A 108,535-nucleotide genomic window follows, 5' to 3' on the forward strand; every position below is an offset into this window, starting at 1 on the left:
TTGCCTAAAGATGATTGTCCAACAAAGAGCTTGTGTTTTGTTTCCACTCTAAGATAGATCTTCTTACTCATAAGTTCTTTCTTCATTTTTAATGAGGGACAGCAATTAAAAATTAATACGGTTTATTCAGAGAAAAACAGCCATTTCTGTGAACCTCTGCACTATTATGCTTATTGCACTATTTTTAATAGTAGTACCTTCGACGATTTTTACAAAGAAATATCATTCGCTTTGTCAAATGATATCTTCTATGAGTCTATGATAGAATGAAGTTCTTTGTTCCACAAGAATATAATAACAGTTTTCCCTGGAGGTGATTTTTTTCCAGTTTTTTTCCTCTAAACCTTTCCAAATGCGCTTTTGAAAGGGATTGGTAGTTTCCTCCTAGTCACGTAAATTGCCTTTCCTCTCTGCCTGTAAGAGCAGAATTTAATAGGAAGCAAAAGTCATAGATCAGTACATCTTGTTTAGAAAATTCTAAATCACGATAAGGATTTGCTTTATTAGTTTTTTTTCTGATTAAAATTTCCTTTTGATACTTGGTCCCATTAATGACTTTAAAATACACAGAGAAGTAAAATTTTCCTGCTTGATGCCTAAACTTATATGCCTAAGTAACTAATTTTGGATATGGGCTGTGGCTGTTTAGAACTTTCAAACGTTTATTTTTCTTTTGTATCTGTTTTTCTAGATGCAAACTAAAGCAAAAACCTGCAGAGATCCATAGTAGCAAAACATGATTTTTAGGGATAAAACACTTCCCTTACATAACACTGTTGAGAAAGAGAGGTCAGTGCAAAACAGCCGAATAAGAGGAGCAAGAAACAAATTACTAAGGTAGGAAAGAAAAATGGAAACTTCCACTTGAATTAACATTCTCATCTGTTAAAAACCACTATCAGGTCTTAAATCCTGAAGTGTCAATACTTTACTGCAAATACCAATACCTGTCTGCAACCTGTAGACAAATTCAAATTCCAATACAAGCATAAAAGTGGTATTCTTTGTCCTTGAATTAAAAATATTGCCCTTGTTTGTCTGGAACTCAATTTCAAATAATCAAGTTGCTTCCAAAATATTTCCGGTCACCTACTGAATGTGCTGATTGTTGCCAGGATCTAACTTCATTTCTCATTTTTAATAGATGTACTGAAACCATGAAGTAGAAAACTGACTCGGTGTGATATGGAGATAGTCAGAAAAGAATGAAAGGAAAAAAACATCTAATAGGACTTTTGAGAAAAATTAGGTTGCACTTGCAGCACGCAGGACACCACCATGGGCCTATGGTCTAAGTTTGGAGTTGACGTAAACACAGCGGTCTGCCTGTTGATCATGTATTGTCCTTTGTCTTTTCTGTGCTTTGAGAAGTTATCCTGCTCTCACAAAGCTTCACAAAAAAATGCAACTTTGAGAAAAAACCCTATTCCTTTGTGACCTACTCCAAAGCCTACTGGACACAGGACTAGCAAAAATACTCTGGGTAAGTAGATTCAGTCCTTTGACAGCACAGGCAATCACATCTAAGCTGTTCAGAAAAGGACTAAACTCTGTCTTAGAATTATTTGGTGAAGTCAGAGAACAGCTCTTTCACCATTTGTGAGTGAAAAGAATTGTGATTTGAAGCTTTAGTGAGCAAAACCAGTACTAGTCCAAATTCAGCACTCTTGTTTTCATTGTTATAACAGGGACATAATTGTGGCATTGTTATTGGAGGTGTGAGCTCCAGTTTACCAAATGTCTGTCAGTGTGTTTTTTTTCAGGATTTCATGAAGTAGTTAACTGTAATCCAAGACTCTTTCCCCATTTAATCCATCATCTTTCTGTTCAGGTTGCCAACACATGTATGACACACCTTTAGATCTGTGATGGGCGCACATCTGCAGTAGGACCTGGACTGAGACCATTAATTTTAAACCACCATGTTAACTATGTAACCTTGGCTGCATTTGAAAACCATTGAACCATCAGGTTGGATGTTAGGAAGTATTTCTTCTCTGAAAGGGCTGTCAGCCACTGGAATAGGCTGCCCAGGGAGGTGGTTGAGTCCCCATCCCTGGATGTGTTTAAGAATAGGGTGGATGATCTACTTGGGGATATGGTTTAATGGGGATTAGGGATGGTTGGACTCGATCTCTAAGGTCTTTTCCAACCTAGAAATCTATGAATCTATGAAAAGATAAATTTGAAATTCCAAATTCCATGGAGTCTCCTGATGGTTTGTTGTCTGAGAAATATGTTTTAAAAACAATGCAATTGACATCTTGTAGTAAAGGAACATCGTCTCAAGCCTCAGAGGCAGTGCAGAGGGGATGTGAGCTCAGCTCTCAGATTCCTTTGGAGACTTCACAAACTTCAATTTCTCTGTTTAGTTCTCTAGCCACAGTGAAGGTGATGATGATTCCTCCCCCAAATCTTACCCCATTCTTTCTGTTTCTAGAGTGTAAACAGTCAAGAGTTCTTTGCTATTTGTTCATCTATAACACAGAGCCCTTGTGTTACTTGGGGCCTCAGGAAATACTAAAATATAAATTATTTTTAAATTATCTGCATGTAAACTCCACATACTGTTTATTAAATAACTATTAGGATAAGAGAGATGAGCTTAACCAGAAGCTGAGACGAATGCTGGGTTCTGTCCAAAACTTAAAATAATTATAGTCTTTCCAGTGTGGGTGTAGCTTTAACATTTGAAAATAAAATTATCCAAGCAGCCAGAGATCAGGTTAGGAAAGCTAAAGCCCTGGTAGAACTAAATCTGGCCAGGGACATCAAGGACAAGAAGAAAAGCTTCTATATGAACATTGGTGATAAAAGAGGACTAGGGAAAATGTGGGCGCTCTCCAGAAGGAAATGGGAGACCTGGTTACCCAAGATATGGAGAAGGCTGAGGTACTCAATGACTTTTTTGCCTCAGTCTTCACTGGCAAGTGCTCTAGTCACACCCCCCAAGTCACAGAAGGCAAAGGCAGGGACTAGAAGAATAAAGAACCACCCACTGTAGGAGATCAGATTTGAAACCATCTAAGGAACCTGAAGGTGCACAAGCCCATGGGACCAGATGAGATGCATCTACAGGTCCTGAGGGAACTGGCAGATGCAGTTGCTAAGCCACTATCCATCTTATTTGAGAAGTTGTGGCAGTCTGGTGAAGTTCCCACTAACTGGAAAAGGGGAAACACAGCCCCCATTTTTAAAAGGAAGACCTGGGGAACTCCAGGCGAGTCAGTCTCACCTCTGTGCCTGGCAAGATCATGGAGCAGATCCTCCTGGAAACTATGCTAAGGCACATGTTGTGACAGCCAGCATGGCTTCAGTAAGGGCAAATCCTGCCTGACTAATTTGGTGGCCTTCTATGATGGGGTTACAGAATTGGTGGATAAGGGAAGAGCAACTGACATCATCTACCTGGACTTGCACAAAGAATTTAACACTGTCCTGCATGACATCCTTGTCTTAAATTGGAGAGACATGCATTTGACAGATGGACCACTAAGTGGATAAGGAATTGGCTGGATGGTCGCACTCAAAGCGTTGCAGTCAACGGCTCAATGTCCAAGTGGAGACCAGTGATGAGTGGCATTCCTCAGGTGTCAGTATTGGGAGTGGCTCTGTTTAACATCTTTATCGGAGACATGGACAGTGGGATTGAGTGCGTCCTCAGCTAGTTTATTGATGACACCAAACTGTGTGGTGTGGTCAACACACTGGAGGGAAGGGATGCCATACAGAGGGACCTAGACAGGCTGGAGAGGTGGGCCTGTGCGAACCTAATGAAGTTCAACAAGGCCAAGTCCAAGGTCCTGCACATGGGTCAGAGCAATCTAAAGAATGGATTGAGAGCAGCCCTGAGGAGAAGGACTTGAGGGTGTTAGCTGATGAGAAGACCAATGTGAGATGGCAAAATGTGCTTGAAGCCCAGAAAGCCAACTGTATTCTGGGCTGTATCAAAAGAAGCATGGCCAGCAGGTCAAGGGAGATAATTCTCCCCCTCTACCGTGCTCTCATGAGACTCCACCTGGAGTACTGTGTTCAGCTCCGAGGCCTCCAAGATAAGAAGGGCACAGAGTTGGTGGAGTGGGTCCAGAGGAGAGCCACAAAGATCAGAGGGCTGGAGCACCTCTGCTGTGAAGACAGGCTGGGAGAGTTGGGGTTGTTCAGCCTGGAGAAGAGAAGGCTCCAAGGAGACCTTATAACAACCTTCCAGTACCTAAAAGGGGCCTACAAGAAAGGTGGAGAGGGGCTTTTTACAAAGGCATGCAGTGATAGGACAAGGGGCAATGGCTTTAAACTGAAAGAGGGGAGATTTATATTAGATATAAGGAAGAAATTCTTCACTCTGAGGGTGGTGAAAAACTGGAACTGGCAGTGCAGAGGAGCTGTGGATGCCGCATCCCTGAAGGTGTTCAAGGCCAGGTTGGATGAGGCTTTGAGCAACCTGGTGTAGTGGCAGGTGTCCCTGCCCATGGCGGGGGGTTGGAACTAGATGATCTTTAAGGTACCTTCCAACTCTAACCATTCTCTGGTTCTGTCTTTTTACGTACACACAGGATTTGGCTTGGGCTTTGTCTTTTAATTTTTATTCTTAACCACACTGCTGTAGCCCCAAAAGACCCTATATAGGAAATAATACATTACACGCAGCGAGTTACTTTTTATTTCCTCTGTGTGATGGCAAGATCAATAACAGCAGTATGACAAAAGTAATTTTCAGGCCTATTAGTGGAACGGTCTGTCCTAGAAAGTAAATGCGCTCTGTTATGCTAAGCATCCACAGCTTGTTCATTAAAGGAAAAGCAAGAAAATTTTCATTTATGGGGTCACTTCCCTAAGAGGCGTTTAGCCAACTTGTAGCTTTTGCGTTCTAAGCCTGGATACATGGGCGTTGTTTGTTTACATTTCTGTTTGTTGGATGTAGCAAGTTGTATTAGTTACTCCGCTAAGCAATGGGTAAGTGTGACTGGGAATGAAAGGAGCTACGAGGTAAAGGATTTGGTTATGAATCTTAATGTTGAGTATTTAATGTCTACGTAACCAGAGATACTTGAATCGCAGGCTTTGACTCAACCTGTGCTTGGAAGTGTAAGCCAGGTGCAGGCTTCTGATGCACACCACGTTTTGTTTTCTAGTATTACCCCCCAGCACGGAGATCAGATTTTTTGTTTGGCTTTGGCTCAGCTGAGCCTAACTTCTACTCAAGGCGAAAAACTTTGAAAAGTTTGACTTACAGATTATTTTGGTATACATAAAATTGCTTAGGGAGTGATGCGGAACCCACTCAAATGCTCTGGTTCCCACACCCTGAAGCAGTCTCAGTGGGGAAGAAAAAAAAGTTCAGCTTGAATTCATTTGAGGGGTAAGAAAAGGGAAAGCACGAACGTCACAGCTGTTCAGGATAGGATGTTGAAGTCCTCTTTGAGGACAGGGTAGAGACGTTTACGTGATTTAATCTAATAATATCTTCAATAGACCGGAGAAGAAAGTGCAAAGCTGACACAGTTAAAAAATTACCCTTCTTGCAGTCTGTATTTCCTCTTTCATCACTAATTCAGTGCTTTTTTATTTTTAGTGTTCTGCCTTATTAACGACGCATAAAACGCTGAGTTCCCGAGCTCCACGAAACCGGGAGCACCGTGCTGAGTTGCTCTGAGGTAGCCGCGGGCTGTCACGGCGCTTTCGCGTAGTCGTGTCACGAAAGGGACCTTCCTCCACACCCGGACTCCGTCTCTTCCGGACGATTCCAGAGGCCGCCGGCCGCTCGGCGTTTCCCCTTCCCGCGACGCCCCCTGCCCCGACCGGCCCGGGGCGGGCCGGCGGGGCGGGGCGGGCCGGGGCGGGGCCGACCTCCGGAGCGGCGCTGGGGCCGGTCCGCGGCCGCCGCCGCTGTCGCTCGGCGGCAGGTGCGGGCAGAGCCGCCGCCGCGCAGCCCGCGCCGGCCCCGCCTGGATGTGCGCGGAGGAGGCGCCCGGCTGCGCGCAGGGTCCCGCCATGGCCCTGGCTTTCTGCGGCGACGAGGGCAACTCCACCGCCTACAACGTGGACCACGGCGTGCTCAACAACGGCTGCTTCGTGGATGCGCTCAACGTGGTGCCGCACGTCTTCCTGCTCTTCATCACCTTCCCCATCCTCTTCATCGGTAAGAGTACCTGCGGGCTTGCCGCCGCGGGGGCTCCCTTGCCCTGTCCGCCTGTGCTTTGCCTTCTGCCTCCCCCTTTTCTTCTGCGCCCCCCGCCTTGCCGTGTGTTTCCTTCCCCCGCTTTGCCGTGTCGCGTGTGCCGTGCCCCCCGCTTCTGCCTTTGCCGCGTGTTTGCCCCCCGCTCGCCTGGCCTTGCCCTCTGTGCCGCGCCCCCCCCCCCCCGCGCCTCAGTGCGGGGGGGCGGGAGGCTGCTAAGGGTGTCAGGGCGCGCTCTGAGCTCCGGGATGCTCCGGCGAACGCCTCTCCCGAGGCTGCCCGCCCCCGCCGCCCGCTCTCCAGGCGTCCCTCCGCTCCGGGCACTCCTGGCAGCGGTGCCCGTTTGTCTCTGTTGGGGGCTTTGCGACGTGGGGCAGCCTGCGTGGCTCCCTGCAGCTGAAACCTCCTTGCGCAGGGGGGGGAGGGAGAGAGGGAGGGAGGGATGGATGGATGCTGAAGGAGGCTGCCGGATTTGCCTGCAGGTTTTGACTAGCAGCGCGGGAAGCAAAAACGCGCTATTAAAACCCAGAAATGCTGGCAAGTAAGTTTTACGTTATCAAATAACACTCTCTGCGATTACTGAAGAGTTACAGCAGCTGGGACAGCCCTCCTCGTTACTGGTAATGAGCAGGAGGGCTGCCCGGCTGCTCTGACTCTTGCCATATCTGCCGCAGATATTATTTGATAACGTAAAACTGGGTTTACCAGTAGGTGGCCCGGTGGTTTAATACATGCAGCTAGCACTACTTTGAGTTCTCCTCAGCCTGGGCTGTCCTCTAGGTAGCCACAGCACGAGCTGCGAGATTTAACACTCACTTCTGTTGATCTTAAAAGGTCTGGTGCTGCAATAACAGCACAACTGTTAAAACAGGGTCAGTTGAAGGACCTTTTAGGGTAACCTATGTTTATCTGGCTTTTCTTAGTGTTGCTAATTTTTATCTAGATCAAGCGAATGAGTTACTTTTAAAAAAATATGATTGTAAGATAAGGTGTAAATTCTTTAATTAAATGTATTGAAGTGAAGAAAAATAGTGTATATATTACAGTGTCTGTGCATATTTGTCAAAATGTTTATTTGTTGCTCATTTACACTGGTAATATATTTGAAAAAAATTGAATGCATGTAATTACTTGATAGTAAGTTGCTAAAAGTATACGAATTTAAGGCTATGTCCTGTCTGCGTTGTAGATTTTATTCCATGTGAAGTGAAGCAAAGAGAACATAGTTCCAAAAATATTCAAGTACATGCGTGTTTAGCAACACAGTTGTGTCAACTTTAGTGCACTAGGTTGTCACACATATCCTTTTCTGTATGCAGGAGCTTTGTGTGCTGTTCTTGTTGTTAAGGAAGATCTTTATAATATATTTTCTGTTCCTGTTTAGGATGGGGAAGTCAGAGTTCCAAAGTACATATACATCACAGCACATGGCTTCATTTTCCTGGCCACAATTTACGCTGGATACTGACTTTTATCCTCTTGTTTGTGCTGGTGTGTGAAATTGCAGAGGGCATAGTGTCTGATGGGTAAGTGTATGTCTACCTTCTCCTGATAGCACTGAGCATGTTAAAGGTTTCAGGGTAGGTATTTTCTCCCTGTCTAAATTCTCATCTAGACCATGTTCCTTGTGGTTATGAACATGTAATCTGTATTCTTGGTGATTAACCTGCTGACCTTGTATCAGAAATTCCACAGGCCTTGCCAAGTATGTACACATGCACAACTGACCTTAATAATTTTTAGTTCAGCTTAATGACACTGTCTTTCCAAAGAGTAATCATAGATAAATCCTAACAATTCAAGCAGATGGTGACATTTTTGTGATATGTTTTGTGTCCAAGGACTCAGTCCCACAGCCCTTACGTAGGAAGAACTCCCATGTGTGCAGTAGGTCATACCATTCCCCTGCGAAATGAGTTCTGCTCATCTTAATAAAGGGAGTGGATCTACTGGGCCTTACCACGCACCATAGAGTTTCTTCTAAGGTTTGTGCAGTACATCTGAGCTGCTGCCTTGAGCAGAGCATCTCGCATTGCATGAGCATGATCCATCATCTGTTATTCAACTTAGGATGTCTTTAAACAGTCATCTGTTTACGAGGGTGGTGAGACTTTGGAATAGATTGTCCAGAGAGGTTGTGGATGCCCCCTCCCTGGAGGTGTTCAAGGCCAGGTTGGACGGAGCCTTGAGTAGCCTGATCTAGTTGAGAGGCGTCCCTGCCCATGACAGGGAGGTTGGATTAGATGATCTCTAAGGTCCCTTCCAGCCTATGCCATTCTATGATCTGTGGGGAAAAATTATTCCCAGTGAAACAAGTGATACAAGAGAGTGATTTATCATGAAAAAAGCTGATGTTGTATAACAATGACCATGATCATCTTCCTCTAAAGAAAGGTCTGATTTTCATAACTACTGTGTATTTGCAACCCAAGGATTATAAAGTTGATGCTCCTCATTAAATAGAACAAAGCCTCTCTGTTTAGCCGTCTATATAACAACTATCCACCAACCAGTGTGAAAGGCACTGCAGTATTCTGCTGTAGAAGCTGATGTCATTGTATTATTATAACTTCTCTTAAACACATATAAATAGGATGTTTCTTAGTGCTATTTTTTTAAAAAAGAATTTTTCTCATGCTTACTTAGAGTTATCAGGGTGTGGGATGCTCAAAGCGAAATCTCCTGCCTTGAGTGTTCTGGTTTATTCTGTTCTTTAGCAGTCCCTTTCATTATGTTTATTTGCTATTTAACTTGACTCAGAACACTGCTGTTAAGTAATGAGTGTCACCTGATGAGAATCAAAGCTTCTATCTGTACTGGGGGAGTACCAACCCACAATGGTGCCTCCCAAGCACTCAGCAGGCTAGCAAGTGCTCCAGTGAGTAAAAGCAGATTTTGAGAGTCATCAGCTTTCAAAGACCAAAATGGATCATGCTGGTAAGTCCTTTTGACAGCAATTGAGTGTCAAAGGCTTTGACACCTCAGCAATAGATGCAGCCTGTTGGAGACATGGTTATATAGGGGAATTCCAGCAACTTCTATGTGTGAAATAAATCTAAAAAAACTCTCCCACTCTTACAGTGTTACATACTGAAGCTTAGGCTGTCGGAAGAAATCTCTTCCTGTTGCTTGTTTTTTCCTGCTGAGAATTGAGCCCTGTTATTCAAAAAACCCTGGCATTACTAGGAATTGAGAGACTGGAGAATACTAACTTGTCAACAAGAAAAGCTAAGTGTTTACACCACAGGTTGTCAGCATGGCTCCAGCTAGCTCTGCAGAGTTCACCATAACATCCGTGTGAGGGAGGGCTTTTCTTTCCTAGTACAGATGCAGGAACTGGTCCTCCTGAGCTCCTACAGATCTGTTAGACATTGGGGATGTTTTGCTCTCAGGCATGTGAAGTCCTGTGGTGACCTCCAGCTCCGTGACAGCACAGCCCCTTTTGTCTCTCCAAACTACACAAAGGTAGCTTTTGCTGTGGCAAGAGCAAATCCAGAGATGCTAATTTATTTTCCATGAGATCCAGAGGACAAGATGTGAATTTCCCTCAGAGTTTTTGCCCTGAAGACTTCCTCTTGGTGCCTCTTCTCCCTGAGTTGGTTGGGAGACAGAATTGTACCTTTTGACAGCACAAGACACTCCATTACTTCTGTGAAAGAAATAAAAGGGGAGGAGGAGAAGATGGCAAGTAGGAGGAAAGAGCAGGGGGGGAAACATGATTCTACCCACATCTGTACAAACCAACAACATTGCCCAACAATTCCTGTATTCCCAAAGGGCTGTATTTTCCAGGACCCCCTCTGCTGCTACCTGAAGCAAAGTATGAGGAAAGTTTTGCTTAATAGGACAAAACTTCAGGGTATTACGATTCTGTTGTAGACTTTGTTTGTTGGCTTGCAGTCACTGAAAACAGAACTCACTGTAAGTAATTCCCATGCTGTGGTGCTGTTCTTTCTCCCAAAGTGGAAAAAGATAACGAAACATTTCCACAAAATGTTTCTGTAGAAAATTTTAAACCATGCTGTCAGTTGGTCTTATCTACATGTTCTGATGGACAGCTCCCAAACTGCTTTAGCTTAAATTAACTCTTCTCACTTTGGAGCTGAGCTGCTTATCCTAATTTAAACCAAGTTCCAATTGATTTCAGAAGGAAATAGGAGCACACACCTTTCATTTTCAGCACAGAGGAGGAAACTGAAATCCAACTTTGTGATTTAGGAGCATAAATCCAACTGAGAATCTGAGAGCTTTCCATCCAGAAATCGTTCTAGACAATCCTACATCAGGGCTCCGTGCAGGTTATAATTCATAAATTAAAAAGGAAATGTTTAAATAGCTAAGAGCGTTTGATTTTAATAGATGTTCACTTTTTCAGGGTTTCTGAATCCCGCCATTTACACCTGTACATGCCGGCTGGGATGGCGTTCTTGGCGGCCATCACGTCTGTTGTCTATTACCATAATATTGAAACATCCAATTTCCCGAAGCTGTTGATCGGTACGTCTGACAACTTACAAGACTTGGAAGCGTGGCTGTGGTGCTGTGTGTCCATTGGTGCTGTGATGGGTCATTGTGGTCTCGATGCTGGCTTGTGTAGATAAAGCAGCAGCTCCGTTCTGGTCTGCGGGTTGCCATTAGCAGGCTCAGTTCTGAGTTTTCCTGAAACAGTACATTGTTTTCCATGCTTTTAACTTCTAACAGTATTCTGTATGGTGTTCTCGGGGATCACATGGGCCAAAGGCTTCTCTAGGAAAAACTGGCTTTGTGGCAAAAGTAGCACACCAAACTCGTAACTCTAAAAGCTATCCTAATCCTCCTGCTTATCAGCATGTTGCATTTAAGTGTGATATAAGATTGAAGCCATCTTTGTGTGTGTGGTCTTTTGAAGCATGCAGGGAGTCAAGGGAAATGAATGACATCACTGACTTTCAGTGTATGTTACTTTGCCTGCTTGTTCTTGCTTCCTGTTCCTAGAACTCCCTTTGTAAACTGCTTTAAGACCTTTTGAATGGAAAATGCTATCTATAAGAAATAGCTAGTATACTATATATTTTCTGCAAGATTGTAAATAAACCGTAGCTAGCTGTAGAAAATCCATTACTGCTCATACTCGTGCGGTTGGTGTCATGTTCTCTTAAACAGTGTTTAAGTAGATTGCAGACTGTAGATGTCTAAATATTTATTCATCCTGTCAGCTGTTATTTCTGTGGTGGTCCTGGCTCGTCAAATTTTGTTTGAGCTGGTTTTCTGTATTAATGGATCCTGCTAAGGTTCGCCTCGTGTCATTGCTCTGTGTATCAAAGTTCCGCTCTAGTTTTTGTTAGGTGGTAATAAATCAATAACAACTGGATTTGAGAAAGCTTTTAAATATTGAAGGTCATTTTGAACTGCATGTTGTGGTAAGCAAGCATCCTCTTCTGCAGAAGGAGCCTGTAACTCCAACAAAAAGAAAAAAAAATTATTCCTCTTCAAAAACTTCAGATTTCTATCCAGACTTTGCGACCTTTATGTCTTCTCATTTGGGACTGCTTTTCTTCTCACAATCTGTGGAGATTAGCACATTCCCTTGGAGTATGCCAGACAAGGATGCAAAGTTCCTGTATTGATCCTGCCTTTCAGCTTTGTCCCCCAGCTGTTGGCTGTTTTGAAGCAGTCCTCTTACCAAAAAAAGTTGACAACATTTGGAATATTTATTCTCTGGAACTAATGATTGAGTCCAGGATCCCACTTGAGTGTCCAAACTATTGGAATGCTTTGATCTGATCTAAATCTCTTTTTCTCTATGTGGTTTTGGCCTGTAATTATATTTCAACAAACAGCTTTTCCAGTGTAATGCTCTTTACTGGGTGGCTCTCCTAATAAGGCTAATTTTGGTGCTTTTTGCACAGTGTCACAAAATGGATGCATAATAGTAGTACAGTTTAGCAGGACACATATTAGAGTAGTTTTCATACTGAATGGGAGAACCTGCTAGCTTTCCGACATTCAAAATATGTAATTGAATAGTAGCATCTGATTGCACGTTTTTTTTGAGTTAGTATTTATTCATTTCATAGATAAATAAATCTCAGAAATTAAACAGTAATAGGACTTAGAATTTTTAGTCTGAGAGGAATAGTAGTATGGGAACACATATGAGGTGGTGGATTATTTTTTTTAGTTTAAGAAAATTGTCACTTTTTTTAACCAATCATAATTATAGAACTGCCTCACCATTCTTGACAGTAATCTAGTTTTTCTAATTTAAATTTCCTGTACCGTGGCATTGTAGTTAATTCCCTTGGAATTAGTTTATTGTTTAAAGTGGAACTTCCTGTTGTCCTATAAATACAATGCTTATTGCTTAGTACACAAAATTTCTCTTCAAACCGACATGGGTTAGTTAATAAATCCCACCTAATTAAGTGTGTGATTTATCAGACCTTGGACTTAATCCAGTAAAGGTGTTGAACAGTTTGAGTTCCACATTGCTTAATGGAAGAAAACATTTTAATATCTTTTCCTGCATACATCCCAGAGATCTGTAGAGGGAATGAGATGAATTTTCCCTCAAACCAAATTCTAGCAATCTTTTAGCGTTAACCAAATTTGAAGAGCATCATTCACAGCCACCTTCACTGATGGGGCAACTCCCTCCCTTGAACTTGTCATGCAGATGCATGTTTACAACAGATGGAAATTTCCTTCAGCAGGCTTCACTTTGTGAAACTTTCGAAATATCACCAAATCTAATAGGAAAGGAATTTGAAACTAACATTATCTTAATATTTTTATGTTTGTGGAATTGAATTACGCTTCTGTTTTGACATGAGAAAAGCCATTCTATGATTTTATATATTATTGTTGCATTCTTTCCGAATGAATATTTAATACTGTTATTGTATATTTTTGCAACTGTGGAGCTGATTAACTTTTTTTTCTTTTCCCCTACAGCATTACTGTTCTACTGGACTTTAGCCTTCATAACTAAAACCATTAAATTTGTTAAATTCTGTGATAATGGGGTTGGATTTTCTCAGCTACGATTTTGCCTCACAGGACTCCTGGTTGTTTTATATGGAATGCTACTAGCTGTAGAAATCAACGTCATCAGGGTGAGGGTAAGTTAGTATCATAAAAGTCTCCTTCTGTGTTTTCTCTTGTTTTGTTGGTTTTTTTTTTATTCCCCTTACTTAGTTTGAAATGCATTTCTAAAGGAGAGAGAAAAATCCAGTTAGAAATAGAAATATATTTGAGAATCAAAGGTTAATCCAATTTTATTAGGCCAGATGAATCCATAATTTCAAAAAACGCCAGACTCCATTGCAGTTAAATTAAGAGTAACTTCATCTGTTCAAGTTTGTTTTAAAAATGTCTATTGAGAGTCACAATTTCAGTCATTAGAAATGAGTATTTCTAATGCAAGGAAAGAGTAGGTGAAAGGAATTGTCTGCTCTATCAGAGAATATCTTATAAACACACAAATAACATTTCTCATTTTCTAGGAGATAATCACAATAAGTGATTTACTGGGGCAACTGGGATTGCCATCGAGCCTCCCAGCTACGTATGTATATTTTTCCTCTGCAATGTCAGCAGTCATAATCCAAACTGAGAGATGGCTGTGGAGACTGCTGGATAGATAGATGCCAAAGTTCTTCCCTTCACCTATCCCTCACCTAACTGTATGCTCAAATTAGGCTTAGTCTCAGGAGGGAAAGAAACTTTTCCACGTAAAAGTTGCCATTTTTCTTGCTGCTTCCCTCACATTAGTTAGGTGAACTCTTCCCAGTACACAATCAGCAATGTGAGTTGCATCTGTCACATATTTGTTCTTTTGTGATTTTCTTGGCGATTTTGTGTCTGTATGTTTATTTGATAACTTAGGACAAAATTATGTCTGAAAGCAGCCTTTTCAGTAGCATTTTTGAAAGAAAAAGGAATAAAATCCTCAATGCTGGACATTCAGTATTTAAAACGTATAAGAAAGACAGTGGATTGGCTTGTGGGAAAAGTGAAATTCAAATGTGAATTGCTCATAAGCCTCCTCAGTAGAACTGCATAATTAAACAAGGTTTAATCACTTTGGAATTAGAGGTCATAAAGAAGAATAAAAAATAGTTGCTGCCTGTTTTTTAATGTTCTGTTTGATTGGTTTTAATTATTAAAAGATGTCATTGATTCATCAAATGAATTAGCCAGCGGTATGGATTTTTTTATTGCCTGTTGTGTCCATGGCAGAGTTTGGAGAGCCAGGCTTGTTGCTGCAGCTTCTGAAGGAAGTGATTGGGATGTATGGAGAGTTGGCCACTGCGGAGGGGGAGAAGGGGTGAGGGGGAGGTGGTGGAAGAAAATAAAAATGGAGGGTGAGGCCTCTATGCTAGCAGAAACAGCAGACATTTGCCTCACCTTTTTTCTCCTGCCTTCCCCCATTTTCTAGAAGGCAGAAGATTGACTTGTTTGACTTTCAATCCCAACTGTACCTTTTGCCTTCCTTCCACTGTTCCCATTGTTCCTTTAGGTGGCTTTTCCAAACCCCATCGCCATTTTTTCTAGGATCTGTGAATTTTTTTCTCCGACTATGGTTGGAGAGAAGATAGCAGTGAAGCATATCCAGAAATCCTACTAAGATTAATAGGATTTAGATATAGTCATGAGTAGAGATTGAATGAAATATATGATTAAGTACTTTTAAGAAAGGAAAGGTGTATTTTTAAGAGGCTTGACTTTTCATTCACAAAAATGAGTGATGTTAGGAAAAGTTTTATCTTGACAACAGGAAATCATCAGCAGTCTATCCTCGCTTTTTCGGCATTTAAGCCAAAGGAAACATTTGTTAGTGCCATATGCACTCCCTAGTTCAGTGGTTTCCCAGACCCATTCAGGACAGCACAGGTCGCTCCATGTTCTGAGCTAACCAAATGTCAGGCAGTATGATATGGGAGATGAATCACAGATAGCGTCAGCCTTAGGCTGTGCCTAAGCTGCTATGTCCCATGTTGTGCTCTCTGGAACTCAGAGCAAGGGCCTGGGGCTGTACTATTTGAAATGTAAGGTATGTTTTTTCCTACAAATATGCAAATTTGTACCTCATAAACAAAGTAATAGTGAATATTTAGGCTGATTTATTGCTAGACTGAATGCCTCTGATTTTCCCCAGTACCTAAGGAAACTAGATTGCTGTATTGGTTGAATTTGCATATATTCCTTGAGTACTTTTGAGAAATCAAGACTGACTAATTGATTATCTGCTATATCCTTTACCTGTTTTTTTTCAGACTTTCATTTTCTATGCGTTTAGTGTGATTCTTTTGGTATTTTTCTGAATTTCAGAGGTATGTTTTCTTCAAAACTCCTAAAGAAGTTAAACCTCCTGAGGATCTCCAGGACCTTGGCGTTCGATTCTTACAGCCGTTTGTGAATCTCTTGTCCAAAGGAACATACTGGTGGATGAATACATTCATCAAGACTGCCCATAAAAAACCAATAGACTTGAAAACCATAGGCAAGCTTCCCATTGCTATGAGAGCTCTGACCAATTACATTCGCCTTAATGAGGCTTTTGAAGCACAGAAGGTATGCAAAGCATGGAGCTATGTTCATCTGCTTACTCAGTGCCTAAGTTTTTTTTTATTACTTTTTATGCCATGAGCATGGTATAAAATTATGTAAAGGAAAAAGGAACATGATGCAAATGAAGTATCCATTAGTATAGCTTTCCATATACAAAGAAATCACATACTCAGTTGTGCCTCATACAAATAATAACATTTCTCTACCTAAGCATGCGTGTCAAACACATCACTGGTTAAATATGTGTAAAATCCATATGGCCTTTATTTTGATATGGAGAGTAATTATGGATTCTATTCAATGAACGCCATTATTCTTCCTAGTAAGACCCTGGAATCATTCAATTACACAGTCAATATTAATGGGCCCTCGCAGGACTATTTTTTTTCCATGTAATTTCAGTTACAGTTTGTCTGTAGGAGAATTGAGGGTTGAAACTACCTCAGCTCAAATTCTGCTTGACTCCCTGGTGGGAGCTGAGTGTATTCAGAATTTTAAGAGAAGTCTTTTGCATCCTGTCTAAAAAGAGTGTAGATTTCCAGCCTCTATATTCTCAGAAACACAAAACCTGTCAGTTCCCTACTTCATGTTTTTTTATTTTCTCCCTTGGCAAACCACAAACACCACTCTTATTTGATCTCTATTAAAGGTAGGAAAGAAATAATGTTTCTTTTTGTGGAGGAGAGTACATATTAATGCTTTGTTCTGACTCTATAAAAAAAAAAAAATAATTGTAGTTCCTAGCTCAAAGATTGCAACTGATTTTCAACAAATTAAAACAGGGATAAAAATACCAATAATTGATCGTATCTAAGGCTAAGACATAACATAATCCTTACTTTTTTTTTTTTTTATTCTGAACAGAACAAAAGGTCGTCATCTCCACAAGGATCCAGATCAATATGGCGTGCTCTCTGCTGTGCTTTTGGAAGACCCTTACTCCTCAGTAGCACTTTCCGTATTTTGGCTGACTTGCTTGGATTTGCTGGTCCGCTCTGCATCTCTGGGATTGTTCACAATGTTGGAAAAGGAAATAACACCATCCGCCCACAGGTACTGTCAAAATGTCATAAAAATAAAGGAGTCAAAGTAATGCTATGACTATGTATTATTTGGCCTCGGTAAAAGAAAGTGACTCTGCAATGTGTTCGTGAATGCTAGAAATGACAGTATGTATGTACTGCCTATTATCCACATTTATACCTTGATGGGGAGCAAAATATGTTACCCAGACATCTAGTCAAGCTTCTATTCTGGGAAACAGCCACATTCAAGATAATGGTGAAGCATGTTTAGAAACCCACTAGTATCATAAGGATTTTAGGTACAGTCTTGAGAGATTGAATCAAGTATGTGACTTAGTGCTTTTCAGAAGGGAAAAAGTGTATTTTTAATAGACTTGGCTTTTCTTTTCCAAAAATGAGTGATGTCTAAGAGGATTAAAGCAGGCTTTTGTCATCACAATAAAATATCAAGTAGTTTAGCTGTGACAAAAAATTTCCACTAGTGTCTTTGGGGAGGTTGGTTTTGAAAGATCAACTGAAACATATTTTTAAAGGACTTTTTTTAAATTAATGTTGCCCAAGAAGAAACAGGCATACTTCTTGATTAACTAAAAAAAAAAAAAAAAGCATCTTCTAATTACAAGGTAAAGTCATTCAGGCTTCATTTCTATGAGAAAGATCATTTTATTTTTGCATCTCACTTATTGTTTGATATAAGACTTTATTTCCAAAGTCCGTTGACGCTAATGGAACTGTACCCATTCAGTCAAGTACACTTTGGATTAGATCCACTGTAAATATTGAAATACATCAGATGCATTGCAGAAAATTTGACAAAGGCCTCAGGCTAAAATTAATTGTTTATCCATTTTGCAATCCTTATCCTAGTATTTGGAAACTTTAATATAGCAAATAAATTCAATGGAAACCAGTTAAAGCAGGAAATGAAAAAACAGGGCTATGTTACAGCAAAGTACTGTGGAAGCTTTTAAGTGGCTTCTTGATAATTTGTTTGGAACACTGTTTCAGCTGAAATTATGCCGGATCACTATTTATGGATTATCCTATTTAATTTTCCTATTGAAGTGTCACCTAGTGCTCATGTGTGAAAAATGCTCAGGGCTGCTCCAGGCAGGCCCTAAACGGAGCCTCATCCAGCCTTGACGTTGTCCCTGCATCTAGCTAAGTGGTCACCTCATCGTTGTTGTCATTTACACCGTTTGGGGATCACCTAACAGCAATATTCACTGTTGGTGATAGTCCATGAGTGGCACTTAAGGGTATATTTACCTTTGCTAAAAGGTCTCCAAGAGGCTTTTCCTTCTGTTTCAACCTGGTTTATACACATGGTGTTTCTGTTAAGAGGCTAATTACCTTGACGTTTGAAAATTGCTTTTGCTGGATTGGATTAAGTATCTTTCTGAAATGTATGAATGCTTTCTGTTCAAACTGTCTGTAAACAGACCGGGGTGTTCGGGAAAACCCCCACGTGTATGCACATACCTAGCCAACCGGGTGTACTTTGGAAATAAATACATCAGCTCTACTGCTGGGAGTGTTGCATCCTTGCAATGAGTCAAAGAACCACCTTGCCTTAATTGTTTGTTCCTGAGAGCTACTTAGATGTGGGAAACAAGCCTTTTAAAGCACTGTCTTACGAAAGCAAAGATAAGTTGGGGGGAAACATTGTTTGTGTCTGATGTGCTGCTGAGTTGGAGGGCATTGGAAAGAATTGCCATACAGTGGGACAGAACTGGAGAAGCCAAGTAAGCTGTCAGCACAGCGAACAGTGTCTGTTAAATGGCTTAGATTGAGGAGATGTTACAATGAGTTGACTGTCTTTCAAACAGAAATTCTGTTGGTGAAACTGAAGGCCAAGTGATAAATCGTAAGGTATAATATTTGCTCTATTCTTCAGGCCCTTTGTGACAGATAAAAACTACCATGGAGCTGAAACTCTGAGGTCATGTGAGTGTCACAGGCAGTATTAACAGCTTCAGTTAGTGACGCAGTTAGAGCACGACAGCATCTCAAATTCTGTCATGCTTTTCATGTTTATTTATAAATCCAGTATCAATATTTATGGCCACCTTGGAACGTTCTTATGACATGAATTTCTCTGAGTCTTAATCATTTCACACTGAAGAAGAGAATGACAAAACGATAACCTTTATGTTTTGCTGGTAGCATCTTCCACATTGCAATGTTAGGATTAGCAGTTCCAGTGTTAGGAATAGCTGCTGACATACCACATTCAAATGATACACCAAACCTACAGACTCATTTAAAAAGCTCTAGAAGCCACAGGTCCCAGTGTAGCAAAAGGCCCAGTATTGACATGTAAGACTCTGAGTCTAGGGTCTTTAAGTATTTAAATAGGGGCCTTTTGCGCAGCCTTTTGCTGGTTAGAGCCTACTGGCACTTTTAAATAGTGGTATTATCGTGAAGTTGTGGGACACTGAATGTCCCCAAAGCCATTTCTGAAAATAAAACATTCAATTAGTTCCATCATCTTCTCAAATTTATTTCCTTATATGCAAAAGGTTCAGTAGATGTCCAGTTATTTCCTTTTGTTTCCTGCAGGCTGACAAGCATTCTTACACAGCTATTGTAGTTTAAATCTAGACATGCTCAGTGACTTTGTAAACCAATTGTAAAGCAATTGCTTTCACAGAGTGTGTGAGATGTTTATGTATATATGTCTAAGCCCTCTTTTTCTCTCGAGTTGAGTAGTAGAAGAAATAACGAGAATATTCATCTCACTTTTCCTCCTTGTTTATCTATTATATAATGTTTGTCAAAACATGATTGTGTAAACAAGTAAAAATGTAAACATCACTTAAAGTGATGTTAGCTGCAGTAATCAGCAGTGCTAGCCAGATGTATATGTAGGGCAGCATTGAAATTGTGCTGCTTCTGTTACTGCCTTTGATGTAACACAACCTTCATGGTTCATGATTGTGGTAATGCTCTAGCCTTTCCCTTTGCTGTCATGTTAGTGGTTTTGACAATCACGATCTCCAAGGGTCACAGACTCGTATGTTGTTCTAACTTTGCCTTCATAAGAAGCTTTTTTTTTAGTTTTTAATGTGTTACAGAGATGCCACTTTTTCCTGCATGACCTTGTATTGAAATAAAAAGAAATCCCGATGAAGAACTGCTAAAATAATAGCTGTCCTGAGAAAGGGTAACTCAAAGGAAAGATTTTCACTGTTGAAAGTTAACAAGATATGCCTGAGGTGAAAACATCATAAACGTAAATGATCCCCTTTTTTCCCCCCAATAGTACTTTTTCTTTTACTTTTTCCTTTTTTTATCTCCCAAAACACCAACTTTTGCAGTTATACAATGTTTCATGTTCTGTTTTGTATTTCAGTATATGTACACAGCTCAGCAAACAATAGGTGGCTCCTAAACTTACACGGTTAAGCACTAGGTGCAGTTCTTCCACCTTACATGTGCCTAAGGCTTTATGCTTATGAGCATAAATTGCTCATAAAGAAAGATAAATTGGATGCATCTAATGGGCCATGGACTTGGCCAGTTTGTGATTTTTCTCTTTTCTACCGTCAAGGCCTTACAGGTGGCGTGAGAGAAGACTCGATTGTACTTGTAGTTTTCCAGACCTGTAGTACGTTTTCTAAAGCTTCCAGGCTAAATGTAGAACTTTGTGCCTTCCTTCTTATTCTTCAGAGTTATAGCAAGAATAAATTTACAGCCAATTTGCAAGTTATATCTTGCAAGGGTCAAAGGCAGGTTAACTTGATTTGAAAAGCTGAACTTTGTAAAGATTGTAAATCTGGAAGAGAGACTCACTTTTACCATACCGTAAGCTTTGTTGTGTATAATGCTGTATAGCCTATTTGAATTACTATGGAATAAGTAATAGTTTAGGGCTTAAAATCCCTTTAAGGTACAAATTAATAAAACTGTAGTTAAATGTCTCTTTATCTGATCATAATTGCTGACATGTACCATAATTGTTCTGAGTTTTGCACTTGGTAAAATTTAAAGAAACTAGTAGGCCCAGCAATTGCTTAGATTCTATCGATTTGACTTTGAAGACTCTGTATGTGCGAATACTTTCTCGGAGGGCTTCTCTGGGGGCTAATTCCTTATTTAGTTCAGTGGCCCTACAGACTTCAGAAGTGTATATGTACATCAAATCTGGTCGAAGACGAAGTACCTAGCTGAGTTAGAAAATATAATCGTCTGACAATTTACCTTTGAGAGCAGGAAATAAATTATTAAATAAAACAGTTTTATTCCCTGTTTTCAAAGCATGAAACTCAGCACTGTTGAGCATCACTGGAAATTTTCCATGTTCTTGTAAGTTATTACACGTTATACTTCATAAAAGTAGTATATGATTATCAAGATGCCACCTCCTGGAAATAACATCTGCATGAACAAACATTTACAGGAATGGAATCATAATTACTTGCTTTTCTTTGTGTCCAGCCTTGGTCTGAATCTCAGTAGCTTGTAATAAATCCACATAAGTGGGAAAAGGGAGTAAACCTAAGAAATCCACACAAGTCCGTCTGGGTCACATAGTAGATAAAAGTCCTTTGACAGCTGCTTGATTTGGCCAATGTTTGAAGAAGAGTCAACCACAGTTCATCAGGAAGTGATCAGATATTTATGCAGAATGAATGACTCTCTGGTGTTGATGATTGACCTCCTAGGCACCTCAGCAGATGGTTAAACTGTTGCATGGACAGATCAGACTAGGTTCCTCTCATGGGAAGGAATATTGCTATGTGAGGTGGGAGGCACTGTGGAAACTTGTACTGAATGTGTTCTTGTAAGTGTACACTCTTCTCATGGAGTAAAAAAAAGGATCTGTTCAGAAACTGTTTTGCTCACTCTCTTGTTTACTTGTTTGCAAAGGTAAGCATACATTTTTTTGCTTTTAAACCTAATTAATTACTCTACTGATGTCAAATGGATAGATAATGTGCCTACTACAGCAATGGCAGGAGCAATCATGAATCTCAAAAGGTGGAGTAAAACGAGGTGGAAAAAATACCCTAAGGCTCTGGTTACTTAAGAAAGTGAAGTGACCTATTGGATCTCGACTGCTGAAAGGACTTGCTGTTCCTCCTTTCATTTTCCTTATCATCCCTGCTTCTGTTCCCTCCTTTGCTCTAGCTCTGGCACCAACTGGACACCTTTGTGGTCTGCTTTGGCCCATTGAACTAAAAGAAAAGAAGATGATATTTTTTCCTGGACCGATTTTTCTTCTGCCAGTGATTTGAACTGGCTCAGGAAGAGATGTAATAAGCTCCCAAACTAGCACACAGCAATGTGCATGAAGCTTGGAGCAATCCAGGTTCAATTAGGAGTAGGGAGAAGTCCATTCCTCTTGTAGCTGGCTCAGCCATACCTTATAAAACCACAGCTTTAAAAAAAAAAAAAGTTTAGCCTCTCTGTTAACTGGTCATGTAGGTTTCTATAAACAGTTAGCTTCAAAGTACAGGTCAGGTGTTGTAAAATGTACAGACAGTGAGAGTTTGTGAAATCTAGTTTATGAAGTGTTATAGCAGTCTTAAGAATGTCAGCAGCAAAGAAACTATGTGGGCAAGAAGAAATGCACTGAGCAAGGAATACAGCAGGAATATAAATGACAAGAAGCCCTCTGAGGGGATACAGAAAGAGACCTTTTCGTAATTTTGCCTTTAATGGCAGCATAAGCCAGCGATCAAAGTTTTGAAGGAGCCAAGGGGAGAAAGAAGAAGGCATTTTACTTTCAGAAGGCTTCCAGAGGTGAGCCAGCCTCTCAGCTAGTTGTGGCACCAAAGGTGTCTGCTTATTAAATATAATCTAGAATTAATATGTTACTTTCCCTGTAAACTCTAGATATACTTCAAAATGCACTTTAGTGATATCATGTACTTGCTGGGATGTAATGACCATAAATAAAAATGCTCAACAAACCTGTTGGATGCTGCAAACCAAAATAAATGTGCCTAGTTCCAGGAGTTGGAAGATGTGTTTTTGGCAAGTTGTGAAGGTCATTTTAGTGGCCAGTAACCTGAGGTGCTAAAATAAAGAGATTAATTTCTCTGAAAGGATGTTAACTACTCCTTTCCGATAATGGGCAGTGCACATCTTTTGGCAAATGACCATATGGAGTTACTCAAAGCGTCCTAGATTTTTGGAAGGATGTCAGAAATCCTGTAAATGGCATTCTGCGTTTAAATAAAGCTTACTGAGTTGGCACATTATATGACTGTTTCCTTGAGATGGTAAACCATGAGGTTGCAGATCAGGTTGGAAGCACTTTCAGAGTAATAAATTGTGGTTATGTCTGCTTATTAATTATGCAAAACTGGTATATAAATTACCATTGCACCTGATTTCTAACTTTCTTTTTTTTTATAGACTAAAATTCTTGGTGTTTTCTTTATTTCGTCTCAAGAGTTCCTGTCCAATGCTTACGTTTTGGCTGTACTCTTATTTTTTGCCCTTCTATTGCAAAGGACGTTTCTCCAAGCATCATACTATGTTGCTATTGAAACAGGAATCAACTTGAGAGGCGCAATACAGGTAGCCAATGTATTATTTATTAACCTATTTTCATACAATCATATGTGTGTTTGTAAATACAAATTATAATTGTAGTCCTTAAATTCTGAAATGCTTCTTTCCTGAAATGTGTTGAATGTTGCCGTTAAAGATTGTGTTAACTTAGACCTGCGTTCTCTTTCCTCTGCATCTTATTTGATGATTTTATGTAAATATTTATTTGTAATATCTAATGCTGTATTTCTTCTTACCTTTGAGCATAAATTTGCTGAGAGTAAAACTAAACGTAACTTTTGAAAGAATCTGTGTTCTGAACTACACCTCTCCCATCCCAAAGGCCCGTTTTTGTAACATCCCATGCAAATAATGCATCTTTAGAACGTCTTTTATATATACTTTGGCCAAAAGGATAGGTTGTATTCCCAATGCATGGAGTAGTGTGGAGTCTGTAATTACTGAGCTTAAGGAAGGTTGGTAAAATGGAGTCCACAATCATTCTATAACTGTGAACAGCAGATCAAAGTTTTATGTGCTATGCAAAGATCTATGCCTGGAAATGAATTAGGTGTAAGATTACAATGTGATATTGCCCAGCGCGCTGGCTGAAACCTACCCTCTGACAGCCTGAGAGCCAGCCTTGTAAGTTACACCATCTATCCACTGAACTGCATAGATCCTCTGAGGGTCTGTGTGATGGATGGATGCTTTCAATAGCAGTGTAATTGTTTAATCCTCTTTTGATCTTACGCTTGGAAGCACTTGTCAACTGCCAGACTTCTGAATTCCATCCATTGGTTTTCCCTTATTAGAGTGAAGTATAAAGTTCCTAAAGAAATAAAAACTTGACCCGAAATATATATAAGAAAAATTGCATGTGTTGTATCAAGGAGAAGAGCTGCAAGTAACTGAAAAATACATGGACCACAGCAAGTGTGAAAGGGGAATTGCTGGAAAATAGCGTTACATTAGTTTTTTTTAAGAAAAACTTTGTGTTCTCTACACTGGGTATTACAGAGGCCCAGATAATGCCAGCAGTTGAACCATTCAAATTGGAAAATTTCTAGCCACCACTCTAAGCAGCAGAATTAGTGTTAATTGCAGTCTCTGAGCCAATATTTTTATCCATTTTTTTCCTGTAATTTTTCAATATTCTTTAAACCTTTTATCTCTTTTCCTCCCCTGTGTAAATCTGCACCTGTTCAACGTGCCCTGTGTGACTTTATGCTTCATGAGGGCCAGCTGGCACTTGAATGAAAGGCACTTACTGAATCAACGTGCCTCCTGTCAGCTAAGTCTCATGACTGCAAAGTTTCACTGTGTAGTCTTTTACTAAATCAGCTGGTAAAAGTACACTTTCATTGTTGTGTATTAAGTTATTTTTACACACGGTGCCTGATTCTGCACTGAGAATTACTACGTAATTCAGGATAAAATCGAACCTGTTGCTTTAGTTGTCTGTGAATTAAACTTTGTAATGGAACTGAGCTCTCCAGCCAAAACGTAACAATGTTCTCAGCCAGGAGCATGGTTCTGAGGTTGGATGGGACCTAAATCAGTTGCCAGAGGAAAATAACAAGGATTATAATATATTGACTGTTATATATTGAATGTAATAATATATTACTTTATTAGCACTAGTAACAGCAAGGGCACTCCGTGGAGAAGTTGGAGGTATAAATCATAGTCACTAATGTGATTCTTAGACATTTTTCATTCTCTTACTGGTCCACAGGGAGGCAAAAAGGGAGTGCTTAGACGACCATTATGTACCTAATTGGACTGTGCTTTTTGTGGGTGACCAGTAAGACAGTAGCTTAAAATTTTCCATCATAACACAAAAGGTCAAACTTTAAGCTCTTCATTCAAGTTACTGTGAATGTTGGTTTTGGGCAGCGTGCTGGACTACACCTGGGTTTTAGATGGAGTTACAAATCTTTTTTTATTTCTATACGGTAACACTTTTTAACCTCTCTTCCAGACAAAAATATACAATAAAATTATGCAGCTTTCGACTTCTAACATGTCTATGGGGGAGATGACTGCAGGCCAGATCTGTAACCTGGTTGCCATAGACACAAATCAGCTGATGTGGTTCTTTTTCCTCTGCCCTAACCTTTGGGCTATGCCAGTACAGGTGAGGAGATTGAACGTGCTTTTGTTATTGATGTTTGTAGTGATTGACTGCTTGGGAATTTCATGAGAGTAGAAATATTAAAGAAGTTAATAACTTGAAATAAGATTTCAAGTTATTAATATCTTGAAACATTGTACGTAAGATATTGCACATCTGTGACATGACTCTAGGTATTTAGGATTGTATTAGGATCTTGACCACTGCCAAACATGCTTTGGATTTGTAACAAGAATTTATAGGGTGCAGCAGGTTATGTTATTCCAGTGCATTCATTTATTACGTCAGGGGAGTTAACTGGAATGTATTGCAATCATTTGTCTTCTGAATCCCAGCAGAAGAAAGAGAGTAGCAGTTTATTCAAAAACGCGATCGCTTAGAAATGATCCATTGGACATCTCTTAAAACTGCTGCTGCCTCATGGATGATAAATTCTAGCATATGAAATTCCACAGATTCATTTGTTATATTAAATGGTTTTGCTACTTTATCCTCTTCGGTGTCTTTTGTCTCCTATCTCTAAATACCACTCTCATCCTTTCAGTCCCCTTTCCCACATGCACGACAGAGCAGGTCACTGTTCTAACTCACACTCAATCGCCTGGTGACTCCTCGTTCCATGTCCTGTAGCTTTGTGTAATGCCCTTGTGTTTTATCAAGTCTTTAAGATGAGGAAAGCAGAGTCTCATCTCAGAGTACTTTTGCCATTGATTTAAATTAATCCTAAGCATGTTCCCTTGCAGAAACAGGGGTTCATATGCAATGTCCAACATGGAAACGTGGTGTTTTTACCTCCTCCGTTGTTCCAGCTTTATAGATTGTGCGTTGTGTCACTTGAACTTGCAGAGCTACTGAAAAACTAATCTAATCAAAACTGGTCTATTTTCAGTAAGGTAGTATTCCTCTGAGTCTGTGAAGTGGTGAATCTCACTGGATGGTCATGTGATTAATTTAAGTTTATGCTAGTGAGAAGGTAGAGCAGACACAGAGTAGTAGTAGGAGGCCAGAGCGATCTCAGTACAACCTTGGATCATTTTTCAAAGTTCACGCTTGCTGAAACAATGAGAAATTCAAATTACTTAGTTTAGAAGAGCTAGTACTTAAACAAAACTGTAGAAACCTCCTGCACTTCCATTTAGGAACTTACTGGGAAAGTTGACGGTAAAGCATGTGGTTTCATCTGATATTAATACAGTACCGTGCAATTCTTTCTGCTTTCTTCCAGCTACTTGGCATATTTCTGTTGAGAGTGCTTCAATGCTAAAAGTAAATACAAACAAAAGAGGCAGTGGACTTTAAATCCACTCAATATTTTCTAAAAGTATCACTTAGTTTCAAAAACATGATGAAAACTCCGTTGTGTTCATGTCACAAAGGTGGTCTGGTTCCAGCACTACATAGAGGCTGATTTGGCTGGTGTGGAAGTCAGAAAGCTGCAAGTAATATACCCAGCTGCTCTGCATTTTGGGTTGCCTGCTCTTGCCCGAAGATGAAATCGTTTTCATGGGACTGTATACGGACTGCAACTGGTAGATCACGTTTCCAGTTTCTAATGTGGCTTTAGGAGTGTTGCTTAGGAGTTCTTGTGTCCATCAACATCTGCTACTGGTAATTTTCTTCTATAAGATGTTGAGCACGTAAGAATATTACATTGAAAAGTTGGGGATGGGGAAGAAAAGCCAGCCGTTCAGGTGATTATATAAATTATTTGAATGTCCTTCAAAGAGTAAGGTGCTAGACTACTGACCATCAGGAGAGCTGAATTCGTTTCTGACAATAGAGATGCATATTAAAATTAAATGGATTTTAGAGTTGTTTTTGTTGAAACCAGGAGATTTTGGTCAAGCTGCTACAGCTCAGATAAGCAAGTCCTCCTTTGTGAGGATCGTAAAATAATCTGATTGTATGATTAACAGATTAATTTTCTAACCTGGAAAAAACCTCCCTGGTTTAAGTATTTTCCCTGGGTTTATTTTTTTCTTGACCAAGGAAAATACTAGGGAGGGGCAATGACGGTCCTTCTTCGTTCTCAGTGATAGTGAAGTTTTGAATGCATCTTGTGTCCTCTTTGTGTAGTCTCATTCTTTGGGACGTATTTGGTCTCTGGAAAACCAGCTAGTACCCTCTTGAAATAGTCTGGGAGTCTTCACGCTTTTGCTATGTGTTTGAAACCTAATATGTTACCATATGTCTTCTAGTATCTCTGTGGTAGTGAGGGGTAGATTGCTTCTGAGACTGCAGAAGGATGTGGAGGAAGGAGAAGTCTGTCTGAATCTCTGGTAAAACTTTCGTTAACTCCAATGAGAGTTGTGTAAAGCCTCAAATCAGGATAGTGCGCGCATTAAGGTGTAAACAATCAGCAGCTTACTAACTGATGACTTCTTTTAACTGTGCTTTCGTGGCTAGGGTTTGCGTTTACAACACGTGAGAGCTGTATATAACTATACCTGTTAAAATATTCAGATTTAAAGTGGTTGTAGTCATATTTATACAGGTCATAGTGTGGCTGCATTCATGTGGTATAAATGCATTTGCTGCCTTTTTGTGTAGGAGTAACTGCATCAGGGTATAGACATGTTTTCCTGATCTGTTCTGGAGAGGTTTATATGCCAGTTAAAAACTTTTTACTTTCTAGAATTCATCATAGAATCATAGAATGGTTAGGGCTGGAAGGGACCTTCAAAGGTCATCTAGTCCAACCCCCCTGCAAGGAACAGGGATATCTCCTACTAGATCAGGTTGCTCAGGGCCTTGTCCAACCTGGCCTTGAACGTCTCCAGGGATGGAGCATCCACCACCTCTTTGGGCAACCTGTTCCAGTGTTCTACCACTCTCATAGTAAAAAATTTTTTCCTAATATCCAACCTGAACCTACCTCCCTCTATTTTAAAACCATTACCCCTTGTCCTATCATAACTGGCCGTCCTGAACAGCCTCTCCCCATCTTTCCTGTAGGCCCCCTTGAGGTACTGGAAGACCGCTATAAGGTCACCCCGGAGCCTCCTCTTCTCCAGGCTGAACAGCCCCAACTCTTTCAGCCTGTCCTCATAGGAAAGGTGCTCCAGCCCTCTTATCATCTTCGTGGCCCTCCTCTGGACCCTCTCCAACTGGTCCATGTCCTTCTTATGTTGGGGACTCCAGAACTGGACGCAGTACTCCAAGTGAGGTCTCACGAGGGCAGAGTAGAGGGGGAGAATCACCTCCCTCGACCTGCTGGCCACGCTCCTCTTGATGCAGCCCAGGACGCGGTTGGCCTTCTGGGCCGCAAGAGCACATTGCCGGCTCATATTGAGCTTCTCGTCCACCAGTACTCCCAAGTCCTTCTCCTCAGGGCTGCTCTCGATCCAATCACCACCCAGTCTGTATTTATGCCTGGGATTGCCACGACCCAGATGTAGGACCTTGCATTTGGCCTGGTTAAACTTCATGAGGTTGGTACGGGCCCACCTCTCCAGCCTGTCAAGGTCCCTCTGGATGGCATCCCTCCCTTCCAGCGTGTCGACGGCACCACACAGCTTGGTGTCATCGGCGAACTTGCTGAGGGTGCACTCCATGCCACTGTCCACGTCACCGACAAAGATGTTGAAGAGGGCCGGGCCCAACACGGACCCCTGAGGGACGCCACTTGTGACCGGTCTCCACTTGGACATTGAGCCGTTGACCACTACTCTCTGAGTGCGGCCATTGAGCCAATTCCTTATCCACCGAGTGGTCCATCCATCAAACCCATGACTCTCTAATTTAGAGAGAAGAATGTCGTGCGGGACAGTGTCAAAAGCTTTGCACAAGTCCAGGTAGATGACATCCATTAATTAAAAAATGTTGATGAATATCGCAATTATCAGCAGGAATTTTTCAGAAAGAAACTTGACATTTTTTAGCATCAAGATGGTTTCACTGAAATTATAGGGGGAAAAAACTGGAAACCTGATTATTTTAAAGAGAGGGGAGGGGAGATCAAGGAACATGTCCTTATACTGATTTCTAATTGCAAAAGAGAAGACAACTATAATGAAAAGAAACTTACATGAAATATATTAAATATGTTTACAGGTTGGCAGTTTGTTAGTAATAATTTGGATATCAGAGTATTTTTTGTCCATTTACTAGAAGTACCCTGCAGTAAGAAATCAGTGATTGTATACTGCTTAGATGATATTGCTGAAAGAGCTACAAGACTTTAAGAGTCCACCCCTTTAATGATAATGTTTAGGGTCCAGTTATACCCTAGCCTTAGTCTCCATTGTAAGTCTGTTAGCAAAACAGGTGATGGAAGAGGCACCAATTTCATGTTGACTTTTTGTAAGACCCCTCTGGCAGCTCAGTGTAGAGAGCGCTTTAGTGCAGCTGAGAAGCCAATTTCATGGCATGTTCTGTAACAACATTTTGCTCTAATGTGCCAGAAGTCACACGGTCGTAAAGATTTCCTGATGGTCTTCTGAAAATATTATTGTATTTGCATTAAAATTCACCCTGCGATGCTCCTTAGGAGATGAGGACAGTGTCAAAGCGTGCTCCTGTTTTGTGGATGGTGCAGTCATTGCAAGGCACAAATCAATCAGTCACGTTGGTCACAAGGGTTTCTTCAAAACATGTTTCCGCAACATTCATTCAGTACGTTGTTTTATGAGGCAGTGAATGAAATTACTGGATGCTTGAGAGAGGGCTAATAAAAAGTTGCACAAGCTTCATTATTATTTAAAACAGATTTTTAATTGTTTTGTAGCTCTTAAACTAACAATCAGCACTTCAGCATCTGCTGTAGATTTTGTAATAGCCGTTCATAACAAGTTAAATTATCTGGGTTTTCTATACAATCCAGATAATTTGAGCCCCATCTTTGCTCTGACTGGAGTCAATAGGAGCTTTATCATTGCCTTAACTTACTGTTTGAAGGCCATTGAAGTCCATGAAAAGAGGCCCGGGGATGCCCATCAATTGAAAGATGCCCTCAGTAGGTTTGGCTCAAACCCTGGGAGCAAAATGAAGCCCTATGAAGGCTTTCTCCCCCACCTTCGTTTCATAAACACTCTTGTTTGACTTCATTGTGATTATTAAAGAATCCTGTATTCTCATATCTCTGGTTCACTGGCAGGGGTAGCTTACAGCTGTAATGAAAGGATGTTTGTCTCTTTCAAAACTGGCCACAAAGCAGTCTCTGGCTGAAAGTATTTCTTATCTTCAATAAATAATCAAGACAAAATAACCAGAGCTATTGGTGAGCTTCTTGCTCGTGATGTATATCTGGCAGGTAAGAGCTTTGGGATTTTGAAGCAAAGTGTTTCATTACACAGTTTGTAAAAAAATATGATCATTACCTTCTCAGAAATATTAATGAGAGCCTTCCCATCTGCCAGATGCTGTCCTCGAGCAGTTCAGATATTATCTACGTACTGTTTATTCTTGACTGTGGGGTATGATAAATATAAAATTACTTGCAATAATGCTTACAGATTTCAGCGCTTTTCAGATAAAAGCATTCGCATACTTACATTGAGATTATTTTTTTCTCATACATGATGAATATGTTTTAGAAGTTTACCCTTATTATCACGATATAAAGAAGACAAAAATGGGATAATTTTTAGTCTATTGTGAAAATACAGAATTTTGTTGCAAAGACTGACCCTTTCAATAGCCAGGACGGGGTTGGGAAAGCAGGTGTGAGCTAGCAACTCCCTCTGGATCCAATAGCTAGAATAGCTTTCCTTTCGTCTATGGGAGAGGCTGAGGCTGTGTTTCTGGGACCAGATGGTCCCATAATGTCCTTGACACTCAACCAGTAGCAGGGGAAGGCAGTAAAGCAGGGAGTCAGTATTCTGCATTGCCTTTGTATTATTGAACATCTCTTAACTGTGCACTGTTCGATGCTTTCCTGTATTTTGAGTGCCTAGATGGTCTGCCCGTGAAGAAGCACTGGGGAACAAATATCTTGACCTATAAAGACCAAGACCATTTCATGTTTTGGAGGGGAGCTTTGACAGGGCTATCTGACAGGGGCCTTGCATGTTTTCTTTGGCTTCATACATTCATGGATTTCCTGACTTCAGATGAAAGATGATTTCTTACTTGTCACTAGAAGATTTTTAATTTACAATTTAACCTTTGCTCTTACTAGATTTGTGGTGTATAGAATCATAGAATGGTTTAGGGTTGGAAAGGACCTCAAAGATCATCTAGTTCCAACCCCCCTGCCATGGGCAGGGAAACCCTCCACTACACCAGGTTGCCCAAAGCCTTATCCAACCTGGCCTTGAACACTTCCAGGGATGGGGCATCTACAACTCCTCTGGGCCATGTGTACATACAATAGGACTTTACTTTCACGTTATCGTGTGTTTCCTAAGTAAATACTGTGTCTGGTTTTGAGTGTCATGTTTTACTTTAGTTCATCTGCAGAGAGGCATTAAAGGATTGTTAAGGGGGAAAAAAATACTCTGTATTTTCTCTCTGTGTGTCTTAAATTCTTGAAAATATCAAGATGGCTATGTGGAAACTAAGGACTCTTTTTCTTCATGGAAACACCCAATTCCTATAAATATGTGTGGGAATGGATGGGTGTATGACTACTGAGCTTTGAAATGATGGAAGATAGTGTTTGTGTGAGGGTTATGAGAATATGTGAGTACAGCGTGAATAGTAGATAATGCTTTAAGGAAATTTCCAGTTATTTATTTTCTAATTAAGGAAAATGGTGTATGAAATTAACTTTCTGTCACTATGTCTTCTGATTAATTTATCAGCTTGTACTGATAAATTATATGGAGCGTCAGTGCTCCAGGAGTCAGTTATTAGAATGGTGGTAATTAACATTGGTGGCTTATATACCTTGTTTGTGTTTATTGAGCTGCTTACAGTATCCCTTTCCATGCAGACTGTGGCTTTCTTTCTAGGCTCTTATTTATCCAAAGACATACCTTTTTTTTTTTTTCTTAAGCTGTTTCTCTAACTGTTTCTTAACAGTCATTGCCAGTCTGGTTCTGTGCATCCTTAAAACAGTTCCTTACAAGTTCATGTTAGAGTTTATTTGAAGTAGAGGTTCTTAGTAATATGATTTATGATGTTCCTTTTTCATGTACTGCTCAGTAGTAATGTCATGTTAACATTTACAAGATCAGTTGTATTTTTAATCATATTTCATGTGAGTTTCTATAGTAAACAAAGAAGCATTCCTTCTTTGTGCGGATCTCATATGTTGTAGACTAGTCAGTTCTGATCAAACTGTGAGATGTGACTTCTCCCCCAGTGTAAAAATGCTTATATGTCAAAGAAAAAAAAATTGTAACTCGGAGAAAATGCATGCTATGTCATCTGGCCAATGGGGAGAAAATATTTCATAGTGACTGTAAAAGGAATATCTCAGTGTATTACTTGGAAATATTTAAAAATAACATCTGAATTTTATTTAAAGACTTTTTTATAACTATATTTACTTTTAAATAAAGTTATTTTAAATAGCTGTGATAGTTACATTATAGAAGACATGCAATTTGTACAGCCTTCTTCTGTTCATAATGGGGAGTCCATGAAATGGAAATACACAGAATCCACAAGCTGGGGAGGAATACTAGGTGGGGATATTTGGTCCTCTGACAGAATGTCCTGACTGATCAAACCCCACTGTGCCAGCGATGCAGAACGTACAATGTTTGGGAGTAGGGTTAGCTGCAGTGGCTGTTGTTTTTGAACGTGCTGTCCAGTTACCCTGTGATTGGTCTTTGTGGTGCATACCCAGAGTTAAGATATCCCAAGCCTTCCTCTCACTTTGTTTTCTCCAACAGATAATTGTGGGAGTTCTTCTGCTCTACTACCTTCTTGGAATCAGTGCCTTAATTGGAGCAGCAGTAATCATAGTCCTTGCACCTGTTCAGTACTTTGTAGCAACAAAACTCTCACAGGCCCAGAGAAGCACATTGGTAAGTGTCTTCAAACTCGTATGTGATACAAATGGCACCTCTGGTAATTATGCATTGGTCCGTGTTTGGAATTACAAAGCTAACCATGGATGTTGACCAAGAACTGATTCTCAAACGTTGGTAACGTTCAAGAATGTGAAAACATGGTAAGCGTAAGCAGTAAAGATGCAGTTTTGAGGGTTTATATTTTTCAACAGGCATGTGTTTCCCTAAAGCAAAAAAACTTCAGATCTTTCTAACTTACAAATGTAAATGGTCAGTAATCGTTGACTGAAACGGCTTTATGCAGTCAGATGGTGCACAAATGAATCGTGCAGGGTAAGTTGTGCAAGGGGAAAGGAAGTAGGAATGCTGCATCCAAATTCAGACCCCAGATGCATCATAGCTGTGGAAATCTATCAAAGTGATTTATTTAAATAAGCTATGGACAGTCCTAACTCCCACAGGATGTTCCTTAACTGGAGAGCTTAGAGGTCTGCTCAGTCACAAGCTGTTCCTTGGTCCCTCACTTGGCTTGTCTATAATTTGAATCAGCTGTATCACTGCCAAAAAAGTTACCTTGGTTCATTGGAATTGCCATGCCTAGCTGCTCTGAACCTTATCCCCACTTTCAGCGACTGTTGCACTGCCAAGGAAGCCATGTGAACCCGTAGCGGAGCCAGACAGCTTGCTGAAATCTCTTCTGCCACAAATCATGGGTAGTAATGAATGTTACTTGTGCATGTTCCTTTGTGAAAAGTAATGCCTTCACATCAACAGTATACACCCTTCTAGAAACGTAGGCAGCATCCGTCCTCGTAGCATCCAAGCAGACAGTCAGCATCCCCTAGAAATTCCTGCAGATGGGAGCAGAGCATTTTGTGCTAGAAATGTACCGCTGCGGTACAAAGATCCTTGAGCTAGCCTGAGAACTGGAAGCAGCCTAACTTCCAGTTATGCTTTACTGGGAGTGTAACTTTACCAGTGTTATTATTGTGCCTGAGCTAGCTGGCCCTGCTCGGAGCCAAGGCTCCCTACAGCATGACGGCTTCTTGCTGATGTGGTCTTGCTGCTTTGCAGCCTTGGCACCACTGTTTCCACACCACGTTGACTGGGCATAGCAGTGTGCCCAGTCATAGCTTGCCCGTGTGTTCTGGTCTCCTCTGTACATGGTCAGCGCCTGTTGAAAATGCAGCCAGTGTGCTGGGTGGTAGAAGTCATGAGAGGCTGCCTTGCAAGTGATCAAAAAGCTGACAGAGGAGTAAAATTTTTAGTACAAACTATATGACTTAGAAGTGCAAACCAATAGCCGTTTCACTGGAGCTCCAGGGAAGCTCACCTTCGTGAAAAACAACAGCAAAACATCTGAATGGACACAACTAGGAAAGCATACCTGACTGATTACAAGGGGCTGCATACGATTTGTGTGATCCTTATGTTTAGGGGGCAGGGGTTTTAATTGTACTCTTTAAGTAAACGTGTATGTAAATGTTGCAGGAGTACTCCAATGAGAGACTGAAGAAGACAAACGAGATGCTTCGAGGCATTAAACTCCTTAAACTCTATGCGTGGGAACACATCTTTCACAGCAGCGTAGAGGAAACCAGACAAAAAGAAATGACTAGCCTCAAGTCTTTTGCCCTTTATACCTCCATATCGAGTAAGTCTTTTCATTCTAATCTGCTGTTCAATTGAAGTTCTACCACATTATTAGCTACTAATGAGTTTACCATTTCTCTGTTCAGATCGTTTCAGTTGCTTTAGGTTCTGATCCGTACTTCTTGCTTTCCATTTAGTCAGATTTTCCATTTAATTCAGTAGAATTTTGCCTGTATGGGAAATATGCCTAAAAGAGAAAGTCAAGATTAATGCTTCATAGCATTAGTTTTTCTGGAGAAAAGTGTTTAAGGGACAAGTGTTTCACAGGCTACCTTCAGCCAGCAATATTCTCCTCTATAACACAGCATTTGGGAAGAAACCTTTGTTGATGTTTGTTTTCCTTCTGCATTTTGCACCATTCAGTATATCGTAATATCATGTGACAGGAATCGTCTTTGCATTGAAGCTCCATCAGATAGTACTTACACTTTCTTACTTAAAATTCAGATTGTTTATGAAAACAAATTATTCTTACGAGCATTTCTATGTCCTGAAAAGGAAAATAGGAGAATCCTGGCAATTTCAACATTCCATATCTAGATTCTTTTGTGTCTTGTTATTTACAAGCTGGTCTGAGGCATTTATCATCCTTTTAAAAAGACTTAGGGCCAGTTACACTTTGTAATTGAGGAGGTCATATGCAACACCTGTATAATTGCTACTGTAATACTTCAGAAATAATTAGTCAAGTCATGCTGAAGAACACTGTTTATGTAATCTGTAAGATATTCCGGAAATGGAAACATCTAGTGAGAAGTATTCGAATGCCACAAGGTACCTGTACAAATACCTTCCAGGGTAATAAGGAGAACGACTCCTTTAGAAAATAATTTGCAGTCTGGTTGGTATTATTTGATTTCATTTGCCTAAGAGACATTCAGCTGGCTTTCTTCCCTGCCAAATGATCACATAGGTAATGCACTCTGAGGAAAAGATCCTGATCCAACTGAATTTAACTGACATTAAGTTGAGGTTTTCATTGACTTTTGTGACCAGAATTTATCTCTGGGGATCCTGAACTCTCTGCACTGGGAGAGCAGCTTCCATTTTGACATAAACAGAATTTATCTGGAGTAAATTGTGTGACCGGAAACTCCATCCTACACCCAGATCAACACAGATGGCCTCCCTGTGTTTGCAGTGCTTTATGTGGCATTAAAATCTATTTATAGTCAGAGCCACAGGTTCAGCTGTAAGACTGAAGGAGCTGTGGAGGCTTATTTGATTATAAATCCTCAGAGTGTCATTTTTTACAATGAGGAAAGGTATATTCATCTCAAGAGTACTGACTATTCTGTAAAGAAATAGTGACATAAGAATCCATATTATTAAAAACAATTTTAAATGTTTACTAATGCTTCTTGAAACATTCAATGTTTGCATTTGCATTCTTGTTTTTTTTTTATTATGTGTGATATTTATGTGTAAGACACAGTAGATAATTTCTCAGCTAGGGTAAACTAGTGTGGCTTTTTTATGTTGATGTTGCATATCGTTTTGTCTTATTACGGGTTCCTGTAGTTTCAGCTTAGGAGTTCCTTACACCCTCTGTCTTTAGCAGAAATTACACTGATCTATACAAACTTGCATTTTAGAAGACTACCTAGGGAACATAGATATAGGAGAACTCACTGGTTTTCTCACCATAATTATAAATAAAATGGCAGGCATAATCAGCACAAAGTATGTTTTCTAATATTATAGCAAACATATGATTTCTTTTTTTTTTAAGAAAGAAAAAAATAGAATGAAAAAGGCAGTAGATGACCAAGATTTTATGTATTTTTGATGAAGAGGAAGGCAGACACTTACTAGAACATAAGAAAGCAGAAATGAGATGGGGTTTTTATATACTTTAATATTTTTATATTAAAGATGGGTCTTTAATATACAGTGTTGAATAGACTCTGCAACGCTTTCCTAAGTATACTTAGCTATTAACATCAGTGGAAGAATGTGGTTGGAGCTACTTCTATTCATGAGTGATAGATTTGCACTGGATTACAGAAAATATACCTACAAGTTTCAGGACAGTGTTGGCTAGACCACAAGAAAATTCCATTTCAAGACCACATGGAAATTGGATCTCATCTGCCTCGCCTCTGTGCCTGGATCCAGTTTGTATGTATATGGAATTGTTCTTCTGTACTGAAAGAGCTGTTACAGAAATTAACTCTTCCTATAATTTTAATGAAATGTATCCACCAGAATCAAAGCTGAATTGCAAAGTTGGTAGTGACACCTTTTGAGTTCTGACGGTGAGTTCTTTAACTGTAGCAAAGAAGATTCCTAGGTAATTTTTTTCATATTGATTAGTAAGATTTTCCTATGTTCAGTTTTACAGAATTTACTGTACACTATATATTTAGAAAAGACAGAGAAAGAAAGGAATGGTTTTCTAGTTCTATGAATTTCTGCCTAATCTATCAGAAGCAAAGTAACTCCAGGCACTCTCAGAGGAAAATAACAGTAGTTACTATCCTAAACTATTCAGAAACCACTGAAAATGTTTTCCCCAGTTTTCAGTCTGCCTTTTTCCAGTAACAAAGTACTTTTGTCTGAGTCTTATTGAACCAAAAGCCTTGGCTGCAAAATAAATTTATTTTAGAAAACATTTTACTTTTCTGGACACTTGCATAATTGAAAAAATAAAATTAATTAAATACAACCACTCTCAAATTCCAGTGGCTCAATAAGCTTTATTTTTTTTGCTTGAAAGATGATGTTTGAAGTCCTTGGATGTACTTGTGATCTCACATAATAGCAAAATTCAGATCGACTTCTTGGGAGCCACCAAGTGACCCTAGCTGTCTTAACTGCAGCGGGCTTTGCCCGCCCTACAGTATGTTTCATCTGTCCAACTTTGTATTTGACAGGTGTGATCTCATATTCTAGACAAGAGCAGGATCCATCTCTAAGAAGTTTAACAGCTTTGCTAGATTCCCTCATCAGATTCATTCGTAAAAGCAAACTCATGTACTGCAGCAGTCTCAAAGGCAAATTGCAAATACAAAGATTTAATGGAATTAAATAGTAGTACATAGTTTCACTTCTTTTTCAAACTTTCTATGCCGTAACTACCTGCAGTTTATAGAAAGTGTGAAAACTGATCAGGAAGTAGAATCATCAGGAGAAATGAGAGTCTGAACTGAAGCTGCTTTGTATTCCAACACAGAAAAGAACATTTTCCTCAGAAGAATACGTTTTTGCCTACGGCAAGGAGTAAACTATGAATTTCTAGTCTTTAATACGTATTCATTTTCCAAAGGCTAAGCTTTTATTTTGGAAATGTATATACAAATATACCTATATTTTCAAACACCTCCCCTCTGTCAGGGAATCAGAGCTACATGAAATAACACAACTATTTTATTTATGCTTGAGTACAGAGTTTACAAGTATATTACAGGATTCATTAAAGATCTGATAGTACGTTAAGTTCTTCAGGGGATTTATGCCCAGAAAGGGATGGCCAAACAGTCAACTGGAAGTATTTGTGGGTCAAACGATGACACTCCACTTCAAATGAAGTAACTAGGGAGTGCTTTTACTGTCTGAACATTGGCTATACCTGGTAGGAAAAAAGAACAGGCATAGTTTAAACAAAAGAGAAGTGCCTAGCCTCTTACTTTTCTGTTACACATACAGAAAAGTATGTGTAATCTTTTAATTCTATTTTAGCTGTAGATTCTATATTCTTTCTATTGTTTACTTCATGAAATGAAATTGAGCAAAGGTCAAAATGAAAAGGTAGAGGTTAAATAATATCCTCAGGTTGCAACAGAGGGGACAGACGTGTGGGGTAAGATCATAGCCCTGGTTCTGAGTCAAGTTCCTAGATGGATAACTATTTATTACTATGTTCTTAACCCATATTCCTGCCTGATCTAAGAGATCCCTATACCGAAACAGTATTTGCTTATTTCTCACCATATATCTGTTTAATAACCCCTGAATGCTATAGTATATGAGTTGCTATAGTGAGGGAATCCGGGGCACCAAGGCACTGTTTGAGGTCAGGGAGGAAACCGATTCATTGTTTGCATTTTAATAACTCGAGGCCCTGCTGAAATCAAAGCTCTACCACATTGAGGCAGTGTCGGAACCTGTGTCGAGATCCTGAGGACATTCACAAAGTAGCCAAGCCTGACAAAGCAGGAGTAATTATGAGTAAATCCTCCATAAGAATAAACTACATCAATAATACAGTGCAGGGTTGCTAATCTTTCCTTACCCTTTACATTTCATCCCGAAACCTGAGGGGGCCACGAAGCCCCGTACCTCTGAAGCAATGCCCCAGAAGTAGGTCACAACTCGACGTACGTGCCAGTAGCTCTCGCAGGAGTTCCTGCTGCCGGGCTGCAGGATGGGGCAGAGCAAAGTCTCTGCACCACGGCCCATGCAGCCTCTGCTGGGGCTCCTTCCCTCTCACTGCCAGGTGTTCAAGTCACCCGCCAGACCTTGTACCGCTTCTGCCTTTCTGTCCATCATGAGATGGAGACCCGCAGCACTCCTCACCCGAACTGTGTGTGAGCTGATCGCAGCCCAAAACCAGTAGATTAGTCATCTCTGCCAGGGTGTGCCGCTGGGTTCTGTCCTGATGATGTAAAGAGAAGTAAACTGTAGGCATTTTAAAACGCTGTACTGATGTGTGCAGATAGTTGTGCATTTTTCCTGTCTTAAGCCTAAAAAATACCATTGTGAACCAGAGCTAGTATACTGTATTTTAACATTTAGCATGTCTGAATGGAAATTGTTTCTAAATGTTCCTACATGTTTTCCTTCGCAGTCTTTATGAATGCAGCAATACCAATTGCAGCTGTACTTATAGTAAGTATGGACTTTTCTAAGTAGTATCAATTACAACTGCATTTTCAAGTATAAGTGATGTGGAAATGAGGAAGGAGGAGGACAGGATGCAAACCTGCTACACGTTTGCATGAGAATGGAAAATGCCCACTTGTTGTCTGTGACCAGAAGCAGGCAGGAGTATCCCCTAAACTGTTAAAAGAATATAAATTAAGATTCTGTAAATTTAATTCTTATGAAAGATGAAGTCTTTGTGCGTTTCCTTCTTTATGACAAAACGTTGATGATGATGTCTGTATCTTCGTAGACATTTGTGGTCCATGCTCATCTGACAAGAAAGGCTGACTTCTCCCCATCAGTGGCATTTGCCTCCATCTCCCTGTTTCATATTCTTGTGTCTCCGTTGTTCCTGCTCTCCAGCGTGGTTAGATCCACTGTCAAAGCTTTAGTAAGGTGAGAACTATAAAATTAATATCTTTGCTACCACCTCTCCAACTTTTGAGAATGTGTCTGTTGCTCATTTTACAATTTTAAGTCTAGAATAATGTGGTGATTATTTATCTGTTTTTGTTGTAAATTACTTCCCAACTTTTTATCTTGCCTGGGTCCCTTGGTGGTAGCACATGGGCCAAGTTCTTTGCTGATACAAGTCTCACAACCAATATTTTACGGTCCACAGCTAGCACTTCATTGTGTAGAATGAGTTGAGCTACGTTGATATTGCATGCAACATGTATGTGGCAACAAGAAAGGAAGTGCTAACTTACTGAAGGTTTAGTTTTGTAAATCACCCAGATGTTTCTCTCCATCAAGCGTGTAGACAGGAAAAAGGTAATCACAGAGCACATGTATTCCAGTGTGTGTCTCTTGGGCTGTGCTCACCCCTCTGCCTGAGAGGTGACCTGTTTGTGGAGAGCTAGACTTCAACAAACAAACAAAACCATAAAAACCAGTTAAGTGTGGGAGTAAGTTCATAACGTCTGTTCTTGTCTTGATGAATTTTACTTTCTTATGAACGTGTTAGTCTGAGTGTTCAAAAACAATAACCAGTAGAATGGCTGTTTCGCTGGAAGTTTTACTTTGTATATCCACAGATTATTGCTTTTCATATGCAGTGTAACTCTACCTGATTGATAGGAGAGGAAGAGAGAGTTTGGGCTTCTTACTTTATTAGGACCTCTCTGTGACCTCCGATATAGCTGTCTTAAGAGCTTGTCTAAACCATGGGACAGATACTGGACGCCAGCCCTTGCTTAATTGCCTTTGTGCTGCTTTGGAGATGGAAAGGAGACTACAGCAGGAGGCTGAAATTGTCCTCGCTGTTTTAAAATTCCCTGACAGTGCAAAGTCACAGCTGTGTCCTCTCTCCTAACAAGTGTGAAATCTGAGAGTGCCAGTGGCTGGCATGAAATGTTCTGCAGCCGCCGTGGTGGTCCCTAGAGTCATGGCGAATTGTCATGCTGAGATTGCAGCCAGCAAAGTATCTGGGGGCCTGCACTGGTAATGGGCATTTATTTTGGCTTGTCTAAGGATTTCTTTGTAAATGAATTGTGTGCCTGTTAATGCTGCGGGAACAATTCTAAAGCAATTAGTATCAACCACATATTAATTGTGGCTAGCTGGGAGTTGTTCAAGAGTTATTCTGCAGTTATCTTCTTGTTAGCCAGACTATTGTCCTGCTGCTTGTAGCAAAGACAGGAATCCCACGATTCAAACTCTGTAGCAAAGTTGATGTCATCCTTGTCTTCCTGGCTGTCTGTATGGCAGTAACCCAGGTAGTGCTCCAGAGCGCACTGCTCCATAGTGCTGCTGGTGCTACTCTAGGTGTGTCTTCTGAGAGCCTCATCCTTCAGCACAATACTTTGGAAGTGTGTGCCAAATATTTTCAACCTCTGCAAACACACGCTTGCTTAAATAGCTTGTTAAACGTGAAAAAGCAGACATTTACTAGAAAGCTGTGTTTGTGCCAACTGAGCACAACTAATGTTTTCTTGCTATAACCGTGACCTGCCTTTACACCTTTCTGCTAATAAGGAGCTGATCAGTATGATCAGGTAAAGGTAACCTGACTTGATAAAATTACACTTCAGGTTTCTTCAGGCTGAGATAGTGTCTTTGGTTTTAGCAAGTGTACAAGACAGCTTCTCCTGTAGTGACAGAAAGGAACTAATTGAAGCAGAAGATGATCTGTCAGTAAAACGATCACGTAAAGGACACTAAGAGGGTGTTACTGGCTTTGCGTCTCAGGCACTTCCCCTCCTCTGTTAATATTGGCTACAGCCTCTGATGCCAGATGCTGTTAAGGACAATGATCTCCACAAATAAACTTGTCAGTATCTTTTATTATTACACCTGTGCTCAATTGCAAAACATCCTCGTGGATTGTCGTTTACACTATCAGAACGACTATATGATTCATTACAATGGTAAAACAGATTTAAATCTTTGTTCCTTATAGGGCCCCTGCAAACTTCTCAAGTTATGGGGCCAGGGTGTTTGCTTCTGAGAGGGGGAACTGTTGAAAGTCTTTAGGAAGGTGAGAAACTCTGTTATGTCTTTGGAAAGTTTTTTTTTTTTCAGAAGAGTGTGCCATTGAGAATTAAAACTAAGCAGCCAATTGATGTATTTCTTAAATGTGAGGCCTTCAAGGACAAAGGTACAGTGTACAATTTTCCATCAGCAAAGGTCAAGTAGTAAGAGTGGAATTATGTATCTTACTGGATTTAATATGAAACCACTTTTTCAGTCAGCTGTGCAAATAACCGTGTTTTAATCAATACGCCTATTCTGTGGCTTCAAAATAAGCTCCCCCATGGAGATACTGGCATACTAGTGAAATTGCAATGTCACCAAGAGCTCTGCAGAGAACATACTTTTTTTATTCTTTAAGAATGTAGAACAGTGTGGCATCCTGAAATATGAGTTGCTGCTTCTAACAAAAGATTTTTCTCACAGCTATACTGTGTTTCCTCAGTAATTGCCACAGGAGCAGCAATTCCAGAAACAAGCACAGCACTGGGCCGAGGGCTTGCAGAGACAAGTCTTGGCACTTAGAGTACAGCCATCTTGGTATATAACCACAGAGCAAAAATCAAACTATCGAATGGCTTAATAGAGACATGGTCTCATTTGAGTATGCATGGTCCAAGGATATATTTGTTGTCTTCTCTTCCTCCCCCTTTAGACCCTGAAGCAGATACACAGGGGACTTTTCTATCTGCTTCCCTTCAGAGCAATTATTCAAATGTCAATGTAAGTTTTGCTATAGAGAATGTAGGTGCAGCTGCCTACCGACTCCATATAGGCAGCATCTAAACCATTGTTTGGTCCATTTAAAGGTATTTAAAGTGGTTCTTCTAAATATCTGGTTCCCTGAGTAAAAAAGATCATTCCTAGCCCTACTTTCCAGAGCTTCGTGCAAGTAGATACGGTGATGGGGCTTTTAATTTCTTCCTTTGATATAATTGACCTTCCCATTAAGAAATTTTGGTCCAGCATTGAGCCTAATTAGTTATTACTCTTCTTGCCCCATTCCAAATAGTTATTCTCCCCCTTTTCAGTTGCTTAGGTTGTAGTACCTGCTCTAGCTAAATTCACCCCACTGTATATCTCTTAGTCCTCCGCTGCCATTAGCAAGTGGGCAGGTTGACAGAAAAACTGTAGAACCAGTTCTCTTCTAGAGGTCCCCAGGTGGCCTCCGTCTCTACTTGCAGGACAAGTGCTGACTGTACAGGGAGTGTGCCTTAGGCAGTGCTGTAATGCCTTGGTCCAGGCATTATTTTGGTACCAGTGGGGTTATCTCATGAGATTCTTAGAGGAAACTAAGTCTCCTTCTGAAGAAGAAATCCCTGGAGGTGGAATGCAAAAGGAATGCTGGGTTTTTTCTTTTTATTTTTTACACTTGCCATACTAACAAATCACCACGTATCACTATGGTACAGTGGCATCGTTTGTCTGTTTCTTTGTAGGGAGCCTAAGGCTAAATATTGAAATAAATTTTTTCAGTCCTTGTCCATAAATTTATTTTTAGGAACCTAAGGCCTTCTGGCACTTTATTATTTTGGAGGCTGATAGCTAACCAGCTAATTGAGTCCCTTTGATGTTGAGTTCATGATTCAATCCAATTCCTTTACAAATTTCATTTGCTGTCCCTGTGAGTAGATTAGACAAACCTTTTATACAGGTACAGAGATAAAATTGATGGCATGATCTGTTAAATGTCATAATAAAGATACATTATCTCTTAGCTAATTAAATCTTAAGAAACTTGTGAAGATTTTGTGCTTTTTCCTTTGTTACTGGTTGTCAGAATTCTTTTTATATCTCATCTGTTGAGCAACATTCTGTTAAGGTATATTCCTTTCTCATATTAGCTCATACACTTCGTATTATTTCCTCACAGCTGGTTGAATTTAGGTCATGGTGTGTGAATTTCATCAGACTCCTACTGTTCATAAGACTGTTCAGTAGAACTAACACTTCAGTAACACAAATGACATTAACTCTACTTCAGCATGTGGCTTCAAAACAAGCTACTGTTGTAGCTGGTCTGCGTCCCGCCAAATGCCTAAAAAAATCTTTTGTGTAACCTCTGTGACGATGTCAGAAAAGACAAGACTTGAGAAGCATCTGCACAAACCATTAAAATATCATAGTTGCTAATAGACAACAGGGTGGGTTTTTCAACTTCCTTGCATTAACTTCTCCTTGCACGTTTTGATAAACAAAATGAAAATGAACTGTGCTGCAGACAGTGGTTGAAATACTGAAAGGGATGCTCTATAGTAAACTTTGCAGTGAACAAAATTTTTGCATTCCAGGTTGAGGTGTAATTCCACTTTTTCCATTTCAGTGTGCAGAAACTGAGTGAATTCCTGTCAAGTGAAGAAATTGGAGAAGAGCACGATAAATCTTCAGAGCTAAGAAGTGCCGATAATCACAGCAAATACCAGGCAGTGGTGAGTAATGATGTTTAATTGCAGGTGAAGTGGCTGAAGTAATTTGTACCCAGAATAAATTTTTTACTTTTCCGTTTCGTACTGATTATTTCCTACAATTGCAAGAACTCTTTTCAGTACTCTGGACTGTATAGGTCATAACGTGGTTACTTGTGTTCAGGACATTGTGCTGGTACTGACGCCAATTACTGCGTATTTCTGTTTTTCTGGTTTTGCACAGCCACTCAAAGTCGTTAACCGCAAGAGGCCGGCCAGGGAGGACTGGAACAATTACAGCTCTCACATGAGAAGACCCATTAACATCACAGAACCAGATGATTTTTGTGTAAAGGTGATATGAAGGTCACTCTAATAGCACTGTTACTTTAGCTCACTAATAGTCACTTTTGTGTTCTGATGGCAGTTTCAAATTCAAGAACCAGCATTCGATGTGAACTGTGAGACACTTGGGCTCATATCAGAGATGAACCTCCACTTTTCTTTCCTCTGGCTTCCATTTTAAGAATTGACTTCTGACCTCTGTATTGTGATTAGCTGTGTATATGCCTCTAGATTTCGCTCAGCAATTTGCTGTTTGAAGTGTTTTAAGTCATTAGCCCTGTTCTCCTGACAAAAATTTCCAATTAGAACATAGAACAGCCCAGGTTGGAAGGGACCTCGAAAGATCATCTGGTCCAGCCTTTTATGTATGCCAGACACTGTCTTCCATTTCCAGTGCCTGTGCAGAAAAATGGTATGAAGAAAATCAAAAAGAATTTTTTTAGACATTGCTAAAATAATCTTGTCATGAGTCTTCCCTTCCTCTTTTGGAATTCCTAGTAGCCTTTCAAGATGAAGTTAAAAACTAACCCCCAACTACGCTAACTTCTTTGAAGAAAAAGTTAAAATTACCTGTGCCACTTTGAAGACTGATGCTCTTGATTTGCTATAGAAATGGCCAGATGTAATAAAAATCCTGCTGGTTCTTAGAGTGATGATGCTGTGTATTTATGAAGTCTGGTATTACATTTGCCTTTCTGGCACAAGAGAATGAATAATTTAGTTTCATGAGACTAAGTAGGACAACTGGTAGTGCTTTCAAGTTTTTTTAGAGGCTGTCTTCTGACATGCTGTTTTGGTGCAGGATGCTTCTTCAACAGACTTCCAGGAAAATAACAGGAATATTTGAGAGAGAGTTTTGAGGAGATGTGTTGGATCAAAAGACAGCCTGGAGTGACAACAAAGGAGTTTGTCACAAAGGAGAGGCCAGAGCAGTAACCTCTGCGAGGACAGTATTTAGAAGGTCTTGAACAGAAAGCCAGGACCAGCTATAATCTTTGGCTCCATCTGCTGACATTGCTGTCCACGGGCGGCACCTGGGTCAGGGAGCTTCTGTGGTTTCTAAGTAGTCTGTCTGCAGCTCATTGCCCATGAAGGCGAATTTTCTGAGTGAGGATCCTCTGGCTGCCGATGGTAATCTAGAGGGAGGAACACCACACTTTCTTTTGCTCATTTTTTCATGTTGTTTCTCCAAGATAAGAGTATCACTTTTTTCTCCAGGGTATGATAAAAGCGTCCCATTCTACTCAGACCAAAAAATGTTGCACCTTGCATTGCTGAAAGGCTTCGAAGGCTTCAGTAGCTCTGAAAAAGTGACAGAAGAGGGTTCTGTATAAATACAGGCCTTTTAAAATTATCTCCTGTTTCCCATTTTTCACGGTATCCATGAAAATCTCCATTTAAAGTCCCGAACAGCCTTTGTTTCTTGGTTTTTAACCTTTTTCAGTGAAAAGATTTCTGTATCTAGCAAAGCCTAGGTTATCTGAGAATCATATCAAATACAAAGGAAAGTACTATAATAGGCAGCAACACCTAATTTATGTGGAAAGGTCTGCCAGTGTGCTTGGAAATGGGACTGTGTAATTGCTGTATATGCTGCAGTGTGTCTAGAGTGACACTGAATGCTGTGTGCTCTGCAGAGAGCAGAATGTGACTTTCTATAATTTAATCGTGTCAGAATCGTTTCACTTATTTCACGTGCCCACCTTACAAATAACAATACAAAAGCAACTCTACACAGCAACTTCTTTTTCCTCAGGCATTTTGCATAATTTTCTAATTGTTGTGCTTGTTTGAATTCGGAGATTCTTGCACATCAGAATAAGGGCCTTTACAAGTAGTCACCTGAAGATCTGTTTCCTGCACTGAGCAAAGGTTAAGTCTGTTCCTATGTTCAGTGTAATGAAAACAGAAGAAGTATCTCTGATGTTGAAAAAAGAAGTCAGCTCTAAAGCTGGTTTTCTGTTTCTTGTTTCTCTCTCTCTCGGCATAGATCACAAATGGATTTTTCACTTGGACACCTGAAGGTCCTCCAGCATTGTCCAACATTGATATCCGAATCCCTCAAGGTACAAAAGGACATCAGATGTACAGGATAAGATGTTTTTCCGTGAGCGTTTGGTAAATCAAAAGCTTGTATATGCCTTTCTCTTTCACAGGTCAGCTAACAATGATTGTAGGACAGGTTGGCTGCGGTAAGTCATCTCTTTTGCTAGCCATACTGGGTGAGATGCAGAAGATCTCTGGGAACATATTCTGGAGCAGGTAGTGCTATTTAAAAATTCAAGTTTGATTTGAGTAGTAATGTGGTAAAAAGCTAAAATCTATCCTGGGAACGTTTTTGTGGAGACGGGGGTTTTGTAGGTGTACGTTCAAGATAAAAACCTTACCGTGACGGTGGGGAGCACATCAGAAAGAACACCCCCAGCCAGGGTCAAACAAGCTATCTATTCCATTAATAGGAAGAGATAGTCATACCTGGACATTCTGCACTCCACCAACTTAGCCTTAGTGAAATTGTAACTCATTTGGCATCAGAATTAATTAGCTGATGTGTTGTGCTGCTACAGAATGGCGTTTGGACTTTCAGACGTGAACTCATGTCTTTGAATGGAACTATAAAGAGGTACCAGATCGCCAGGAGTGGTCCCTGGCTGTGCTTTTAGATGTGTGCTCCATCCCAGCACTGGTTTAGCCCCTGAGAAATTGAAGAGATTTTTATGAGTGGCAGTGACATCAGGGTTTTCCCCCCTGCGGATCCTGCCTGATTTGACAAGAGATAGTCATGTCCTTCCCTCCTTTCCCAAGGGGACACAGCAGCTGTGCTCTGACAGCCAGATATGGACTATACTTGTGTCTGACTCCACTGGCCATGGAGGGAGGAAGAAAAATGCTACTGAACTCCAGCAGTCTGTTAGGACTTGGTGTCTTGGCCCTCAAACTAAATGACAGATGGTATAATATATTGCAACTCCCATACGTGGTTTCTGATAAATTACTGTCATCTCTACTACAATGTCTGGTCAATGTGTGTAAACATTTTTGGCTTTTTTATTTTACAATACTAGGCTTCCTAGCCATACAGACTACACTTTGCCTTTTGGGATACAATTATTTGTAGGTAATGCTTGAAAAATTGCAGAAGAACCTAGAGAAACAACTTTGTTTCCAACTGCTTGGGAATGAAGGAACAACACTGCAACTGTAAATCAAATCCGCGCACTCTTTTGGACAGAGGGTCATTGTTACCCAGTGGGTTCTGTGCTGATTTTGTGAGAAAATTCTCACAAATTCCTTGGGTATTTTTAGACAGATAGTATTTATACCCAGCCTTTGTGCATAAGGCAGTCACACTACTCGGAGTTGCATATGCTTTAATAGTAATAGTGCAAGGGGAGAAGGTTCCCTATTTTATAGGTAGTGAAAATTAAGTGACCCTTCCAGCTGGTGAGGGAGACAAGAACAGAAGCCAGAGTTCCACAATGTGGTGATCTCTCCATTAAAACATACTTCCCTAAGCAAAAAATCAGAGTGTGTTGAGGAACCATACAGAATCCCTGCAGCCTTATTAGGTGAGTTAATTTCATTTCAGCAAGGCTGTAATTTTTTTACAGATGACATAACATGATTAAGAAGTGTAATTTGAATGTCTGATGCTAAACTAAAACAAATGATATGATGGTTCTGATCAGCCTGTGGTTTTAAATAGCACTTGTTTAGAAGTATGTGCTTCACAACAGTGTGAAGGTCAGAACTGATTTTCCTGTCTTCTATATGTGCCAAAGTATCACAAGGTAAAATTCAGTTGTTATCACGTTTGCTTTGCTATCTGTCAGATATGTATAAAGGGGCTTGTGGCTGAAACAATCTTAGTACTGTAAGTGCTGGCTGCACTGGGACAGATTATGTTTTGTCTCATCTTTCAGAGCTGCTACCATGTGCGCTGGTTTATTCAGAATGATGGATGCAGTCAGTGTAGGCTGCACACCTGTATTTTAAAGCTATCAGATGAAAGCTTCCTTATTTTGATGAGAAAATACTAATGCCTGACCAGGTACATGCAACATTATCCCAGGTTCAAGGAGAGTAATCTTATCAAGTAATCACCAGAGCTCGTAGCCTTAGCTCAGGCAATAAAACGTGCAGCCAAAATCAGTAAGATCCTTGTACAGCTCTTTCTTTGGGATGAAATGTATGCTTAGCTTCAGTCATTCACGTCACAGAATAGTCCTGAATTATTTCATTCCAAATTTCCTTCCCCTTCCCTTCCTCCAAGGTCACAGCTATGAAGACGAAGGATACATCCTGCTGACATGTCACTCAGTGCTCAGGAAATCTGGATTCTATTCCTGGCCCTTCCCTTGGTCTAATGGATAACCTTGCACAAGTCGTTTCCCTTCTCTGTGCCTCCATGCTCTGTTGATAAAACAGGATTAACTGCATATCATCATTTTTTGCTTCCTATAAAAAATATTTATTTCAAAACCTTAAAAATAAATGTATTTTTTCTCTAGGCTAGGAATCAGCTAATCAGAAGTGAGCACTGGCTCATTTGTGCTTGTATTTTGTTGTGTGTGCCTAGAAGATCCGTCTCAGATTACTGCCTCTTGTCCAAAGCAAGCTTGAAAGCATCTCAGCATAAATATTTTATAACATGGTTAGAGATTAACAAAAATAGAGAAATCATTATTTACATTCTGAAGAGATGGCAAATAGTATTGATTTGACTGGTTACTGAGTAAATAATTATAGTGTATGCCATGCTAATTTTCTCTGGGCAGTATCTCACTTTAAATAGTCCCAGTTCAAGTCCAGGGAGCAGTTTGTAGTATAAGACTATTTGGAGTAAATAATATCAGAAAATTGACACAAATGAGAAGTAGTTTGCTCAAACAAAATTGTCATTTGTTTCTAATCAGGACATATGTACTCCCATGTGAATCTAGACTCCTTATAATATGAAGGAAGTGGTAGATTTGTTGAGATTGTAAACCGTAGATTTTCTTCTACTGAATGTGGAGTTGACTGTTTGCATCAAATGACAATATTTTTAAAGTTATTTTGATGCCTGAAAAGTATATCGATTTTTATAAATATGTGTTTCCTGGAGTTTTCAGAAACATCCAGGTACTTAATTTTATTTTAATTGGAAATAGAGATCTGAAGGCTTGAAAATCTCAGTAGGCACATATTTGCATCTTTAGACATCCATATGCCTTGAAAAATTAGATCTAGACCTCATTATCGAACATACGTTACTTTGACATTTCTACACTGACAGAAGATAAATGTATCTTTAATTGCCAGGAGTATGCAGGAAAAGGGGGAAAGGAGGGATAAAGCAAAGTCAGTGCAGGAAAAAGTGGGTTGAAAAGGCTGAGTGAAATCTCCAAAAGCAGAATTAAGTTTTCCAGCTACAGAACAGAAACATCTTTGCTTCTTGAGCTACACAGTGGATGATATGAGCGGGCTCACAGGCTGGTGTAGGAGAAGAGCACAGTGGAGAGGGAGTTGGTGTCATGCACAAATACTACCTGTTGCAAGTTATCAGGGTGTTCCCCGGTCGAATGGATGCATGGCCTTCTTCGAGGTGGTCCATGAAGCAGGAACAGGTGTTTATCGATCAGGGTCCTTGTGTTGTGCATGGAATGGCTGGAAAAGGTATTCCTTATGTCAGCCCCTAGATAGTTTCTGTAAAGAATGTGTTGCTACCTAATGATATGCAACAGGTTTGTGGGTTTTTAGAGATACCGCCGAGTTCACACAGTCACTAAAGACCAGCCGAGTGTGAGGTAACTCTGGAAAAGCTTTGCTCCGTGCACTGACCTTTGGAATAAATGTACTAGTGGCTGGCTGTCTCTCTCAAATTCTACAATAAATTGAATTTAGATATGGTCGTTGCTTACTATGCATAAACTTTTTGGAAGTGTTTCAAACCAACCTTTTAAACTGCAGGTATAGTTTTCTTTCCTGGATGTTTATAAGCAAATAGTGTTAGCGTAAATTTAATGAGACTGTTCTCTTTAAAGCATTAAAAACTTTGTTTCTCCCTGGTTTTGTTTATACCACTTGACACAGATTTTTTTATTCTTTTCAATGGAACTGAATTTAGCATCAGTAATAAGAATGGCCAGTCATCCTGTCAAAACAACTCTGTGAACATCTTGGTACATGTTCAAAAATAGCAAAAACAAAACCTGTCCATCCCTCAGACCTGCCCACGCTTACTCATACAGGCACATCCTCCCAAGGATAGGGCTGATACACAAAGTAGCACGTTGCAAGTCAGCTGAAGGTGGGATTTGGCATTCAAACTAACGCATTATATGCTCCAAAGGTGCAGCTACTGTAATGGAAAAATTCAATATGACAAATTATCTTTTTTTTTTTCCTGAAAATCTCCTTTTTCTGATGGAACTGCATGCTTGTCACACTAGGACTTCTCAGTTCTGTTAGCACCTCCAGGAGAGAGTGAAGGTGATCTTATTTGTTGAGTCAAATTAAATGTTTGTAAGGAAAAAAACCTGTTACCAAATATTTTTTTGACAGCTAAGATCAAGTCAGTTTGTGTAGAAGGAACAGATGCTGCACTGCAGCTCTGTGATAAATACTGTTTGCAGTCTGTGCACTAAGTGGAATTTAATAGTTTTTCTTTCTGGGGCAGATTGCCTGTGCTTACTTGAGTAAACAATCTTTGCTTTCTATTTGCGATGCAGCTGTACCTCTGACAGTGAGACGGGGGAAGATGTCAGGTATGGTATTGTGTGTGATTATTGGTCTTCCTACTAAGTCGATGGCAATAGAAGGAACCAAAGGTTTCTAAAATTTATGCTTAAGATTTTCAGAGTCAGAATTCTGAAAAATCTGTGAAACTTTCACTGTATTAATTAGCTTAGGATACAATTTTTTAAACCATCTATGTAACTTAGGAAAATAAGAACTGAATGTCCTTTATGAAAGCATTGCTGGTTGGTGATTTTGGAAATTGTATCCTGACTTTCCTGTATGTCTTTGAAAATCCTTCTCTTAAAGTCTGAACCAGATATTTCCCTAATGCTATACTTAAAAAAAAAAAAAAAAAGTATTAAGTCTGCTTTAAAGGTTTCACTTGTTAAAGCAAATTCTCCCCATTGCCCTTTTCTTGTTTGGTTTTCTTTTGTGTTTTTTGTGTGGTTTTTTTTTTTTGTGGGTTTTTTTGTTGTTGTTGTTGGTTTTTTTTTGCATCTCGACATAAGTTCATTTTCTCACCTCACATTCTTCAGGCACACACAAACTGAGAAGTGTGGGGAGTAGCAGATTAGTCCATCTGTTGGCAAGGGATCCTTGCATGGAAATTGTTTTTACCTGATTAACATAGCTCAGGTTGGATTTTGGGAATATCTACCAAGTCAACTGAGAGCAAAGCTTTCCGACATGGTTGTCATGGTAGTGTGGCTCACAAACCTCCAGCACGATAAATCCTGTAACAGTGACAAGGCCATCCCTGCTGAAATCAGTGAGAACTTTGTTGCTGAAATCAGCAGAGGGAAAATGTCATATGATGTCCCTTTTCTTGATTTATGCCAGATTGTGTGTCTTCTACTGAACAGAATATTTTCTTGGTTCTGTGACACACCAACTATTCTACTGCCTCTTCTTTAGATTTTTCAGCCTCGTCTCTCCCATTTGCCTTATTTCTCTGACTTGTTACTTGGTTGTCAGACTGAGTCCTGCAAAACTACTTTTCCCATCTGTGTGTAGTATAAGAGGGAGTTTTACATATCTAATGACTAAGCCTCATGGTAGAGGATACTTGGAAATCTCACAGTTCTTTCTGTGTAAAAGAAATGGCAATTTTTGGGCCAAGTTAAAGTGAAACCATTTGAACCCATTAAGATACAAGAGAAATATGATGAGAATTAGAGATTCACGTTTGAAACTGTTGTGGGAATGGACAGCAAACAGCGAGATAATATGCACAACAGTATGACAAGCATATTAAAAAGTAGGAAAGAATATGAGACTGAAACAATTACCTACGTTACCATAGGTTCCGGGAATCCTAGTTATGTTGGTTAAGTGCTGTAGGAATATGTCTGGTGTTTTGTTGCACTAGCATCCTAGAGAACATTTTTGATGTTCTCAGAACGGAATATTTTTAGTTGAAGTCTTGTGAGGTCTTGAGCATTTGTTTATAGGTGTTGAATGCTTTCTGCAAGGTTGTTTAGCACTTCTCAAAACTGAAGCTTTAACTATACCTTTTTTGGGTCAGTATCATGTAGTACAGAATTTTAGCATACTTAAAGTTTTACTTCTGTTATGCAGTTGTTTTGTTGTATTTTTAATTATAGCATAGTGATAGTACTTTAAGGTATTATTTGCATTGTCTAAAATAATTGAATGTTTTTTAAAAAAAAACTTGTGTTTGTTTTCTGCAGCCCAGAGAAAGAATCTCCTGTTGACATGGAATTCAGGTACAATGATTTAAAAACTAATGGGAACCTTCCGAGGTCCCTTCCAACCTCAGCCATTCTGTGACTCTGTGAACGTTCTTCAGAAGTATGTGCACTTAATGAGTTGTTCCTCTTTAGAAGGCAGATGGGTTGTCTCTGCATGCAGCTACTGCAAGATTTAGAAGTATAAACAAGCAAGTGACCCTTGAAGTTTAATAACGGCCGAAAAGTATGCTCCTGAATACTCAGGACTGGCAATATCAGAATGTTCTATTACCTACTATCAGGCTGAAAATAATGAAAGCATATCTTTTTTTGTGTATGCAGTAGTAGTATAGGACAGGATAAGACACATTTCTCTCATATCTGGACAACACTTGATTTTGAGTTGTTGGCTGATATTAGAAATTAATTAATTGTGTAAAATAATCAGGATAAAACTGTAGCTAGCAATCCAAAACACACGAAAGGCTTTGCAATGTATTATTTCCTCTATCATTGTAATTGTAACTCCATTGCATTTTAAGTGCAACTGTTTTCTTTTAAAAATCACCAATATTTTGAAGTTGATAGGTTTATTAAGGCACTGAGATTCATATAGGAACATCCCTTAACTAGTCTTATTTTCAGTGCTCTCAAATGTGTACAGAGCCTACCGGACTTGACAAAATGAAATGTGGAGATAGATTAATAACGTTAAACAATCAATCTTGACAATGTTGTTTCTGATTTTAAGTTAATGAACAGACTCGGACCTATATTAGCCAAAGCACATAGCTTCCATGTTGCTTAAGGAAGGTTTCTCCTATTTATTGTAAGGTTGGATTTTGCTGTCTGCCTCTTTGTGATAACTAAGAGGCTGTGGTTAGTCTTTCTTGTGTTATCAGAGGAAAAAAATTACACTCCATTGATGAAAATGCATGTTTGTTTATGCAGTCTGGGGGTAAATTCCTCGTAAGTCTTTGCTAAGCCATTGGTTTGCATTCAGTCTTTTAAGTGTGAAACCTTAGGCAGGTTCAAGGCAGGCTTTCAGACAAAGTGAAGCACACTCTGTTTCTGAATATTTTATTCTCTGGAGTTTTGGCCACATGTTCCTCGCAGTTTCAGTAAGAGTTTTGTTCGATTGCCTCTTTACTGTAAGCAGCACTGTAGGCATGTAATAGATTTCTCATACAATTAAGCACTTGCAAGCTTATGTCAAAACATGATCTGCCCTGATATGTCATCCTACTGTCAATTTGCAATTAAGATTTATTTAGAGGGGTTTACTAAATTCTAAGTCCGTAATGAATTTTGGCTTGTTCCCAAATTCCTTGAAGTAATTAGTTCTCACTGATGGCCTAAAAGCAGAACATAAGCCAAACGTGAATGGTGCTCCTGGGCATTGTGCTGGTTCTCAGCATGGAGTGCATCTCGCTGGCGGTGCCCATATCTTCACTGAACAAAAGAACACTTTTTTAAAAGTTGTAAAAACATTTTCCTCAAAACTTTACCAGTTTTCAAAAAATTAATTAGAAGTAACTTTCCAATCATATTGAGAATTAAGAGCAGCAAAGGCACCATTTCAAGCAATGAAAAGGAGGAGAGGGGAATGCATGTTCATCTTGGAATGCTCAGAGCAATTTTTTCTCAATCATTGGGATATGAATTTTGTAGCAATTGAAAAAATGCTTCCCTCTTGAGGCAGAACTGAATGCTCTTTGAATTAGATTTTGGCACTGCAGACTGGGCTGCTTAGGGGATTTTTTTCTGTCTTTTTTATTTTTTATTTTTTGATTTCTGTTTCATTTTCTAATAAAGAGAATTCATAAAACGAGATTAAATTCTAATGAGCCATCAGACATTTGAACTTGGAAGCATGTTAGCAGGGTAGTGTAACTGTGTGTTCTTTCAGGTCATCAAAGAAAATTGGATCCTATAATGACTTCTAAGCAAGCTTGGTGAAAGCCTGAAAAAAATGAGCAGGGCAAGTGACCTTAACTCCTGATAAGAAATGATAAAGCGCTTGGTGTATTTTGGCAGCTCATGGTTTGAATTGCATTCAGGTCCAACTAGAAAGACGCTGCTGTAATGACTGTCTAGCAGACAAAGGCTACGTTTGGGTGAGAGGTCCTATCTTATTATTGGATTAGCTGATCTAGCTGGAAAGAAAACAGATACGCTTTTAGACGTATGATCCCTCTTTTGGCCCTTTTCTGGAGAAACAGTGATATGCCAGTGAGTTTTCCAACAATATCAGTTGCTCTGATAAAAAATGTCGCCTTTCTCCCAGCTCTGCCTTACTGAGGTCCTTAGTGCACAACAGCCACAAAAGCACTACTGCTTCACTAACAGGCAGATACTTTTATTTTTAAATAGTAATGATAATAATCCCTATGAAATAAAATATGCATGGTGAGATCCTGTTGACCGTACGTGATAAGTTGTCCCTTCTGATGGTACTTTACTAGGGGCAATTCCACAGGGGAAAATTTAGCAAATATTTTTTGTCTGAGTTATCTTTTCTTGTCTTTATAGACATAGAAAGATTTTACCCATGGCTACCTGTTTACAACTCGAGTTCTTTTCTTAGAATTTGGGAAAATAAATGTGTCGGAGTGGGGAAATTGCCTTTCTGCATGTGTTGAGTTGGTTTTTTTTAATATCTTTTTAGAATGTCCTTCCTCAAATGTGTGGCCTAACTAGTGATCTGCTATACGTTTTTTTTTATCAGTCTATCCAAACAGAGCTGAGATTCAGTCTTTCGGAATTTTCTTCCTGCCATCTGCGCTGCTCAGGAGGCAGCTTTACTGAGCTAGCCTCTCCAAAACTCACCTCACAGCAGAAAAAGAGGGAACAAATTGAAATTCAATTAGGTGAACAATTTCAGTATTCTGTTGGAAATTTAACATCTTACGTATTTCTCTGATGAGACCTACTGATTGTCCTAAAGGACAGAAATGAAAGACAGCATTTTTGAAGACTTACTACCAGTTTTTTCCTTTACAATAAAACAGTTTCCAGTAACCCCTACTGCACTGGTAAGCCGAGAACTCTGTTTTTCTTCCAGGAAAAGAGGATCGGTAGCATATGCATCACAGAAGCCTTGGTTGCTCAATGCCACAGTGGAAGAGAACATCACATTTGAAAGCCCTTTTAACAAACAGAGGTAACAGGTTTCAGCACTGTTACACGCTTTACTCCCCTCTAGCTAAATCACGGAGTTGTGTGGGCCTCGGTTCACGCGTGGGTCCTCGTCTCCCTCTGGTAACAAACGTACTGCACCTTCCTGAACGGGACAAAAGACCTTGAGTTCTGCACGGTCCCCATTTGGCCATGTTTTTGCTGAAGGGCCCGAGGGACGGAGTTCAGTCTGACTTGCAACTTAAGTGTAGAAGTCTCTTCATTTCCAAGGACAGTGTTTCGTATGCGGCGTTCTCTTCTTAATGGACTAGTTTAACTGTCTTAGATGGAAATTAGCCCTTTGGGAGCGGAATGTTGTTTATTACAGTTTCAGTGTTTGGTACAGTGTGAAGGATTAACGGGCTATCGTTTTATTCAGCATAAATGCCAAACATTCTAAAATATTTACAAGTTTGTGGCTGATATTCCATCCCCCACTTCCCCGCTTAAAAGAACTAGTTGGCTACGTATTCACATCCTACACGAATTTTTTCTGTCATACTTGGATATTGAAACAAGAAAAAAGGCCCTGGGCATGAAAAATGTTAAATGGAAAGTTGTACTTATTTTGCCTGGTTTTAACTATTAAATATTTTTCTTTGGGAAGCTGACCAAAGATGCTTTTTCTTAGCTGAAATATTACTTACTTGCCTGTGATAGAAAGAGATCCCATTAGAACAATTAGTGGCTAACAAATATGTTTTCCACTGTGTGATTTTTTCCAGCTGGTTAATTTTTGTTCCTCTGCAGGTAGGAAATGTGCTTCTTTAGCAGTATCTGTGTGGATTTTACGTTACCTTTTTTGTTTCCACAGGTACAAAGCAGTAATTGATGCTTGTTCCCTCCAGCCTGATATTGACATTCTCCCTCACGGAGACCAAACCCAGATTGGAGAGAGGGTCAGTAAACAGCTACAGGCTTCTATTTTCGTTTTAAATATACCGAGGGTTTTTTATTATTTTGTTGTGTTCTTAAAGTCTTACCAGTTATTTGGCAACAAAGGTAATCTTTTAGTTAAGTGTACATTTGGGTCATTAGTCTGAAAGCTCGTTGCTCAGTAAATGTGGAAACACTGTCATTTATGTGAGATGCAGTGATTTAAATGTGTTGCTATCAGAATGCTTGACTAATTCTGTGGCCGCTATCTCAGATATCTGGACTTCACAGCGCATTTTTTGGTTTCTTTAGGAGTAAAATAAAGATAAATAATTCACAGATCTTTAGAGCCCCTTCATTTAAAAAAGGTCAGGTGTTTAATCAACAGCAAACTAAGCTTTATCACATCAGGGAAGATTAGGGAGTGACAAGAAAGGAAACAGAAGTCACAAATTTGTAATCAATTTAGTCTGGCATATACTGGCACTGTCACAACCCAACCCCCCAGAAAAACAAAACCACAACAAACCACCCCATAGAAGGATATATTTAAGGATACATTCCCATGCCTAATCTCCACACTGACTACCATGTTAATTTTAAATGGATTAGTTCCTACCCCAATTCTTTGTGTAGCCAAACAAATGTTTTTTGACAGAAGGAGGGAAGTGGAGGGGAAAGAGAAGGTGGGATGGTGTCTTTTGGTAGTGGTACTGGCTTATGAGAGCTAAAGGTGTTTGTGAAACTGCAGGTGGATCACAGGAAGGATAAGTGTCTTAGAGCAGGGTGGTAGCAGGGAACTGAGGGAACGAAAACAAGTACAATAGCAACAAGGTAATGTTCACCTTCAGCATGGTCTGACCCCCCCAGCTAGCAATTACTGATTACTGTATATACTGGAGCCGATATAGTATGACAGCATACGATTATAAAAAATAAAAAAATAGGACACAGCCAGACTCATAAGGCTGACTGTTAAGTAGAAGTCTAGTTTAGACTGCCTGCAGAATATCTATGCCACCTACACCATTATGTCACCACAAACCATTAAATGTTGCCTGTCCTTCTGGTATGTATGGAGCAGAGCTCTGGACAGAGTGCTCTGGCTTTTCTAACAATTTCTGTTCTGTGTTCCCAGCTGAATGGCAGGCCCACGCTTCTGAAAAATTTCTCTGGGTTTCTTTGTCCACAAAGTCTTCTGTGGATAATCTGATCAAAATATGAATATTCAATTGGTGGTTTTATAACTGATTGTTATTCTCTGATTCAATTGTCTGATTGTTTTTCTTCTGCTTATCTCCAGGGTATTAATCTGTCTGGAGGGCAGCGCCAACGTATTAGTGTGGCAAGAGCACTTTACCAGCAGACAAATGTTGTGTTCCTGGTGAGTAGGTGCCGTTGTGTTTATGCTGCAAACAGAAGCACGATGCGAGCGTTTAGAACATTTAGAAGCACGCAGAACATTGTGTTTCACAGAGCTAAGCCAAACCTGCAGGTTTTATTTTATATTTCTTGTTAGCTAGCCTGCAGGTAAGAAGTGTTTTGTAAATGCTGCAGACAGACTGATAGATGATATTAGGATACAAATTGAAATGCTGATGGTTGCCCTCTTAGTCTATTGAAATTTCTTTTTGACCCTTGTGTTTATCTTTGGTACCTGGAAATGTAATAGTCTTAGCTGTATTTGTAAAGTTCCTAAGCCGTCTCAGGCCTAAAATTAATGTTGTCCTGTGTCTGAGGTGTTTCCTTTCTGCAACAAACTAAGCTGTCTTCCCACACTGAACTGCTTGTTGTATATCCTGTCCCAACTTCAACAGCAGTGCTATGGAAAAAGGAGTGAGAGCAGGCTCTAAAAACTTAGTAGGTGGGAAAACGGATGCATCCTACACCCTCACTAGTAGTGAGCTTGATGGCTTTCCCATTTAGGACTTCCTTTTCAAGCTCAGTTTTCAAGGAGCTTTGAATCCAGCTGTTAGGACAGCCAGGTGCGAGTCACATGGGATTAGGAAAGCTGTGCATGTTAAAGGTCATCCTTAAAAGTCTGGGAGGTTACTTAGACCTTTCTCTGCAATTAGGCTGACCAATATGTGCTTGCTTCATGTGCAGGGCATTACCAGAATGCAGGAGGCTGGAGAGCAGTTGGGGCAGGTGCTGCAAATCGGCAGGTCCAGTACTGGGCTGTAACTTGGTTTTGTCACTTTTGTCCTTTTGTGCAGGACACTCAATAATTATTTCCTAATAGTAGCAGGTTCTCTTACAGTTTGATAATGTAAAATCACCTACAAATAAATTTTTTTTTCAGTTACGAATCTCTCAAAAATTATGAGGAATCCTATGTGTTAGTATTTGCAAACAGTCAGTTCTTTAAGACTGACTTAGTAGACAAATGCTTATGAAACCCATCTCACGAGTGCAAATCGCATTTTAATAACCTTTCGTATTCCCTAAACTTCTTGTGATCACTGTAGGCATGAAAAAGGTCATGTGATAATTCATTATGTATTTTATTCTGAATGATATTTGTTCATTCATCATGTTTCATTTGTTGCATGTTGGACTAGTCCTGTAGCATGAGCTGTTTTTTTTCAGGTGTCTTGTAGTCAGTGCATCATCGTAACCATACATGGTGAGGGCTGCCCTAACGAGCAGCCTCACCAGACTGCCCAGTGCGACGTCGTGTTCCGTGAACCAGCACTGGCGGTTGGCAGAAGTGCGGTATCGCGTGCGAGGTGGCCGTGCGCAGACTCGGGGCTCAGGGTGATGCTCGGGTCTGCGCCAGACCAGAAGAGTGCAGCAGCGAAGCTGACAACATACATCCTTGCTCAGTGAGCACAGCGCACGCACAGTTGCACACACATTTTTGAGGGTAAATTCTGTATCACAGTCTGAAGTTACTGTGATGCGAAAGCACTTTTTAATTGCTCTATGTTATGAAGCTCTGATTTATTAGAAGTTCAGTAGTCAAATTTATCTTTCTGTTGATTACAGATATTTTCAGTTTTGTAGATACATGGAAGTGTGTCATGCAGTCACAATATACATTGTTGCAAAACTGAAGGGAATAAAAATTCAAGGGAATTTTCTAAAGCACTCACCTTTTTGCTTATACCCCTCCCTTACTCACTGGTGGCAATGATGTCACTTAGAGAAAGCAGAGTTAATTCAAATGCAACCCTACTTTATCAGCAAACATCTGGACAAAAGAAAACAAAATTTGATTTTTAAGAAATCCTGGTTTTAATGTAATATAAGAGTATGAAACGATAATACTAAGTAAATCCTACAGCCAGTATCAGTAGTGCAAGCAGAAATAATAGATTTGTAATTCCATATAAAGAGGATTAAGTAAACAAGTCCTCCAAAAGATGTTACAGATTACTTTATGCCTAAATTAATTGCATTTAATTCATAGATTCAACAAGATAATCTAGGTCGTAAATCAAGCATCTGAGCGGAGTCCTCAAACTGATCAATATTTCTCCTTTTGTGACTTTTCCTTAATAGGGTTTTGATTTATGAATCAAAAATAATAATAATCAGAAGGCTGTTATGTACAAGTGAAATAAAAACGCGCTCTCTGTCGCTGTCCCTGGAGCAGTTTGTGTGGCACGTGCCATAGACAGACATTGCCGCGTTGTCTCGAGTCCCACAGAAACAGTGACCGCAGTTACGTAGGCTGTGAGCGCACCTGGTAAGAGAGGAGCTCTTCCCAGAAAGCCTCAGAACATCATAGCATTTACACAGCTGGCTTACTGTATGTCTGAGTGCTCACTGCAAAAAGACAGTTCAAGGTTCGTTGTCACGAAATTTAAGAAAACCGTTCCTCAGAACAATGTCGATCTTCTCGTGGCCTATGTTGATTGTTTATATTGGTCTAACTGGTTTTACTGGCATTAAAATCTGCTAGTTTCCTGAAATCCCGTAAATGCTAGCTCCAAAAGCTGACCTCTTTTCCTCGTGACAGGATGATCCGTTTTCTGCACTGGATATCCACCTAAGTGACCATCTCATGCAAGAAGGGATCCTGAAAATGCTACGGGAAGACAAACGGACCATCGTGCTAGTAACTCACAAGCTGCAGTACTTACCCCATGCTGACTGGGTTAGAAAGCTTTTCCCATTTCTGAGGCGGCAAGAACATGGCATGTATATGTCTTGCAACAAACAAGGCTTTTGCTCTCTCTTTCCTTCAAGTGCTAATTTAGTGAGAAGAGATGTAGTAAAGATCTTGAAAATTAGCCAGTGAGTTTGAGGCACCATAATTTTGGGATTCCTGCCTTAAAACGCCTGAATTGGTTGGATTTTCACAGAGCTAGTACGTAACACTCTCGTGAAAGCCAGCTGCATTTAAAATACATTGAGTATCCAAAACCACTAGGTATATTGGAAAATCTTGTTCAGTTTTTGATTTCAAAACAGTGAAATGTTTGACCAACATATTGTCTCTGTCTGGGATGTTACTAGGAATTTGTGCTGTCACAAAAAAGGCATGTTTACGGATATTGACGTGCATGGAAATACAGGGGAAAAAACCCAGAATTTCCTTGCAGTTAGTACTAGTACATAACGTATCAAGAACTCTTTTACCCTTTGTATATTGGCAGAACTTTAAGAAATGCGTAGTATTCAATTGGTTTGTTAGGTTTCTTTGTTCTGTCTTGTAGTTTACAGAAAAAAATGAAGGTATACCTTCTATAACAGTTTCAATTGCAAACGTCAAAGATGAAGCAAATCAAGTAGGGTAAAGAAGTTTGGTTTTTTGGGTGATTTTTTTAGTTCATTGGTTCACACTGGCCTTGCACTTAGTTCTCCTACAGTTATGCAGCTACAATTTCACAGGTCTTCTTGCCCACGAGGACTGATGACTGCAGTTATGCCTCCTACCAGGACTTCTATCTTCTGTGCAGCTTGTACAGACTGTGGCAGCAGTTACTCTGTCTCAAGAAATAATCACGTTTCAGCTGCTTTCTGTTCTTCATATTGGCTTGCTATGAAGATAGACATTAATCTTGTTCTGATCATGTTTTTGGTGGGCAGCATTTATCCTTTATGGTGTCTGCTGTGACCTTGTCCCTCAGTTGTACACTTTTAAGAATTAACTGCTGTTCTCAGCACGACTCTGGTTTTCCGGTTAGTGTGTCTCAGGATACAGGAATTTTCTGCCTTCTTCCCCTCCCTATAAGGTCCATCTTAGTTTCCTCTTTTTCAATTGTTATATGTTTTTATTTTTTTGAATATTCACAACTATGGCCTTGTATCAGTATAATCTTTTTCATTTTCTTTATGAATGTCAGACTCATTTGTAGGTGTTTGTGTCTTATGAGATATTCTGAGAATTACTTTCTTTTTATTATCTTCTAATTAGATTTCAGTAATGTTTTATTGAAATATACTGGTCCAACCAGTCTGTAGGATAGGAAGCATTTGTATTAATTAAGTTTATAATTAAAAAAATATTTATTAAGAGATAGTTCAGGGTTTTTTTTCCTAAGCACAGGTCTCATTAAGCCATAGCAAATTTTACCCAATGGAAGTACACCAAGAATATTTATTTTATTTTATTAAGGAATTTTAAATAAAAATATAATTTGAAGTGTATGTGATGGCCCTCCTAAATCTTTGTAGCAAAACCCTCAGAAGAATTCAAGGTCCAACCCAATTACAGATTTCCTGAATAAATTGACCACAAAAAAAGATCCTTGTTTGCTTTATTTCTGCCTTTCCTCTGGTGCAAATTCTTAGCAATAAATGGAATAGATTATCCCACACACACCCCCCACCCATGGCAATTTCTCAGTTTCCAGGGAGAGAGAAAAATAAATACTGCGTTAACTATTTTCTAATGATGTCATGCGAGTTTACAGTCCACACGCCTCATTTTCCAATTTTCCTTGTCAGATCTAAAGTGAAGGTAGTTAGACTGTGCATGTAATGTAATTACACTGATATAAACCTGGAAACCACACCCTTCAGGCTTCATCTTGCATATATAATTTTTTTTTTTCAAACTGTGTCCACTGTTTATGCTTTTAAAAGCTTTAGGGATTCAAATTCCCTAGCTTTTCCTTATCAGGTCCATGATATCAAACAGACGGTGGAGCCAGCATGCTCATATCTAATTGCCTGAACGAGGGCAAAACATGCTGCGCACAGTGTGTTGCTAAAAGCCTTTTCCTTTTAGGAGGTAAGAGAACTATCAAATCTTATCTTGCTAATGACTTGTATTTAGGAAGAGTAATGAACTCTCCTGTCTGCTGATGGGGACCTCATTCTTCTTCTTTCTTACTTAAAAGCAGCCTTCCTTTCTGAAAGCATGAAGTGCAGGAAGTTTCTGGTTTTGCTGCATCTTGAGTAAAGGGGATCGAGTCAAGAGATAACTTCACTGTCTTTTAGAAGACAGATTTGTTCGCAGAAATATTCTTTATTTAAGAAAAGAGAAAATTCTGTCCAGACACAGCAACGTAGCTTTAAAATAAACAGACAGACATGGCTATTTATCTCACCACTTGTGTTTCTAACATTTTTAGATAATTGCGATGAAAGATGGTAACATCCAGAGAGAAGGAACGCTCAAGGACATTCAGAAATCAGAGACTGAGCTCTTTGAACACTGGAAGACGTTAATGAATCGACAAGACCAAGAGCTGGAGAAGGTTTTTGATGGGCAGGGCAATCAACATTTGCAAGAAACGTGACATCTTTTTTCCTTAGTTTGAAAGCATTAGCATGGATTGACATGTTGTGTGTGACTTTTAAATTAGCATGAATGTAGTATTACTGTTACCATTACTATTTATCTAGGAAGAGAAATTTCTTCGTCTGGACATCTCATACTTCCTTGATACTGTTGCCTCTGATCCGTTCTTGATAGGGAGCCCTATTAAAATATTCTTGTCTAAGGAATGTTAAATTGGGACATTTTAGGAAAAGCATTGGTGATGTGCAATACTGACAATGGTTTCCATAAATATGCCTGAATTCACTGATTGCATTGGGTTTTTCAGTTGTGCCTATATCAAGCTCTAAATCATTAACACATTTTGTCTTTAATACTAGAACACTGGAAGAACACGATATTAATCTTAGTTCTTATTAGCTCAGGGATATCTGTCCAAGTTAAGATTCCAAGAGAGTTGGGATTGACCACCTGAAATTGATGTCAGATATCTAATTTATGTCCTTCGGTTTTACACAGAGGTAGCAAATCAATCACTTAGGGCTGCCTGCTGTAAGATTCTCACTTTTATTTATCACTGATGTTCTGAATCGAAACAAATTTTGTCACAGCTAGTTATTTTTTTTATTAATTCGCTGGTTGAAAACACACGAACTGTCCCTTTTTTAGGAGACTATTATTGAAAGAAAAACTGTTTTGGAAAGAACCAATCTCCGGAGGACTATGTACTCCCGTGAAGCTCTGCTGAAAGATGATGAAGAGGATGAAGGTAAAAGGGCATCCTTTGAGCCCAGTAGCACTACATTACTGTTTCACAGTTAAATTATATTAGAATGAATTAACATAATTCAAACTGGTGAGAGAATAATAATTTTTCAGGTGGGTCGTGATTGGTAAGAGTGCCGTTTCCATTGATTTTAACTTGTGGACTACAGTGATTTCAAGCATTCGGAAGACATAGCTTCCTCTAAACTTTTGAGGTTTTTTTCCTTCTGCTTGAACATGATTTGATAATGAAAGAGGAATAATATGGAATAATTTATGCTGGGTGAGCTTCAAACCTGTCAATAGCTCAGCGTGCTTGTTTAAGGTTTTACATAGGTAAAAATTGCAATTCATTTTTATCAAGGCAGCACTTTTAAATTGGAAAAACCTGGCTGAAGACATTGATCGCCCACTGCTGAGGTTTTTTGCATGTTTTCATCACGCGTTACTGCTAATTTTAGCAGGTTAATAATGTGCATGCCTGGGCAGGTAATTTCACCTTAAAGGCACTCTTTATCTTGTACGCTAAGACCTGTTTTGTAGCTGCCACTTGCCAGTCCCCATGAAAGGTGTGTATGAGTAAGTCAGTGCGGCTGTACTTTTCTCATGCGCATTGCAGAAGAAGTAACAGAAAGTGATGATGAAGACAACCTGTCTTCAGTGCTGCATCAGAGAGCAAAGATGCCCTGGAGAGCCTGTGGCAAGTACCTCAGTGCTGCAGGAATCCTCCTTCTGCCTCTGCTGGTTCTGTCTCAGCTGCTCAAGCACACGGTGATGGTGGCCATCGACTACTGCCTGGCACGCTGGACCTCGGCTGCCATTTCTGGGAAGACAGAGCTAGAGCTGAGGAACTGTTCTCACTGTGAGGTATGCAACGCCTTGTTTGCCTTCCTCTTATGATTTAACCGGTGGTCATCTCCCACTGTCAACCTCTGCTCCAAGATTTGTATGCGATGTGCTATATTCCTAGTAATAGAGCCACTCCAGACTATTTTGAAGGTCAATGCATCTTAAAGTACACAGTGCAGTAAAAGTAACATTTAAGTTTTCTGCATTGCTTTTCTCCTTGTGCTAGATTTATTGTATTTTCATCATCTGATATGCCTAAACCTTGGTTTCTAAAGCAATTTTGATATAGTTCTATTTTCTTTTTTCTGTACTATTGCATTCTCACTGCAAGTAGGGCTTTCAGGTTTTGTAATATATGGGAAACACAGATTTGATTTTACTTTTATGATGAGCACACTTTTTTTGGTTGATTTTTGTGTGAATTCCACAAGGAACTGACCACAGTATTACCTAGCAGGGTATTCTGTATGTATGAAGCAGTAGTGGAGGAATTTTGTTAGAACTGTGATTGTTTTCTTTATTGGGATTTAGTGGCTACAAATAATCCACATTAATGTTTGGGAGGTGCACGGGTGATTTCACTGAAGTCTTGCTTTCATCTCTAAAAGATGCTTTATTGATGTTGGGATTTAATGTGAAATTAGTATTTCCAAATAGAAACCATTAAATCCTGTTCCTATTCAAAAAATAGACAAAAAAAACAAAGCTGTAATAAATGCTTTGAAGATTATTTTTTTTAATTCAGATGAAATTATCAAATATATTTTCTTAGGGGGTTTTGTAGTATTCAATTATTTAAAATTTCTGATTACTCTCTAATTTTCCTGCAAACACTTCTCTCCCCAAAAGATAATAAATTGTAGTGTAAGATGGTTGAAAATCATTGGCAGTCTAATTTAGGGAAGAATTTTTTCAGTCCTGTGTTAGTGTTTTTTAAATAAATTTTAAACATAATTTACAGTGAATAATTTTGTTACTCTTTATTTCTTAGAATTTCAACCATTCTCCATATTCAAAAGTTTTCAGCATTCTCTGCTGTCTTGGGATTGTATTATGTCTTGTCACATCAATAGCAGTGGAGTGGACTGGCTTGAAAGTCACCAAGAAGCTACACTCTTCTTTACTAAATAAAATTATTTTGGCTCCAATGAGGTATTCCTCTGATTGTAATACAAATTGTATTGTAGTCGTTTTGCATTCCTTACTTCAAGGCAGGTTTCTAAGCACAATTTTTATTAAGAAGTGACTGTGAATCACGATTTTTTTTTTTTTTTTTAATGTGTCAGTGAAAATCACCAGGTATCAAACTACTGAGCAGTTATTGAAAATGGTACCCAGGCTGCTCAGGTTCCTAGGCACTAGTCAAATGCCTCTCCTGCCTGACTGCGACTTTAGTGATTTACTTCCTTGCATGCTTAATTTCTCTTTGTTGTTTTTAATTAGTGAGAAAACACAATTATTGATTAATACGTTGTACAGTTCATTCATAGTGTGCATCATAATCTTAATCACTGGAAATATTTACTGTCAGGCAGTAATTTTGCAAGCCTATGAGCTTAGACAAGTGTCCTCACAGACATCATTAGAGTACACTGGGATGCAGAGACACCAGTGAAGGCCTTTGTTGTCCTGCGTAAGTTTTCTTTCTAATGCATGAAAGGAAAGATGTACCTTGATTCAAACCTGCAACTGTTACTGAATACCTTCTATGTTTAAGCTGATGGTATTTGACCCACAAATCATGGAGAAATAATATACACGGAAAACCTCAGATATTTTTTAAGAAACTTTTTTTTTCGAGGATAGAATAAGACTTCAGGTTCAACAGGAGTTATGGAAAAATTAAAAATTACAGAGCAATAACGAGGTTTGCATTTTCAAATGCAAATGGAAAGGAAACGTCTTCTAATATATTATTCCAACAGCTGTTCTTAGTTTTGCAATTTTATTCAAAGAAAAATGCAAGACTTTCGATTTAACTTTGCATTTTTCATTAATTGAAGAGGCCTCAAATTGCAAATCTGAAAGGATTTTTTAAACTATAACCATGGGATTTGCATAGCTTAGGCAGTAGAGGGAGCTGAGGACATACTTGCTATTGTTGCATTACATTCAAGGCTGCCATTTTATTGGAAAGCCATGGTTACAGGTGAAAATGAGAAACTTTATTGTGGTTGTCAAGTTGCTTGTGTCTGTGATATGGTACCTAGCTTAAGGGAGACAGAAAAAAAAAAAAATTAAAACTATTCTAGTATCGGTATTGTAATCTTTCCCATTCCTTGTCACATTTTAGGTTTTTCGAAACAACACCTCTGGGAAGTATATTGAACAGATTTTCAGCTGACTGCAATACCATCGACCAGGTACTGAATCTATTGAAGCCCCCAAGTTATCCTATCGTTCTCAGTCTGAAAGACTGGATTTTCATTTAGTATACACTCATTTAGATGTTTTCTCACGATCTATGATTTTGACTACTGTATCAATTTTCATCATGATTTTCTAGGTTCAGAATGAATTCCTCATCTTAAATGCACATTGAAAAACCATTTGTTTAAGATGCCTGGTATAGACAAGGGAAGTGAAATTAGGTCGATAGTGATATACCCAAATTAAGAGGATCTCCTTTTTTTTAAAAGTGGGTAAACACATTAACTTGACACATAGGAGCAAATGAAATGAGAAAAAGGCAAATGCTGTTGCCTAAAATAGAAATGTCTGGGATTCAAATTATCAGTATTTACCCCAGACTGCACTGCCAGTTCATAGGATTGATGCAGACGCTGAAATTGTGTGTTGCATCCCATCTGTAATCCTACGACATGAGGATTGCGGTCCACAATGCAGATGCGTGAAGCAGCCCCACAGAAATCCCTTCAGACTTTCCCAAAACCCAGCAGTCAATTCAAAAGCAGACCTGTATGTTTAACACTTCAAATCCCCAATTATTTTTTTTTCCTTGTGTAAGTGGGAAAAAGGAAAATGAAATAATGCTGTTTTAAACTTGTGCTTGTTCTTCTTTATCTCTACAGCACATTCCAGCTACCCTGGAGTGCTTGAGTCGCTCGACTTTGCTGTGTGTGTCTGCTCTTGCTGTCATCTCATACGTCACACCGATGTTTCTCATTGCCCTGGTTCCCCTCGCAATCATGTGTTACTTCATCCAGAAGTACTTCCGAGTGGCATCACGGTAAGAGCATAAATCATTCTGTATGAGTATCATTCTGGCAATAAAACATCTGCAATGTGTGATTGCATAGCAGAATTGCAGTGCCGGGGAACTCATGTTTAAATTCAAATGTCAAAGCCTGAAAGCGTCTGAAAGTGAAGCAAATCCACTATAGTGAAAATGTGTCATACTAAAAGTGCCTTTGTCTGCAGCTCTTCCATCAGAACTTCTGGAAGGCATGAGCAGGGTCTTTGTCCATGATCAAAGCGTCTTAGAGTTCACAAGACACAAAAAACCAACTGGATTCTGTCCTCCCCAAGGGCTGTGTGCTAGGCATGTGCAAGAAAACGCGCTGACAACAGGGAAACTGGTATCTGCCTATCCAAGTGGAAGTGGAAATCTGTAAAGCCAGGGAGAGGCTGGAGGATGCAATATAACCATGGTGTGGTACTGCTGCCCATTAAGGATCCAACATGCAGGAACATCCTGTCTTATTCTGAGTGCCTTTTAGTTTTTAACAAGTTGAAAAATTTTAGCTGTATCTGTGATTTTTCCCCTTCTGAGGTCATACAGCTTCCCCCTTGGTGGCACTCAAGGCACGTTTACAGCAATACTGCATTTATCCCTTCACGTATGCATGGATCAAGAGGGAGTCTGCAACCAATTTACTTCCTGCTGGAAGGAACTGAGAATAAATAGAATTTCACCCCACACGTGCTTCCACTGATTTGATAACTAAACATGAAACTGAGAAGCACACCTAATGATGAGTACAGGCTCTCATTTACCCTACTGAGTATATGAGTGATACTGTTAGCTCAGTGAGAAGTTGTGCTGTCATCTGGGGATGAAAAGAGGAGAGAGAGGATGTTTCATTTTGCCTTCTGCTTAACTCGAGCTCTTATTTGCAGTATTCCATTAAATTTATATTCAGCATAGAGCCAGAATGGTGTTTAAATGAATAAACAATTGACTATAAGAAATAGGAATATAGGAGAAATGAGGGTAGGCAGTGAAGGGAAAAGACCCATTCTGAACTCTAGCACTGTTTGTATTCAAATTTTAAAAGAAGAATCCTCCTGGGTTCTTTGTTCCCTGCTCAGAAACATGCAGCACTGCCTTGCAATCTATCTGAACCTTGCATATATCATTATTGTGATGAAATTCCCTTTCACTCCTTGTGTCTGTTTCAAGAGAATAACTGCACACAACAAAACTGGCTTTTTACAAAATTCTTTGCATAACCCTCTGCAGGGACCTGCAGCAGCTCGATGACAGCACTCAGCTACCGTTACTCTCCCATTTTTCAGAGACTGTTGAAGGTCTTACCACCATTCGAGCCTTCAGGTATAATTATTTTAAGGAACATACATTACCTTGTCTTTGAGTATCTATCTCTGATTCTGTTCTGCAATTGTGCAGTTTTAAGTAATGGTTATTTTGTCTTTAAACGGTTATTTTATGACTTTAAACTGAAAGAGGGTAGATTTAGATTAAAGGAAGAAATTTTTTACAGTGAGGGTGTTGAGGCACTGGAACAGGTTGCTCAGAGAAGTTGTGGATGCCCCATCCCTGAAGGTGTTCCAGGCCAGGTTGGATGAGGCTTTGAGCAACCTAGTGTAGTGGAAGGTGTCCCTGCCCGTGGCAGGGGGATTGGAACTAGATGATTTTTAAGGTCCCTTCCAACCCTAATAATTCTATGATTCTATTTGGATCACCTGGAAAATCCAGAGTTTCCAAAACACTGGTAAGGAGGAACTCCAGAACATTGAAGAACTTCAAGATTGTCAATGTGAAGGAGTTACTGTAGAAAAACAAGCTAATGTGTGTCAGCTGCCCTGCAGTAACTCTCCCTACACTTGCATGGAGCCTGAAAAAAACTTGTGGGCAAATGTGATTTAAGAAGCTAAATTAGCTTGTAATTACTGCAGCATGCGATGTGACAGACTCCGTGCTTGGAGAGTTTCCATGTAACAACTAATAGGCACTAACGTGTTATGGCAGAGTAATTTGTGTATGAGTCGATGGCCTGGTAAGATAAGCTGTGCCTGCTAGTGACTTCAGAGGATACAATAGCGCTCACACAAAAGTTATTTTTCAGGTTGCTGGTTGAAAATCTGGTGGTCGATACTGATTTCGTAAATATACAAGCTGGAGATAAAGTCCTTCATCGCGTTTTGATTCATTTTTCCATCCACGTAAGCTCCCAAGGGAGCAGCCCAGGAATACCTGATAACTTGCCTGGGTTGTGTGTCTGTGTTACAAAATTGGCAGTCACGCTGGTACTAGTAGGGGTACCAATAAAATGGCTGCTGAGCCTGCCAGCTGCTTTCCCTTCACTAGTGCTGTTCTTGTCTTTTCCCAGTTGACTCCAGTGCAGTCAACTGTCTTCCACACCCATCTCATCTGGATGTCTACACATTTTGTCAGTTAAGATTTACTGTTACCATTCTATCTTAGAAATGGTAGTGCTTATTCCTCCTAACCTGTAATTTTAATTTTATAATAGGAGTAATGCACAAAGTTAACTTTCTTAAACTATTCTGAATAAGATGAAAGTACAGCCAATTGATAGTTTGTTTCTTTTTGACTGAAGATAGCTTCCTGAAGAGTGGTAGAACAGCATAGTATTTTCCATTATTAATTACTGTTGCTGGATATTTAATTCATTAAGTGCCAACAGTGTTCTCTAGTTTGTAGCTATGCCTGTGTTCAGTTTTAAAGAAATTCAATTTCTGTTTTACTTACTGCTTTTCTCGTTTATCCATATATTCTTCTACTTGATCAAGAAGATTTTGAGAGTATTATGGCTGTATATTTTCAGGTGTTGATACAATAAATAATATTCAATGCCATCTAGCTAATATTTTCAGTCTTTTGGAGCATTCCTTCTTGATTCTTCCTGTCACCTTGAAATTAATTCCTCTGTTAAAGAACTGTGGTGCGTCCTTTTTCTTAAATGCTCCAGTAACTGATGTGTGTCTGACCCAACAGCTATGCATTCTGTAAGTTCTGGGTTCCATCTGCCTGCCAGCCTCCTGCATCAGCTGGTAACCTTGCTATTTTTAGAACTGTGTAGTTTTTCAGCTGCCTAACATATTAGCAGGAGCGGAGTTTAGACTTGCTAGCTTGAGCATCCCTAAAAATAACACTAATTCAGGAATTCAGTCATTAAGTTAGGAGGTGCCAGTTGTTCCTAGAGTGTCCTTACCCTTGGTAGCTCTCCGTCCTGCACTTACTCAGAATGCATATGGAAAGAAACGTACGAAAAAAATCCAGGGGGAGAACAGAAAGGCAGCTACTGCTGCAGCTATAAATACACCTTCAGCAGATGCCGTGGCCTGATTTATAGTTTGCTATCTGGCACTTCAGATAGCGTTGGTGCTAAATAATCAATAAAATATAAATGTGAAGGTTTCTGCAGAGACTGGTCTGTATTCTGAAAGACTGGTAATCTGGGGATACTTCCTGAAGATAAATTCTGATATTTCTGCAGCTCTCTGCCAAGAGCAGTAACTGTCTGCATCCCCATTCTACGTGCATATGCATGACTGAGTCATGATGCATACCTCCCGTCTTCTGGGGCGTATCTGTACCACGGCGTAACTCATGATATAGAGACAGGAAAGCTAAATGTGAGTGACAGTACCGCCACCTCTGTGTGGTGGGGCACTGAGGGTCCTCAGCCCTGGGGAAAGGCAGGGCTCGCGAGCTGTGACACTCTGATGCTAATGCTTGCTTTCAGGAACAACCGTTCTAGGCTCCACACCAACATGCTCAGAGCCCACCCAGGCTATTCTCTGCTGCACACAGCAGATATGTCTTCTTAGATCTTGGCACATTGGCTAAGTTGTGAATGGCTAAATTATTTCCACAAAGTGGCACTTTTCTTATTCTCAAAAGCATAAACGATTTATGTAAGTCGTAACTTCGTTATACTGTATGAAGAAGAAGGATTAAGATACTCTGCAGTGAACAAATTTGAAAGCTTCTCTAAGCCACGTACTTCATACTTAAAACATTGTCATCTCTTTCTCTCATATCAGTACAAAGAGAGCTGAGTTTATAAATAAGTAGTGCTTGTTGCAGCCATAACAGCTAAGGATATAAATAGGGTAAAGTTTTATAGAAGGAGATTAGCAAATTTGTTAAACTTGCGAATGTAATAAAGGGGGGGGAAAAAGGCAACCTTGGGGTGCTTAAACTAGATCTTCAGACCTTCAAGCTTCTATTACTACCCTGGAAAAGGCTTCTGTGCCAAACTTCTCCTTTACTGTTAGACATAATTATTGATACACTTTATCATTAACATCACATTCGTTTACATCTATGCAAATAAAAATGCCCAGCTAAAAGGGGTGACTGGCTGACTTGCATGCTTGCCAAGACCCTGGTCTGTATAGGTGTAGCAGGGAATCATCTTCCATATCTGCTGAATTCAAGGCAGAATTCTCTGATGAGTGGGTGCAGATCACTATAATAAATTGTAAATATAAGAATATAAAGAATATAAAAAATAAGAATAAATAATCTTATTTTGTATTCTGTGGCTAATTCATTTTGAGGGAGGGAAGCAGTTCATTCCAGTCTTACTTTTTGTTGCACCACATGCTTGAACTTTTGTTTTCCAAAGTGCTCCAGTTGTTTAGTGGTAAGGACAAACATATTTGTCTGACACTAGAGCTACCACGACTGGAGGTACTTTGAATTTATGCTTTATAAACAGTTACAATTTCTAGGCACTACAGTAATGTAAATTTTAAAACTTGAGCTTATATGATTAAGTGAGAAGAGGAACTGCATTCTGCGGTACTAATACTTATTTTCACAAGTAAATGCATGTATTATTTCTCTCTCGTATATATTTGTAATTATTTTAGTTTCAGGTTTGTCTCTCTTAGAGTTACCATGTAATAAAATACGTTTAGAAAATGCCCAGTGTGATCCAGAAGTTCCACACAGAGTTTCATCAATGCAATAACATCCATTTACTCCTGAAGATAATTTACAAATACAGTTTGCATGTGTCTAATACAAGTCTACACATGATGTCACTCTGAACTATTGACAGGCTGAGTTAGACCCTGTGTCAAGCTGCCCATGAGCATATACTCCTCAAATTAAATTTTACTTTTCATTTTTCCAAGGCCTGACCCTTTTTTTTCTCCTTTTTTTTAATTTTTTTTTTTTTTCTTTAGATATGAAGCCAAATTTCGACAAAAACTTCTTGAATATACAGATTCCAACAACATCGCCTCCCTTTTCCTTACAGCTGCCAATCGCTGGCTGGAAGTCCGCATGGCAAGTACATTCTTTTTGTGTGTACACAACGAATTTATTTGACTTCACTCCAAAGAATCTGATGTGGCACCCAACCGTTATCCAGCCTCATCTGGGTTTTGAAGCTAAACCTTTACCCTTTATATCTGTATCTCTCTATCTGTAATGAACATGTGCCCAACCCATCCTGGAAACTGAATGGAGTATGAGTTTTCCCCACAGCCTGCAGCTGTTTCTCCAAGACAAGAATAGTTTTTATAGGTCACATTTGGCTCCTCTGCGTGTGAAGAGCGATCAGAGCTGGTCGAGCTGTGCCGCCAGCCAGGATGCCTTTATGGGACTGTGTTAGTCAGTGTCAGCAGGCCTTTGCCTTGGGGCTCCCTGGGAGCATTTCAACAGCTTGGGAGCTCTCTTAAGAAGCAGAAGGACATAGACAGGTTTGTGCCTCTTTTGGGTCATCCAAAGATATTCAGGTGCCCATTTCCTTAGAGTGCTCAGTAAAGTGGCCCGGCATGAGAAATTATTTATTAAAAATAATTCCTTGGGAAGCAAATCAATGAATTATATGTTGTGGATGGTGATACTCGTATTGGGCTTTGTTAGATACAGGTGTAGTACTGTTGTTGTACTGTACTGTTGTGACATGGGCTCCTTTTATATGAGCTAAGTGTGTGTTAACTCATATTTCCTATCACACTGTACCTCCATTTTAGCTGGTACCTTTTACTATTTAAATTCAGATATTGAGTATGACTTAAACAAAATGTTATTACCCTTTTATATGTTCAGTCCTAGACCATCTGAAGTCCCTAATTCTGATCATTGCCTATGTCACTAAACAGTACAAACACAGATGAGTGACAATGTCCCTCCTACAGAGTTTGTTTTCTAGTCTGTTACATTATTTTACTCAAAGACTTTTCTGTGGGAATTCAAATCACTAATGGTTTAAATTAAAGCAGCAAAAGTCCATCATGGGTGGACACGGTCAGACTAATAGATACATGCTGTCCAAGAACAGCTTGTTTGAACAAATATGGATGGTAGCCACCCAGCAGCAACTGCAGTGCCTCCCAGCAGTCAATCATCAGCTGCAGAGAGGATCCACTCACAGAGAGGATCACATGAGCATTTCCCTCCTACCCCAGGTAACATCAGCTCCACAGTTTCAGCTACCTCCATTACATGCTTAAGATATGTGTTGACTTTTCCAAAAGATTAGGAGTGTTGGTATAACTCCTTCTGTGTACAACAGCATTTCCAAACAGCACAGCCATGCTAAAGGCAATCACGATGTGTTCCTAGGCAGGGTCCGTATGGAGTTATGTGGTGTTTTCTGCCTGTATTTCAAACTGTGCAATGGGTTTGTTATTTGGTATGCAAAGTTATGAGAACGTTTTAACTATCTGTAGACTTATAATGATGGAGCTTATTCATATTCCTTCAGGAGTACATTGGAGCATGTGTGGTACTCATAGCAGCTGTCACTTCTATTACCAGTTGCCTGTATAGTAAACTCTCATCAGGACTAGTAGGCTTGGGACTAACCTATGCTCTTATGGTAAGAATCTCAGGACCCTTTTTGTCTCTCCCAAACATTTTTTTGTAATCCTTCAGGGCACAGAGATGAACAGGAAGATCGAAGGTGTCTGTACATCTATATGGGTACTGTAACATCACTGAAACTTCAGTTCACATTCATTGGTTGGCATATTTGAGTGTAGTGTACGCTTTCTTCAGTTTTTAGATAAAATATTCATTGAAGTGTTAGTTCAAATATGTCAACAAAACATGGCCAAGTTGCACCATATTTTTTGTATCGTCTTCCATTGTGAAGAATATTTTTCCAGTGCATCAATTGTAATTAAACCCGGGTACATCATTCTAGACTGTCAAACCTTAAGTTACCAAGATGATGTCTTTTCACCTGTCTTTACCGTTCCCCTCGCTCTTCCCTGTTGGTGTAGATCAGTTCTCCATAGTACCAAAGTATCTGTGCACCGTGATTAGGAAATTTAACCTTTAGTCATTGCTGTCACCCTGTTGATGTGTACCATACAGTTCATTCACAACTTCAGCTTACTAAGGCTGAAAAAGTGCTACTGTGGAGGAATATAAACTGCATGCTGGTCAAATGTTGCAAACTACTAAAAATCTGGAATTTAGTTAGTGTATTTGCTTTACATCAGGTGTCTAACTATCTGAATTGGATGGTTCGTAACCTGGCTGACATGGAGATCCAGCTGGGTGCAGTGAAAAGAATCAATGGCCTTCTCAAAACAGAAGCTGAAAATTACGAAGGGCTCCTTTGTAAGTGCAGTTCTGTGCAGCATGCAGAAAGAGCTTGCTGATAATAATTTTGCAGTGTATTACCATGAAAAACATAGTAAATCACTTAATGTGCTGATTAATTTGTTATTAAAGTGTTGATTTTGGTTTGTTTGTTTTTTTTCCCCTGTGCTCCTGGTGCAGCTTCCTCACAGATTCCCCAGAACTGGCCAGACAGAGGTGAGATCCAAATCCAGAACCTCAGTGTCCGATATGACAGCAACTTAAAGCCAGTGCTAAAGCATGTCAATGCCCACATCTCTCCAGGACAGAAGGTAAAGAACTGCAGTGATTCTGAGAAGCTCTTTAGACTAACACATCACAGAAATCACAAAGCTGAAAAAACATACCACAGTATGTTTTGATGACTGAATTAGAGAAGTTTTTCTCTAAAAGAATGTCGTACACTGGAAAAGAGTCTGTGGGTTTCTTCGTTTGGTGTGTTTAGATATGCATTAGAGTGAGAAGTTAGAACTACACACCACTTCTCAGTATCCCAGCACCCTGCTGTCAGCACACAGTGCCAAAAGAAGGGACAGTGACCCCTTACTGTGTTAGGCCTACTTTCCGTCATTCTCATGTGGCTCTCTTGCCTTTATTTCTATGGTTGCCACTCTCCTATTGTTCCTGTTTATAGTACTGGCCTTGATTTATCCCTAAATGCTCAGACCCCTAAAGACAAAAAATGAACATAGGGATTCTGTTTGACTGAACTGTCAGGAGGACATAAGGATCATGTGGATCAGAACAGCTCCTCCATCCACTCATCTTAAGCATCAAATACAGACATTATCCATTTCCGCTGACCTGATGTTCATCTGCTTTCTGTATCACAGATTGGGATTTGCGGCCGAACAGGCAGTGGAAAATCCTCCTTCTCTCTTGCGTTTTTCAGAATGGTTGACACTTTTGAGGGTAAGATCACACTTTTGCGTATCAGTCAAGCTTAGCTCCTGAAGGTGCTTTGACAGTCCTTTCCTTAGCAGCAGCAGGTTTGAAGTGTGGTTTTTGAATCTGCAGGACACGCTCTCTGGCCTTGTTTAAATACAGCATCATCTGTCACCTGACAGCTGTGCCATTGATAAGCTGGATCAATAAAAATCCTACTTGACAGAAGCAAAAGTCTTTTCACGCTATTAAATCACAACAGTGGGAGGAAGCCATAAAAGGGGAAAGTGTTCAAGTACACTGAAGGATCCATGCACAAGGCACAGATTAGGACCCCCTGGGCCCAGAAAAATCAGCAACTGGGTACTGCAGTTTGGCCTGCTGCATTGGAATTTCCCGCCACATTTCCTGCTATGTGTGCCATGTCCATGTGCCTCACAGAGCATCTTCCTGTGCATCTCAAAAAAAAAAAAAAAGTGAGCCTCAGTGTCCCAGCCACATCACTCCCAGGACCCTTATGCAGAGGCAGACAGTTGTACTTGGAGATAAAATTCCAAAGTTCTCAGTAGTAACTTGGCTTTTTGAAACACTTGTTCCTCCTGGTAACTAGTCCCTGGTTGAAGTGACCTCTTACCTTCTGGTTTGATAGATGTTTATAATGGTCAAGCAGATAAGTAGTGTATCTAATAATTCATAAAATATTACAGGTATATTCGTATTCCTCCTAGCTGAGGCTTAGTCTCAAGACAATTGTGCTTGCTGCTTAAACAAAACTTGTTTCATTAGTGAATAAGGATATCTCCTTATTGAAGGTCTGTTCCTGCCATACTGTGTTGCAAACTGAAAGTGAGCCATGTCTTTGCCGGCAGCTGTGTGGCATGATAAACAGTCTAGCAGACTATCCATTTTCTTTTGAATAGGAAGGATTATCATCGATGGTATAGATATCGCTAAGCTCCCCTTACAGACGTTGAGATCCAGGCTGTCAATCATTCTCCAAGATCCTATTTTATTCAGCGGAACAATCCGGTAAGCATTAAGCACCGGCAATAAAAACCACATAATGACTTGTATGCCATTATATATTATAATTGTACCATATAATGACTTCTACAGAATTGCTGATAGCAAACTGTTCCATTCCAGCCTGCTCAGTTGGAGCAGGGAGGATCACTGCCTTCTGTCTGTGCTTTTTACCCACCCCTGCCAGACTGCACCTTCCCAGTGCCTGAGCCTGGTTAGCACGCTATTGGCAGAAGGCATCTCACACGTGGGAAGTAGGGAAAGTCACTATTTATTCCTCCAAGATTGAGTAATCAGTTTAGCTCACTGATCACATACCCATAACCACCCAACACTTCTTGAAAACTTCTTTCCCCTACATCTGTTTTCATCTGTCTGTCTTAAAAAATGACATGGAAAAAAATGCAGACTAAAAAGTTAATGTAGAAAAAGAGGAAGCAATAGAACAGTATTGGAAGTACTAGGGGAGGTCTAGGGTATTTTATCCTGGAGCCTCTATCCCTGTTCCTCTTCTAGGCTTTGAGACGTTCTTTCATCTGTGAGAATATCTGGAAGAATCCTTTTTCTCTGAGAGGATGATGCAGTAGAAACAGTGGCAAAAAGCTCCACATTTCCAACAAATGACCTTCCTTATGTCTGTGGCCTTTACCTTAGAAAGGAACAGTACAATCCTCCGTGCAGAGTTACACCACCTGCAGTTACAGTTTCACCATAGGAGCCATTAGAGTTCACTGAAAATGATACAGGCTTCTGTGGTTTGCTAACTCCACACTAATACAGAGCCCAGGATTGTCTCCTGAACTTGCCTGAATAGGGAATGATTCATTCATGTCAGAAGATGAGGTGACTGTATACTTTTGTTTTATTAATTAACCTATTAAAAAATTTATTTAGGCCAGCATCGGTCATTCACAGTAGGAGTAAAAAGTAAAAATAAAAAATGTTATGCACCGTTGAATCTTTATTTTCTGACTATTGTTCTATATATTAATATGATACATTTGTTGCTGTTTCTGGGCTACAGCAAGCTAAAATAAGATTCATCTGTTCATAAATCCAAGATTTGTTCAGTTGTAGTGAAGACTTGCATTTCATAATTCAGCATGAAGCTTGATTGCTCTGTTTAGCAATTCTGTAGCAGTAAAGAACAGAGATGCTGGATTTAAAAGGAGAGATGGTAGAAATTTGGCCTTTGTTTAAAAATTAATGTTAATTTAAACTGATTAATTCACAGCTTTTTTTCTTCAGAGCTTTTTGCAGTAAAACATGAGAACTTCTTTATTCAGAACAAAATAAATTCTAAAACCCCAAAGATATGTGCAAAACAGGAAGCTTTTCCCATTCTACTCAGCTGAAAGAGTCAAATGTTATTCTTAATCACATTGGTATAAATGTTGACCAAATCTGCAAAGTTCAGTGGATTTATGCCAACGACAGATCAGAATCAGGCCCAGATCTTTAGCATATGGTGCTGATTATTTGCAAGTTTGATTCGAAGGACACGAAACGAAGAAATACATTGCAGAAGTTTATATTGACTGATATTCTTGAATTACATATAACTGTAGGTTTAACTTGGACCCTGAGAAGAAGTGCACTGACAGCATGCTGTGGGAAGCATTGGAAATAGCACAGCTCAAGCATGTGGTGAAAGCACTCCCTGGGGGCCTAGGTAATAACACTTCCTTCTTGAGAACATTGCTTCCAGTGTTCACAACAGTGCTGTTTCACATTTACTATTTATTAAAAAGGTAGTTGCTGAAGAAAAAGCTTTTTAGGTTTATGGAAGGTGACAAAAAGTGCTTGCCTGCAGGCAAAGGTCCTGTATCCATCTAACTCCCTTACCAACTGCACCTGTGGGGCAGAATCCTGTTTCTATTCAAATCGATGGTAAAATTATTTTATTTCAGTATGTCTTTGTTATGAAGCATTAAGGTTTATAGGTCTTGTGAATTCAAATAAGGTGTCAACAAGTCAGGTGTTATCTAGAACGTGTTCTTTTGTGTTTTCCAGTAGTCATGTCCAGGGAGAAAGATTTCAAAAGCTTAAAGGTGTGAATCTTTTGGCCTTGGAAGAAAACAAACAAACAAACAAAACCCCACAACCTCCCCCAGAAAAAAACACCTTCAAAATGGTAAAGCCATAGGGTAAAGAAATTATGGATGCCACTTTGACAAGGGGGATGCAGTGTCCTAGACTGCACGTGTTCCAGAGAAACTCGCTCTTAAACATCCTTAGCTACTTTGATGTCTAATAGATATAAAGAATATAGTGAGACAGAAGTACTAGTTGTTTTGTAGACCTAGAATATGTTACTTTGAAAATCTTTATGCTGAAAGTGAGTCATTATTTTCCAAGCATATGCTCTACTCTGATCTGACCCTATCATACACACCCCCCCCCCCCCATAAATACTGTTTTTGCTGTATCGTTTCCAGATGCTATAGTCACAGAAGGGGGTGAGAACTTTAGCCAGGGCCAAAGACAGCTGTTCTGCCTAGCAAGGGCTTTCGTGCGGAAGACAAGCATCTTCATCATGGATGAAGCCACAGCATCTATTGACATGGCAACAGTGAGTTTGGAATGTTTCTGATTTCTTGCTTTCCTTGAGGGGGAGACAACCGGTAATACATGAAGAAAAAGGTGGAAAGCAATTCTGTGTACTCTGCAATATGCTTACTCCACGTTTAGTGGAGACGTGTTGAAAAGTCCAGGTAGTTGTGAGTTGTTGCTAACTAATCTAAAGAGTTTTTTATTAGGGGTTTAATACTTACTATAGCACTGCTTGCATTAGGACAATGAAGCATGTTATTTTCATTGGCAGTTTGATTTCCTAAGGTAAGCAAAGCTTTGGAAGGTCAACTGGAACAGTCGGTGAAGGGTAAATTGGCAAGCAGACGAATCTCCCCAGCATGGTGGACAGGACAAGTCAGGAAGTTAGGAGGCTTGAAAGAAGAGTCAAGGAAATAAGCAGAGACATAGGAAAGACATACTGGATTATTGCATTAGTCACCTGAAATTCCTAGACAGCGGTTAAACTGCATAATAATAGTGCACTGACTGGATTTTAGCCAAATAGAATAGTACATTCTTAGGATTTTTTTCCTCTGTTACGTTGTTGTGAGAAGTGATTCAGTCTTCTTCATTCTATGAGTAAAGAACATAATTGGAGAGGTTTATTGTAACAGCTACAATGTTTAGTTCTGTAAAATGTTAGTGTGTTGGGTGTCAGTAACATTGGGAATTATACTGTACACAGCCCAGTTAAAACATGTGTTGAATTTTGACACATTGAGAATACAGTTTCTCCCTTGAGATACCCTTATGTGCTGCTATTTGTTCTCCAGATATGCATCTGTGCTAGTGACATTTCTAGGCAGTTTGGTAGACAACAACATGTTTCCTAAATATCAAAGGACAAGCACTTGTTGAGTGAGAACTATGTATGTTAAGACCATCTTAAGTATCATCTCCACTGTTAAATATGCCAGGTACAGCACACTCCCTTGCTTATCCCTGCCACCCGTTGGTGTTAGATGTCCCCAGTGTGCTGGGACATTCCTGGGCTTCCAGCAGGGTGAAGGACACACTGCAGAGGCGCCAGCACGCAGGCAGCCTGACAAGCACCATGGCTCCACCTTTGATTTCCTGACTGTAAAACTGAGGTCAGGATAGCAGGGGTCTGGGGACCAGTGGGGGTGGCAGGAGCGAGCAGGGCTGTCTAGCTGGAGACCAGGCTCTGACTTAGTTCTGATGTGTAGTTAATTCTTCATTTCTGCAATGAAGGACCAATAAAAGCATGGAATAATCAGCGGTTACTTCAACCATCTTAGTGGCTCTGTGTCTATCGTGTAACTTCTGTTGTTTGAAAAGCAACAAATGTTTTTCTTTACATAGGAGAACATACTCCAGAAGGTAGTCATGACTGCGTTTGCTGACCGTACCGTGGTTACAATAGCAGTAAGTACAGTCTCTGCTGCCGTTTGAATGCAAACAAGAACCAGGAATGCCACGTTAGCCAGTTCTTGTCAATGTTAATAAATGTGTTACTTTGACCATTAATCTTGTTTTATGCAGTGTTTAAGTGCAAGCTTTCTTTTCCATTGTAAACTACTTTCTTATTTAAATACATAGCAACAGCTTCTTAAACGTGTTGCGTGATGCTAAGTCTGATTGCCTGTAAAGGCATATAATCTAAGTACGCACTGTGTTTTCTGCTACCCATTTTAGGCTAATTTAAAATATAATATGACTTCGATGACTGAAATCTAGGAATAAGTTTCATCAAGCTGCAGTAATCATTTAACTAAGGACAAGTAAAATTGTATGATAGTTCTGCCACTGGATAAAGCAATTATGTATCAGAATTTAAACAAATAAATGGGAATCTTACTAACTTAAAAAATAAACATTCCATCCCTGTTGACAGTGATTGAACTTAAGTTTGCATATTCTTGAAGTGATTACACAAAGATCTCGAGTACCTATAAAAAAAATTGTTTATGAAGGAGATTTGACCTGAATCAAAGCAGTTGGCTCCACAGATACATAAGAAGCAATATGTATCTTTCAGTCCTCTATTTTCTAAAAATACACGTATTTCAGGGAGGTGAAATAGTCATTATGCTTCTAAACATTTAAAAATTAAACACAAGTCAAGAAATCTGTGCTCAGGAATCTTACAGCATCTTTTTATTTTCATCTAGTAAATGTGTGATAGGAAACCTGATTTATCTTATGGTATCAACGTGTTGTTACACAAAAAAAGGCAAAAGAATCATAACCATAAAATTTCCTGATTTATCCTACATGAAAAATTCTGAGTTGCACTGCATTTTGCATTTATATATCTTTTTCAGTTTGTTTGGGATAGGCTGAGAAAGTTTTATTAGTCTTTCACTCCCTTAACTAGTTTTAAACTGCACAGCGCAAACAAACAGCATTTTGGAATAAACTTACTTTGAATGTTTGTACTTCCAAACATGTTAACGTGGTTTACAACAGGTGAGTTTGTATTCAGAATGCTCTGTAATCAAAACATGATGTGGGGTTTGAGGTGGGGGGCAGGGGCGTTGGGTAGTGGTTTGGGGTTGGGGTTTGTTTTGAGGTGGTTTTTTTTGCAAAACTGTATATTCCTAATTTGTGTTTAGAAAGAATAGGAATAGGAGGAGTATAGTATTGGGTCTGTATTATCGTCTATGTTACTTTACCAGGATGGCAGCACTGATTGTGTTATACTGAAAGAGATGAGACAACAAGGGCAGCAAGTACTACTGGAAGGTGATATTTCAGTGCCCTTCTCCTGCCTGTGGACTGGATAAATGTGACAGGAGGACTGCAGGAAAGATGAGATTTGTAGATGCCATCAGTGATTATTTCATGGAACATCTGGCCAGGAAGCCACAGAAGGAAATACAAGGGGTTTTTTTTGTACTGAGGGTGCCTAAGGTCTGGTTAGGAACCTTATGGGTAAGAATGACTGTGTAACAGGAACCGCAGTATTCTGAGATTAAATGTCCCTGCAGGAGCAATGCCGACCCAAACAATCCAATGAGGAGGCTTGCTAAAACCAAAACCCAAATGATGGGAATGAAAAAAGATAAAAGAAGCAGCAAAGAAAATTGAATCTACAGGGATCATGGAAATTACTGAAGGATTTTATTCAAAAATCCCAAAGCCAATGCATGCTATTTATTAGGAAAGGCTTGAGTAAGGATAGAAAGAAGCTGGTACGGCTAAGCAAATAAAAAAGTCTATGAGAAACAAGAAGGCATTCTTGTAAAGCTGAACACATAGCCAAATAAAGAAAACAGAAACGATTGTAAGTTCTGGCATGTTACATGTGGAAAATGCAATAAGGTAGGCCAACAAAAAAAATGAAAGTATGAGAGCAGCTTCTGGAAGGCATCAAAACTAATAATGAATCCATAAATCTCTGAAACGCACTGGGAGCAAGGCCATTTGATGATCGATACATGAAAGGAATGCTTAGGAAAGATAAAGGTATTGCAGAATAGCTGTATTAATTATTCTCAGTATTCACTGGAAAAAAACTGGGGAGGTTTCTTCCTAATGAAATAAATTAATTAAAAGTTAGGGCTTACTAGGAAAAGGGTAGAGAACAAAAAAGAAAACATCATACCACTGTGTAAGTCCATAGTTTGCACATACCTTGACTGTTGTGTGTAGTTCAGTCTCCTCATCTCCAGAAGGACATGGTACAACTAAAAAATGTTGAGAAGCACAAGGACGATCGGAGGTGTGGAACTGCTCCTGAAGGGGAGCAGCTGAGTAGGCTGGGCCTCTTCTGCCTGGAAGGAGAACATAAGGACATGCGAGAGAGGTCTGCAAAATCATGAGGCAAGGGGGAAAGGCATCAGATGAAGCTCTGAGCAGGGAGTCCCACAGCATACAAAAGGGGGTGGTTGTTCATGCAGGGGGGAGCAAATCTTTTCCAAAGGATGTGGATGCAAAACATTTATGAAAGCTCAAGAGCAGATGTGGGCAAGGTCTTAGAAGAGAGATCTAGTCAGTTTTACAAATAGACAAACCACACCAAGCTCAGGACCCCCCTGATCTAGACATAGTCCAGGACTGGGAGAGTACCTGCATGCAGTACCACACTCACTTGCCCTGTTCCCACTCTTCCTGGCTACCTTCTGGTGGCAATGCTTGGTGGCAGCACTCTGGGCTAGGAACATTGTAATCTGAACTCATATGATGATTCATACTCAAGTACCTACGTACAATTTAGGTACTTGAATGTCCATGTGGCTCTTGGTCTGTATATTCGTCTGCAGTATTTGAACAGTAAATTAGGATGAAAAGTAGGATAAGTAGCCTTAATCAAATTTGAACTTGATAGGAAGATTAATTTCTGGAAGTCTGTCTTATCCTGCAATATATTTGATAGATACACTGAACTGGCATTTTGTTTATTTGCTTTTCAGCACCGCGTGCACACGATCCTCAATGCAGATTTGGTTATTGTCATGAAGAGGGGAGTTATTTTGGAATATGACAAGCCTGAGGTTCTGTTAGAACAAGAAGACAGTGTCTTTGCTTCTTTTGTACAAGCAGATAAGTAATAAAAATAAATGAAGCATAGAATTTTCAAGTACAATTGTATTATTTTCTAAAAGTGTAAAATACCTGTAAATAAATATTATTTCATAATAAATTGATATTTTCCTTTTTTAATAAAATGAGCCATTTTCCTCCATCTGAAACATTAACGAATTATCCATGTACTTTCCTTTTTTGTATACTACTCCTCTCATTTGCTACCAAAGAATCATGAAATATGGTTGAAACAAACTACATGGGTGAAATGTGACAGGATACACATCAAACATACATGGCCAACATGGAGTTTTTATGTAGCTCTTAAACCTTTCCTGTCGTTTTATTAACATGTTATTTTTAATGTGTCATAGCCCTACTGTAAATAATGCTCAAGACTGACGAAATGCAGAAGGAAAAGTTATATACCAAAGGTATTTCTGAAAAGCTTGTATCTCTTTTAATCATACGACTCTGTAAAGCTTTAATATCTAAATATAAAATCTAGAAAACTTTTTTTTTTATTTTGTCGTTTATTGATAGTGCCTGTGTCTCTTGGTCTTTCCTTTAATACCTTTTAGAAATTAATCACCATGGGATTCCTTTAGTCTTTCTTAGGCTGCCTCGCCCCTACCCCCATTGAACCATATTATACTGATCACAAACGGAATTGAGCCAGACTCCCTCCCAAACTGTCAGGAAGCTAGGAGGAGGCAGGCTGTGATAAATTATCAGTGTTCAGTGCACACTGTTTCCAGACCAGTACAGATATATCAAGTCCTTTGGAAATTATCTCTCCAAACCTGGTAAATAAACAGTATTAAACCTTTCACTGTGGCTGGGAGCCATGAGAGCTTGACTCATCGTCTCCCAGTTTCACATGTCGCCCACTGTCACACTGCTTCTAGATTCACTGTGATCCTTACCAATAAATTATTTATACTTATTAAGATAGCTTGGAACCACTGAAATTATCCTAATTTGGCTGGACAACTACTTATCCCTGCCCTATTGATGCCTTGTGACAACCATTACAGGATTTCTTAATTGCTAAGGGGTTACAATGTCAATGACCCAATACAAGGCTACAATGAATTTTTCATCGTTAGTCTTTTTATAGCCAATTTCAGCTTTACATCTATTTTTGTCCTCTTCTCCTTTTTGAAGAATTCCCAGCACTTCGGAAAACTTTTTTTTTTTCTCTTTAGCCCGCTCCATTAATTTGGAATCTGTTTTTAAAGGCTTTATTTTCTAGAAAATACATCTCTGTTCTCATGGGATATGTGACATTTTTAATGCACTACTTGTCTTCTAGCACTGCAGCAGTGAGTAAGGACAACTGAAGAACTGTTGTTGCTGGTTAAGTGGTGTTACCAGTTCCCCAGCAGAGTACTCGCAGCGTCTGCCTGCTGTTATTTGTGCAGTACCTAAGGGTGTTAAACGGGGGCCAGAGAACATACAACCAACAGGAGAGTGTAGGGTGAACAATGGTAAAAGTGGGGAGGTAGAATACACTTGTGCAGGTGAAATGCACGAGCTCTGTCACTGCGTACTACAGATGAAGAGAGAAAATGGGCAGTTGGGAGATATCTCCTCCTCCAAGGAATCATTTTGCTGCGCAGCTTCAAAAGAAAAACAGCTGCAGAACTATGCGTGTGTTCATCCTGAGATGCCAGGCATCCATTTAGGGAGAAGAAATGGGAGACAGGTGACTATCCTTCCAGGGTAGCAGAAGGGCGCAGTAGGCATCAAGCAGGTTTCTATTATAGCTACTGTGCATGCTGTCTCGTAGCTGCCCAGCATTGGCCTAAGGCAGGATCTCATCCTGTAAAGGCTTAGGAAAACATCACTCTGTAGGACATCACGAACTCATGCTGCAGAGAGGGATCCTCAGAAGCTTTGCAACCATCTGTGGAAGATGCTAAATCCTAACAGCAAGCGGAGAGATACAGGGAAGTGAGGTTTCATGTGCTTTTAATGAAGTGCCAGGGATTTGACACTGCAATTTGGACTAGCTCCTATCCCACAAGCGTCTGACAACCTTACCTGGAAAGGAATGCAAGGGAGTAAAGGACACGGCATATTGCGAAGACGACTGTATTATATCTTGCAGTATTAAGAACTAAGAATTCAAAGCACTAGTGTCATACATTTCCATTATAAACAGGGCTTGCATTTCACAAAGGAGCATTGCAGGAGAGTGGGGTGAGTTGGTTCATACCCAGTGATGATATATCTTTTTAATGGTACCACACTGCTGGATAAATAGGTGTGAACAGAGAGGCCTCTTTCTACCTCTTGGTCAGAATACACTTCACGTTTCCTCAGCACATTTTATCTAGTTTTGTCTATATGGGGACAAGTCCCAGGGAGTTTCTGCCCCCTAACTCGAAAGGGTTAGAGTCTCAACAGTGACCAGAAGCAGTATCCAAGAAAATTATTCTATGGTGGGAGGCTCACTGCCATTATCTGAGCCATTATCTACCTGTTGCCTCGAGATAGGCGTTCCAGAAGTCGCTATTGAATTAGGCTCACAAATTTATTTTGCATGGCAATGAAGCATTACTAATCAAAGTGCTGTACTAAAATGAGCACAAGACAGCCCCAGAGTAGCCTTGTCCAGGCTTCCATTTCTTCTCTGGGATGGGACTCAGTTCAGTCCCAAAGGTGTTAGTGGGAAAGGCTGCCCATGGAGATGCAACCAGGGTTTGTTTTATTTTGTTTGTTTTCTATAAATGCTCCCATTATGCTAAAACCTTTTTAGCATTTATCCCTTTGTTTTAGTGTGGCCATTTCATCTTGTCCTACTTAATTCTAAGGGAATGCTGTTTCCTTGGAAGGCCAGGAAGCATAGCATGCCTGCTACATTAGCTTTCATCCTAGCTGTGCTCATGCTTTCCTCTATGGCTTTGCACAACCAACTCCGACCTCTTTTCTTCTATCTACCTACCCATTTTGCAAGGTGATTTGTGAGGCTTAATTTATGTTAGGCTGACACTGTGTGGCCTCTGAAACAAAGGTCTGCTTCTAAACGCAGAGTAATACCATGGCGCCAACTAAATTTTAGTTTAACAGTTATAGTAAAATCTTCTTTGATGGCCCTTTAATTAGGATGAAATAGGGCAGGGGCGAGTTTCGAAACATAAAGCCTGTTTTGTGGGTGGAAAAACTCACCCCTCATGATTCAATACTAGAGTGGGATTGTTCATTCCTGCGAGCCCAATTTGTTCAGCAGCTCTTAACACAAATATGTTGGCTCACTCAGAAGATCTGTCACTTTTTTCTGTTAAGTATCTGTCGCTTGATCCACAAAGACAGGGCTTCTTTTTATTCTGCTCTAGAAATTCTTCAGCAGAAGCCACTTGCTTTGCTGTCCCATCTCAGCCAACAAGTGCTCGGAGTTGAAGGAAAAGAAGTGTCAAACTATAGCCCCAATAAAGAACAGAAGATGAAACAAGAAAACACCCTTCTAGATCTATAGAGTTCAGGATTCCTAAAACCAACATGGTGAACGTGTTCATGCAACACCTCTTGCTGTTGTAGGCTCCGTGGGTCGTTCCTAGCACCAGACTATGACGCAATTTACCTTCTCCTTTAAAACACTCCTCCTCAAAACATTATTTCTCATTCTATGTTTATGTAGTTACCACCCTCTAGAGGAAAAGGTACAGAATGAGACACCGATTAAAAAAAGAGTAAGGAAAAACGGCATTAAAGGCATGACTGCCTCTTGAACACCTATGTCCATCCCTGTAAAAGAGTGTGAAACATCACCCATGAACTGCACGGAGCCTCCTTATGCTCACCTCAAAATGCTGAAAGTAACTATAAGCTGCCATCCGCTGGAGAACTACACCTTTGGCAAGTAAATCTTCAAATTACTTCATCCATTTGGGTTTTTTTAAATGTTTAGAAAGAAAAGTATAAAAACCACTGTATTTTTCAAGTTAAATTGTATATATAAATCATGTTCTTAAAGTGTAGTTGCAGGTGACGTATTCACAGCAAGCACACAAAAAATGCCTTGCAGACAAAGTGATACAGAGAAAGAGGAAGTATCTGAGGCTAAGCTCAGCGGCCTGGCAGCCAGGTGCTAGGGCACCTTGTGCTCATTTTAGTTTTATTTATCAAAGCAGCAAGAAAGTTGACCTAGAACAAGAGAAAGTATGGAGTACTGGGAAACTGACCCTTCCAAAAGGAATGGAGGAGTCCAAGAACATGCAACTATTTATGCATAAAAAGCAGAAATAGTCTCAAGTAGTAGCAATCATTTAATTACAGACCTATAACAACTGCTCAGAGAGCTCAGAGTGATTACTTAAAAATACCGCTCTGAAATCCCCAGGTGGGCCACAGTAAGTAGCTGTAGGTGGTGAAAGTTAATTTCAACCCCAACCAGCTGGCTTCCAACCATCAACTGGGCAACTGCTTTGCCCAGGCAATCAATGCCAAAACTGAAGGGAAAGTCCATGGACACATACAATTAGAAACACACAGATGTGAATCCACTGACACTACAGAAAATCCTCTTATCCAGAAGGTCCTAGGGTGCTTTAGCAACTCTACAACTCTGGTGTCTAAACTGAAATAGGAACAAACTATTCAAATCGGAGTAAGTAAACGCACAAATGAGAATATTGCTCTTTAAAGAGCGGAGCAGTCCCATCAGAGTGGTTTTAAATAATGCACCTTGGCACAAAGATACATCCTCACAAGCACGCACAGGTACGCACGGAGCCATCATACGGCCGCACACGAGCTCCAGCTTCCTGCCTCCTTTTGTCACCTCTTCTGGTAATTTTGAGGTCTGTCTGGAAGGTCATGTCACTGTGGGTTAACCCTTTGCAGGCAGATCATTCGTTTGCAACATTTGCTGCTATTTGGAAAGCAGACGCTTTCCCCAGCAGTCACAGCTTATGTCACTTAGAATCATAGAATGGTTTGGGTTGGAAGGGACCTCAAAGATCATCCAGTTCCAACCCCCCTGCCATGGGCAGGGAAATCTTCCACTACACCATGATACCCAAAGCCTCATCCAACCTGGCCTTGAACACTGCCAAGGATGGGGCATCCACAACTTCTCTGGGCAACCTGTTCCAGTGCCTCACCACCTTCAATGTAAAGAATTTCTTTCTTATATCTAACCTAAATCTGCCCTCTTTCAGTTTAAATCCGTTGCCCCTTGTCCTATCACTACACACCCTTGTAAAATGTCCCTCTCCAGCTTTCCTGTAGGCCCCCTTTAAGTACTGGAAAGCTGCTAGAAGATCACCCCGGAGCCTTCTCTTCTCCAGGCTGAACAGCCCCAACTCTCTCAGCCTGTCTTCATAGGAGAGGTGCTCCAGCCCTTGGACCATCTTCGTGGCCCTCCTCTGGACCCGCTCCAGCAGCTCCATGTCCTTCTTGTGTTGGGGACTCAACATGAGTCATTCATGAGCTCCTTCATTCAGAAAATTCCTTACTCAGGCAAGGCTAAATAACTCCAGCAAATTTTCTAAGTGGGAATGAGCCTCTTTAGTTCCAGGTCTCTGTTTAACCCTTAGGTACTCGGACTTGGCTTCTTCAAGTAGATTTCCTACCGCCTGCCTGATTCATTAGATGAACGCTTTTCTGCTGCTTCCAGAAAACGTGCAGGTGATTTTCAGGATTTTTTTTTTTTTTTTTGGGGTGGGGGCATTAAACGCTTTCCTTTAAAAAAAAAAAAAAATCCCCAATTTCACGAAGTAATCGCCCAACCCGAAACCACACCACGCCACGAAAACAGCCGCCGCTGATGGAAGGGAGCCAGGCACTGGCAGCAAATCCATCCTCCAAACAAATATTTACAGAAATCGGCTCTGGGGAAAAAGGGGATCGCTCACACCAACCGCTACCGGCTCGGGGACGGCGACATGGAGGGCGGGAGCGGGCGAGCCCGGCCCCGCACGCCGGGAACCGGCGTGCGGGGCCGGGCTCGCCCGCTCCCGCCCTCGGCGGTGCCGCCGCCGGTTACGGCGGGGGTTGCGGCGGCGCCGCGCACCCGCTCGGCCCCCCGCGGGCACGGCCGTCCCCTTCCCCCACTCCCGCCTGCGGCGGAGCGGAGCGGCGGCTGGATGGGGCGGCGCTGAGCGGCGGAGAGGCGGCGGTGGCGGCGGGGAGCCATGCTGTCGAGGAAGGGGATCATTCCCGAGGAGTACGTGCTGACCCGGCTGGCGGAGGATGTGCCGGATCACGCTCGGTACCGCGCACGGGAGCGGCGGGCGCGTTTCGTGGGGAAGAACGGTGCTTGTAACGTGGCCCATAAAAACATCCGGGAGCAGGGGCGCTTCCTCCAGGACGTCTTCACCACTCTGGTGGACCTCAAGTGGCCCCACACGCTGCTTATCTTCACCATGTCCTTCCTCTGCAGCTGGCTGCTCTTCGGCATGGTCTGGTGGCTCATCGCCTTCGCCCACGGAGACCTGGATCACAGCACCCGGCTGCAGCGTGACCCCGGAGAGGGGGCGGCGGGGGCCTCGGCCAGCTTTGTCCCCTGTGTGACCAGCATTCACTCCTTCACCTCTGCCTTCCTCTTCTCCATCGAGGTGCAGGTGACGATCGGCTTCGGGGGACGCATGGTGACGGAGGAGTGCCCAGCCGCCATCCTGGTGCTGATCGTGCAGAACATCGTGGGGCTGGTGATCAACGCCATCATGCTGGGCTGCATCTTCATGAAGACCTCGCAGGCCCACCGCCGGGCTGAGACCCTCATCTTCAGCAAGCACGCGGTCATCGCCCTGCGAGAGGGCAAGCTCTGCTTCATGCTGCGGGTGGGGGACCTCCGGAAGAGCATGATCATCAGCGCCACCATCCGCATGCAGGTGGTGAAGAAGACCTCCAGCCTGGAGGGGGAGGTGGTACCCCTCAACCAGATTGACATCCAGATGGAGAACCCCGTGGGGGGCAACAGCATCTTCCTCGTCTCTCCACTCATCATCTACCACGTGATAGACAAGAACAGCCCCCTGTATGACATCTCCCCCCTGAACCTTCACCACCATGAGGACCTGGAGATCATTGTCATCTTGGAAGGGGTGGTGGAGACCACCGGCATCACCACTCAAGCCAGAACCTCCTACTTGGCAGATGAAATCCTCTGGGGCCAAAGGTTTGTGCCCATCGTGGCAGAGGAAGACGGGCGATACTCCGTGGACTACTCCAAATTTGGCAACACAGTGAAAGTGCCCACCCCTTCGTGCACTGCTAGGCAGCTGGAGGAGGACAAGAGCATTATGGACACCATGCCATTTTCTCCTAAAGGCACAATAAGGAAGAGGTCTGTCAAGCTAAAGCCCAAGTTTACCATAAGCAATGAGCCTTCCTGATGCCTTTTGACTGGGAAACTCTGTTAGGACTTGGTGTCTGAAAGATCTCATAAACTCAAAACACTGAGGTGGCCTCTTTTTTTAAATTCAGGATGGTAGCACAAGGTATGTTCTGGTGTTATTTATTGCGGGATAAATATAAAGCTAATTATATTTTTAAAAAGTGTGAGAGATTTCAAGCAGCACTGGGTCTAGGAAAATCACAGTCTGCAGCTTTAAATTTCAGCACAGACTGTCCTGTTCAATTGCACGATCATTTTGCATTGATTAATCTGCAGGTAATGACATATTTTCTCAAAAAATAAATATGTATTTATCCTCAGAGATTGCAGTACTTAGCGTCTTGCAGTGTCCTAAAGTCAGTAGTTTTAAACTGTTTTTTTTTCTGACTTGAACAATCAATATAGCAAAATAAAACATTAATAATTATTAAAGTAGGCTGGATTTAAATTATAACAAAAAGGTCAGGCGATGTTATGTATGACACTAGACCAGATCTGGAGTGTCTATGTATTATACTCTATGTCTCAAAGAAATTAGCTGCCAGATTTGCTTCATCCATATTGTATTGCATGGAGCCACTCCTACCACATGCAATATGAAATGTATTTGAATATTTACTTTTCTTTATTTTAAAACCCTTTACACTTCCAAAATAAAACATTCAGGAATACCTTTTTGGACTGTACATTTCTGATAGTAAGCAATGCTTTGCCTTTACAAAAAATAGCAGATAGTGTACCACTGAAATTAATTATAAATAGGAAAAATTCTGTATTCTAACCATCTAAATGAAGAGAAGCAACATTTCTCCCCACACACAGAGCCAAATGGCAATAGGATACACAGTAAAAAATTACTCTCTCCCTTAGGTCAGAGTGAATTCTGTTAGATAATCAGGGAATATAAATAGAATTAGATATTTTAAATGGAAGGGTAATGCTGAATGCTGAAATTACATCTGCATGCAGTAGGCAAAACCTTTCACTCCTTTCCCTTTTGTAAGAGAAGCTGAGGTTTTTGTGCTTAGGGAAAGGAGGGATGCGTAAGACAGGGTGATCCCTTCTGGGATGCTGTGTCGCAAAACACGCTGCTGCTGAGGAAACGATTCCCTTCCCATTTACATCCTACCTCCCTACCCAGCCGGTGCCTGCCTTGGTTTTCAGCTGAATTCAAGATCTAGCATTTACTGGCAAACATGAAGGAGCCATGTTCACCCCCTCACAGTGACAACAGGAGCAATTCCCCTTGGCACACTCCGGCAAATCCTCTATCTGGGGGCATTAGTAGCAACAGCAGTTTTATTTCTATGCAAGGTTATGAGGAGATAGCAGCAGTATTAACTACAGTGTGCTATTAACAGGGCAAACTGCCACTCGAGTGCAAAAGAGAACGCCCAAAGAAAACCTAACTAAGCGTTACAGAACTGATCCAACAGCTGGTTCCAGCACAGAGGCACCAAGTCACTTTCAAACTCATTGTTCAAGGAACTATCAAGTTCTCGTGTGTTACGCAGTTCAGGACAGACACCTGAACTGGTTTGTGTTGGCAATAATATAGCAAACTTCTGATGCCTTGGCGGTGCAACAATACGACAAACTCATTCGAAAGTGTGACTAAACTTCTATGTTGACTATGGAATATTGTCAGGCATCTATAATAAAATGTAATAATGTTTGGGTAAAATCAAAGGTTGTTTTAAAATGATAAAATAGTAGTTATATTTTCAATATTTATGTATTTCAGTTTTAAAAACTATACCAGCATTATCAGGCTGCCCATTAAGAGAATAAAGGGCAGTTCATTTTCCAAATTCCCAATGCACCAATACGACTCTGAACAGCTCTAAAAATGTGGTATGTGTTTCACAATGAAAAGACAGTTGAACTAGCATTAACAAGTAGTCAGCAAAGAAAATTTGGACAGGCATATTTTACATTTGTAATCAAGAAATCCTATTTTTTTAAATAGGAAATGATTAAATGCCTTTGATTAAATTTCTTCTGTAAGACTGAGTCTAATTGTCACATTATTTTCCAGCTTTCCCTTTTACTGCCTCTGTTCCATTGCCCCTGGGAGGGGCACTTACAGCAGAGCGATTTGCACCTCCTAGACACCTTTGTTCCTTTGAAAGTTCATCGTTCTTTATCACTTGTTACAATACCACTACTCTATTCTTACAAGAGTCACAGATAAAATATTGGAGTTAGCTTTCCAGTGGCTTGAAATTATTGGCTTTTCAGTAGTCTCCTTAGTGCCTTATGTCATTATGCAAGACACATCTTCAGGTTCTCACATAAAACCTCTTCAGCTCTGGGAGCGTTTTAAAGCTCTTGTCAAGATTTGACCTAAATGCGAAGCAATTTCAGTAGCACTACTATGCCGCTATTTTCAGGAACTGATGCAAGGCTCTTTTTCCCTCAGGGAAATCGGTGCTACAGAGGGGTAGAAAATTCTCTTTGTTCGCTGTGAGATGGGAGGGGAAAGATGGGAGGAAACAGCTTGCATTTGCTGGGCTTTCAGGACCACCTTTTATGTCACTTCCTATACAAGAATCTGCCTGATTTTTTGAAGTCTTGTGATAAATAGGTAACATAGTATTATGAGGAAGGCAGGATTTGTACTAGTAAAATCACCATAGTGAATTATTTCAATCAAAGTGTTGGTGATTTTTGAATCTCAGGATTCTTGTAATTTTAAATTCTTCAGTTGTTTCACCATTTAAAATATTCAGAAGCATTTCAGGGGCAGAGCAAGGAAGAATAAGTATGTGTGGTACTAGGGATATTACTTCTTTGTGAGGATCCTTTCGTTTTGTCATTTACAAAGTATTCGAGAACACAAATATCTGAAATTGTTCTTGAAGTTGTACTTATGCTGACCGCCCCCATTCTCTGTAGGAAGGTTCTGAAGAAGGCGTCAGTGCTACCATTTGACGTAGAAAAGTCCTCATTCTTAGCAATGAGCAAACGTTGCGTTTTCTGTAGTTGAAGTCCAAAGTGAGTGGGCTTTTGAACTTTATCTCTCAGCCTACGTCTGCTTTTTGCTAGGTAGTATCGCAGTGGAGGTCCTGCCAAGCAGCGGAGGGGAGTGTGCTGTGATTCCCACCACTGCTACCACTCCACATTTCCTCTGCACAGAAGCCAGCATGAGGGAAGCTGGGGGCTACATGCTCGGGGCTTGCCTTGACTGAGGGGAGGACACGGACACAAGAAGTGGGAAGCTGTAGGTTTTGTAGAGACCTATTGCTGAATTTAGGGTGGAACCTACTGTGTCTGTGGGAATTGCCTTTCAGTTCTTTGGAGTCCAGAGACCGTTATCAGATTATACGCATAGTTCACACTCTTCGGTGCATTTGAATTGGTGTTCGTTAAGATGTTTGGATGGACAGAAGGATCACAGGGCTTATTAATCAGATACAGAGACTGGAGAACACTTATGTTGTATGCCATAATTTTAAAATGCTTGTAGTGACTGCTGGTGAGAACATAGCCACGGGGCTTATCAGTTTCTAGTTGCATTTCCTAATGAAGTCAAGGGACATACGTATAGAAAATGAGAGTATAACAAGGGCTGACTTTGCCTCTTTATCCCCTAAGGCACATGATAAACACAGTATTATAGCAGTGTACTTCAGTAGGAAGATCTCCTTGTAAAACAGACACAAACCAGAAGTGAATGCAAGAGGTTGCATATTAAGGCAAAAGAGGGTCAGGGACACAAAATAAATACATTTAAAATCCACAAGTGACATAGTGGGATGACAATGCCAAGAAGTAATAAACTATTTTCTTTTGAAGCCCTTCACACCAGCAAAGGTGTGACGATGCTGAGATGAAAGACTAGAGACCTCAAAAGCAGATATGAGAGGCTGGTATAAAAATCTTTAACAAGGCCAAGGTTTACAAGCTAGCATAGATGAGCAACGAGGTCAGTGTCAAAATCCAGCCTGCCCTGTAAGGCGAGACTGCAGGCTGGCCACGATCAGCATTGCTCAATCCAGCGGGTAAATATTGCGGCGTGTTGAGCAAGGTACAAGTCACAACAGAGCCCTTTTGGAAGCAGTGTTAGGAGGGCTTTGTGGTGACTGATTCTTGCAATTAGTTATTTATTAATACTTAATAATGTCAATCTAATGAATAATTAATAGTTCTTTGAAAACTGAATTTGTTTCTTCATGTTTTCTTTCCTCTTCCACTCTTTCTTGGTACATTGGTCACTCCTAGAGCTATTGTAGGTTTGCTAGCACAGATTGGTTTGGTTTGGGATAAAGCACAAGAATGCTCTGGGAGATAAAATGCAAAAATAAAATAGATATTAGAAACCTAAAACCTCTGTGAAATTGCCAAGCTTGCAACTTTCACAGTGATTCCTTATACAAAGCATGGAAATATCTATTCCTAGGAACTGGATATTAATAAACTACCACAGATTATTCCCTGTTGTCCATTTTACAGATCCCTGTGGAAGGGACAGTGGTTTAGCTCTTCAGGTTAGGGTTGAGGGAGAAGAGAAGAAGGTTCAAAATCGCTGCATTTTAGGCTCCCTGGTTACGCCTTTCTCTCTGCTGGTGCTCAAAGTCACGCTGGTGTTGCCACTGAAATGGGCAGGGTCAATGCTGGTTGCAGTACGTGTTCCCGTGTAGCCCTGCATTCATCCACGGCCAGCTGCCCTGTTCCAAGGTGGACATCTCAAACCCAACAGCCCTGACACAAGGTTTCTGGAAGACAGTAGAAAAATTCCCACCCGTTTCTGCGGAGTTTTGGATCAAAGGACGTGATCTCCTAACCAGCTGAAAGCATATGCTGCAGCAGAAAGAGGAATTTAATCAGCTGCAGGCCTTACTCAAGCAAAGCTGCTGTTTGAGGTGAGAAGGCCCTTGTGTGAAGGAGACCTTGGGTAAGCTGGACCAGAACAGACGGTGGGACGCCTGCGCAACTTGGCTGGTGACTGTCTAACTGCCTGTAACAAATGACTCAGTGTACTATTTTTGATTCAGCAACAGGAGAAAGATACGTGATACAAACCTCCACACCCCCCCCCCAAGGAGAACTATTAAAAGAGCAGAAGACATTCTGGAGAGGCTGCAGATACCACTGCCTCCATCCTGCTCTTAGCACTGCTGGGTGCCTACAGAGGATGGTACGCTGCATGTTTTTCTGGCTTATGCCCCTATTTTAATACATAGCTTGACTTTAAAGAACCATCACAGGGAAATGACTCAGTTTACAAGTAATTTTCAAAAAATCAAAACCTGCAGCCCCTCTTCACCACTTGCTCCTGTCAACCTTTGTGACTGACTTACTGAGTTTAAATGCAGATGGCAACTCTATGTGAGATTTCCTAAACAGCTCCCTTACTGCAAAGCTGAGCAGCCTTAAATAATCAATCCCATCTGAAGTAGAGTGGCCCAGAAGCCTTGTGATGGTGGCCCTGTAGAGGAACATATCTCTTCTACTAGGACCTGCCCTGGCAGGAGGCATTGAGTGTCCCATCCTGTGAGGATGGTGATGCCCCGAGCTGGGAGTACGGCTGCCACATGCTATGGCAGGAGGTGGGAGCCACTCTTTTCCTTCTCTGGCTATTCCCTGTTCATTTGCTGGTTTAAGTAAGTGGCAAATACCTGCTTAGTGTTTTGCATTTATGTTTTCTCTGCCCAAGAGAAGGTGGATGCAGTGTATAAATAGCATTGTTGTTATTGTAGTCATAATAATGTTACTCCTGAGCAGAGCTGAGGCACAGAGATAGACAGTGAGCATCAGTGCCAGCAACCATAGCTCTTGACTTCAGAGACCTTCAAGTCAGGCCCCTATGTTAAATCCTGGGCCTTTAAATCCAAGAGAGCTTGCCAGGAAATTCATTAGCACCAGGATTTCCCTCTTAAGGTTGGGCACTATTAGGTTAATGGGGTGGGCAGCTGATTCAAATAGTTCCTCATGGTGCCTTTGCTGCAACAACAATGCTCTTCCCCATGTTTTATGTTAAAAGTCTCCTGCTTCAGCATCTCCTGGGAACTTCTTCCTGTGCCTTGTGAGTAAAAATTTTGGTTATTTCCTTTTTCTCTAGCATGGGAGAATATTGCCCTTGTGCATATTGTATAATCCTATATGCTGAGGTATTTGAATGACTCGAATGTTTACGTTGTGGTCTGAGATCAGCTTGCCCTCTTTGTTAAGTTTGTCAACCTGAAAGGAGGTCATAGCAAGGTCAGTGTCGGTCTCTTTTGCCAAGTAACAAGTGATAGGATGGGAGGAAATGGCCTCAAGTGGCTCCAGGGGAGGCTTAAATTGGATATTAGGAAAAATTTCTTCACTGAAAGGGTTGTCAGACACTGGAACAGACATCCCAGGGAAGTGGCTGGGTCACCATCCCTGGAGGTGTTTAAAGATGTGTAGATGTGGTGCTTAGGGACATAGTTCAGTGGTGGACTTGGCAGTGCTGTGTTTACGGTAGACTTGTAGATCTTAAAGGTCATTTCCAACCTATGTGATTCTAAGTTCTCACTGTCTCCTGGTGAGTGCATGCAAATAATGGGGACAATATTTTCCATGCCCTGCCTTTGCCTCACATCCTTTTTTTCCAGTGTTGTTAGCTCTACTTAAGCTTTAAAACTTGAGGAAAAAAAGCAAGATAATGCATCTTTCATGGGATGGGTGGAGAAGAGCAGTGAGATGAGCAGGAAGACTGGAGTGTTCTTCTTGCAAAGGTGTGGATTTTGTTGGAGCACAGTGCCCAGAGAGCAGCTTTCTTCTGTAAAATGATGGTAAATTCTGACCCTGAGGGTGAAGAAGCTACCCTATGCAGCCATCCCCAGTGATGTTTTAGAAGATGACTAGCACTCTGTGGGTGTGCTGATCACTGAATACACCAGGGTGGCTTGATTCGAAAGAACTAATGGCTGGCTTCACCAACCATGGAGAAAGCTCATTTGCTGCAAATTTGTCTAGAATTATAGGCAGTAAACAGATATTTTTCCAAAGGCATTATCTATCTGTAGAAATGTCTCTGTAGGAAGTAGCCATTATTTTCTCACGAATTTTCTTCTATTAAGTGTTGTCTAGACATGCACAGCTGAAATCTTTACACTTATAATGTACCTGCTTTACTAAATGAATACATTTTGTAGTGATATTTGATCATTCAGTTTGAAAGGTTGTTCCTTCGTGTTTCCTTTTTTTAGTTGTGGCAAAGTTTATTTGATTTTGTTTTTTCCTACTTATTTTGTTCATTACTTTACATAGCCAGAAAAATGTCACTTCTGTTGTGTTCTTGAACAGCATCTCTTTAAGGAAAGAATAAAATAAAAATTTCCACAGCATGATATAGCCCTGTGACCCACAGTCAGAACTCTTAAATTACAGCAAGAGATTTCAGTGGTATCACAAGTGTTTCTGCTGTTATGTGCAGATCTATCTTCACTGAAGAGAGTCCATTTCGTTTTTTAAGTGGGGCTCAATAAAACTTTAAAATATAGGTTTCCTCAAAAGTTTCATCTTCAGTAGAAGCCTCACATCTGATCCTACATTCTTCACTCTGCTTTTCTGTTTTGCAAGTTACACAGCAGATGAAACCACATCCGTTCTTCTAGTTCTTATTTTCTACTTCTTCCTCAATTGGGAATAGTCCCTTAAACTAGGTAACCAAAGTCACCCTGTTTCAGTTCCTTCCAGATACACAGCACTCAAGTGTCACATCCACGCTAGCCTTTGGATGTGCAGTAATGCATGTTATCTTCAAAGTGGTAACTGCTTCTTGGCTAGATGCACCAGAATCTTTGATTTTGATTTCTTCAGAGAGAAAATGATGAAGGTCTTAGCACCAAAGCCACTCCATAGATGTGTCATGTTGGCCGAGTGGTTTGTGCTCTACTATTAAAACTGCAATTTTCACGTCACTGATGTCTTGTAATATTAAGTAACTACCTGAAGACACTAGTGTAAAATGTTTATATAAGACTCCCTGCCTGCGTATTCCCCTGGTTTGGACTTGGCCTTGAACAGGCCTAATGCGAAACTGTCTTGTGTGTTTAAAAACCTTCTCTGTATCTCTGTGAACCTCTGTCTGGACTGCCAGAGATCTCTCGCTGCCTCCTTCAGGTGACTTCCATATCAAAAACAAGGTCTTTGTTTAACAACTAGTTGTAAACTTAGTTTAACTGCTAGTATTAACTTGGGGACAACTTCATTGGTGGTGGTGGACAATATACATCCTGCCTCTTTCTTTCCCTTCTACACATACATTCCTGATCCCAAAGCTAGAGTCCTGTAGGAGACATAGAGGTGTGCAGCTACTGCATAAGCCACCATATCACTTCTCATACTTCCCAGTAACGTTTGCCTGGTGAGATGAGAATCATGCTCGGGAATGATACTATCAGAATGGCTTCTATAGTTTTGTTCTGTTTTAAAACTAATACTTTAAGGGTTCTGCGTCTCTGATTTGCAGTCAGAGACAGTTTATTAGCAGCGCTGTTCGGTTCTCTTACAAAGCAGGAAGAAATGGTTATTTGCAATAGTAGTAATCTTATACTGACCTATCATAAAGGCAGTTAATGTATCCATAGAAAAATCCACAATCTTGTATTAAAAAGTATTGCCAAATTTACACCAGTCCACAAAATTTTTAGTAGTATATTCTCATTACTTAATATTCAGTCATCACTGGTTTTCACATTGACTGAGATATTACTCCAAAGGGTGCTAAATTCAACAGGTGTTGTCTTAGTGACTTCAAAAAAATCTGGATGCAGTTCAGAGAACGCCGGACTAAAATGGTGTGCTGGCACTTGTATTTCATTCAATTTTCTGAAACAGTTTAAATAAAAAAAGAAAAAAATACTTATCAACATTAGTTGAGAGGTTTGATTTGATCCTTAGTGAGTTATAGGGGGAAACTTCTGTTAGTTCGTTTTTTAAGTTTACAGAGTAGCTATAGCTCATTCAGTGCATAACTGTGGGATGGAAAATTCAATAATTTCCACATTATTCTGACATGTAGAAATCCTTCTTTAAAGATATAATCTCCTTTTGGTAAGACTTCAATACCTCTAATAACTTCGTGAAGTGTCTTACTCCGTTATCCAGTCACATTAAAAGAAGCTTGAGTATTTGCAAACTAGCATCCAAATTTAAACTGACTTCTAAGAGATAACAAACAATAATAAAGCAATACGGTTTACCTGCAAGCTCAAGTTGAAAGGCTTGTTCTACACAGTGTTGAGTTGCTGGATGAAAAATCTCACATTTTAATATTTTAATATTGTCAGATGCCTTTGGAGAAGACTGTAGTTTGCTTACACAAAAATATAATTCTCTCAAATATTAGTTTTTATGACTTGGTTGGCGTTAGGTAACCCTGTCCAGTCTTTGTGGCTCAGATATATAAACACAACTCTTGATGTTGTCAAGTACAAAATTCGATATGGAAAGTTCAAGACAGACAGTCTTACTGACTGGTTTGTGTAGGAATTTCTCTTATTTCGGAGACAAGAGGAGGCTTTGCTAAAGCAAGAGAGAAAGTCTTCCATTAAAAAGCTGCTGCAGTAAAATACTCCTGGGACACTAAGCCAAAAGTGATTTATTGCAGAAGAAAGAATTGCAGCACAAAAAAAGTATATGCATGCTGTTCCTCGAGTCCTCAGTAGCTGAACTAAGACACTGTATTTACATATGTCCATAAATAGTGTGCATATATTAAGAGAGAAATTTTGCTCTTTGTTAAGGGGCGTGTTTTTTTTCTGACAGTAGGAATGAGACCAAAGTATGAGTCCTATCAACTTGATAATAATTAAGCATTTGTCTTGAGCAAGCTGTTTTCAGGACACTTACCATCACTTCCACCAACTAAAATATTCTGTTACTTTGCTACAAAAATCAGAGAAAGATCTGTAGTTTGATGTCCAATGAGTTGAGAAGTAAAATCCAGACAAGAGTTTGATGCTATCGCTGCTCAAGTATGAAATCTAAAATACACATTGCTTCCTTGCCACTAGAAGTTTACAGCAGAGTAAATATGAAATTACATCTTGTGGTTGAGAGGGGAGAGGGAGAGTGAAATTGCTCCTGTCAGATGGTTTATCTCCTGGAAAGCAAACTAGTGGTGGAATGGCTGGATTAAAGATAACAGAACCTCAGTTTGGGGATTTTATTTTTTTTATCAGCCTCATTACTTGTAGCAAATCTCATAGTGGGGAATATAACATCCTTCACTTGTTTTGAAATAAAACAATTCAAGGAAAGCAAAAATCGAAGTTTAAATTCAACCTTTGTTTATACCAATTTGTTGGAACTTTTGTACAGTCTCAGTGGCAAAAATAACATATATGTGCTGGAGCACTGAATGGACTAATTCAATAGCAAGTTACAGCCAGGGTCTCCTGGGGCTGATCATGCTTGCAGTGTGACTCCTAAGTTACACCTTCCTCTCCTAAAGGGCTCTGTACATCTGAAACAAAATTATTTGTTCCCTCAAGTTACATCAGACACTGTTCTGTACTGCCCCTAAAGTGGAAGGACCCACAGATGTATTATATATGCTTGGAAGCCTTAGAAATCTCTTTTGTGATGGGTTTCTCCAGGCTTCGTACATTACTTTGAAAGCAATTTTTTTTTTTTCCAAACATGAAAGCTGTAGGTGTTATCTGAAGCACAGATTGTAGGTAGAAGCAGTCACTTGACTTGCCTGGTAACTCTTGTCTGACGTCATCCTTGATTGTATCCTCCTCCAGTAAGCACTGGATTTGAATCTCTTTAGGGCAGGAATCACTTGCTCTATATATACACAGGCACAGAGAGATGTTATGGTATTTGCTAATGCTGGATAAACAGATAAAGGTGTGAAAAGGAGGTAAAATAACTTGATTATTTAGCTTTTTATGGCCTTGGTATTTACATATTTGTTTATTTGTACAGGGAACAAGAGTGATCCGGTTTATTTGAGAAAGGCAGTTAAGTATGAGAAATTACATTCTTTTGACAGCTTTAACACAACAAACCTCTAGTCCTCTGGATATGAAAATGTACTTGTTTATAATAATTTAGTACTTGTCCAGCTACAGGGCTTTTGTAACAAATGTAACATGTAATTGTATATTTTATTATATTTTCCCTGGCTTATGAAGTTCCTGGTTTCCCCTTGCTAGTTCTCCTAACAGTCCCCAAAACAGCTATGCCAGCACAATTTTAAAAAGGTGGTGAATTATAGAGTACAAGTGCTTTCCCTGCTGCAGGAGGAACAGTCTATTTACTTTCTTATAAATCATCAGTGTCATCCTCTTAAAAAATATTTCCTTAGGAAAATACTTCACAAACTCCAAGAGCTATTCTTTCAATTTTTCTTTTTTTTTCTTTTTTTTTTTTTTTTTAGCAAATGTTTCTTGAAACTTTTTAAGAAATAGAAATTGTCAAGCTTGCTGAAGGGACTAGGCTCCCTGATTTCCAGTGGTGTAGACAGGAATACAGATGCTGTGGACACTGAAATTCTCAGGCTAGCTCCGGGCAGTGCCGAGGAGCCGTGCACCAAGGGGGTGCATATGACTGCCTAAAATAAGCTTGAGTTAGCTTTTCTTTTTTTCAACTCGAGTTGGTTCCTCCCTTTACAAAGGTTTAGACACTACACTGTGGTAGCCCATGAAAATATTTTGTTGCTTTATTACTTAAAACATGCAATTAAATTATCTTGATTGAAAAGCTGCAATTACTTAAATAATGTGTAGTCCACCACTGTTGCTAGATATGTGGCTGTACAGTCAGCTACAGCCAGCCAGCCTCCAAAGTTTCTTCTGCATGAATTTGTTCACGAAAGGGTTATTTAGATGCATGTTTGTCACTGTTTCTTTTTGATAATGAAGAAACCACATCATCAAGCAGTGGGAGTTACCACATTGAAGTTCTACCGATCACACATGGGCATCAGGCATAGAATCGTTAGGGCTGGAAGGGACCCTCAAAGGTCATCTAGTCCAACCCCCCTGCAAGGAACAGGGATATCTCCAACTAGATCAGGTTGCTCAGGGCCTCATCCAACCTGGCCTTGAACGTCTCCAGGGATGGAGCATCCACCACCTCTCTGGGCAACCTGTTCCAGTGTTCTACAACTCTGCATGAGCAGCATGTCATGTATTAGCCACCTTCTGAGTCAAATTGCATCTTTTCAGTTAGTTCTTTGTACATGAAAGAATTTCATCTAATCCCAGCATCGTTTTTTCCCTATTTCATAACTACTATGTTGCTATTTTATTTTACTAAATAGATTTTTTTTTAAATGCTCCGTGCATACTTGGTGCAATACTGGTGCAACCCTGGCTTTGTCCTGAGGAGCCTGAGTGACATCTGAAACATTTAGGGCATGTCTAGACTGAAAGATGAGCTCTGACAAAGCAAGGGTAAACCGGCAGAGATCAAACAGATACGCTGCTGACTTGTGATCCCCGGCCCTCGGTGAGGCTGGTGCCGTGTGGGCAGTCAGACAGCCGCAGGATCCAACCTGAATCCAGCCAGCACAGGTCTGCAGTGCACAGTAACAGCACAGATGGTTTAGCAATCTGCAGCCACCAAAGTTCTGAATGAAAACACTGCTTTTAAGCAAATGGGTATAAAAGCACGTGAGCGTTGCTTTTGTGAGCAGTGGCTAAAGGTCACAGCAGTGGTAAGGAGTATTCCTGGCTGGCTGTAGTTGCTCATCTCTCCTCTTAGCCTTAGAATAAAATCGTTGGCAAAAACAGTTTTCAATGTAGAAATTGTAACACAATCAAAATAGAAATTTAGATGCTTGAAACCACTTAGGTGGTTTATAGTGCTTAATGTACAGGAAAGCAATCAGTCCAACCAAAGGCAGCTGTTCATCCAAAGACTGAGCCAACTAAAATGTAACTTGGGAGCTGTAAGTATTTAATAGATAAATTAATAAAGACTATTCTGATGATACCGTAATTACCTGTAGATTGAACTAAATCTACTCATAAGGGCAGATGACTGGCTGGTTATTTTTCTTGCCTGAATACTGCAAACATAGTAGAAAATTAAAATACAGATACTTATTTAGACTATGCGTAGCATATATGATTTATTAAGTTCTTGATAATCCTATAATACTCAGTGAACACAAATAAGTAAACATTTACAGCACTTATTTCTTAGCAGAGAAAGAGGAAAATTAAAATGCATAGAAAGAGGGTATTTAGATGAAGAATTATAAAACTATTGTAGTTGAAAATGAGCCGTGGCTTTTTGTGTACCAAGCAGCATAACATTGAACATAGACAATTAAACTAGAGATAAAGGGAAACTGATCAACTTAAGGCATGCCTTGATGACAAAACCCTATTCTCTTATCCCAGTTCTCATTAACATCATGATTTTTATCAGTTTGCTTGGCTATTCGTTGGTGATTGTGCTTCCCTAGGAGCTTCAGAGACTGAATGAACTGCCATCCCTAAGCTGGCTCTGATATATGCAATTTTTACTTTTAGAATTCCTGGGGGAAAAAATGTTAGTATAAACCAACTTACCAGCTATGTCCAAAGAAGCTATTCCTTGAGCAGCATCAGGAGTGACAATGAGTTGACATCTGTATAATCCTGTTTCCTCCAGCTGTACTTCTAGCAGAATTAGTGCAGCGTTGCCTTTTTCACTTCACTGCCTAACATGTAGGATCCTACTCTAGGAGGACTGTGGTTTCCAGCTATAAATGTAAACAATATTTTTTCCTGAGCAATATCCTGGGTTTTTAAATACCAGGAGATTCTCATTGTTGTTAGCAGTTGTCGTGTACTGTACTTGGAGATGAAGCATGGTACAGAGGTGTCTGTATTCAGGAAGAGCATCATTAGCTTAGTGCTCATTTGCAATTTCAGGGTCTCTTCCAAAAGGAAACAGCATAATGTAAGAAATGCATCTTGGAGAGGGGGAAGCCCTTTTGAAACATGGCAGCTGCAGTTTGGCTTGTGAGGCATCATTCAGTTTTCAACATCCTATTTTATTATGCCACCACTCTTCTTAATTACCTTTTAAAAGTGCTCAGTAATCCTTGTCTTAGGCTCCCCCTAGTGAAGAAACAGTATGCAACTGTATGTGCCGATTATGTGAAAAATCGTTGTGTGTTTTAATAGATGTTGCGTCACTTCTCCATGGTACTAAATGCTCTGGCAAGGTGTGCGCAGCCTGTAGAATAAACGTGGGCTCAGGAACTTCACTTGTTGCTATTGAAGTATCTAGTGTCTCTCTGTGACTGTGGAGTATCCATCCATCCATCCAAGTTTGCGTAGAACTCTACTCCATGGCTAAATAACTCAACCTCTCCTCTTAGGCAGGCTCTGAATTCATGCAACAGGGTAGCTGGGTATGACACATGGTGGAGGCAGAGGGCTGCCTGTACCTCCATCCTACTGTCTTCACTGTCACTGGTGATAGGGGGCACAAACACTGAAGTCCTCTTCTCAATGTAGTATTAACAGCAACGATAAGCTAGTGGGAGAGGGTGTGAAATGAGATATTAGAGGGTAAACTCTGTATTGTATGCAGCATCCCCTCCTCTAACACAGAAATTGCTCTGTGGGCAATTGCTTAGAAGATACCAGCTATGAGCTATTATGTATGAAGGAAATGCAGTTTGAGTAAATACGAGTTGATTGCAACAGAGACTGAACAGACTGGTCGTTCAGACTAACAGCCTCTTCAATTGATGGAAAAGGTGTGAAGACTGGAGAGGTCAGCTTTGTACTGCTGCTCTACCCCTGCGTTTGTCACTGAAAAACCATACTAGCTTTAGAAATTTGAGTATCTCTGAAAAAAAATTACTTTCCCTCATTGATATTGTACTTCACTACACAAGCGAGTATGCAGGCTGCTATGTTGCATAGTATTAGATAGCATAATTATAAAAAGTGTTACTACTGGATGCAAAGTGATTCTGGCAAGCATAGCTTTTAAGGCATTAGAAAAGAGGGTAACTGCAGATGGTTTTGATCTTTACTTTCTGTGGATGCATCAATAACAGGACTCGAGCTAGTTCCCTATTTCCCATTATGTAAAAGAAAAAAATTTCGTTTTTTAGAAATGTAACTAAACTACAGTGAGTGTTGCTATGTTTTCAGATGGGCCTCTCATTTCACTACCTTTGTACAACTACCTCTTAATTTCAGTAAGTAACAGATATTTGAGGATGTAAACAAGGAAACGCTTCTGGGGCCAACCTTAGTGACAGCTCCTGGCATCTGCTACCTACTTTTGAGTAAATTACAAAAGGACAATCCATAGTCAGAGCTTCACTTCTTTGCAAAATGCCTCCATACATCAAAATTTTCTTAAACAAGATACAGTTATAAAATGGAAAAGTCTAATGTGGCTGGATATGGCATCATGTCCTGTGGATCCCCCCAAGAGACACGTTGCCACAGCCATTCTGGCATCCTGAAACGGCCAACACATGGCTTTGTAGGCAAAACCTGTAAGCAAGAGAAAGGCAACCTCTAGCAAAATCTGTTAGTAAAACTGTGGGTGCTGCACCTTCTCTGGGATTTCTGTTTTGAACTTGAACAAGTCAGGGAAGTGTGTAGTGTTGTCAAGAGCTTGTACTGCTGTTGCAGTAGCATTTTAATTAGTTGGTTTTATATTTTTAGGAATATAGAAAATTGAGCATTCAAGTATCTAATTAGT

General features: G+C 40.2%; 2 protein-coding genes across 3 annotated transcripts; both read left to right on the forward strand.

The window, feature by feature from the left end:
• Positions 1 to 5,946: 5,946 nt before the first annotated feature.
• On the forward strand, positions 5,947 to 85,941 carry ABCC8 (ATP binding cassette subfamily C member 8). Of its 2 annotated transcripts, XM_086614010.1 has the most exons (40): positions 5,947 to 6,136; positions 7,557 to 7,698; positions 10,548 to 10,669; positions 13,106 to 13,272; positions 15,485 to 15,727; positions 16,589 to 16,777; positions 23,116 to 23,280; positions 25,238 to 25,393; positions 33,172 to 33,306; positions 34,783 to 34,945; positions 39,734 to 39,774; positions 40,061 to 40,206; positions 44,606 to 44,711; positions 44,932 to 45,042; positions 47,023 to 47,098; positions 47,189 to 47,294; positions 51,746 to 51,781; positions 53,447 to 53,482; positions 56,511 to 56,609; positions 57,438 to 57,522; positions 58,803 to 58,883; positions 61,464 to 61,601; positions 64,027 to 64,152; positions 64,845 to 64,944; positions 65,560 to 65,807; positions 66,781 to 66,941; positions 68,083 to 68,152; positions 68,822 to 68,979; positions 70,213 to 70,305; positions 74,157 to 74,259; positions 75,686 to 75,799; positions 76,428 to 76,548; positions 76,711 to 76,841; positions 77,403 to 77,481; positions 78,375 to 78,483; positions 80,046 to 80,149; positions 80,916 to 81,049; positions 82,375 to 82,437; positions 85,428 to 85,561; positions 85,914 to 85,941. In XM_086614010.1, the coding sequence occupies exons 1-40, from the start codon at positions 5,947 to 5,949 to the stop codon at positions 85,939 to 85,941; spliced, it is 4,809 nt and encodes a 1,602-aa protein (XP_086470136.1). The 2 variants fall into 2 exon arrangements, with proteins under 2 accessions (XP_086470136.1, XP_086470137.1); XM_086614011.1 differs by lacking the exon at positions 85,914 to 85,941 and having other exon boundaries at positions 16,574 to 16,777; positions 85,428 to 85,565.
• A 5,738-nt stretch (positions 85,942 to 91,679) lies between these two features.
• On the forward strand, positions 91,680 to 92,882 carry KCNJ11 (potassium inwardly rectifying channel subfamily J member 11). The gene has a single exon (XM_009984126.2). The coding sequence runs from the start codon at positions 91,680 to 91,682 to the stop codon at positions 92,880 to 92,882; it is 1,203 nt and encodes a 400-aa protein (XP_009982428.2).
• Positions 92,883 to 108,535: the final 15,653 nt, after the last annotated feature.

Source organism: Tauraco erythrolophus, chromosome 6 (genome assembly GCF_009769465.1).
Source record: "Tauraco erythrolophus isolate bTauEry1 chromosome 6, bTauEry1.pri, whole genome shotgun sequence".
Lineage (NCBI taxonomy): Eukaryota > Metazoa > Chordata > Aves > Musophagiformes > Musophagidae > Tauraco > Tauraco erythrolophus.

Bases quoted from the DNA above. Each gene is read 5' to 3' on its own strand.
- KCNJ11 (XM_009984126.2), top strand. From the start codon at position 91,680: ATGCTGTCGAGGAAGGGGATCATTCCCGAGGAGTACGTGCTGACCCGG.
- ABCC8 (XM_086614010.1), top strand. From the start codon at position 5,947: ATGTGCGCGGAGGAGGCGCCCGGCTGCGCGCAGGGTCCCGCCATGGCC. The intron at 15,728-16,588 runs GTATGCAAAGCA...TATTCTGAACAG, and splicing joins AGGCTTTTGAAGCACAGAAG to AACAAAAGGTCGTCATCTCC. The intron at 25,394-33,171 runs GTGAGGAGATTG...TTTCTCCAACAG, and splicing joins TTTGGGCTATGCCAGTACAG to ATAATTGTGGGAGTTCTTCT.